Source organism: Thamnophis elegans, chromosome 8 (genome assembly GCF_009769535.1).
Source record: "Thamnophis elegans isolate rThaEle1 chromosome 8, rThaEle1.pri, whole genome shotgun sequence".
In the NCBI taxonomy this organism is placed as follows: domain Eukaryota; kingdom Metazoa; phylum Chordata; class Lepidosauria; order Squamata; family Colubridae; genus Thamnophis; species Thamnophis elegans.
Window position 1 is genome coordinate 24,669,547 of NC_045548.1, and position 132,439 is coordinate 24,801,985.

The window sequence follows — 132,439 nt, forward strand, 5'->3', positions numbered from 1 at the left end:
CATCAGAATGTGACTTCCTTAACTTTATGCATGACATTCTTTTACATATTTGAAAAACGTTTCCATATTTCACCTTGGTTGTCTTTTCTCAAGGTTAAACATACCTGGTTCCTTCAATCTTTTAAAAAATAATTTCTAGTCTCCTGAACATCTTCATTACTTTCTTTGAAATTTTTCTTCCAATTTTTCTGCTCCATTGGTTTATATAAACCTTTTCTCAAAATGTTGCTACATGCAACTGTGGAAGTGAACTGATGTCCATAAAAGATAATAATTATATGCCATTAAGTTAATGTCGACTCTTGGCAACCACACAGGTAGATTTTGCTAAGATGACTATCTCCAACCTAATTCTTCTCGTATTCCAACAGTACACCCATTGCCAGTAAAATTGAGACTATACACCTTGTACTGTACTTATGTCCTCTTTTTCTCCTTTCTTCTACGTTGCCCAACATTATAGACTCTGTAAGAGAGCTAGGCCTTTGCATAATATGTCCAAAACATGAAAATTTGAGTCTGGTCATTTATGTCTGAAATGAAAATTTTAGATTGATTTATCATATGATTCATTTTGTTATTTTTTTTGCTATCCAAGATATTTTCAAGGGATGTCTCCAATATAAAGTTCAAAAGAGTTAATACTTTTACTATCCTGCTTCTTCAGAGTTCAACATTTGCTTCTTCCATGTGCCATAATAAATTGATAAAATTTTAAATTAATAATGAGTGAATTTCTGAGTGAAAGAGACCATAAGTTGTCATAGATGCAAAACATCTAACTTTTTTTATGTATATAAAAGTCCTGCTGTTTAATCTTGTGAAACTACTTATAGTTTATGCATGAAAAGCTTCAGCTCTTAGATATATGGAGCAAACTAGAGAATGGAACAGAAAAATAGAATTTATTTGTTTCTTATTCTTATTATTAGTGGATAGGTAAAACAATTTAATATATGTCACATACCCCAACAATTAGCCTATAATAATCATACGGCAGCATTATCGACCAGTAATTCCCTATGTTCCTTTGAGGATTTAAGGAATATTCACTAATCAATTTTGGGTGTGTTTCCCCCAGCCATTTTGGATTTTATGAATACTGAACATTTGTACCTTTTTTGAAAATGGATAGCTCAATAAATATAGTTTGAGAACTTTTGTTGTCATGATTAATCCACTTTCTCTGTGTTTTTTTGCATAACCAGAGAATCTAATTTAATCAATAATGAAAAAATTATACTGTACAAGGTGAAAGATATGGATGTCCTTTCGGATGAGACTATCTGCCCTTCTACTGCCAGGAAATGTTATGTTACTTGGTTTGGCTTTTATTAATTCATAGCTTTCACTAATAAATCTCTGTGGCCTACAACCACAGAGATTTTCATTAGAGATTAAAATCAGAAAAAGCTTCCTTAGGTGATGGAAGACTTTGAAGAATTTGAAAGCAGAATGGACCTATGGAAACTGACAAAGAATCAACACTGGATGGGGTCAACAGAGGAGCTGGCTCCTGAGTCTGGTGAATGCTTGGAAATATGAAAATCACTGAATAGACTGCATATGGGTACAAGAAGATCCAAAGACACTCTGAACAAATGCAGCTACCTGGTGGCTTTGTCCTTTGCGATTGCGATGACTTGCAGACAACAACACATATGTATACCTGCCCTTTGTGTCCTGATTATTATACACTTAGAGGACCTCATGACAGTGTGACAGAATGCAATTTAAATTGTTAGTTTCTGGCCAAGATCTGTTAAACTTGTACGTATTTTAATCTTACATATTATATTTTACATTTTATGTCATATAACATGCCTTATTTTAATTGTGATGCTTCTGACATGATATGTGTCCTGCTTTGTTAATATAATAACTAACTTGTTATTCATTTGTTTTCCTGAGTGATATGAATGTCTAACTCAGATAGAAACAGATGTAGCTTAACAATGATAATTTGTATTTCCAAATATGAAGAACATATTTCTATGTTCACAAAGCTATGTCCCAAAGATATGGTTTGTTTCTTTATTCCTGAAGTTATAGGAATACTTAATTCAACTAATGCCTCCTTACACATGACTGGAGGTAATCTGTATCTTTGCAGATTACTCCTTCATTTTATTTAACACTGTAATCATGTCTTTCAAGTTATATCAAGTTAGAAAATAAACATCAGAAAAATTACTGGATCTCTATGCCACTGTTGAAGAGGATAATAACAGAACCTGGAAAACTTGGCAGTTTCCCTTCGCCCTTCTTATAGTGTATTGAATCAGATGTGGTTATTTTATGTTCTTTCTCATGCTCCCTTCTTTCCAAGGATTGAGTTGTCTTTTACTTGTTTATTATTCCTTAAGGTTCTAATAACTATCAATATTATTTCTCCATTCCTCTCTATATGGTGCTATCCCTTTAACATTGCCTATATTTATGTCTTCCATTCTTTTGCTTTTGATGAAGACTACAATGTCATTAAAGGGCTTGTGAAAGTAGTAGTCCTTATTATGGATTTTTGAGAAATTAAAAATGCTTGATTTTTGACAATCTAAATCTATCGTAGATCAAGTTTACTAGCTAGCTCAGGAATCTGTTCCTTTTATTCATATTTGTATGAAGGGCAAGATATAAAAAAAATAGACAGCTTGAAAAATGTATTTTTAAAATGATCACCTCTAGCAATAATTAATATATAAGCTCAAAGTACTGAAATACAGCCAAGGATGAATTGGGCACTATGCCTTCAGAGAAATAAATGTTAATGCAATATTACCTTTCATCTTCAGGAAGATGAAGTATATATTCATGTTTTAAAAAACAACTGGAGGCAAGCATGTTAAGCAAGCTTCAGCCTGCAAATCTACCTAATTTTTATTTTCAGCTATTCATTTTGGTTTTTAATTATTTTCATGCAGAAAGGATGCAACTTCATGATAAAGGAATCATTATTTCAATTTCTTTCCTAAAATCTATGAATAGCTATAATGCTGCGTTTTTTACCCGGAGGTGGTGGTATTCAGCAGATATACTGGAGAACTGGTAGCGGAAATTTTGAGTAGTTCGGAGAACCAGTAAATACCACCTCTGACTGGCCCCGCCCCCATCTATTCTCTGCCTCCCAAGTAATCGGGAGGGAATGGGGATTTTGCAGTAACCTTCTCCTGCCCTGCCCACCAAGCCATGCCTACAGAACCGGTAGTAAAAAAAATTCAATCCCACCACTGGTCTTACTTTAATTAAAACTTTCATAGGATCTCCCGTCATTAGAAAACTGAAAGCCACATTACAGCAAATTGCTGGATTTTTGCAAAATCGAGCATCGTTGAGTGCAATGGAACTGTATGATTCGTATTTGAATGGTCAAAATATTTGCAATAGCTCCCTGTCAGGTGTTCTAGCTCTAGCACATCTTTTGTCCTGCAAATAAGCCTGATCAGGTACTGCTTCAACTGGTCTGATAATTTGTAATAGCACTGATGTCCCACAGGTGCTTTTTCAGGAGGCAACTGGACTTTCTTGTTTTTTCTTTGAACATGTTTCATTTCTCATCCAAGAGAATGAGAAACATCTTTCATCCAAGACATTTTACTTCTTGGATGAGAAGTGAAACGTCTTCAAAGAAAAGCCGTTTTTTCTTCAAAGAACAAACAAGAAGGTCCAGTTGCCTCCTGAAAAAGCACCTTTGGGACAACCATGACCTGGATGACTGAGAATCTCTACAGACTTTTAGTAGCACTGATGATATTTATGGCAGATGGTTTGCCAATACAAGTTATCTGGCTAGGGTAGAGGTTGAGGCTGAGTAGAGGTTTGACATCCTCAATTAGAAGAGAGAAATAATGTATCAATGAAATCAATTTTAACCACAACTCCTTTATTCAAAGGGGAATAAAAATGCAAACATTAAAATATTTAAAATGTAGAATTTATTCTCAGCAGATGCTTTTGTGTTTAGCTGGGCTGAATTTGAAGTCATTTATTTAAAATGAAGCAACTTATTATCTGGCAAAGAATATTTGGTAGAGGTCTGCATATCCAGTATGTGAACATTTCAGATCCACAGAATATCTGCACGTTTGAATACCCTAAAATAAGTAACAAAAAATGGAAGATTTTAAAAGGAAAGGCAAGTTTATATTTTAACGTTCTTATTTTAAATGAGACAACCCATGGCCTGTTGGGTCATCATTTAAGAAATATTTCCTCTACCTAAAGAAAGAAACAGAATAACTACTGGTGAGCAAAAAAGCAATGGGAACAGGAGCAACTTTTAATATCCTACTGGCTTCTCCATTAAATAAATCTTCCTTCAGTCCTTCCCTTTGCAACAGGCAAATAAATGGCTGCTGATGAGTGTGGAAGGAAGCAAGAGTTTGCAAGCATGGCTGGCCATAAAGTCACTTTTTCAGTGCCATTATAACTCCAAATAGTAGCTAAACCTAGTAGTTGTTAAGCAGGGACTGTTTATGACAATTCAACAAGCTTATGTTCATTCCAATTTTTCACATTATTCTAAAAGAAAGTGACCCATGAAACAGTTCATATGAACTAGTCAGATATAATCCAAAATAATTCTGACCAATAAAACCCAATATTTGAACTTTAATTAAACTCAATTAAATGCTCAATCTCAATCCTACTAAATCAGTTTAAACATTTAACTTATTTATGGACCAAGCTACTAATATATTTGTGAAATAAAATAGGCTTAAACTATGGGTTTATCTGCTTAGTTTCTTCTACAAAATTATGTGTCATCTAATTTGATTTAGAAATTTCTCAGTGAGACTTTCATTAAATGGGTTGACTATTCCCAGGTCTATCCTTCATTAAATTCCCAGACCAAAAGTGCTCTTCAATCGCTTTAATCCAATTATACTTTAAGTGAGTCAAAGAACATGGTTTAGAAGTTCAAAACCATGATGAATAGGATGCCCCAGCATCAGTCAGTATTGGCATTAACCAATTATTGAAGGTAAGAAAGCACGGGATCATCTCTATTTGTGACCAGCTTATTGAGAAGACAACCTCCACTCAGAATTTCATATTATACATCAGAAGTTGTATTTTTCAACTTGTAACAAGAAACGTGAGGTTGTCTGGTTCACTTTTTGCATTTCATTTTATTATAGGTAACACCTCTACTCTACTTGGGCATTGTGGCAGGAGCATTTTCTCCCCCAATCCTTGCTGCCCTCCATTTTGTTCTCAAGGCTGCCTAAGCTTTTTAAATTTGTTTTAGCCATGGAGCATCTTTAATGTGTAAAAAGACTTTCCATACCCCGTTTTTTAACCAGATGAAATTGGCAAGATTTCTGCCAGTTTTCCCTTCTTTCTATTCCATGTAATAGAAAGAGCCTTAAAACTCTCTTTAAAAAAAACACCAGTCTATCAGATAGGAATTTGTCAATTACAAGGGGAAACTGTGGTGGGGCCAGGTCTCATACAAAAGGTTTATCAATGTAAACTACGTGTCTTAAAAGATCCATTTTGAAAAAAGCAATTGATACTTGCTTTCATGGCAAAGATGGACAGGGGGAATTCACCAAACAAATGTAATAATTGGTATGCCCATTCAGAGTCCAATGTCACCATTTTGCCCAAAGCCAAGAAGGGATTGAGAAGTGGAGATTTCTCAAGCTGAGTCCATTTCCATGTATATGTAGTCCACATGTATACAAGGAGCTTAAAGTTGCAGGAAGGACAGAAAAGACCTTGCATAGGTAATTTACTGTATAGTCTCAATGCCTCTAGCATATAGATAATAATGCTGCTACCCCCCCCAAATCCTACTTATGTCCCATTAGCTAAGGAATTTAACACTTTTGAGTATATTGTGTTCCAAATATACAATATGTGCAACATATGCAAATAGACAGTGTTGGTTTTATGATTACCTCAGGGTGATCATATTTTTCCTTTATTGCCCACATTCTCTCAACATATTGATGCAAGTGCTTCTCAACAATTTTAGTTCTTTTCTGTAAGTTTTGGATGCAATTTTATCATATAATAACTATGGTCATAGCGTAAATCCTTAGTTTTTTTAGTTTCTTAATGCAACTGCACAGTTGGAAACTCATTGTCTCAGTTGGGAATGGGTCAACTTGCCACAACTTGCTGGAGCCAACTTGTCACAGCCAACTCACCAGAGTCAACTCACCACAGCCAACATGCAGCAGGCGAACTCACCACGGCCAACTCTCTGCAAGACAACCCATTACGGGACAATTTAACAAGTCTATTTAATTATTTAACAAAAATAAAAATTATTTTAATTTTTGCCATTCACATTTCATTCTTCTTTTGCATCTTTAATGATTCTATTCCACCATATCTTTGATATTAGTATAACTGTTATCCTGCAGCAAGTTGTCCTGTGGCGAGATGGCCATGGCAAATTGTCCTAAAGCCCTGGAAAGCTGGCTGTGGTGAGTTGGTTGTGGCAGATTGGTCATGGCGAGCTGGTTGCGACGAATTGTCATAGACCTATCTCAGGCCACTTCAGAAATCTACCCAGTACTTTTTACAACATAATTACAAAAGTTCTCCCCCCCTCCGCCACCTTTTAGGTAGCTTCTCAAGCAGATTAAAATCTAAGTTTACTTGATAAGAAGAGAAGATTCCTTCCCACAAAATATTTATTTCTTTGAATCTGGGAAAGATGTCATCTTACATTTGCTGAAAAAAAAATAGAAGGCACTGTTGAAAATAAGGGAATAAAGTGAAGATTTAAATGGCTACAGACATCATTGCTGAAAAGTGTGACTGCAGCTTTTCAAGATTAATCATTGTTTGGCATGGGATATTTGCAGTTATTTTTAAAAAAATTATATATATGTAATGTGCAAACTTTTATTCCTGTTGAGTTTCTTCTTCCTAATCTTTGTTCAGTTTTGTTCTCTGTTTTCCATTTTTCTTTATTCCTACTACACTTTGTCACCCCTTTATCCTGAAAGGCAAATACAATTGGAATTGTCAATCCTAAATTAACAAATGGTAAGGTTGGACATTGAACAAGATTTTTGTGTGTTTGCATATATTCTCCTATCTACCTTTCTGGTGGGAACCATCCGATTGTCCCTTCAGATAAAATAGTATTGCAGACACTCCTTTTGGATAAATATAGTATATTAAATCTTATTTTCTCCCTTCTTTAGATACTTTGAAAAACTAATTTGTTTATTGTTTTAAATATTCCAAAGAAATAAAAGTTGTTCATTTTTTCAATGATAATTGCCTCAAGGGGAATATGGATTTAAATTTAGAACTGTCAATCTGGAAGCTAAATTTTAACCCTGATTATATGTTGCTATGTATTTTGACAATTATTTAATGTGCTTTATCTTCTTGCTGCTTTTAGTTTAAGCTGTACTTTATGTATGGGTTTTTGTAAATAGATATTAAATATTATTTCTTCAAATGAAATATGAAGGCAGCAATTGCAAGCTGTGTTCTCAATATCACTTTCTTTTAACCTTTAAAAGTTATAAAATTTTAAAAGTAGTAGCATTTAATACAATTCAGGATGTTCTCTATTCTTGCACAATGAAACTGTTAGTTTGTTTTAAATTGGCCATAGGCTAATAAGAGACTTGCAGGATTAGAGCTAGATCATCTATATGTTAACTCAGATGTGAGCAATACTATGCTCAGTGAAATCACACTCTGTTTTAAAGCTAAGAATAATATTTTTTTTAATTTATCCCAGCAACACAGTTAGTAGCAAATAACTGTGGGAGCTATGTCTAAATCATGTTGGGGAACCATATTGCCCATTTGCGTTTTAAAACTTTACATTTATGGTAGAGAAATTGAGGATATCACATTAGCATGCAAAGGAAGATCAGTATTTCCATTTCTATTAACAGACTTAACACCCTGACATTTTCCAAACATAGAAAAATAGGTAACTCATTTATTACATTATTATATATTACAAATTATTACAATTTATTAGTAGCCATATCATCTACAGCTAAAAGTACAAATAGGTTTACCTAGAATGCATTAAATTGCCATCACCAGAGAATCCACTTATGACAAACTGAACAATATATTGGAAAATTGATATAGAACTTATATCCAACTAAAATAGGTCAGTTAAAAGATTATCAGGCATCCAAGCCCACCCTGCTAGGATGAAAGTCAGACATTTCTCCTGTTTCTGAAAATGAAGAGGCACAATAATAATGAATATTGGAAATATTTTTAAAGGACAGTTCTAATTTGCTGTGGCATAGAGTCTTGTCTTTTATGCACCAGTCCATGAGAGTGTACAGATGCTTCCTGTTTTTCCTTCTCATCATCTGCCCTCTAAACCATAGATTTCTAAGTCTTTATATAAAAGACAGAGAAATATGAATGAGAAACACTTTGCATCTTTGAATATATTAATGGCAGGTTAAAATTGCCCTGATTGCCTTGTAGTAAATATTATTGTGATATGAAAAATAGAAAAACCAATAGTAATAAATTTTTATATATGGTTTTTATATTTTTAATAGTTTTATATATTGCCCAGAATCCCTCTTGAAAATGATGGACAATTTTAAACAATTTGATAAATAAATTTGATAAACAAATAAAATATGTGCCATCTACTTTTTGTACATTTGTGTTGATAAAGAGGTATACAAAAATTGAATTCAAATTTCTTTGAATTTATATAAACACTGAAACAAGAGCTTGTACGATGCATCTACGCTACATATTTCTGATATATTACTCAACTAATTTCATTTTTTGAAAAATAGTAATATATCCGAAATTAATATGACAAATGTACTGTACACGAAGTTGGAATACTAGGATAGAATCATGACAGCCATCTGCTTTGGGTCAAGATATATTGGGTGAGAATATAAAATGTACTATTATATACAATACAGTGGTACCTGGGCACTTGTCCTTGGTTCCATGAGGCGCAACAAGTACTAAAAAGAATGAGTATCCAACAAACCATGTGGCTTACCACATGACCTTCTGTTTCAGCTGGAAGGTCTTCCTCTCTGTCTCTTTCATATGTCAGCAACTCTCCCAGCATGGCTGACTTCTTGTCCTCTCTCTGTGACTGCTCTCTACTTCATTTTGCAGCAATCTTCTCAGCATGGCTGACTTCTTAACCGCTCTCTGCCGCTGTCCCCCACTTCCTTTTGCAGCATGTCAAATACCAAACAAACAACGAATACTGGGAAATATTTCCACATCAAAATGCACTGAGTACCAAATTCAATAAGAAACTAGAAACTGGCTTTCCCTCCCCTTAATTCAGCACTTATATGGGGTAGGATACCAGACCACATATTTCATGAAATTATTTTAATGGAATTCCATAGATTACAACATTCTAATACTTTTTAAATGTTTAAGCCTTAAGGTTTGTTTCTGTAAAGTATTGCTTGTCCATGTGGTTGTGTCCTTAATAATAAGTGATAAAATTGGGAAGATGCTTCCAAAAAGTCTGTGTGTTATAGCTTTTTTGTATTAGCTTTATGGCATAACATGGAATATTTTCTTTAAAACCCATCTGGAAGTCCATAAGGCAAAAAGCTTTCAATAACATTGAAATAGTATATTTTGGATTAACCTCACTATTATACTAAAATAATGTAGTGTGCTGCCTACAATTGTCTCTTGTGACATGGCAACTCTATAAATTTGATGAATGAATGAATGAATGAATGAATGAATGAATGAATAATATACAATTACAAAATACAGGGCATCCAATTAATGTGACCTATCTGTAGATAAACATAACGGGAAGATATTTATCTTTAATTACCTGCAATGTTGCATTGTACTACTAGAATCCATTATCTGGATGACAGCATTTAGTGGACCTTGGTTTGTTTTGAACTGCTAAGGAAGTTTGGAACTGGTTAATATCTGATGGATTGGGAAGTTGAAACCATTCAGAAGAATTGTTCAGTAGCAAATCTTTTCTGTATTTTTGCCAAGAAAACCAAATGGAGAGGGGTGTGAATCAGTGGTACATTCAATTTTTTTTACTACAGATTCTGTAGCTTTGTGGGCATGGCAGAGGAAGGATACTGCAAAATCTCCATTTCCTCCCCACTCTCAAAATTTCCACTACCAGTTCTCCAGAACTTGTCAGAACTGGTTGAATACCACCTCTGGTATGAATTCACCAAGAGTAAAGCTCAACTCCAAATAGCCTTCATCTATAATCTTGGAACAAAATGTGGATTTTCCCACTATAACAGACAGAGGGACTTATGGAAACTCCTTAAAAATTATGTATTTATTACATTAGTACCCAACACAACCAATACTCAGTGTGGTGCAAATAAATATTTATTAAACAATGAACATCTGGCACTCCCAACCATCTAAGACTGTTCATTCACCTCTGCATCAACAGGAAAACAAATTGCTTTCATTCCTTCTCAGTCAGAGGCTGAGTTGATGGAAGATGGCTTTGCTGTCCAGAAACTCCATAAGTCCATGCCCCCTGCAGACATAGTGCCCAAATTAGGAAACAATGGAGCCCACCGCTGCTTGCACACTTTTCTATCTTCTCTACACGTGACACAACTCCCAGGGCAGCGAGGACAAGAGAAGAGCTGGAGTTTCCCGGAACAGAGAGAGTTTTATTCTCAGTAGGTGTGCATGAAGCAGGACAGAGACCGTCTTTTTCTCAGGAGTATTATATAGTTAAAATCTATTAGCTTAAATGTACCACATCTGGCCGCTGTTGTTCTTTTGCAGCCAAAGGGCTAACACTCTGAGGGGGGGCGGGGGACCCCTCCTTTTCAAAATCTGCCTCTAACGTCATCCGCTGTTAGGCCCCGACTTGTTTGGTACCCAACGATCAAAGGAGGACTGAAGCGGGAACGCAGCCTCGGCAGGAACTGCCAGATCCTCCCTTCGAAGCCTCTCCGCTCTTTGTAGTCTCCTTTCAAGTCAAGGGTGTCCGGTTTCAGGCGGCAAGCAGTTCGCCCCGCCCGGTCCCGCCCTGGGCCACCTCAGACCCCTCCCTTCTGGGGTTGCGGCTGGGAAGGGAAATATGAAGGGGAGTAGTTGTTGCTGCCACCGCCGCCACCGCGCTTCAGAAAAAGCCGCAGGAGGAGACGCGGAAGGGGAAAAAATACGCCGGTCGGCGACCGAGGCTTGCTCTGAGAAGGCAGCAGCTTGGGAAGGCCGAGGACCGGGAAAGCCTTGGGAGCTGGGCGCGCGCCCGAAGCCCCTCGCCTCGGCCGGCACGAGGCGTACCGCCTTCGCTTGAAAAGTTTTGGCTGGCGGTGGGTGGGATAGCTGGAGGACTGCAGCCCAGGGAGGCAGCTGCCTGAAGACGCTGGAGCCTCGCGCTGCTTTCTGCAATTGGGGTTCGCCCCGAGTTGGGAGGGGAGGGTGCGAGGATTTGGAGGAGGTTGGATCCCGCCAGGTGGCTTGCGCAGATCTGGACTTCATCCTTTGCGCAGAACCAAACTCTTGCGCTGGGTTTTGCCTTTTTTTTTGAATGATTATTACTACTAGCGCGTGTTTCGAGCTTCGTGTGCGTGAGAAGACTTGCAGGATTTGGGAGAATTTCAGCGGTACGGAAGAAAGGGATTATTAAAGCAAAAGAGAGAGAGAGAGAGAGAGAGAGAGAGAGAGAGAGAGAGAGAGAGAGAATATTTTTTAAGGGCACAAAAAAAGAAGTTCGGAATAGAGAAGCTATTGAAAAGCTGGAGATGTCCTATCCCTGCTGCATCTTGGTTGGGTACCTGTTCCTAGCCCTGCTCTTGCATGGTGAGTACTCCAGAAAGAAACAGTAATGCATCTGTAATAATCTTTATATTATTCTTGTAACAAGAGTAATTCTTGCATTTTTTAGCCAGACTTAGGGTAAATCTAGAAAGGCTACTTCTTGCCTTAACTTCAAGCTCCTATGTATGTGTTTGCAAACGCTGTTCTTATGGATAACGATAATTTTTTCCCTTTAACCATGAGTTGTCTTCTGTCATTTCAAGACTTTTGTGTTGTGGTAAGAAATGATAGTTTAAATGCTTTCTTTTTGCTGTACAAATGGGTTACAGACATTAGTCTAGTATTTATTGGAAGTATTCTCATGACAGCCAGATTTCAGGAATCTCTTATATTCCTGAAAAAACTGAAAGAGGCACATTGGTGAACAATTTAAATATGCAACATTTGTGAGGCTGGATTTTTTTATAAAAACATGTCAGCTCCAAAAGCAGGAATTGTATAGATGCATTCATTATAAAGTCTGTTTTTAATAGTTGCATATTTGATATATAAGATCTTGAAAGATCTAACACAGTATTTAGGTAGAGAGAAATGTGAGATTTTTCTTTGTTATCCATATTAATGTAGTCCCATTTTTGCCTGTTAGAAGTTTCATAAAAGAGCTTCCCACTTTTATTTTCTTAAATGCCTACCTTAATATCACCATGGGCTTAACAGAGAGGACAAGAAGGTCTACATCCAAGAAGACCTAGAAAAAAGTGTCTTGGGCCATTGACCCAAGCCAGTGTTTGCTTCAGATGCATTGTTCACTAATAAAATGATTGTACATTGCAGTCACAGTTCTTTTTCATTTAATGATGAAATGGCAAGGTGTGTTCTAATTGGGGGGGGGGGTGTTTGTCTAAAAGTTATGTACATAAATGTAACAACAACATCACCCCAAGCGTTTGTAGAATTTACATTCTGTTCCCAGCAATGCCTAGCTCAGCACTCCATAAATGAGTAATGAAACCCATGATGGTCTTTTGTAGTTTGACCCCAAAATTGGTATCCAAGAGTACTGAACACTGTTTTTAAACATATGGTTTTTAGTCATTGCCAAATCTTTTAAATTCATTTTAAAACAGGGGTATAGCCTCATACTGTAGTAATGGATTCTAGAAGCCAACATACATGCTATGTAAGAAAATACATTTCTTGGCCTGCCTTGACTTTAATGTTCATTAATGTGTATTGCAGTGTTATTCCACACTATTAGTGATGTAATGTACCTCTGTCATGATCCCCTCCAGTTTTCTTATTTTCTAGACTGTAAAGTCCATTATTTTAGTCTTTACACAAATGGAAGATAATAACTGTATCATTTTTGCGCTTTTTCCATTGCTCTAATGTTGTTTTTGAGATGGGATATCTAGAACTGTAACTAAAATTGCAGATGATATAATACCGTACATGTCTGTAATAGTGTTATGATATACCTATCTTATTTTCAGTCTTTTTAAAAGTTTTTTTTTACTGTTGCAAAATCTGGTACTTGTATTCCCCTGATACAATTCCAGTGTCTTCCAATAATCATAGCTGCTTCATATGTCAACATAGTCTACATGTATTTGGGATTTTCTGTCTTCATTATGAATTATATTATTGTATTGTTATTTGACATATGATTTTCACATTTAATATTCTGTTTGTGATTTTATTATCTATGTTTTCAATATGAGGAGAGTGCCTTCAATATTCAGGACCCCTTTGTTGTATTTTTTGTATTGTATTGTATTTTAATTGTATTTCTCCATTCTGTATTCTGCCTGATTGTATCTTGTTTTCTTCATCTATTACCATACCAATATCTGCCCACAGAAAAAAAATATTTTTCCTATTGCTTTTGCCTTTTGCATTAAAACAAATTTCAGGGAGTTTGAATCAGTGAGAGGAATGTAAGGGAAAATTCAACTGTGCAAAAAGCCCATTTACTTGTTGCATCCAGATCACAATACATCCATAGGGGATTTACTCTTTTATCCCCTTTAGTTATTAATCAACAAGAGGACTTTTAAGTTTGTATAGGAGCTTATGTTTATATAGAAGTTTATTAAAAAAAAATATTAAGAACAATGCTAGTATTCTGCAGCAAGAGCTTGTTCTTTCTTAAAATTCTAGCTTTGGTGATCTCCAATTTAGAATGCCCATAAAGGTTTGTAATATTTTATTTTAAGTTATAGTTGAGGAAACTCTTGGTTCTCCACTTATGATTCCCAGCTAGGAATGGTTCCCAGCTAGGATAAATGAATTATTGGAATTCTAATCCAGTAACATTATGTTTCCCACCTTACCGTAAATGTTATTTGATAGAAATGTTTATTCATTGGATGAATAGCTGAATAGCTGTCCAGAATTTGTTAAATTAATAGAAATTAGTTTAACATCAGAATTTGAACATAGATGTGGATTTTATACAGGTGTTTTAAACACATAGATGTTACTGTTCCAACTGTTTGGGCACTCTCAAATGCAGAAATCCCACGCCATCATGATTAGAAATATGTACCTTCCAGGTAACTTGTCATAAAAGGACTGCTTTAAAAAAAATACGTATTCTCCTCCAATAACTCAGCACAAGATATACAGACTATATAAATATAGCTGGTTGAAACAGACATGCATGGACGCCAAGGTGTACTTTAAAATTCTTTGGTCTGGGAGTCTAGAAGTTAGAAGGGAAGGTTTGAAGTTAGAGGCTAAGTAAGGAGAGAAGGTATAATTATAGGGTTAGACTCATAGGTTCATCTGTTTAGGATTACCAAGCTGTTTTAAACTTTGGCTGAAATGTGAAACAAATCAAGGCCAGTAGTCAGATCAAAACAGCCCCTGCCAAGAGAATTTGAAATGGGGACTTTTGCTTGTCCCTCCCTCAGAGTACTATCAAATTGGGAACATGAGAAAAGAAAAAAGAGGGAGGAGAAAGAATCAGTTGTTGAGGCTTCAGTAAGCATAGAGGTGAAGAAAGTAATAGAAAATCATAACGCTTTTGCATTGAAGTAAGGACAGACAATTGGATGGGCAGCGCTGGCCTCTTGTGTGTGAGTGATTTTTTTTTGTTGCTAAATTTATGTAACATTCATAATGGTGACATTTGTTTATGAATAAAGGAATCGATAGACTAAGGCAGCTGCCACCTTTATTTTTTATATAATGCAGCTAACTGAAGAATCTATCAGTTTCTGATAAGTATCTTAAACCAATTATTATTGTCATTAAAGATTTAATCTCATTTTTCCTCCTGAACTAATATCTCTTAAATCACTGGTTTTCAGTCTGGTTGTGTGCGTGCGTGTGTTTTGTATGATACACCAAACATAGTATCAAAGAGCCTGGGGTCCACCTTGAGAAAATAAAAGGATATTTTAATGCTTATATATATTCTGTCTTTACATTTATAATTTATTGTCTCACCAACTTTAGTTCTCGACAGAGGTGGTTTCCTACCAGTTTGGATCGGTTCGGCAGTAATTTGGCCTGCCACGCCCCTGAACCGGTTCTATTGGCAGCGGCGGCACCATCTTGATTTTTGGTTCTGTGCGTGCACAGAACAATCTTCTTTTCAAAAACTTTTGCGTGCCGAACCGGCAGTAATGCCAGGAGCAACCCACCCCTGGTCCTTGACTTGCAACCAGAATTGGGACCAGCATTTCCATTGCTAAGCAGGGCAGTTGTTAAGTGAGTCACACCTGATTTTATGACCGTTTTTGCCATCATAATAAATAAACCACTGCAGTTCTTAAGTGAATCATATCACAAATCCAGCCTTACCCATTGACTTTGCTTGTCAAAAATTGGCTAGGAAGTTTACAAATGGTGATTACAAGACTCTGGGACTGTCATAAAAAAACATGCTGGTTGACAAGTGCCAGGATTTTGACCATGTGATCATTGTGTGAGTACCAGTTGTAAATCACTTTTTTCAGTTCCATTGTAACTTCAAGCAGTTGCTAAATGAATAATTGGAAGCTGTGTGTGTGTATGTGTGTGTTTGTATATGTGATAGATAGATAGATAGATAGATAGATAGATAGATAGATAGATAGATAGATAGATAGATAGATAGATAGATAGATAGATAGATGATAGATTTTTCAAACACTGCTGGTTAGGTGGGATATAAATTTAGGATTACCCAATTAATTAATTTAGGACAGGGGACAGAAATATTACATATAATTAATTTAACAATTTTTGTTGCCTTAAGATGTGATGGATTTGTTGAATTAATTGGAGAAGAGATTTGTCAGACTATTAACTCTGATAATCATGCAGGAGTTGCATATTCAAAAATAGTACATTTCTGAACTTCAGTTTCTTGTATGCAAACACAGATTGCCTCCCGTGTCTTGTTTGTGGGTTTCCTATAAGCATCTGGCAGGCCATTGTTGGAAGCAGATGGCAGAGATAATCTAAATGGGCTTCTGATGTCTTTGATTTTTGTTCTAAACATGGAGAGTCTTTGTCTATTATTTCTATGACTCATACTCTCTGAATCTTTTCCAATTCCACCACTGGTCAAAATTTGAAAATCTTGTCTGGAAGATTATATCTGTCGGAGCTGCATAATAGTAATATTACATCCCAGTCTCTGGATTTTGCTTTTTCTATGGCAGATTCAAGCAAATTATTCCTTCAGGTCAACTATTAAAATTGACATTTGTCATTAATGACTGATTAGTCAAAGTAAAACTGGAAAAAAAATCTGTCAAGATACTAGATTACATAATCCTATATTTATTACTTGTTGAATAGTAAAGAAGGTTTGAATCATGTTACAAAAGTTTTCTATTACCGAAATTCTGATTAAAATGAGCAGTAAAATGAATTCAGAACAATGGGATTAATTTATTTTACAATAAAATAGCATAGATTTCCAAAATAATTAACATTTATATTGTACATTAGATGTAATTTTGCTCAAAATAACTACCATTGTTATATTGAATTTTCAGCTAGTTAACATAAAATACCAGAATGTATGGCAAATATATATAGTATATAACACCTATTGTAATTGACTCCTTTAACTACACGGGCAAGTTCATGCAGTTTTCTTGCCAAGGTTTTTCAGAAGTGATTTGCCATTGCCTTGTTTCTAGGGCTGAGAGAGATGACTGGCCCAAAGTTACTCACCTGGCTTCATGCCTGAAGCAGCACTGGAACACACAGTCTCCTAGTTTCTAGCTCACTATTTTAATCATTTCATCAAGCAGGGTCTCAACCCCTTCTTTTTTTGTAAACAAAACATTAAAATGTATCCAATGTTAAGAATTAGAATTTGGGCTGTGGGGGCATCAAAATAAGGACCACTCTTGAATTTTCAGTAAAATTATCATTTGAGACATCCATTCATCCTAGAAAGTAAACTATATTAAAAGTCATAATTATAATTCTAATACATTATTCTGTCAAATTTGTTTTTTGTGTTTATTATTTATGTGATCTTGTATGTATGTAAATATCTTTATCGGTCATGAACAGGGCTTTCCAATCCAGCAGCTGGTGCAATTACTGCATAATATAGATTTGTTGAAAGACTTTCCAAGCCATAGTAACCGCTATGGGATAGGAGCTATGAGTCCAAGAAGATCCCAAATGTGTACCAGTTCTGTTTAGGGAAGCACTACCCTATCCAGAACTAATGATGGAATGTTTTCAGCTCTGGGGAGCCCTAAAACCCACAGCCATTTGGTTTTGAAGCCTATTCTTCCTCGAGACCCTCATAGCCTTCAACACTGGCAAAGAATCTAGGTGGAATCACTAGATTCTAATGGATAAAGATGTGCAACTGAGCATCATCAGCATATTGATGTTGCTTAATCCCTTACCAAAGAACCATCTCCTCTAGAGGCTTCCTGTAAATGTGAAATAAAAGTGGAGAGATGAGTTCTAAGGAACCTCACAAAGCAAAGGCATAAAACTAGACCTATCTCTCTAGCCATATGATTGGAATTAGCCCACAGGAGGAGGAAAATTACTGCAATACCCTTTCGCCCCCCCTCCCCCCAATTCTAATATCCTATGCTGATCCAGAAGGATACCATGATTAATGACACTTATTTTATTTACTTACTTACTTACTTACTTACTTTACTTTATTGAAGATCTTTGACAGATAAGAGAGGGCAGTGATAGATGTTCTACCTCTATTTTGACTGACCAAAACTTATGAACAAATACAATATAGCACAAGTGTCAAACTCGCCATTGCCGTCACATGATGTATCCTGGAGTTTTTCCCTTCGCGGAGCTTGGGGGTGTGGCCTGTGCAAGGCACATCTGGCCCATGGACCGCCAGTTTGATACCCCTGCAAGTATAGCAAGAAATATCCTAAAGCATGACAAGTCCTTTCAGCAATGATTTGGGATGTAGGGAAAAGAAAAGCTCTGTTGCAGAATTTTATAAAACTTCTGACAAGTTTCTTCTCCAAAAAACATGTTGCAGAATGTAAAGCTTTATATCAGTACTGTCATAACAGAGTGAATATTCACAGGTTACATGTTTTCCTTATTTATTTATATCCTATCTTTATTAATTTTATAAATAACTCAAGGTTGTGAACATATATAATACTACTTCCTCCTCCTGTTTTTCTGACAACAGTCCTGCTCAGATGGGGCTGAAAGAAAGTGACTGGTCCAATGTCATCCAGCTGGTTCTCAGGTCTAAGGTAGACTAGAACTCACAGTCTCCTGTTTTCTGGGCTGGTGCCTTGAATATTAGACCAAACTAGTTCTCAGGGCTCTGATATGTGCTAAACCTATTGAACCATGGAATCAAATAGGCCAAATCTTAATTTCTCTACATGGAAATATTTGCTAATGATTGCATAGTGCCTTCTTATACATAGTTATTCAGATGTCCTTGCATAAAATTAGTCACCACAGTGAGTATAATCTTTGCATATATTGGGTATTAATATATCATATACTTTTTGTATAATTGTATCAATTTGGATTTCCCTCAGTTTTAGAATCTTAGAAATGAAGTAGAAAAAAAAATTAAATGGCAGTTCTTTCTATATCTCAACTTTGAAAGGCATTTATATTTTTACAATATATTTACAGGATGAAGTGTTTTCATAGGATATTGTATACCGTATACAAAGTATATAATAGAGATATCATAAGTATATAATAGTATATAATAAAGACTTGGTTTTCCGTTTACAGTGATTAATGGATCAGTGCTATCTAGAAAGTAAACTAATCCTGCTATAACTTGTCCAAATATATATAAAAGCTATTTTCTAAATACATTCTAGCAAGAAATTTAAACATATGCAAAGAAAGAAATTGGGATCTGAAATTAAAAACAACTTGATTGTTTAAAAGAACAATCCTGTAGAATGAAAATAGAGGAGGGTGTTGAAAATAAAGGAATTACTATGAAATGCAAAAGGCTCAGCAGATGCTCCTGATGCCTTTGAAGATTAGTTATAGCTTGGAAGGGCTGTTTGACTATGAAATTTAACCCTTTTTAAAATGGGAAAACAGGTGTCTCTTTTCTTTCTCCCCCTGTTTCTCTTCCTTCTTTTTCTATCCACATTCCTTTTTTCTTTTTCTTTTTGCTCTTTCTTTCAAGGAGAACAAAGTGTGAGTGTGTACGTGCATGTGTGTGCGTGCGCGCACATACAAAAGTGTGAGTAATATGTGTAATATCGATTTGTGCATGAGAAAGAATAGTTGGAATACACTGGTAATCTTTCATTACTTTTGTAAAAAATAATTTATTTTACTGGCAATTAATATGATTTAGTAACCATTAATTTAATCAATATTAACTTCTTTCATTCCAGCCTTGATTTTTTGCAGGGGAAGGGGGAATGATAGCTGCTGGCAGCTATTGGCACACATAAAATCAAATATGTCACTTGCACTCATTTATTGATAAAAGGGAATTTTTAAAATAGGCTTCAGCTGATTTTGGCAACCCCAAATTGATAAATTTGGAAGCTGGGTATTGCATAAAATAAAGCTTTTTTCCCCCAATGTAGTGGGATAGCATGCACGTAATTCCGCTATATGTTGGATCCAAGTTTTAGAATCCATCAGTCAGAAACTTTTTATAATATCTCTACAGTCTTTCAAAATTTGTATTCATCATAATCTCTATTTCAAGCAGATGGTCAGTTTCTAAGGGCCTGCATTCATATGACAAACTATCTTTCATTGCCAATAACGGAGACACACACACACACGTTTGTTTGTGTGTGTGTGTGTGTGTGTGTCCGTTATTGTGTGCGTGTGTGCGTGCGTGTGTATGTGTATTCTTACCAGAATGTTTATGTTTCATCTTTGATTATCCAGGGCTGGGAGAAGGTTCTGCACTTCACGACAGCAGGATTCATCCTCAAACATTCGAAAAGAACACATGGCGAACTTTCAAGGAATCACAGTGTCACCACATGCTGAAACATCTTCACAATGGAGCTCGGATTACTGTACAGATGCCACCCATGATTGAGGGACATTGGGTCTCAACTGGGTAAGTTTATAGGCAAACAAAATGATCACATTGGAAAACACTACAGGCTAAAATACTTTTCACTCACAATCAGTTAATTTTTTCTTCCCCTTAATGATAACAGCTCTCTGTCTGTCTATCTCTCTCTCCCCCCCCTCTCTCTCCCAACTCTTTCCTGCCTCTCCCTCTCCCCCCCTCTCTCTTCATGAATATCAAAGTCAGTTATTGTAACATGTGGCTGTTGTGATTGGCTGCAGAATTTTGTGACCACAGTGTGTTTAAGACATTTCAAATATTTTCTATCTTTCTTATTTGGAAACTGCAGCATAGCAGAAACTTGTTCATATGCTGTTCTTGTGTTAGGACTTAGATATTATAAGATCTTGTGAATGACCGGTGGCTTACCTGAATGGTCGTTCTCTAGGTGCTGCGGAAGTGTCCAAGCACGGGTTAACTTCAGCTTGCTGCCCAAGGACTGAGTTTTGTAGCTCCGCCTCTGAGAGGCTCAGTTTTAAAAAATGAAAGAGAGTCCAAAAGGTCATAGATGGAGATGCAAAATGACCCCACTGGAGAACAGAACTCTGTGGGCACTTTTCCGGGTCAGGTTGGACACTCCCGCAGCGCCTAGAGAACGACCATTCAGGTAAGCCAACGGTCATTCTCCTAGGTGCTGCCTGGAGTGTCCAAGCATGGGACATGCCAAAGCTATGCCATCCCAGGGTGGGAAGAAGAATTGTCCAAGCCCGCGGGAGTTGCGATGACCTGCTGCAGAACTCTTCTCCCAAAAGATGCCTCAGCAGAGGCAAAGACATCAAGTCTGTAATTTTTAACGAATGGAGATGGACTGGACCACGTAGCGGCTCAACATATCTCCTCAATTGATGCTTGCGTGGCCCATGCAGCCGAAGTTGCAGCACTCCTTGTTGAGTGCGCTGTGATGCGGAGGGACCGGTCTGGCCTGCTGTTCATAGGCCAACTTGATGCAAGCTCATATCCAGCGACCTATGGTAGAAGAGGTAACCTTCTTGCCCATAGAAACTGGTTGGAAGGATACGAAGAACCCCTCTGATTTGCAGAAGGGAGCTGTCTGTTTCATGTAAATACGGACTGCTCAATGGACATCAGGTTTATGCCACTGTCACTCTCTTAGTTGTCTGGGGCCCGGACAAAAGTCTGGGAGAACTATTTCCTGTGACCTGTGAAAAACAGTGTTTACTTTTGGCACAAAAGCCGGGTCCAATCTGAGGACTACTCTGTCTGAATGCACAATACAAAGGTCACCCCTGACCGAGAGGCAGCCATCTCGGATATCCTGTGAGCCGAGGTGATGGCAAGCAGAAAGGCCTTCTTGAGAGTCAGATGTCTGAGACTGACAGTCCAAAGCGGTTCAAAGGGAGGCACTGACAGGGCTTGCAGCACGACCGGTAAGTCCCAGGTTGGGTATCTGTGGATGACAGGAGGACAGAGATTGGTAGCCCCCTTGAGGAAGCTACGGATCTGTGGATGTTTGGTAAGTGGCAATAGAGAGTCTGTGGACAGGATGGTGGCCAGAGCCACTGTCTGGTACCGGAGGGTGTTAGGGGCGAGACCTTTGTCCATACCCTCCTGCAGAAAGCCCAGGACCTGCAGTATGGTGGCAGAAGAGACCACAATACGGTGAGTGTCACACCAGCAAGAGAAGGAAGCCCAAGTAGCTTTGTAGATTCTGACACTGGAGGGACGCCTGGAGGCCTGTATGGTGTGAATGACCTTGTCGGAAAACTTGCTGAGTCTCAGGATGTTCCCCTCAAGTGCCAGACGGCCAGCTGCAGCCACTGGGACTCCGGATGAAGAACGGCCCCCTGGCTGAGGGAGATCTGATCCTGAAGTATGCGCCAAGGGTGATTGACTGACAAACTGACCAGATCGGCGAACCAGGACCTCCTGGGCCAGTGAGCAGCTACCAGAAGCACCTCCACCCCCTCTGACAGGATCTTCCTGATCACCATGGGAATCAGAGGCAGAGGTGGAAACGCGTACAGGAGTCCTGGTGGCCATGGAGACCGAAGAGCGTCCTCTGCCCTGGGGCAGTGGAATCTGGTGAAGTACCGGGGAAGCTGAGTGTTGGCTCGGGTCGCGAACATGCTGACCTGCGGGAGGCCGAACCTCCGCATCAGATGGTGGAATAAGGCTGAATGAAGACGCCACTCCGAGCTCTGGATGGTGGTTCTGCTCAACCAGTCTGCCGTCACGTTGTCCTCCCCCAAAATGTGGTCTGCTCGGAGAGAGGTCAGGAAGCTTTCTACCAGGCAGCCTAGCGCTTCCGCTTCTGACATCAGGGCCAGAGATCACGTGCCGCCCTGATGGTTGATGTGCGCCTTTGTGGCGATGTTATCTGTCAGGATCAGTACATCGTGGGCCTCGATCTGACTGAGGAAATGGCGCATGGCTAGTCTGGCGGCCCGGAGCTCCAGCCAGTTGATGTTGTGGGCAAGCTCTGCCTGCGACCAGCAACCCTGGACCACCTGAGTCTGGAGGTAAGCGCCACTTGGCTTTCACGTCCGCCTGCCAGTGGCGAAGCCATAACAGACAGCGTGAAGTTACGTTGAAGGCAAGGGCCCTAGAAGAGAACCTGGTGGTGGCAAGGGAGGCGTCGTCAGACTATTCCATGGCCGCTATGATGTTAATAATGTCCTGTCGAGCTCTGGTGTCCCCCGCAGGGAGACCAGCTAATAACTTACGTAACCAGAACAGGGCCGCTCTACCAAAATCTGAGGAAGATGCCGAAGCTTTCAGGGCCCATGCTGTGGCCTGGTGGGTCTTATGGGAGACTGACTCTGGCTTCTTGTCCTCTGCCTTTAAGCCCTCTAGTAAATCAGCTGGAAGGGCAGAATTAGACGTGAGGGAGAAGGAGTTGCTTAAGCTTCCCCAGGTAGATGACCCCATTGTCTCCCTCACGTCTAATTCTGCCCTTCCAGCTGATTTACTGGAGGGCTTAAAGGCAGAGGACAAGATTCCAGAGTCAGTCTCCCATAAGACCCACCAGGCCACAGCATGGGCCATGAAAGCGTCTTGCTCCACCTCCTCCCCATCGGATACTTCACTGATCCCAGTAAGGACCGGGGAAGCCTCCCTAACCGGGGGCTCCTGAGATCGAGTGGCATGAGTCTTGTTCGAAGTGGTAGAATTCCTGGGAGCAGAAGAGGTAATAGCAGTGGCAATACCCTGAGAGATTGCACATGCCACCACATCCTGCATGGATTTGGACAACTGGGACTCCTGGACCCAAGGCAGAACTAGCTCAGCTTCAGAGGGAGCTAAGGATTCCTCCCCAGCAAGGGAGTCACCATCATCAAGGGAATCCTCAAGCAGAGAGTGGCAGGGGGACCCCATGGAGGCCCTAGAAGGATTGGGAGAGAACCCAAAATCTCCTCGGCAGGCAAGGAGAGGGAGACCTCTGGCTGGGAAGTGGGAAGGGAAGGTCCTGCCTCAACATCCCCAGAATTGGGGCCTGCCTGTTGGTGCTGCTGAGCAGCCTGGGCCTTCTGAAATTGCTTCTCAAGTGCCTTCTGGCGTCTTTCAGCAAGTTTCTCGTCTGCCTTAGAGGCCTTGTTAACTCTGGGGCGCTTCCCCTTGGTTGGACACCCCACCCCATCACCTTTGGCAGTAGGATTGGGCTGCTGCATTTGGAAGTGGTGGGCCTAGCTTGTTGCTCCACCTGCTGCTCCATTATAAGGCTGAGGTAATCTGTAGGTGAAGCCAGAAAGAATCTCCGATGGTGAGCAGAGAACTGGGGCCTTGCAGGAGTCAGGCCATTAAGGAACTTGAGGCTTTCAGGCAGGTGGAGCTGGAACACCAATGGCACCAGCTGAGGAGGGCCGGATGCCTGCAGATCTGCGCCGTTAAGCAAGGGAGAGTGGCCAGAAAGCCTCTGCAGCCGCTTGGAATAATCCAGGGGAGAGGAGAGCCTGCCTGGAAACCCAAAAGCAAGGCCCTGTCGATAAGCGCTCTCCGCAGCGATCCACTAGTAAGGACAGGCTGCGTGGCAATGGCCACAGGCTTAGGAGAAAAGCGCGCCAAAATTAAATCCAAAATAGCGGCTGCAACGCGTGCGCTCGCCTGGAGCGATACCGGGGGAATCCTCAAGAGCCTAACACTCTGCGCTGGGGACTTTGACTATCTACTTGTCCCCTGGGCTCGGCAACAGCCGCCAATGAGCCCCCCATGGTCAAACACAAGCCTCAGAAGCGAGCTAATAAAAGAGGCAGCGTCACTCCAGGAAGCCTGCCTCGCACTGAGCAGCTGTTTTTAATTAAGCCCAGAACGGAAGAAATAAAAGGGACAAAAAAACTTCTAAGCTAACTAACACACTAAAATAAAATCCTAGGAGCTAAACTAACTTTAAAAGGAGACCCAGTTTGCTGCTCAAGGACTGGATCTCCCCAAAAAGTGTCCTGTAGGTCGACTGAGTTTTTTAAAACTCCCCTCTCAGGGGAGCAAGAGGCGGAGCTACAAAAATATGTTAAACTCAGTCCTTGGGCAGCAAGGTGAAGTTAACCCGTGCTTGGACACTCCAAGCAGCGCCTAGGAGAATACATTCATCACTTAATGTTTTATCTTCTGACATTTGTACAAATTCATTTATAAATTGAAATTACAGAATTATAATTGATAACACAAATATGTGTAAATGTTTAATTGGCATTACAGATATTCTAGTAGAGTAAGATTTATTTTATACTCTTCTTTTACAGTATACTCTAAATTATGTTCTTAGTATTCTCCAGGTGTTCAGTTCCTTCAAGTCTAATCCAGCAGTCCTTATTCAGGCAAAAGCCACAGTTAAAGTTAACTGGCCTAATTTACTTTGATAAATACCAGTCTTCATTCAAGTTATTAAAAAGTCCTGGTAGAATCTATAGAAGCTCTTTTCTTAGCAAATTCCTTCTTGTTTATAATTGGCAAATAAACAAATAGGTTCATTTCATACATCATTTTTTGCATTTATAGTCTGTATACAACCATTTGATACAGGTATTTGTTTAGTATATTACAGGGGTGAGTTCCAGCTTCTGCTACTGCTGGTTCACTCAGGGACGCGCTTCACGTGCACTTGCACAGTAGTAAAAAAATGCTTCTGGGCATGCGCAGAAGCAAAAAACAAGATGGCACCTATGGCACCGCCAATAGAACTGGTTTGGGGGCATGGCAGGTCAAGTTATTACCTACTTGGCCGAACTGGTAGGAACCCACCTCTGGTATATTAGTGTAGCATATGTTACATTATTAATCTAGAATAAATTTATGCTACCAATCTAAAATTTGGTGGATGGGTACAGTCTTTTTATAGGAATGTGTATAAAGTATCTTTACAGAAGTTCAAGTATTCTAATTATCATTATTATAAATATTGTGAATAGGTTGTTACTTAGAGATGTATTAACTCCAGAACCTGTTTTGACAATAAGTTTTATAATTTCATACCTTAACAAAGTTTTTTTTTCCTGTTTGACTACAGTTGTGAAGTTAGAGCAGGTCCAGAATTCATCACAAGATCCTACAGATTCTACCATAACAATACGTTTAAAGCTTATCAGTTTTACTATGGAAGCAATCGGTGTACAACCCCAATCTATACCTTGGTTATCCGTGGTAAAGTCCGCCTTCGTCAAGCATCCTGGATTATCCGAGGAGGGACCGAAGCGGATTATCAATTGCATAACATTCAGATCATCTGCCACAATGAGGCAGTAGCTGATAAACTAAATCAGTTGGTGAACCGCACATGTCCTGGATTTGTAGCAGGAGATAAACCTTGGGAGCAGAATGTGAGCTATGATTTATGGAGAGAAGAGAATGGCTATGAGTGCACAAAGGCACTGAATTTTGCTATGCATGAACTTCAGCTGATTCGAGTAGAGAAACAATACCTTCACCATAATTTAGATCACTTAGTAGAAGAACTGTTTCTTGGAGACATCCACACAGATCCTGCTCAAAGGATGTATTATCGCCCATCCAGTTACCAACCTCCACTCCAAAATGCCAAGGTATGTGAACATTTCACTTGTATTTCCAAGACATGTAAATGAAGTATGTTTTTAAAATTACTTGGCCCAAAGCTTAAGTCCAGATCCCATGCAGGCTTTGTCTGTTTCCACTTGTATTCCTTATCAGGGTTACTTATCTTGTCTGTCAGGTTCTAGACATTATCCTCCTGTTAAATCTTCCTATCTGACAATCAAACTGCTATATTCTCTTTGCTGGCTTATCACCTATGTTGCCACTTTTTCATGTCTTTTTAATTTGTACCTTGGATGCAGACTTGTAAGATCAAATCTGTTTCATGTTTTTAATATTTTACTTGGAAAGAATATTGCAATATATCATTTTTTCATTATATTTACAGAGGTGGAATCTGGAGGAATTAGTGAGGTACAAAATGATAATAGCAGTATCATGACATAGGCCCTGCATCTAATAGGTGCAGCACAGTGTAACATACATGTACAGAAGTGATGGAGCTTGCTGACAGAATGCAACAATATTGCTTTTGTCCTTTTGACAAAGATCCTGCAGACATTGCTGCTTGGCAGAATATTTTCCTTGGTGGCAAGGAAGCATTGATCCATACTCTCAAAAGTTTCTGCTCTTTAAAATCTGTCAGATAGTTGCAAGAGAATACGTTGCAAAATTTCCTGAAAAACTGAAATATATACTGTGTGGCCTGTTACCCAGCCACCCACCTGAAAGGAAATTTCTAATTTTATATTTTATTAAAAGTGAAATAGTTCATATCTACAGGAAAGAGAAAAGTAGAATAAGACAATGGCAAACTTGTTATATATAGATTTTCATAATGATTGTGAAAAAGAAACAATTTATAATAGTTCACTGCTTTTCAATATTTGCCATTTCAAAGTGCATTTCATAAGATTTTTTCAAGGCCTAACTTTTTTCACCTTTTACGTACTTTATGTACTTGATGTACTTAATTTGTTTTATAATATTTTCCCCTTGCTCTTTATCCAAAATACATTTAGAATGGCTTATATGCCCCCCCCCCCCCGTCTCTCCCCCAAAAGGAAGAAGCAAAGTGGGGGAAGCAAACTCAGACAAAGTTTGTTAAATTGTATCATTAGTCTGCCACCACAGCTGATAGTATCTCTTTCCTCAAAATTATAAAAAATATGGAGATTATTAAATGGAAACTCCAGTGCCTTCCTTTTTAAAGGAATTAATGTTATAAAACAGCAGAAAATGGGCACTTTTCCTCAATGGACAGTATTTGTTTATATCAGGAGTGGGGAATGATGGCCCCTTTATGAATTGTGGATTTCAACTCAGGAATTCTGGGAGTTGAAGTCCACAAGTCATAAAGAGGCCATTGCTCCCACCTCTGCTTTATATAATCTTCAAACATATTTGGGTCTCGATCATTTCATTGGGGGGAAATGGCATCCATTTAGAATATGGCTCTTTTATGACTTTTATCACCTCTGATTTAGAACATCATAAGTCACAATGAAAATTAAAGGGGAAACTGTAACAGAATAGAATAACATAGATTCAGTATAAGCATATCAACATATGAATCAAAGAATACAATTTTTGCCTTACAAGTTTTGGTTGAAATGTATCATCCAAGACTGAGGAGTCCAGCAGTCAGTTCACATTTGACAAGTTGCTCTTTGCTATCAAGTTTTTCCTTTTTCTCTCATTAACACTGTAATTATTACAATGCCCACTGTTGTATAGTGGATTTTAGTAGGCAAGAACCAGACCAGCATTGCTGCAATAGTATTTATTGACTCAAAAATGGAACTGAGGAACTGCAGACAAATGCCTGTGATTTATAGTATAGGGGCCACAGGGCCTTAACCAATCATAGAACTAGAAAAAGCCCACCCTAATATAAATGTTCTAATTTTCCCTCCAAAACAGTTGAGGTCATCTAAAGGTTAGTTTCACTTTAGCACAGTTAACAGTTAGGGTCATCTAAAGGTTGGTTTCATTTTAGCACAGTCAACACAGCTATACATTCAATACATAACACCCACATTATAGTGTACTCTCACAATAGATTTTGATATTTGCATGAAGTGCATCATCATTAAAGCCCCAAAAAGGTTAATGCTAATTGGGAAGACTTACTGAAAGAAAGAAGGAAAAATGCCTGAGAAAACAGAAGTGGGGGAGAGAATGATGCAGTCAACAGCAGGGACAAGAGCTTTTTTACGTTCTGAGGGACACAGACTGAGGAGACCAGGTTGAAGCAACAGTAACTTTATTAACAGACTGGAACAGGCAAAAGACAGCTATTTATACTTGGAGCTGTCAGATGGGGAACCAGTGAGAAACCCAGGTTTCTCCCGCCAGCTGGTAGGCGCGTCCTGGCCAATCAGAGGTGACTTACACAGCGCCATCTGCTGGCCAGGACACAACACCTCTTTCCCCTGGACTGAGCACCCGTAGTCGGGAAGGTACTTGAGGCGTCTGCGAACGTGCTGCGATTGTCTCATTAAAGGTGTGGCCGCCGCCAAAGGAGGAACGCTGGGTTCTCTGCTCCGCTGGATTGGCAACAGAGTGCGTAAGGAGTCCCAGGACATAATGGACCACACGGAGCCAGTGTCCAACTCCATAGAACAGGGACGGCCTTCCAGTAGGAGGCAGAGGTGGATCTTACCCCAACCCCCCACAGAGGAGGAAGAGGCCAAGTCGACCAGCCATTCGGGGGGCGCATCGCCAACGTCCCCAAGGGAGAGGCAATTTTGGCGGCGTCCCACAGGAGGGGCCAGAGGGTGGTAGGCAGCAGTAGGCTAGCCTTACGGGCGCTGGTCAGGCAGGGCAGATAGCAAAAGCAATAGCAGTTAGACCTATATACCACTTCATAGGGCTTTCAGCCCCCTCTAAGCGGTTTACAGAGTCAGCATATTGCCCCCAACAACAATCAGGGTCCTCATTTTACCCACCTCAGAAGGATGGAAGGCTGAGTCAACCCTGAGCCGGTGAGATTTGAACAGCCGAACTGCAGTCAGCTGAAGTAGCCTGCAGTGCTGCATTTAACCACTGCGCCACCTCAGCTCCCTACAGATGAACGCTAAATGGCCCTTCTTGCCGCACTTTCGGCAGACGGCGAGGCGGAAGCGGCAAGTAGATCGGGCATGCTGGCTGCCACAGCTGTGGCAAGAACAGCCATCGTTAGAAGAGAGCGACTGCATGCGGTCGATAGCCAGGTCCAGGTCCGACTGGAATACATCCGAGGCTTGCTGGCAGTAGGCAGCGGAGGCAGGCAACTGTGGAGGTGACGGCTGAGAGAAATGATGGAGATCAGGAGTGCACTGGTCAGCCATTTCATAGGCACAGGCATCATCCACAGCAATTTTAAGTGTGAGTTCATAGCAGGAGAGAATGCGGCGATGTAAGTGGACGTCTCTGAGGCCCTAGATGAACTGCTCTAGGAGGACCTCATCTAGGTCAGCAAATTCGCAGTTTATGGCCGTAGCCCATAGGGCAGCCACGTAGTGGCTGATGGATTGCCCTTCCTTTTGAACACAACGGTGGAAGAATTGGCGCCGCACGAAACGGGAGGCTCGTAGTGGGTCTTCAGCCGGGAGAATAGCAGGTCCCATGACATGGAGTAGACTGGGGTGGGTGACGATAGAGCCCGTGCCGTAGTTAACATCTCTGGCCCACAGTAATCAAGGAAAATGCCACGCTTTCTGTCACTAGACAGATCGGTTAAATCATGGGCCAACAAGAAACATTTAAAGCATTCCATGAACACGTCCCAGGATTCAGACTCCAGCCGGAACGGAGAAAAAACGGTAGTGGCAGCCATGGGAGGCACGCTGTAAGGATCCGGTTCTCCAGCCCTTGTCGCCAGTTTTAAGTTCTGAGGGACACAGACTGAGGAGACCGGGTTGAAGCAACAGTAACTTTATTAACAGACTGGAACAGGCAAAAGACAGCAAACCCCCATCTGACAGCTATTTATATTTGGAGCTGTCAGACGGGGAACCCAGGTTTCTCCCCCCAGCTGGCAGGCGCGCCCTGGCCAATCAGAGGCGACTTACACAGCGCCATCTGCTGGCCAGGACACAACAAGCTTAATGTAGAGTTCCTCAAGTGGTAACTTTGTAACTTTAATAACATTTGTATGCCGCCCACTCCCTAGGGACTCTGGGCGGCTCAAGTGGTGATACATGTGTCTTTCAAAATAACCTGAGGATCATTCCAGCATACTGGCAGTTCGGCTTATTGATCAGGAAGATCAGAAGGACCATTCACGAGAAATGCACTTCCATACTATAGCTAGAATAAAGAGGCCCACCCAGTTGCCTGTTTTGATACCTATTTGGGGGAGAAGGGAACTTGGGTGGAGCTGACAAGTATAAAGAGAGTGCTACATTGTCATGAGATTAAGATTGTATAGCGTGTTTCTCAACTTTAGAAATGCTAAAATGTCTGGGCTTTCCAGCTGGATGGGGAATTCTGGGAGTTGAAGTCCAGATATATTAAAGTTGCTAATATTGGGAAACACTGGTGATGAGATTTACTTTTGCATTATGGAATAATTTGGTGATATATCATGTGAGTCCAATGCAGTGGAACACAGCAATGTAAGATTAACTTTTCCTTTGAGTAAGCTGTTATCACAAGCTTCTCTAATAATTATAATTATCCTTAATTATTGTTATTATGACACCTTTCATAGTAATATTTTTTCTTATCTTGGAGTTATACAGCAGTAGAAATTAATATATTTACATATTTTAGCTGTAATGAAAACTGAAGATACAGCACCTCTATGAGCTAACTTATTCACAGAAACATACATAGAAATGGGAATATATTGTTAAAGTTTCACAATAGGGCTGTACATCTTTTCTGATAACATCTCAAAGGAGTGTACATAGCAATTGGAACCACATTTGAGATCAGAGTTGTCATCAGTTAATTCCAGCAGACTCTTTCAGAGTTACTTCAAGTTTATTCTTTAAACAATTTCATACCATAAAAATACGATTATAATTAGTTTGGTCATGATCATAACTAGTTTGGCCTACCCTTTAAAATAAAATGCAATTGAATGAACCTACAGAATATTTCTAAACAATATTTTCTTGGTTGAACTGTATTAATCTTTCTGAATGTTTTGTAGAAATAAAATTGAACAGTGCATATTTAAATGAAGCATATGGCATTATTTTAGACCAGTGGTAGTCAACCTGGTCCCTACCGCCCACTAGTGGGCGTTCCAGCTTTCATGGTGGGCGGGTACGGGTTTTGTCTGATATTGAAGCACTTTCCTTTTTAAAATTTAATTGACTTCCCTACTTTATAAATCACCATTATTGTGGAACCGGGGGGGGGGGGGGGGGGTGGGTTAGAAAATTTTACTACTAACAGAGATACAAAAGTGGGTGGTAGGTATAAAACCCCAGTTTTAGACTATGTAATTTTATTGAATGCAGTGTTACAAATTATTTTATTTTAATGAATATGCAATAAGAGAATATAGGAACTGGCTGTCTGGTTCAGATCCAGAACCCTTTGATATAACGTTCCATTTTAAGCAAAAGTGTAGATATCTAAAGTCTTTGGGTCAGACTATGCAATTAAGTTAATACGCGTGATGGGACGGGGGCTTATTGGGCAGCTTTCCCCAACAAAGCATCTTCCAGACATTTAATTACAAGAATGCTCTGCCAGCATAGCTAATGGGAAAATTGGGAATGTTGTGATAAGACTTAAACAAAAGTAGAACATCTATTTGAAATATAATTGCAGTTTGAAGAATTCATGTGACTGCAAAGAGCATATGTTACTTTTCCCCTGTCTTCCTTTTTAAAATATGAAACTTGCCTTCAGGTTTTGTGTGTGTGTGTGTGTGTGTGTGTGTGTGTGTGTGTGAGAGAGAGAGAGAGAGAGAGAGAGAGAGAGAGAGAGAGATAGATAGATAGATAGATAGATTCCTGGAGGTAATTATTTTGAAAGCATAGAGGACACTTTTTCATAGAAATGTGTCATATTCTACTTTCTCATACCTCTTTTTGTAAAAAATAAAATAACCTTTGCAGAAATATTTACCAAGTGAACAATTGCACTTTGATTGTTTATGAGGTAAGCATAAAACAAGAGTTATAAAACATGCATAATTATTACCCTTCTGTCTTGAATTTCTTTTTCTAATTACCAGCAACACTGATGAAAATCAGATACTGGACTATATTTAAAATCTCTCATCTTAGTTGCTTCTGGAATTGGAAAAGAGACATTACATCAACTTTTTTCACTAAAGCAAACAAACAACACCCCTCTCTGAAGAGAATTAGTTGTAGAGAATCTGCCTAGCAAACCTTGCTTGATGATCTGTTGTTCAATTGTAAAACATAAATATAATCCTATTTATAACAAAGAAGAGAGTTTAGAAGATTTTAAACTTGAGGGATTCCATAGCCAAATTGCCAAAAAGCGGAACAGCAATCCCTCAGCACATTGTTCTGGAAATTGTCATTGAAATATAACTACCATGGTACAGGGCCAATTCAGATGGTCTGGCCAGTAAGAAGCTATGTTCAATATTTTCAGGACATTGATAGGTTGAGGAGAACCAAGATAATTGCTATTTCTATCTTTTTCCTGACACAGATCATTCCACAGGGTGAACAAAGCAATTTCTCTTTGATAACTAAGGCTGAAACCAGTTTGAAAGGAATCTAAACAACATTTTCACCAAGAGAATTTGTAACTGGTCAGTTACCACCCTCACAAACACCTTGCCTAACAAGGGAGTATTGACCACTAGTATGCAACTGTTTTCATCCACTGGGTCCAGGTTTTATTTCTTCAGGAACAGCTTGATCATTGTCTCTTTAAAAGAGATGGACATCACATTCTGAACAGGGCATGCTTCCTGCATCCACCAATCAATACAGTGGTTAAATGCAGCACTGCAGGCTACTGCTAGATCAGCAGTTCAGCGGTTCAAATCCCACCGGCTCAGGGTTGACTCAGCCTTCCATCCTTCCGAGGTGGGTAAAATGAGGACCCAGATTGTTGGGGGCAATATGCTGACTCTCTGTAAACCGCTTAGAGAGGGCTGAAAGCCCTATGAAGCGGTATATAAGTCTACTGCTATTGCTATTGCTATTCATCTTGTATTATTTTCTATTGGTTAGTACATGTTAGAGATGCCTTGTCAATAAGGGACTTTTTCCTGCGGGTTTCTGATGTTTCTTTCCAGGATTGGCAAATGGTTCACTGTAGATACTTTAGATGTATTTAATTTGAGTCGTTCCTGACCTTTTCTGGTTCTGTGTTTCCCATATTGGTTACTCACAACCAGCAGCCCAATGTAAAGGCAAGTCATCTGTTTTACTTTTGAAAATGGAGAGCAAAGTTTGAGGGTCTACACGTATTTCCACTGAAAGATCAGGGGTGAAATTCAGCAGGTTCTGGAGAACCGGTAAAGGAAATTTTGAGTAGTTCTGAGAACTGGCAAATACCACCTCTGGCTGGCCCCAGAGTGGGGAGGGAATGGAGATTTTGCAATTTTTCCGGAGCGAGGGACAGGAGGCTCCAGTAAAGGTATTAACACGGCCAATTGGCCACGAGACTGGGATGAAGCTGAAGCCACGCCTCTGTGCTCCACCCTTGACATCCAGTTTCATCTCAGTCCGGCCAAAAAACGAGACATAAATAATTTTTCTCCTGATTAATAACCTCTACTGGTACCTCCTTGCCTCTGCAGCCTCTGGAAAAGAAGCTCCCTCCTCTTGCCAGTAAATATCTCTGTGTGGCTCCTATTACTGGCCACCAGGGAGATTAGTTTAAACTGCTGGGGGCTGGAGAGCTCGATCGCTGCTGCCCCGCTGAACATGTGGCATCAGTCCCCGGGTCCTGGGTGATCGGGAGGCTTGCGGGCTCGGGATTTCCAGCCCCAGGTCCTCCCGTTGCTCCACTTTGCTGGCTGAATATTTCGGCAACTAGATTCGAGCTGTGGTGATCCCAGCAAGTGCGTGAAGAGGCTTTTGGAGGCTGCAGGCACGCCACAGAGCGGCGAGAAGGCACGTGAGCATCTGGAACCGAGGCAAGCCTCGGAAGCAGCCCCCAGGCATGCCGTTTCTCAGCGTTGATGTAGGGGCTGCCTGGATGGGGAGAAAGCAGCATTGTTCCTGCCTTATTTCTCCTTTGCCTGTTGCAGCTGAAGAGAGGGAGTTGAGAGGCTTCGCAAGGAGGGTGAGTACTGCCATGTGGCAAAGATGCCGGAGGAAGCGGGAAGGTCCCCTTCACCATGTTCCCCTGGGGAGGACCCATCTTCCAGGCAGCGGCCTACTGCCTCTGCCAGAGGTCAAAGGGCTGCTGCTGCCCCTCATCCCTCTCGTGCCACACAGAGGGATGAACTAAGGAGGCATAAGGCAATTTCAAAGACCTTTTCCAGGGCTGAGAAATTGAGGGCCCTGCAGGGCAGGCTCAGTGCTTCTCCCCCCTGGACTAGATCACCTCTGGGGGGTGAGCCTCAGCCTGTTCCTCCCCCCCCCCCCCCAGGCTCTCCAGATTCCCTGGAGAGGTTTGGGGGGGAAGTTTCCCTCTCTCCACCTCTTTCCCTGGAAGACCAGGATATGAATTTGGAAGATTCCTGTGTCCACGCGGAGCCCATGGGGGATCAGGTCTTGCCTAGTCTTATCCTGGCTCCCCAGGCTGGGGTAGCTCAAGATCCAGAGAATTCCAGCTGGGATTCTTTGGATGTGGACAATGTCCCAAAAGGGTTGCAGAATCTTATTGAAAAGGCCATCTCCACAGCAATTGCGGCTGGTTTGCAGCAACAGGCTGCTCAGTCCTTAGCACTAGATCAAGGCAAGACCCCTAGATCTAGCTCCTCCCAGGCATGCCCTCCATCCTCTCCTGTGAGCTGCCCCATCTCCCCTTCCCTGATTAGTGGAGACTCAGTAGCAGGGGATAAGGCCCAAAGAGACCCTGACTTATCTGAGTATGAGGACGATGACAAGCCGGAACCTCCAGCCTTCACTGGCCTTTTCCCCCCAAATTTATTCCGATCTCTTCTGTGCAAGGCGCGTGCTACTGCACAGGTAGAAAATGTGGAGGGGAGTAAGGAAGGAGCGAAGGATGGGGCTAAGGATGGAGTTGCAGAGCAGGCTGCAGCGAAGAAACCTCGGGCCCGGTCTTCTCTAAGCCCGAGTCTGTTAAGGAGATCCCTGCTATTCACCTCTTCCTGGAGATGGTGAAGAAACAATGGGGGAAGCCCACTGCTTTCCCAAACCCTGGCAGTAATGATAGATGTTTTTATAATATTGAGCCAGATTTTTCCCAGGCCTCACAGCTACCCACTGTGGACCACCTGTGGTTGTTTTGGCATCTCCTGCTTCTCTGGTGGCCAAGAATGTGGCTGACAATCTTAAAGCGGATGACAGGAAGGTGGAGATGACGCTGAGGAAGACATTCCAGTCTGCAGCCTGGGCCATCAAGGCAGCAGCATCGGCTTCGTACTTCAACGGCACGGCTATCTTGTGGATGGAGAAGATCCAGGAACGCATCCCCCCTGAAGATGTGCGGCTGCACCAGGACCTAAACAAGTTGGTGCCAGTGGCGCAGTTCTCGGCTGATGCCACATTGAATGCCATGAAGTTTGCTTCCAGGGCTATGGCATTGTCCATTACCTCTCATTGCCTTCTTTGGCTCTGGGGGTGGCAGACAGATAACAAGTCAAAGTGGCAGCTGGCATTGGCTGACTACACGGGGGGCTCCCTCTTCGGGGGCACCCTTGACCCGCTCCTCATGGAGGACAAGAATAAGAAAAAAGTCCTGCCCACCTGGGTGAAGAAGGCAGAGCAAAAGTCTACTCCATTCTACCACAAGCCCTCGTACCGACCCCAGGATCAGGAGGTTCAGCAGAGCAAGTACTCTTTCCCCAGGTCAGAGAGGCAGCCTGAGCACAGTTACAATAGGGATAGATCTCACTTCCAACATCAGAGTAAGCATCCCTTTTGAGGGGGAGGTGGTCGTCCTTACTGCTGGGGCAAATAGGTCGGGCCTGACCCCACCCATTGGTAGTCGCCTGGCTCTTTTCTCCGAGACCTGGGCGGAAATCTCCTCAGATGCCTGGGTGATCAGCACTGTCACTCATGGTCTTTGTTTAGAGTTCATTTCCCTTCCCGCAAATTGATGTGTCAGGCTATTAAGCATCTGCTTGACATCACTGCAGTGGAACCGGTTCCGTGGGGGTTCTATTTGAACCTGTTCCTTGTACCCAAGTCTTCGGGGAGCTGGAGAGCTATCCTCGACTTGAAGCTGTTGAACCAATATTTGGTCTACTGCAAATTCAAGATGGCCTTCCTTAAGTCCATTTTGGCAGGTGTTCAGGAGGGGGATTACATGGCGTCTATAGATCTTACGGAGGCTTATCTCCATATCCCCATATTTCCTGATCATAGGCGCTTCCTCCGGTTCTCCTACCTGGGACCAATATAGGGCCCTGCCATTTGGTTTGTCTTTTGCACCCAGGTCCTTCACCAAGGTGCTGGCGGTAATGGCGACATACCTAAGAGCGTTTCCCATTAGGCTACATTACTACCTAGATGACATCCTCGTCCAGGGGGTATTCCCGAGTCAGACATGGGCAGCCTTTTTGCAGGTTATAGACACTCTACAACGGTTAGGTTTTTCTGTTAACTTTGAAAAGAGTTTTCTCTCTTCTCACTCCATTTGGGGGTGGTTATAGATTCCTGTTCAGAAAAGGTTTTCATTCCCCAAACCACAGGTCCAGTTTCGTTGAAATGGTTAAGCAGGTCCGCAGGGACTATGTTCCCATAGCCCCTCTCCCCAGCTTGTTGGGGAAGCTCATATCCTGCATCGAGGTAGTGCCGTGGGCGCAGTTGCAGTGGCGACTTCAAGCATTCCAGAGAGCCAACACCAGCAGCTTGCCGGCCAAGGTCGAGGCCACCCCTCAGGTACTGATCTCTCTCAAGCGGTGGCTGTCCCCAGCCTTGTTCCAGGGGTGCGACTTCAGGGTCCAGGAGCGCCTCGTCCTAACCACAGACCCCAGTCTGTTCAGCTGGGGAGCGACCGGGGTCTCAGTTGGCACAGGATTAGTGGTCATGGCAGGAGCTCTGACACAATATCAACTGGTTGGAGTTCCGGGCAATACATCTGGCACTGCGACACTTTCAGGTCTCCGTTGAGGGCTGTCATGTCCTGGTTCTCACTGACGTGATGGCAAAGGCCCACATCAACCAGCAGAGAGGCACCCGTTCCAAGGCAGTGCACACCAAAGTGATGTCGCTGGGCAACTGGGCGGAGACACCTGCGGTCGATCCAGCCGGAGCACATCATGGGGGTCGACAACCATCAGGCCGACTGGTTAAGTCGAGAGACGGTGAACAGCGGAGAGTGGAGCCTCTCCCTGGAGCTGTTTCAGAGCATCTGCCAGAGGTTCAGGCAAACAGTAGTGGACCTCAGGCCAATGCACAGCTTCCCTGGTTTTTTTTCTCGGTTCCTGACTTGGGGAAAGGAGGGGATCGACGCACTTCGCACAATGTGGCCAGCCGGGCTTTTCCTCCCCTCTCCTTCATTCCCGGGGTCATTTAGAAACTAGTCTGGGAGCAGGCAGAGCTGATCCTGGTGGCAATGCATTGGCCGTGGAGGGCCTGGTTTGCGGATCTCGTGACCCTGTTGGTCCAGCCTCCATGGTAGATTCCTGAATGGGTGGTAGAGCTGCACCAGGGGAGGCTAGTTCACCCGGAACCACACTGGCTGCAACTAGCCATGTGGAGATTGAGCAGGAGCAACTGAGAGAGGCTCACCTGTCATTACGCGTGATTAGGACCATAGAGGCCTCACACAGACAATCCACCCAATCTATGCACCTGGGCTTCCTTCGTGGCCTGGTGCCAGGCTGCCAGGTGGTGCCCACCAGGGCCTCTGTTCCACAGGTCTTGGATTTTGTCCAAGATGGGCTGGATAAGGGGCTTTCCCTGGGCACCGTGTGTAGGCAGCTTGCTGTCCTTGCTACGGTTCTCCAAGGCGAGGCCTCTGTTTTCCTCACCTAATTACCCATTGTTAAGAGGTTTCTTTGGGGGATCTCCAACTTGTGCCCTCCAGTGGTTCATAGGTTCCCGACATGGAAACTCCCTACTGTGTTGCGGGCTCTCATGGCCAAACCCTTTGAGCCATTGAGGACAGTTAGCCTGAAACTCTAAGTGTTTTTAGTGGCTATCACGTTGGCTAGACGAGTGTCAGAGTTGGGGGCCCTTTCCTCCAGGGAGGATTTGTGCATGTTCCACAGCAACAGGGTTGTTGAAGTTAGGTCTGAGTTTTATGCTGAAGGTAAATTCTATTTTCCATCGTTCCCAGGAGGTTGTACTTCCGGATTTTTGTCTGGATCCGGTTAGGGAACGTGAACAGCAGTGGCACTGGTTGGATGTCCGATGGGCCCTACATATATTTTTGAAGTGGATGGCCTCTTTCCGGAGATCGGAGGCACTATTCTTATCCTTCCAACCTTCATCGCTGGGTGAGAGGGTTACATCTTCCACCATTAGTCAGTGGATCCGCTTGGCCATTGCCCTGGTGTACGAGTCCCAGAAGTTACCTGTGCCGGCCGGTATTACAGCATATTCTATGAGGAGCGCTGCCACCTCCCAGGCCTCCCAGGCTCCGATAGATGACATTTGCAGAGCGGCAATGTGGGCTTCACCATCACCATTTACTCGGCATTACAGGTTGGATGCGTTCTCATCGGCTGATGCGGCATTGGGGCGTAGGGTGCTAGAGCAGTCATTGCAGATCGTTAGTTTCCTGCCCATGGGACTTAGCTTTGGTAGGTCCCTCTACTGGAGCCTCCTGTCCCTCGCTCCGGAAAATGACAGTTGGTATTACTTGAACTGCTATTTTCGGAGTTGGGACAGGAGGCTCCAGTTCCCATCCTAGGTTAAGTTAATCTAGCTGGGGTGGAAGGAGTTCTCCTTTGTACCTTGTTTTCAAGTCTCGGGGGAGCTCGCTTCGATTAAACTGGAAGTCAAGGGTGGAGCACAGAGGCATGGCTTCAGCTTCATCCCAGTCTCGTGGCCAATTGGCCGTGTTAATACCTCTACTGGAGCCTCCTGTCCCAACTTCGAAAATAGCAGTTCAGGTAAGACCAACTGCCAATCCTTCCCCTGCCACACCCACTAAGCCATACCCACAGAACCAGTAGTAAAAAAACGTGCATTTCACTACTGTGAAAGGTATACTAATTTCTTGATCTCCCATATCTTCCAAGACATTGATATCTCAAGATATTCATAAACAAATACATATTAAATCTAGAATAATAAAACTGGCAGCCTGAACATCTTCCTTTCTTCTATTTAATTAGAATTGAGCCATTAGTTTTCTTCACTGGTAGGTGAAACAGAATGGAAGAGAAAGAATTTCAGGGAATTCAGTTACTATTGTAAACCTGGGGGTAAAGACCATAGTCCGCCCCCACCCGAATGTTGTATGAATGTTGCTTGGTTTTAATTATATATTGTGTTTTTATGTTATTGTATGTCTTCCCCTCCCATACAAGTTGTTAGCCGCCCTGAGTCCCCTCAGGGAAAAGGGCGGCCTATAAATAAACTCAACTCAACTCAACTCAACTTAAACCTGTCCTAATTTACACTTTATGAAGTCAGCAACCCTCACTGGCTATGCTTCTGAGACATGATAAAAATAGGCTGTGGGAGCAGCACTTATATCAACATTCAGTCTCTGAAGCATGGTAGGGAAGCACATTAATGCATTGTAAAGAAGAGCCCTAAAGTGTAGGGTTGACTCTATGAAAGTAACAAGTCTTTCTCATGCTTGCCTTTGCACAGTTTGCTCAGCAATTTGAAATGGACAAGGAATTAGTAACCAGTTCAGCTACTTCAGTAAAAGACTAATATAGTACTTATAGCACTGCTACTTTCTGGACCAATTTCAGTTTCTGGACACTCAAATGAGTAAACGGCAGGTAAATTTGACACTGACACTTACCTATTTAGGTAAGTGTCAGTGTCAAATTTAGGTGGAACACCAGTCAGAGAACTTGATTCTTAGCGTAAAGGGTCAAGGGCATCTTCAAAATTTCAAACTTCAGCTTGTAGAATCAGTAATAGTAGATTTTGCCTCATTTGAATTCAGTTTCAGTTTTTTCTTCGACATCCAGGTCCCCTACATCCTAAAGATATAGGGAGCACACAGAGTCCCAAAGCAAGAATATTGCAACAACATATTTTGTTACTTCTCAGAAATAATGCTTTAGAGAGAGACGAAAAATAAACTGTTCAGGACAAAGCAGCTGAAGTAAGTCAAATGTTGCCTTTCAATTGTTTTCTCATTTGAAACATTTATTAGGTATGGAGATTTGTATTAACAAACATACCTGGCATTATGTTTACTATTAAATAATCAATTGGATAAGATAGACCATTTACCACAGAACTCAAGAGGTGTTATTGTTTTCAGGCAGTGATTGGGTAAGCGAAAGATTACACCAGTGGTGGGTTTCTGCCGGTTCACACCAGATCGGGAGAACCAGATGGTGAAATTTACCGATCCGGTGAGAGAAGGTTCGACCAGTGGACCCAGAGGTAACTTCCGGAACGCCTGCCCTGGCCCTGTCGCTCTTCGCTCACCCCACCCATCTGGAAGCCGCTCCATCGCTCGCTCCCCCAACCCATCTGCACTATCCTAGCCCAATTCGGTGTTAAGTCCCATACCTGGGAGTGGAGGTAGTGAACGGAGAAGCATGGAGAGGTCCAGCGGCACAATCCACCAGACAGCAGCGGCAAGCTCAGGAGTTTTCTCCTGGATTCCTCTCTGTCATGCCTCCTCCGATCTCCCAAAGTTCTTTCTCCAGAGTGTGATAGCTTTCTACTGGATTCCCCTGTCTTGCCTCCTCCGTTCTCCCAAAGTCCTTTCCCCAGAGTGTGGTAGCTTTCTGCTGAATTCCCCTCTATCTTGTCTCCTCCATTCTCCCAAAGTTCTTTCCCCAATGTGTGATAGCTTTGTCCTGGATTCCCCTCTGTCTTGCCTCCTCCAATCTCCTAAAGTTCTTTCTCCAGAGTGTGATAGCTTTCTACTGGATTCCCTTCTGTCTTGCCTCCTCCAATCTCCCAAAGTTCTTTCCCCAGCGTGTGATAGCTTTCTATTGGATTCCCCCCCGTCTTGCCTCCTCCGATCTCCCAAAGTTCTTTCACCAGCATGTGATAGCTTTCTACTGGATTCCTCTCTGTCCTGCCTTCTCCAATATCCCTAATTTAGGCCCTTAGTCCTCCAGTTATCTATTTTTGGGAGGTTTTCCCCTCTCTCCACCCCCTTCATAGGAATCCCAAAAGTTTTTGCCACATGGCTTGGGGGTGGTGGTCATGTGACTGAGTATGCATGAGTGATGTCAAGTTGGCCATACTGGCCCCGTCACATGACTGCCAAGCCACACCCATAAAATAGGCCACACTCACAGAATAGGTTCTAAAAAAATTTGAAACCCACCACTGGATTACACGGAATATGATTGCAAATCAGCAAATAAATAAATGAGGACAAGAAAATCTCCTGATAAACTATTGTAATGATGTCTGAACCGCATTGATTAAGATATATTAATTCTGCAATATATTGTTTTAGGTGACAGTATATTTTTAATCTCACAAATTAGTTGTTTTTAAAGCTGTGCTGTAGTTTGTAATAACATGTAAGCATTTCAAACTATCAAAGTACACTGAAGATCTAAAAGAATGGTTTTTAAAAACACCCTATTCAAAATTAAGTGACTCATCACCAAAAATAATTCTATAATGGAGTAATGGCTACCCCCAAATGCCTGATAGAGCTAACATTGATACAATATAAAATACAGAATAATTCTTACTTGGCATGTCTTTTTCCTTCAATATTTGTAACTCAATTTTTTATGAGCTTCAAGATTCACAATTAGGTACTTATTTTAAAGCAAATAAACCATTCTTAGTTCTATTACCTGTTCATAACTCTTTAACTTTTTAATCAAATTAATTCCTAATCAACAAACTAGAACTGTAATAGCTTGACACAGGTTATTGGATAAAATCTGATACGCATCAGATCATCTGGACATTTTTATTGAAGCATGCTGGGATATAGAGAAAAGGTCAGGAAAAATAATTCCTGAAATACTTTATTTTAGTCTCACTAAATCTGAGCAAGGAATTTATTATTATTAATCAGTATAATATCATCTAGAATAAAAAGCTACCATAAGCACATTCAGAAAAAGTTATGAAAAAAGCAAATTACATGTGTATTTTTTATTTAAAGTGCTGGTCTCAACAATACTTCAAAAAAATCGATTAAACTGCAGTTCTTGAACTGCATTTTAATTTCTCATCATTGAAAGGAAGGAAGAAAATAAGTAAGGAGCAAAAGGAGACAGGAATAAAAAAGAATTTACTTTTCTTCCAAGAATTTACTTTTCTTAAAACTAAATTGCATTTCTTAAGCCTTTGTCTTTATGAAAAGGATTCACATACTGTATTATAATTTCAGATTGTATGCGTCAGTGTTACAAAATACAGTAATTCTCTTTTTTCTTCTCGTCAAAATATTAATTCCTTATTTTGTTTCTGATGCTTTCATTTAGTAGTTTATTCATCATTTTCAAGTTAGTAGTCTGGTAAGAATGTATGTTATGGAGAAGTGGCTTTGAGTAAGATTTGGGATTTAACATAGTATTTCATTTTATAATCTATATTAAATAGAGGAAACTAATACTTTGCATTTGGAGATGATTAAGTATAGAAAAAGGAAGCTTATTCTCCTGAAATGGTTCCACGTGTAAAACACAATATTTTGCATCTGTGAAATGGGATAATGCAGATGCATAAAACAGGATTAATGACTTGTAATTAAGAACTATATAAAGTATAAAGTATTTTCACTATATCAAGTGAAAAGTTTTGATTTTTGTTGTAGAATATCAAGTTTGCTTAATAAATTTGCTTATAGATTTCAGTTTGTCTCATGCATTTTCAGATTCTACATCCTTAACATAGCACAGTACAGTTTCAAATGCAGAATCTAAGCGGTTTCACATAAATCAATGTTATTACCTAATATATGCTTTGTTTTTCTTCTTTGAAAATTTAGTGGTTCTTTAAACAAAGTTTTCTTGAATTGAGGTACAGTATTTTGGCAAGGAAAAAAACTTGTTTTTGGTAAGGGTCATTTCACTAACCTGCCCTATGCAAAATTACATTTATCAAGGAATTAGGATGACTTACCTTTGTTACTTATAGACCACATCTCTTGCATAAGTTGTAAGAAAAATCAAAATGTTTATTTTCACCATTAACTTAAAATACTAAGGCTTGTGAATGCTCAAAGGGTTTTTTTTAAACAAAAAGTTTGAAGATTTATTTCTAGCATGAAAGTTTTCAAGCACCATGATCTCTTAAGCAGGCAACTCTAGTTTTGTCTCATTTTAGATTCTAGCCACATTTAAGCACATGACCCATATGATATGTAAAGGTTATGAGCATTATGAAATGAATTGTATTTCATACTTTTTTTTAAATGGCCATTTTTTTTTAAACTTTCAGAACCATGACCATTCGTGTATAGCATGTAGGATCATCTATCGATCAGATGAACATCATCCTCCAATTTTGCCTCCAAAGGCGGATTTGACTATTGGATTACATGGGGAATGGGTGAGCCATCGCTGTGAAGTACGTCCTGAAGTGCTCTTTCTTACTAGACATTTCGTTTTCCATGACAACAATAATACCTGGGAAGGTCACTACTATCATTACTCTGATCCAATATGCAAGCATCCCACCTTCACTATTTATGCAAAAGGCCGTTACAGCAGGGGTGTACATTCAACCAAAGTGATGGGAGGAACAGAATTTGTCTTTAAAGGTAAGATTCTATTCTCTTCAGGTTCAGATTCTTTCATTCTGGGTGAGATGGTGATGTAATAAAGTTACTGAAAGAGATGGAATTTGAGGCATGTGTTTCCTCCTCTTGGTTGTGGGGAATAATTTTAAACCTGATAAGGGGCTTAGTACACCAGTGGGTTTTTGTTTTTCTCTTGTTTTCTGTCAAAAAATATCAGGAGGTTACACTGCTTCTGTTTGCCCATTTGTATTATTGTAATTTAGTTAACAGTCTTGGAGGGTGGGCAAGTAAAGGCAGTTAATCAAGGAAAGTTAAAACATGCACATTATTAAAGGGAAAAGATAGCAAGGGCATGCATCTTCTAGGTAAGGAGGAGATAAGTAGGAAGGTTCAGTTGGAAGACAAAACTAAAATGATTTCAATTACATTTAGTCATTCTTCTCAGAATCAAAATAACTTGGCTCATATAAACCAAGTTTATTTTTCCACAACAGTGGTCTTTATACATTATCTTTACTCAGGAAATTATGCTAGATGAAGGCTCAAAAGAGGATAATGGCTGCCATTCTATCTGATGCCTACTTCCCATTTGGTTACAATTTTTAAAAGAAATTTAGTTGAAGTTTTGCATCATTCGCTCTCCACAATACTTCCATAAATACCAGTTTATAAGTTTGACTGTCCAAGAGCATTAAGAAACAAAAAAAAAGTTATCTTCAATTTTTGTTCCAAGAAATCAAATGCTCTTTTTTGAAATGGCATAGTTATGTGCAAACCTTGAGTTGTGGTAGTTTATTGAATACATTTAGAAACATTTGTGTTGTTTTACAAATGAGTAAATCAGTTGATCTTAACTGATCCAAAAATAAGTCAAAAATTGTAAATATAGTGACTAATGAGTAGATATATTCTACAGAGTACATGCATTTTATGGTTAATTCTAAAATTGTGAAAGATATGAATTTGTTGAATTACATTTCTATTTTAGAAAAAAGTAGAATTACATCATATGAAAACATTGTCTACATACTGATTATTTGTAAGTAATGGGAGAAGGAAAATAAATTTATTTCACCTTACTCTTTTTGCCAGCAAGTGAGATAAAATTATAGGATTTCTGCATGTCTAAGAATTTCATATGCACAATTATTAAAAATCAAACTGCAAATTACATTTATCTCATTTTTGAAATAATCTTTTTTCCTGGTGCTATTTTGTACTAATAAAAGAAGCCATAAGGCTTTGTTCTTGATCTAATTTTCCAAGAAATAACCTACATAACCTACATAAAATATTCTTGTAACAATTTCTCCTAAAAGCTTATCTATTTCTATATTTCATTCAGCTCCCTCCATTTAAATCAAATGCAACTACCCCCATAAAAAGAAAGTTTCAGGTGTGCAATCTACTCAGAGGACATTCACAAAACCTTGGCATTATTAAGCAACACAATTATGTATTTGTAAACTGTGCATGCTACAATTCTAAAAAGTGCATTATTGAAATACTTGTTCATGAATAAAACCCATTCAAAACTGCCAGCTCATTGCTTTCCTGGCTTCACAATATCCACACATATTGGATGCAAGATGATGACCTCTGGGAACATCTGGATTCAGCAGAGCACCGCTACAACAAAATTACTAGAGTGTTCCAGGGATATCATTTAATATTCACAGATCAGTAGGCAACTGTGATTTGTCATGATTAATATTGCATAGTTATGCCACTTGTTTGCATCTTAAAAACTAGAGTACTAATCCAGTACTGTCACAAACAGAAACTAATTCTTTGGAGCATTTTTAGATTTTTCTCCACAGCATATTTTTCACGCATACACTCAGTAGCTACAATGTGAAAATACTTTGAGGGACATAATGAAGATGGATCTAAAAAGAATGCTATCTTTACCTGCATGAAATGCATTCTGTCCCCACTGCATCAGTTTTTCAGCAATTATTCAGGAAGGGCAATAATACACTTTTCTACATGGTGGGAATTGTCCTGTTGTGGAAGCACTGCCATCAATTAGATCAACTGTTTGTTCTTAGTCAAGCTTCTGCATTCATTACCCCGACTAGAATAATAAAGAAATACATAGGAGAAACAAACAATAATGTCCAGACATAAAGATGGAGAGATGACATTTTAGGTCCCTTCAAAGCATCATTTAAGGCTATTTCTAAATACTGAGCATATATTGTGAATATCGTTATATTATTCAAAATACGCTGCTTAATTTTAATACTTAAAATTACAAGTAATGTATTTGCAATAGTGAATATCTGCGTACTTTGCTTTTATGTCTGAGATAATTTTCACTTGGTGCATACCAACGCTTATGCAAGATGTAACAGACGGTAATTTAGGCACCTCTAAATATTAGCCATATTGATAGAGGATACAACTGTTAATCATGAATTCTAATGGAATCTCCTAGTTTAAAAAGCGGTATCTAAATACCAATTGCTTAAAAGGAAAAAAAATGTGGAATAGTTGTTGACTTTTTGAAAGGATCTTGGAAATAGAATGCTGGAGGTGAGCAAGAGTTGAAATACCTTTGAAGCAAATTAATTTAGGCCTATTACAGTTACATCGATTTTAATGTATAAAAGCACAATTTAAAGGAAAACTATAATTTAAATCTAAGGATTTTGATCATGTTCACAAAATAGCATCAATTCAGGACTGGACTATTAATTGCTATACTTCAAAATATAATGCGAGATTTCTTCTCTTTTCAGTGAATCATATGAAAGTTACTCCCATGGATATAGCTACAGCCTCTCTCCTGAATGTTTTCAATGGAAATGAATGTGGAGCAGAAGGATCCTGGCAAGTTGGTGTGCAGCAAGATGTGACTCACACAAATGGATGTATTGCTTTGGGAATCCGTCTGCCTCACACAGAATACGAAATCTTCAAAATGGAGCAGGATGCCAGGGGGAGATACTTGCTATATAACGGCCAGAGGCCTAGTGATGGATCCAGCCCAGACAGACCAGAAAAAAGAGCAACCTCCTACCAAATGCCCTTAATCCAGTGTACATCAGCAGCCCCAAGAATAGAAGGAACATTAGAAGAAAACATTCTAGGGTGGTATAATAATGGAGCATCAGCAAGCAATTCCTGTGTATTTATGCTAGCCACAATGGTGGTTATTTATATTGTGCCTCACTTGGACCTTCTCAGCTAGAAGAACATTTTGAAATTTCTCAGATCAGGGCAATATAGGAATTGGGATCCATGAAAATGGCAAAGGGCATTTTTAAGACAAGACTAATAATTTTCTTGATGCACTTGAATGCCTAAGAATTTTCTTTATTTTCTCATGCTTTCCTGTATTTGAATCATGAACAGCACTCATTTTTTTGAGCTTCATCCAGTCCGATCTACGGTTTGACATGACTGCACAATAGTAATTGCACTTTAAGACTGCAGTTTCTTTATTTCATGTTAAAAGCTGTTACAACTAACCAGAACATATTCTGCAACCTTTCTTCCATCAGCTTTGCTGTTGCAGCCCATTGAATTAAAGAATATTTTTCACTGAATTTAATTATCAGATATTATACTTTTATAGTGCCAATACTAGAAAACTGCATCTTTCTTAAGCTACAATGTACATATGTATATACAAAAAATTCAAACCATGGATGTATCTAAATATACTTTTATAGATTTTACGTATGAAATGCTTAGAATAAAATAACTGAATGAGAAATATAAAATCTTCAAAAATTGAAAATATATAAAGATTTTGTGAAATTAAATTCAATGATGCATAATAACACATGACACGTTTTATATTGTTGCTCAATGTATGATAATTTAATGATTTTCTGATTTCCAATAACTTGTAATTAAAATTATAGTGTAAAATGGGGGAGCAAAAGTTACAAGACTTCTCGGTTAACAGCCAAAATATTTTTAAAATATATTTTCATGAAAGAAATGTTGTCATATTCATTGCACTTACCTTGAATCTCATTTTATTAAAGTGGGAAATTAATTAAAACAGGGCTAATTCTAATAAATGTCATTCTTTGCAAGGAAACTTTTAAAACTAAGAATACTAAAATAGTAATGAAACAGAGCATATGGATAAACTAAACACCATTATATCATAAAATATAATAGATAATTCTCTTACATCTTATAAGAGTTCAGTATATTGATTATGATTTAGCCATTTTGTAACCTCCTTAATTTTAGAAGTCTAATTGGAATTAAAAATGCAAGAAAAAGTTAAGGTGAAGCTTATCCTTTGAAATTAAAAACTTTTAATATGTCATGTTTAACATAGTAGCTTATAATTTATTCTCTTTTTAATAAAATGCATTATTGAAAGCATTGCAAAGATTTGAATATGAAATTAAGAAAATTCCTACCTATTTTTTTCCTGGTATTACGTCAAAGCTCAGTAGCAATTCTATTAAGATTGCTTTTTGCTAATATTATTTTTGAGTCTTTACAGCTAGCAATATATGTAGAAAATCAAAAGTACATAGTACATCATGATCTTTATTATTTCTCAAACATTTCTAAAGATGATTTTAAAATTATATCACCTATCTACTTCACTTTGGAAAACATGTATAATTCTGCAATGATGACACTTGTATTTAAACCCCATTATTTTTGAGTTTTTAAACTGATAAGATAGCAATTTAGTTTTTAATTTAACAGTAAGAAACAGAAAACAATGTATTAGAACTTCCAGTCAGTACTATATACTGTATTCACTTCCATATACTTCCCACATACTATTTGAGGATTTATGTGCATGTTTATTGACACAATTTCCTCTCCAAAATTTCAGTTTATATACTGAGATGATTGGCAAATTTCCACTTTTATATTTAATAGGGAAGATCATGAGGATATCATGTTTTTCAACTGAATCTTGCATTAAAATAATGTCGTATATAGTGCATTCTTTTGTTTAATGCTAATAAAGGGACTGAGCTCTGAAATTTTCATCTCCTGGTATCTGGGTATGCTACTGAAATTTACATTAATGCTGGCTTAAATAATTTCCTTCCAATTGTATGGAAAAGAAACAAAATATACTAAAATCAAAGGGAATGGGCAGATCATGAAACTATAAGCTTCCATTAAAATGAAACAAAAAACAAAAACAACTCATAAATGAGCATTCACAAGATGTATGAAAACCAGAGAGACATTCTTAAAAGTAAATTAGTATTTGAAATATTCTATTGATACACTGGCCACATATTAATTTCCAGAAAGAAAAGATAATTCATTTATATTAAAGGCATTCATTTAAATAATGAACACTGCATGCAATCAGCTGTGTTTTCTGATTTTGATAGGCAAATGGGCTTACATGTGTGCAGAACTACACCTACTGTATTAAAACCAATACAGTAATCCTCTGCACTTAAAGATGTTGGACTATGGGATCAGCAGACTGCAATTGCATGGATTCAAGCATGGTTCCACTTTTTGGGATTAAATTGTAAACTGGATTTATATTTACATACGTATGTGCCCAAGAATTGTAAGATACACTTTTTCCTAATATTTTACCCCTGTTCATTTTCTAATTTAAAGTGCTTGGGAAACTTGAGCATATTAATACCCTAAATACATGAAACTAATTACTAGAAGAATAACTAATTCTTCTACACAAAAATGTTTTTGTCAACTACAGCTGTCTCTTATTTGCTATCCAGATGTGTTGAGATTGAAACTCCCAACATTCCTTAGGAACCATGGCTACAAAGCCTCTTAAGGATGTAAGTCTATGAAAATTTTTCTGTTAGATTGCAAGATGAAACATTTTGCTGTTTTACAAAAAAGTGACATGCTATAGTGAACATTAAATACATTCTAGTACGAATTAGCAAATTCACATAGATAAAATGGTGCACATAAAGCAGGGCTGTCAAACTCCTGGCTTGCGAGTCAGATGCATCACATACTGGCCACGCCCACGCCCAGTTTAGTGAAGAGGGGGAACTCCCAATACATCACGTGACGTTGCAGTGACGATGCGAGTTTGACACACTGACAAAGTAATTCTGGTTGAAATTAGTTTTATCTTATTCACAGTTGAAATTATTTATATCCAATTATTTAACTTTTAAAAGAGCAGGGAATGTGCACAAATAACTTGGCATGATATTGCAGCTAACGTTCAAAATGTTCATTTTGTTCTTATATTCTGAGAGGATGTATAAAATCTTCACCTACCATTTAATATTTCCAACTTAGAATTTGTTTATGTCTTGCAAAAGTTGCAAATCCAAATTTTATATTCATTAATTTACTGTTGTGCATACTGGCTATTCTGTAATGGATTTAAAAAAGGAATATGGTGTAAGATTGTTTTTTAATGAACACAGACGATTTATGTAAAACAACTATTAGCACAAGCCTGTACTAGAAACCAAAGCTACACAGAAAAATGTTCCAGTGCTTCCAACAAGAACTAAAATATTGCCATCTAGTGGTATCATCTTGTCTCCAAGATGGATAGATTTCATAGTAATTATTATATTTATCTAGCAATATTAGTCATTTGTTAAGAAGACTCTGCAGTCTTCTTAGTACTGGAGAAGACTCGTGCGAGTCCCTTGGACTGCAAGGTGATCAAACCAGTCAGTCGTAAAGGAGACCAACCCTGACTGCTCTTTAGAAGGCCAGATCCTGAATACTTTGGCCACCTAATGAGAAGGAAGAACTCACTGGAGAAGAGCCCAATGGTGGGAAAGACTGAGGGCAAAAGAAGGGGACGACAGAGAATGAGGTGGCGGGGTGGAGTTGCCGCAGCAGTATGACCTTAAATGGATTTTAGATGGTAGAGGACAGGAAGGCCTGGAGGAATGTTGTCCATGGGGTCACGATGGGTTGGACACGACTTCGCAACTAACAACATTAGTCCTTTATTTACAAGTCGGGCAGACAGCCAAACACCGTGATAAAAGTGTGGAATAAGAAAATGTGTAAACAGGTCTAGTCGTCTACTAAATAAAAATATCACTAACATCTAGATTGCCAAGAGAAAGTCATTTTTAAAAAATGAGCTCTCGTCTTAAATTTAGTTTGGGCAACTGGTTTTCAAAAACACGTTGAAAGCAAACTACTTAATTTATTGTACAATTCATCTAAACTTTTGTTTTAGGACTGATACATTAAAAAAAGATCGTGCACAAATTTGGTTGCATCAGAAAATAGGAATTATTAGAATTCTAAGCCTGACAGTCCTTAAGACATCAATTTGCCTATTCTGTTCATGTAACTCCGATGTATGTATAAAAAATGTTGGTCAACTCTGACTTAAAGGAGATGGGTGTCCATAGGCTATGGTCAAGAATCAGGATGTGGTGGCTACAATGTTGTGACTGACACAGTTTTTCTAATGTACACCACATGTTTTTATGCATCACAACTGAATTTTTTAATGTGGTACACACAAAAAAGCAGAACTTTGATTGCATTCCTGCAGACATCTCTGTAAAGTGACTTTAAAAACAGTTAAAATGAAAATGGCAACAGGCAAACTAGAGTATTTTTCTGTATTTAGAGAAATGCAATGTAAGATTTGGAAAGATTTATGAACATTGAAATTGTTGAACATATAATGTACAATTCTGTACATTATAATAAAGTAAACAATTTCTGTTTTGTTTCTTTCCCCAATAATTTATAAGTCTCATTAGCACTAAGAACACAAAGATGAGAAGAATGGCACTGAAAACTCAAACCATATGCATCAATCCATTTGTCACTCATCATCCTGTAATCCTCATTTGATCTATTTCTACTTTTGAGTTGAAGAATGTTTAATCTTGCAGTTTTTCTGAATAAAGGCAAGCTCAAGACAGGTGTCTTCTTATTCAAGCCCAGACCCAAACTAACAGAATAAATCTAATTCTGCAAACTAAGATTTTATCAACTCAAGAAGTTTAATTATGCTTAAAAGTCACAATAATAGAGAAATAAGCAAAACAGAAATCTTCACAAGGAGATAACTTTAGATAATCTCATATATTACCTCTATAATTTTTATTTTGGTAGCTTCCATGTAAACCACTTTCAGAGTGACTGATAAATGGTGGTACCCACAAGAACATATCTCCCCGGGCATCCTTTCTAGTTTAGGGAAACAGATGTCATAAAAAGAGCACTCAAATACTCAAGATCATCAAGGCAGCAGCTCAATCTCAGAACATTCTCACTGAATACCAAGGTTTATATGCTGATATTTGGGAAATGGCACAATATTACATACAACTGAAAAAGTGCAGAGTAAGACAAATGACAAAATGTATTCAACTTTTCAGAGAAACTTTATATTTAAGCAGCTAGATTAATCAAATCCAGGATAACTTATTTTTTGTATTACATTGAATGCTTATTTGAATGAGTGTATGAAATGTGATACCTCAAAATTATATCAAACAAATTATTAACACAGCAAACAACATGTTCAATCTGATCTGATCTTAAATTTAAGTTCTGTAGTGAAAATATAGTTGTCTAGCTTCTTCAGATTTCTGGAATCAGACTGTATGCCAAAATAAAAGTTTTCTAATACAAAATATATCTATGAGATACAGTGTGTTGAATCATTAATTCTAGAAAGAAATTAGCTTGCTTTTGATATATATGTAGGCTGTCTGAAATTATTCTATGATCACCACATAATTAGCGCTGGCATTAGGGAGAAAGATGCAAATTGAGGCAAGTGAAAAGGATTACAATTCCAATAATTTCTTGCCTGAAAACTAACTATGCTACTAGAAAATAATCTGTTAGTAACAACTTTGGGTCTTACAAATGTTGTTACTTTATTACAAGAGCAATAGATTGCCACCTAGTGTATTAGGCAGAACAATACAGGAAAAGTACATGTAATAAGATAGCATTAGATAATCATCAGGGAAAAGGTTTCCTTTAATTCATAAATTCACAAATTAGATAAAAGAATACAGTTGCTGAAAGTCAAGAACAAAATCAAACAGCCTCTCAAATTATCCATGTGTCTTTTCTGTTAGATAAGAATATGCCTATTCTTATGCAATTGCACTGATTCACAAAATATAATTACTTATCTGAGCACAAATTTCAACATATCCCAATAAGGCAGTATTTACTGAACAAGATAATATTCAAATCCAATGGCCTATGTTATACACATGATTGCATAACAGGCTATGTTAAAGTTTTATGATCGTTACCAAGAACTAATGGGGCACTCTCCGTATATTCTGCATTCTGCATTCTGTTTCTCCTATAATCCCAAATCTTAATACAGGTCTTTTAGATGTTCAAGAATTATAATCCAAAACCATTTGTGTGCGTGTAGTTGCCAGTTCCCATCTTATGAATACCAAGTTTTAATTTATTTTATAAACTTTGCATTCAACACAACAAAAATATCTTGTATTACAAAAACCAATGGGTACCATAAATCCTTTGCAATTTTTGTGAATGTTCACTCAGTTCATACTTTGTAGTGTTATTTTCCCAATATCTTTAATACTACCTGAATGCACAAAAGACTTGGCAATGAGAAATTCACTGGAAAACTCATTTTAATGTTACTTAAGCACAATTATTTTCTTTGAAATCGATTAAACAGATTTTGGACAGACCTTCTTTCTTACTTTGCAAGAAGCAGATGAAAAAATGTTTCAGGACTTTTGCTTTCTGCTATAATTTCTTGCCATAAGCAAAGTTGCCAACCTTAAATATAAAGCTTGCATCATGCAAGCTGCAGGAGCCAATAATTCACTATACGTAAGAACTACTACAGTGAACACACTGCACTTTCTGATGGAAGCACTTACTAACAGGAACAAATATGTTCCTCACATTGGTGTACACAAGCAAACAGGCAAAGTTCTAACCATTTCAGGAACAGAAAATTTAATCTGTATTACATAAATTCACTAAATACAGGTGGTATCATCCAGAATCACTCCTGAGAGCGAAATAGTTCAGCATTACATTTTATATACAGTTATGAAAAGATTAAAAACTAGAAGCGCATCCACAAACTGGATTTTCTCACTCTACTTACAGTAATTATTGAGTCATTCCATAATATTTGTCTTTGAAAGCCTTGTCCTGCTAAGTGGCCCAGCTAGGACCCTAATTCTACACTTATGATCATTATATTATAAGCTGTGGAATGCTTTTGTTATTGTTGTCTTTATTTTATTTTGGCAAGAGATCTGCCAAGGTTAGAGTACTTCCTCATACTATGTTTCGCCATAGTTCTGGTTACCTGTAATAAATTCTAAGTTCAGGCTAATAAATGCTAAAGTATTTAGCCAGTGCAAACCGTCGTAGCTTTTGTTTAACAGTGAACATATCTTTGAAGCTTTCTTTCACAGAAATATCTAAATGTATCTAGAGGTTATAGCCTGTACATAAATCTTCCTTGTAATCTCTTCCAGTGATCAATTTCCTTCAAGGAATAAATGTTTTCTCTTGATGTACCAGTTATATAATATAATATGAACAATACTACTGCTTTTAGAAGCAATTAAGTTTTAACCAGATATGAGGACACTTCTTCAAGTCACCAAAGTCAGAATGCAGATATCAGAAAACACAAAGAGTAACTGTATTTGCATGCTTTTAACTGAAACATCAGGCAAGTAGTTTGTTCATCAACTTTTTTGTAAATTGGAAGATGTTTATAAAAATTTATCACAGCGAATTGTGATGGTACATGACGTAAGTAGCTCTTCCATTAAAAAAAAGCATTAAAAATCCAAGGCAACCAAGAAGATTCATATTTTTCCTAGAACAGTTCTCAGCTATGTAAAATCTACATAGCACTGGTTCATTATATCCATATAAAATTCTGCTTATAAGTATAAGCCTTCCAAAATATCAATTTCAAACACTTGCTTATGATGGATTATGTAGAATAGCTGTATTGTGCTTTCAAAATCATCTATTTAATGAAAGTGAATACCGGAAATTAAACAAACCACAAGATTGTGGAGAAAAAATATTCAAACCAAATAAAATGAATTTTATAGAATTAACATATGCATAGCTAACAGACAGCTATGCCAAGACATTTACTGAACAAGGCTTAATTTTTTCACAAAATTAAATGATAATGTTTTCTCAATCGGTATTAACTTTGGGTTATTTGGAAACATTATAGGAAATGTTATTCTATGGACACTCGGCCTAAATTAGTCTGGATGAAAAATCAAGATACAACTGATTCTGTAAATTTAAAGGAAGATCAGTGATTCAACAGAAGTATCTGAAAAACCCAAAACGCTATTTTTAAAAAGTAAATTTAAAGTATGTATTCCATGTCCCAAAACAAATCAAATTCTGATCTTTTCCTAAAAAGCCAGGTAATTTTACAGCTGCTGCTGCACAATATGGAAACTGCTACATTTCTTCTGAAGCTTCACTTGCACCAGTCTAAGCCACAACTAGTGAACAATATAAATCTGTGACAAGAAGCAGGCTGTGTATAGCATATGTTGTAAAATCTTTCTAAAAGAACAATTCACAGAAACAAGCTACCCATCAGAATGTCTGTTAACAGTTTTATTATTTTGTTTGTTAAATACCATGGGACAGGGCTGTCAGGATGATTATTTTTTTCTTCCACAACCACCTCACAAGGGTAAGAAATTCTGCCATGATATCAGCAAAGTAAGGTGAAGGAAAAAATGCATACACTAAGAGGAACATTTCCCCACAGAATGCCTCATCATTTTCCTGAACAAGCGAATTAGCATTCTAATAATCATTCTTTCCAAGAGGCAAGAATAACAGATAAAATTTGAAAAGGATTATTAAAATAACATTTACAAGACTTTGAACAATTTTAACTCTTATTAAAACCACAAAAAGAAAGAACAATTCTTTATTTATGAGTTTTCATAAAGGACTGAATGTGCAACTGACACCTGCTATTAATGAATTAATATACAATTTTGTCCAGCAGCCGAACAGTTTGTCTTTTTATCGTGTTGTCTAACCGTGCAAGATCATTAAAGGCAAAGCCTATATGATGCTGTACACAAAAATGGTCACTTTGGCCATACTACCAATGAAGTGGTAGGTAATTTTTTTTTTCCTGGCCAAGAAAAAAAAGGAAGCAGCATTCTGCATGCTTCTCTCTCTCCCTTTCTACAAGATGAATTTCCCTAAAAAGAATCCAATGAAAATGGCTGCAATTACAACAAGGAGTGAAGGAAGAGAGTTGGAGCCATTATCTCGGAGGGCCAAGCCTGACGGTCCAGGTTTATCTGAGTGTGCCACCTTTCTCAGCCTCAAGCCTTCATCCTGAAAATACATGGAGGAAATTAATCAACAGAAAAATCATGGGACCACATCACGCCCGAATATAACCAGTATGCAATTCACAGAAGCATTTCAATGCTATTGTAGACTATTTATTCATGCATTCTGACTTTAAAGATTAATAGTTAACATAAAGGGGGCATAAAATATTAATCTTAAATAGAAAATAGGAACTAAGAAATTTCTCCATCCATATGATTACTATAATTGTATGATTAAATATTTAAAATAATTGAGAACAATGATTTACTGGAAACATTACTACCTATTTCAGCTTTAGGATTACAAATGGCACACAGAAACTTCTATGTTTTTAATACCATTCCAGCTTTACAGAAAGTTCAAGAATAAAAAATTAAGCCTAAATTAACTTGTAAGTCAGAGACTAAAGATAAAGGTTCTCCTTGCACATATATGCTAGTCATTCCCAACTCTAGGGGGCGGTGCTCATCTCTGTTTCTATGCCAAAGAGCCAGTGCTGTCCGAGGACATCTCCATAGTCATGTGGCCGGCATGATTAAACTCCAAAGACACACGTAACACTGTTACCTTCCCACCAAAGATGGTTCCTATTTTTCTACTTCCAATTTTACATGCTTTCGAACTGCTAGGATGGGCAGAAGCTGGGACAAGTAAAGGGAGCTTACGTGGCAATAGGGATTCGAGCCGCCGACCTTTCTGATCAGCGTCTTAGTCACTGAGCCATGGCATCCCTAAGTCAGAATCTACTAAACTACTAAAATAACCTGATTCACATTTAAAACACAATTTTTATTTGTCTTGATTAATGGAAGCACAACCTTAAATCTTTAAATATTAGTTGTACTGTATGTGATTAATTTATAATTTTAGTAAATGTAACTGCCTTTCTTAAAACAAGTATTTTACCATTATTATTTACTGGATTAGTATTCTATCCTTCCAGCATAGAAAAACTATTATAAACAACTTGGTGTAAACAATTTTTAAAACTGTATTTCATGAACAAATCAGTAAAGTCCAATTTTACTGATGGATTATTATGTATTTGCAAACTTACTCTCAGATGTCTATTTTCCTCTGATAGTTTCACGACATCTGCCTGAAGTCTTTTGCATTCTTCCACTAGCTTCCTTGTTTCAGTGTCATTAAGCGAAACACTATGCGATTTTGGCACCAGACCATCTTGCTTTGTATTCAGTATTGGAGCAGATTTACTTGTTTCTATTTCATTCTGGAAATATTAAAAAAAAAACAGATTCAAAATAAGTATTTCAATAAGTATTTCAATTTATCTTCTTCTATAACATATAAATATATGTGTGCGTATGTTCCAACATAACTCTGGAACACTTGGAGCAATTTCAACCAAACTTAGTACACAGATGGCTTACTCTCTGGAAACAAATGCTGTGGGGGTAAGACACCCTGACACCCAGTGAGGTGTATGTTCTGTTAAGATACAGCCTGTTGTGCCTTAAAATGGCTTCTACTGTACTACCGTAAAATGGTTTCTACAGCACAGTGGAGTTGCCATGGTAACGGCTTCACAGTATTCCACAAGGGGGCTCCCTATGATAAGGGGGAAAATCCAACATTAGAAATTATGTTTGGTCTGGATATTTTCCCCCTATAAATAAATACCCGTGCAATGCTGGGTTATCAACTAGTTACTTTTTAAAAATGCAGGTAATTTCCAAGAAGATAAATATGAAAGGGGTTTGAGAAGCAGAACTTAATTTCGAAAGAAGTATTTTTAAGTGACTGATAAAAATAAGCTTGCATAATAGAATTATATATTCATCCTGCATTTCATTCCAAGATAAATCTCTAAAGAATTAATACATTTATCTCCAAGGATAAAAGAGATAGAAACTTCTCAGTTGAGACAAAGTTCCTGAAGAGATTAGGAGACCATGAATTTTTCAAGGCTTCCACACTCTTTCTATTATTTTCTAACTATACTTCCACCAATTAAAATTTAAAGCTAGTCATAGTCAACATTGACATTTGGACAAATGTAGCTTTGAAAACTGTGAAAGAGAGATGGAGGACAGATATTTATAAATTACGTATCATTTAAATCAAAGCATCAGTGGCATGGTTTAAACGTACACAGAAAGTGTTATATACATAAAGAGGCCAGTCTGCAACACAAATCAAGAAACCATTTTAAGCAGTAGATGCAGTATAAACAATATTTGCATTTTTCTACCAGCAATTACTAGTGTCTACTGAAAGAACATGGATGGAGTTATTTATCTATGTCGTGCCCCTGTTAGGGCCTGAATCTGCGGGGGGAAGAGGAGCTGGAATATGAACTGACAGCAATAGGGAGGGGCTTCATTTTCTTCGGAAGAAAATGGGGAAGGCCAGGACCTTTCAGGATTAGGACAGCTTGTAGATAGGGAGGAACAAGGGCAGGATGAACATGAAAGACAGAGCTCAGGTGAGGAGCAAAGAAAACCCCCTCCTAATCCAAGAGCTTGGAGAATGGCGAGAAGGTGTGAACAGCGCACACTGAGCAGGCTACTCAGGAAAAGAGTGCCCCACCCATCTTCACAAGGCACACCTGGGGAATGAGACTTAAGGAGTTGTGGGGTGGGAACAAATGCTGAGTTTCTGAAATGTTGAGTGCCAACGTTTAAACTTTCCTTGCATTCTTTCTGGAATTCTAAACTAATTACTTGCATCGTTTGCTTCCTGAACTCCTTCATTTGCAATGCTGGATTTATTGCTGCGAAGCCCTAATGTACACAGTGCTGGGCTGGACTAATGGGAGCCAGAGGCTGTTTGAGGTTTGTGTGAGGGTTAAGGTCTGACAAAGTGATACCATGTGTGTGTGTGTGCGCGTGCGCATGCGCGCACACACACACACACACACACATAAAAATGTGATTTCCTTTACTTTAATCAATATTCTTGACATGCCTGTTTTTATAAATAACAACAGCAAATCCACCAAACTATGCTTAGTAAAATACGTAGTTTAGAAATGAATAAAAGTATTTGTTCTCATGAACATCATGCCATGGCTAAGTTTTGTACGTGAATCAAGCTGATCACCAGATTCAAATAATCATACCTTGCTTAATAATCTTTTGTTGTATTCTGCTCTTTCATGCTAAGTGACAGAACAAATAGAAAAATCTTCTATTAACTACAACTTCCTATTTCAGCAAGAAAGAAAGAATGCTTAATGTCATAGTTTACAAATGTGGAGCCACAGTGAACTCATAGGGATACTGCAAAGAATTTTAAATTGCCAAAGAAAATCTTGTGATACTTGACATCTGTCAGACATTGCACAAACTGCTAGCCTAGGAACACAGTGAAGACACAAAGGGCACAATGACTATGAATGAACCTCTGATTTAATGAATCTGGAATAAACCATGATAATTTTAAATCGTGCCATTTTTAAAGCTACTATGAACTACTTCCTACTTTGAGTAAACTGTTAACTTTATTTAATTTCATCACAAAACAAGAGAGAAAAAGGGTTGTATGAACTTGTAGAAACCTTGTTCCTATCACTGTTTATTTACCAGATAAATATCATCCCAACTAGTCCAACACCATTTGCGTTGATTCCAGTTGCTGAATAACCAGTAGGTTCTACCTTAATTATTAATTAATTTTGCTTCTTCCAAGCGATGTATTTCATTTTTTCTCCCTCCTATGCATCTCAATCCTAAAAATTTGAAGCAGTCCAAATTTCATAGGAATATAAATAATACAAATTCTGAACAAAAAATGTATACAATAGAAAACACTTTGACTGAATTGAATATCCTTGATTTTGAGCCTCTTTTGATATTTTTCTTAGCTAGCTGCGGTGAACCATTTTAGAACTAGAAAAATCTTGAAGCTTTCAGCTCCCTCAACAAACCTGATCCATCTTGGGTTTGACCTCACTGCCTGGTTCCATCATGTCACTCTTCTGTCTATTATTTGCAGGCTCCTGAAGAATGTTTCTGTTGGCTGGAGTTATGTATACAGATCTTGATGAAGATATAACCTGAGATGGCAGGTAAGACATACCCTCAGCACTCAGGAGATCTCTCACTGCAAGGCTTAAAGGAATGACTAAACCAATGGCTAAAGGATTAGGGTCTGGAACCCCATTCTGCTACTTAGAAAAACATAAATGTTATGCACAAGCAATTAAGCAATAGCTTATAAAGCATTGGAACAAACAAAAATAAAAGTTGTCTTTAGACACTTGAGTTTTATAGACTAAAACTAAAACCCTAAATGCATTTTTGAGGGATTAAACGCCTAAAGATAATATGATTTAGTCATAATACATACTGTAAATAGAACTACATAGAAATTCAATCAAGGTCATTTTAAACATAATTTTGGAGCAAAAAACCCATGTTTCCAAATGTACAAATAACTTAAAGTAAACTGCCGCAAACTTAAATAGCAAAGACAGCAAATTTCATTCTGGCTGTTTGCAGCTCTAAGGATCTTGCACAAAGATTAATTTCTATTATTACAAACATAAGCACCCTAATTTGAGCTGATTTTCATTTTTTAAAAGCCTCTTTTCTGCTTGAACTGCTTTTCCTCTGAATGTGGCATCACATAGTCAGATGTGTTATTTACCAGACTGCATGAACAGTCATCACACTCATAAATATCTGGTATGGTAAATATCACAGCTATGAAAACTGGACTAAAACTTTTCTCCCTGAATATTTTGCTTTACACAAAAATAAAATCTATGAACTATATCAGAATTGTCATTGTTCCACATCAAAAATACACTGTCTAATTACACTTCAGGAGTGAAACATTATTCCGTAGCTATTTATATGCATTCCACTAAATATTGAGACTTTTCTCATAAAGGCTAGCTTATATATTATGTGAATGTTAATCTTCACATAACTATAATCAAAATTAAATACACATAGTACCACGTTAACAACAGAAGTTGGATCCAAATTTCCATCACTAAACAATGTAGTCATAAAGCCCAATGATGTAAGTGCATCACTTAGTGAGCAACATTGTGGCAGTCTCCAATACCATCATTAAACGAGGATCATGGATCATTAACGTGACTTCCCTCTGGCTTCCAGAAGCAAAATTAACAGGGACGGTGGCTGGAAGTCACGAGACCCAGACAGCTTGCAAGCAGCCTTGCAGGCAGATAAGTGGCTGCTGCAAATCAGTACAAATGCAATTAGACACGGTGTGGGTCTTGCTGGGGAAAGGATGGTGCGCAAGCAGCTGCAGCAGCCCAGCACAATGACAACCAGACTGGGATTGGCTGCTGCCAAGGGAGCCAGGATCTGCGAGGACTCCTTGAGGTCCAATCATAAGTACCATTCATTCAATTCTCTTGTAACTTTGAATGGTCACTGACCAAGTGGTTAACAAAGGATTATACCATATATTCCTTGTTTTACTCAACATACTAGCCCATTCCTAAAAAATTTCAACCCTCAAAAAACCATAATAAAATAAATTACTGGTATTAAAATGTATTGGAAATATTTTCTTCTTCTATACTGTACAAAACTTTACTTGAGATAAAAATGTGAACATATTGGAAAACACTGAACTGCATACTAGGAGGAATCTGAATGTGGCCTTTATTTCTATGAAAGTGGGCCTCGACTTATAATCACTATTGGGATCAGAAGGTCTTTTGCTAAGCAATGTGGTTGTTAATTGAGTCATGCCCAATTTTATGAACTTTTTGCCATGGTCATTAAGCAAATCATTGTAGTTGTTAAGCAAATGCTATTTCCCCCATTGACTTGGCTTGTCAGAAGCTCCTCGAGAGCTTGCAATTGGCAAACACGTAACTCCAGAATGCTTCAATTGTCATAAATACATGCCAGTTGCCAATTTTGATCTGAAACCAAGAGATGCTGCAATGGTTTTGAGTACAAGATGTACTAAGTCACATTAGCAGCATCATGACTTTGAACATTTGTTAAATGAATTACCATAAATTCAGAGCGATCTGAACAGCAGTGTGCCTTAATCGGTGAGCTGTAATATACAAAGCAGTAACATAAGGGGAAAATTTACATTATCCCAATTATCTTGTTACAGGTAGTCCTCAACCTACCACCATAATGGAGCTTGTCCATTATGGTTGCATGTTGTATGGTTGTAAATCATGTGACCAACCCATATTTACCTTTTTTGCAACATTTGCTTAGCATTTTGCAGTTGTTAAATGAACCCATTGCTAAGAGGCCGATCATAAGTTCAGGACTACCTGTACTTGAAAATAGAGTAAATTAGCTATTCAAGTCACTTATTCTTGAGCTCTTTAACATACGTTAAATGTAAAGGAACCTTAGAGATCTTCTAATCCATCCCACACCTATATCAGCCAAGAGCCATGATGGTGAACCTATGGCAGTGAGGTGGCATGCTGAGCCCTCTCTGAGGGCACGCCAGCTGCTGCCCCAATCCAGCTCCATTGCGCATGCACATGTGCCTCCCGTCAGCCAGCTGGCCTTTGGATCTCTGCCATGCATGCGCAGAGCACATGCAGGGAATGTGCGCATGCACTTGCATTGCATTTTGGGACTTTGTGCGTGTACACGCCCCCTATGCCCCGTTTTTGGCCTGGAAAGCCTCCTCCACCAACCTGGAAGCCAAAACGGGGTGAGGGGGGGCAGTTCGCATGCATGGGGGACACATAACGATCGTGCAGAGGCACATGTGGGGCAATACACACATATGCATTCACACATGCACTCTTTGGACTCTCAGCACCAAAAAGATTAACCACTACTGTCCTAGACCTTCCCACACCAATGGCCATCCAATCTTGGCTTGACAACCTCCAATGATGGAGCACTTCAGGAGACTGGCTCTTCTACTGTTTAATATTTTTCAAGATAAGGAAATTCCTCCTTATTTCAAGTTTAAATCTCTTTAGCTATGTCTTCTTGCCCACTTTCTATAAAACAATATTTTGACACAAAACTGAGAGAAGGGGTGTTGGTCTTACTTGACACACTCCTTTTCGGTGTGCTGAGAAAGGATCCAAGGAATGGGTTAACTCTGCCTTCCTGCTCATTAGACTAAGTCAATCAAGTCTTTGTAGCCACGCCTCTCGTGCCTACTTCCAGTTTTCGACAAAGGCATGATGATGCCTTGAGCGTGATGTTTGATGTGATTTGACCACGTAGAATGGTCTATACCACTGGCCAGAGAAGGTGCCCAGCCTCAGAGCCCTCCATTCAAATGCCGAATGGTTAGTTGGAGCCATTGTGGGTCTGAGTGGAGGAGAGCTGTCTGACTGAGGGAGATCCCACAAGATTTTGTCTTGTGGGATCCTCCAGAGTCTGGATACTGATAGGCAAACCATGGCCGTCTGGGCCAGTAGGGATCCAAGAGTAGGATCTCCACTGTCTCCGCCAGTACTTTTCTAATTACCCCTGGGATGAGGAGAAGCGGAGGAAAGGCGCATAGTAGCCCCCGGGGCCATGGAATGCAGAGTATGTTGACCCTTCCACCCCCAGTGTAGTGAACTGGGCATAAAACCTGGATAGCTGGCTGTTTGATGGGGTGGCAAACAGGTCCAGGATTGGAGCGCCAAACTTTTAATACAATGACTGAACAGGTCAGGGTGAAGGTGCCATTCTGCATGGTCGAATGCGGCTCAGCTGAGCCAGTCCACCTGTACATTGCATATTTCTGAGATATGTTCTGCCTGCAGGGACAGAAGATGCCGTTCCGCTCAGTGCCCCAAGTGCCTGGCTTCTCGTATGAGGACCTAGAGTGGGTGCCCCCTTGGCAGTTGATATGAGCCCTGGTGGATACATTGTTAAGATAAGTATGTGGTGGTGAGAGATGATGGTCTGGAACCGTTGGAGGGCTAAGTGGGCTGCTTTCAGGACTAGCCAGCCGATGTTGTTTCATAAGTCCTCCTGTGACCACTGGCCTTGTGCCATCTGAGTTTGCATGTGGGCTCCCCAGCCAAACAAACTGGCGTCCGTGGTGATAGTGATATGGTTTGGCTCCTTGAATGTGCATCCCTTGGCTGTGGCAGGGGACATCCACCACTAGAAAGACTGGATGACCGCACTGGTGGGACCTGGACTCTGGTAGTTGAATTGCTCTTGCCAGATTTCTGGTAAGGCAGGAGGAACCACTGCAAGGCCCTGTCATGTAAACGTGCCCTAGGAACTATGGAGATGCAGAACATCATCTTGCTTAAGAGTTGTGAGAGAAGGGCCAGGAGCATTGTTTGGCCCAATTGGATCCGGTTTGCCAGAGTTCTGATGCTGTCCTGGAGTTGCTGGGACAGGGAGACTATGCATTATGTTGTGTTTATATATGCTCCTAGGTGGAATATCCTGTTGATAGGAGAGAAGTGGCTCTTCTTATAATGGCTGACTGAAAATCTGTGATCCTGAAGGACCCTGATCGTGAAGCGGAGGTCCTCTATTGCCCGGAGGTGAGGAAGATTGGATCAATATGTCATCCAGGTAATACTGAATGTGAATAGGAATGGTTCTGAGGTGAGCCAAGAGCGTTGCTGGGATCTTTGTGAATGTTCTGGATACTGAATGGGAGGGCCCTGTACTAGTAGTTTTGGTTTGCGTAGCAAAACCACAGGCAATATAGGGATGTGTGGGAATGCTTCCATTAAATCTGCTGAAGCCAGGAAGTCGCCCTCCCGGATGCTCTCCAGTATAGACTGGAGGGACTGCATTTTGAATCTTTTGTTTAGTCTTTAAAGGTAGAAAATCGCTCTCCAACCACCACCACCACCACCAAAGGCTTTGCGACTACAAACAGGATGGAATAGAACTCCAGTCGCTTCTGGTGTTTTGGAATTAGCTTGATGGCTCAAATGTCAAACAGGTATTGTATTGCAGCTTTCATGAGGAATCTTCTTGTTCCATTTCTGGAGACAGGGCAATGAATAAAGAACCTCAGGGGTGTAGAAAGTCGAGAGTGATTCCTAGTTGGACAGCGTTTAGGATCCATGCATCTATGGTCATTTCCTTCCATTGAGACATGAAGAGACTTAGACGGCCACCAATGGGAGGGTTGGATCTGCAGTCATCTGGAGGAAAAACGGAAGAGATGACTTCTGTTGCCTTGAAATGGCCATTTGGGTTGGGACTGCTGTCTGCTCGTCTCTATAGCCGGGCCTATCAGATTGGTGATCATGTCGCTGGAAATATGCCCTCTGTGGCTGTGAGGTGTCTGCTGCATTGAAGGAAGGCTTCCAAAAGTAGGACGATGATCGATGGTCAGTGTATCTGGACATAGAGGGTAGGACTTTTTTTTTGTCTTTTGTCTCTAGGAATATAGGCTCTAAGGCCTCTCTGAATAGCTTGTTGCCTTTGAAGGGAGCAGAAGCCAACTTCCATTTGTACTTCATGTCTGCCTACCAGTGATGAAGCCAAAGCAGTCGTTGGGCTATCAAGGATGAGGTGATGGGCCTGGAAGCGAATTTGGCCGAATTCAGTGTGGCATCTGCAGAGAATTCTGCCGCTGCTATCACCTTGTTGATGTCCTAATGAGTGCGGAGGTCAGTGGCTAGGATTCTTGCTTGCATCTGTCTGAGCCAGAGTAAGGAAGTTCAATTGAAGAAGGAAGCAGCTGTGGCTGACTTAACCACCCAGGCAGCCGCCTGATGGGCTTTGTGAAATGTCAGTTCTACTCTCCTGTCTTGTTTTTAAGGCATCCTCCGTGTCATTGAACATGGTGGAAGAGGCTAAGGTCATCACGGGGCCTTCGATTGTTGGCATTTGTAGTGCTGCAGTGAGATCTGAGGCCACATTGTAGAACTGCTTGTCACTCACACTCGGGGATGGGTATGGCCCTGGTAGGGCCCATTATCGTTGGACAACATCCAGGAATAATTTTGTGGAAAGAATCTCCTTGTTATCTATGGCAGGCGCTGAGATTAATAAATTTTTGGGGTCAGATAAGCCTAAGGCCACTCCTATCCGAGCTGTGGTCTTGGCTTTGTAGAGAAGTGTCTTAAACAAGGAAGGGCGAAAGAGTCCTGTGAAGCTTTGGGGGGGGGGGTGTCACTCCTTCATTCTTAGATAGCATTAACTCTTCATGTTCCTCATCGTCCGAGAGGGATTCCAAACTGCATATGGAAGGGGCAGGGGAATGAGGCCTGTGAGGAACCAGTAAATTCCTTAGATTATCGGGTGCAGTAGGATGCCCCTAGTGAAAGGGTGGAGGCTGGAGAGGCTGCCTGTCGGTTTTGTTGTATGCCTGTGGCAATGTCCTGAGCAAAGGCCTCTGAGATTATTAGTCTCATTAGTAGGAAAATTTCTGGCTCTTGTATCTCTCTTGGGCAGAGTCTCACTGCTGTCGGAGTGAAGGTAGCCTCTGGGGTGGGCTTCGCCCTCTTAAGAGCCAGCTCCCAAGGACTTTCCGGTGGGAATAGATTTGAAACAGAAGGAATGAACAGCTCATTGTGTTATATCCTTGGAAGTTGTGGCTGAGAAAGATGGTCTCAGGCGCCATCTGGTGGCGAAGATTGGGTAGTCGGACTAGTGGTCTGACTGGCTTCAGTAAGAGATTGTAACGGCTGTGGTTGAAAAGCGCAGGAACCGGTAGGTTCATCCACTGAAAAACTCTCTTGCCTGTGTTGGTCTGCCTCCCCTTCTGCTTTTGCAACTTCTCTGTCTAAGGCTTTTTGGTCCCTTCGTGAATCCTCCTTGGCCTTAGTGGTCTTTCTGGAGGATAGTGCTTTTGACCTGATTCTGGCCAAACTGTGGATGGAGGAGCATTTTTTTTGAAACCTGGGGCTTGGGGGCTGGTAATTTCAGTCCTTCTCAACAAATGTTCTCCTCGCAGCTGTCTCCTGCTGCGGGGGGCTCCATTTTCAGAAACGGATCCCTCGGAGAGACAGACAGATCTCAGTTGGAAACTCAGCTGCCACAGCTGTTGGATCGCCACTAGGCGAGTATGCTCCAGAGCCCCAGGCAGTGACTCAAGTCCCCTTCGCAGAACGTTCAAAAGGGACCTTAGTTTCCCTGGAAATGAGCCAGATAAGGGTGGCCTTGCCGGTCAGACTGGGGAGCCTGCCTGTTGTCTTGATCTCCTCCTGTTAAAAGAGAGGGAGGGGTTCTTAAATTCTCATTTCTGAGGTTTGAATAATCGGAGTTGAGAAAAAAGCATCTGTCGAGCTGAAGACTGAGTCAAAAACTGGGGAAGTAGGCGCGAGAGGCATGGCTACAAAGGCTTGATTGACTCAGTATAATGGGCAGGAAGGCAGAATTAACCCATTTCTTGGATTCTCCTCAGCATACTCGGAGAACTGTCTCACAAGTATGCCATATTAAGATCTTTACATTGTATCAATGTAAAGATGTTATCAATTTTCTATTCTTTTTTCCAATATATTTTAGACTGTTTTTGTTAAAGTTCTGGGAAGTCGGGGGAGGGAAGGCTGGGGGGGGTTGGGGGGGAGGGAGGGATGTATATTAGGCTTGACGGGGGTGTTAGATTTTAATGTAATATGATTGCACATGTATACTGTCTTCTTCTTTTCTTTTTTTTTAAAACTAAGATATATTAAGTATATTGATATGGAAGCATAAATACCATCAACATAGAATGGAGTTTGCTCAGAAGCGGAAATACACCAATGAGAGGAAGAGTGGGAAACAGATGAGAGAAGAAAGATGGGAAGAGAGGGATAGGAGAGAGGGTAAGGGGGGAAGATGAGGATAAGGAGGAGTGGAATGTAGAGAGAGAAGGAGAAAGGAAGGGGAAGTAGAGTAGGAAAGGATGTTGGAGGGAAGAAAGGAGGTAGGAGAGAGGTAGAAGAAAGAGGTGTATGGAGAGCAGATAATGGGTTTTTACTATGGCATGCAGTTCCCTAGTACCTTGAGTATAACTTTACTACTCTAAAAATTGTTAACAATAATAAGCATTATTATTAGTAGTAGTAGAGTAATAATATGCTAGAACAGTGATGGCTAACCTTTTTCAGATTGCATGCCAAAAGTGGGGGGAGTGCAGGGGGGGTCGTGTGCTGGCATGCCCACACCCATAATGCAATGCGCCCGACCCCAAGCACACATGCAGGTGTGACCCCGCCCTCCCCCCTGCTTTTAGCACTCGATGGACTCGTTTTTCGCCCTCCCCAGGATCCAGAGGCTTTCTTTCTGTTCCTGATCTTCCGGTTTGCCCGTAGGGCCATTTTCCACGCTCCGGAGGCTTCAGAGAAGGCCAAAGTCAGCTGGCCAATGCACACATGCATGCTGGAGCTAACAGGCAATGCCTCGCGTGTCCTAACAAATGGATCCGCATGCCACAAGTTCACTATCATGGTTCTAGAACATAGAATAATAGGGTTGGAAGGGACCTTGGACATTTTCTAGTCCAACCTCCTGCTCAAGCAGGATATCCTACAACATTCTAAACAAATGGTTGTCCAAACTCTTCTTGAAAACTTAGTGATGGAACATCCACATAGTTTTCCTCTCCTTATTATTAATACTTACTACTACGGATACTAATAATAATATTTATACTTATATGCCACCTGACTGGGCAGTTTACAAGAAATCAAAGTAAAACCAATAAAATGTAATTATCTGCCTGTGACCTGATGGGAATTATGACAATGATGCTGTAGCCTTTTACAGTCGCATGACTATCAGCAAATCCTTTTTTTGAAATCAAGTTTTCTTTTGATTGATACACGGTTCACTTCCACAAGCCTATACTATGAAGATAACCAGTATGGAAAATAATACATGTATGTTTTTTAAAACAGGGGAATGACCGTTGGCTTACCTGAATGGTTGTTCTCTAGGAGCTGCGCGAGTGTCCAAGCATGGGTTAACTTCAGCTTGCTGCCCAAGGACTGAGTTCAAAGTTTGTGTAGCCACGCCTCTTGGTCCCCTCAGAGGCTGAGTTTAAACAAACGAAGATTAAGCATGTCCAAGCATGGGACATACCCAAACTATGTAATCCCAGGGTGGGAAGAAGAAATGCCCAGGCCTGTGGAAGTCGCGATAACCCGTTGTAAAACTCTTCTCCCGAAGGAAGCCTCCACAGAACAAAGGCATCAAGTCTGTAGTTCCTCCCGAAAGTAGATGGTGACGACCATGTCGCAGCCATGCATATCTCCTCAATGGGTGCTTCCATAGCCCACGCAGCTGAGGTCGCGGCACTCCTTGTTGAGTGTGCTGTAATGCAAGGAGGAACCGGTCTAGTCTGTTGCTCATAGGCCAGCTTGATACATGCCCATATCCAGCGTCCTATGGTAGAAGATGAGACTTTCCTGCCCATGGAAACGGGCTGAAAAGACACAAAGAATGATTCCGACCAGCTGAAGTGATGGGTATGAGAAAGACAGTTTTGAATGACAAATGCCGTAGACTAACCAAGCGAATTGGTTCGAATGGTGGCGATGTTAGGGTCTGCAAGACAATCAATAAGTTCCAAGTTTAGGAAACTGCGAACCCTTGGGTGTCGGCTGAGCGGTTGAGAATTGACTCTGGACAAGATGGTGGCTAGGGTTGCTATCTACCTCCCAAGTGTGTTGGGGCGAGGCCCTTGTCCAACCCCTCCTGGAGGAAGTCCAGGATTTGCGGAATTGTCGCTGCTGTGGCATTGATGTGATGGGAGTGACACCAAGAGAAGATAGTCCATGTTGTGTCATAGATCCGCACAGTAGAAGGTCTCCTGGACACCTAGATGGTGCAGATGACCTTGTCAGAGAAGCTGTCTTGCCTCAGAAAGCCCCTCTCAAATGCCAAACGGCTAGATGCAGCCACTGGGGATCGGATGTTGAATGGCCCCTTGGCTGAGGGAGATCTACTCCTGAGGTATGCGCCAGTGCTTGGTCACCGACAGGCTGACAAGGCCGGCGAACCAGGACCTCTTTGGCCAGTATGGTGCTACGAGCAACACTTCCACTTCCTCCGCCAGAATTTTCCTAATTACCAGTGGTATCAAGGGAGGAGGTGGAAACACATACAAGAGGCTGGGAGGCCAGTGACTTCGTAGGAATCTGCCCCGTCTGTGCCGGAGCACTGAAACCTGGCGAAGAACCGTGGAAGATGCATGTTGGCTGGGGTGGCGAACAGGTCGACCCTCGGGAGGCCGAACCTTTGCGACAGCTGATGGAACAATGATGGATAGAGTCGCCACTCCGAGTTGTTGATGGTAGTCCTGCTTAGCCAGTCCGCGACCACGTTGTCCTCCCCCCAAGGTGTGGTCTGCCCGCAGCGGTGCCAGGTGACGCTCCGCCCATCGGCCCAGTGCTTCCACTTCTGCCATCAGGGCCTGAGATCAAGTGTTGCCTTGGTGGTTTATATATGCCTTTGTGGCAATGTTGTCGATCAGTATTAGGACATCGCGGCCCTTGATGTGATGGTGAAAATGACACAGGGCAAACCTGGGGGTCCGGAGCTCCAGCCAATTTATGTTGTGGGCGAGCTCCGCCTGCAACCATATACCCTGAATTACGTGAGCCTGGAGATGAGTGCCCCAACCGTATAGGCCGGCATCCATTGTTAAGACCAGGCGCTCCAGTTCTTTGAAGAAGGATCCCCGTAGCAGGGTCTCTGACTGCCACCACCTGAGTGACCGAACCACCCTTGGGGGAAGGAGCACCACTCTCCTGGAGTTGCTGGCCTTCCATCTCTGGATTGGTAACAGGAACCATTGGAGCTCTTGCACATGCAGAAGTGCCAAAGGAACCACTGAAATGCACAAGATTACTTTTCCGAGCAACTGGGAGAAAGAGACGATGGACACTGACTCGGCCGCTTGGATGCATCTCACCAGAGATCTAATGCTGTCCACCCGCTCCCATGTGAGAAAGACTTCGCAGCTCCTGGAGTCAATCACCATGCCGAAATGCAGAATTCTTCATATTGGAGTCAGGTGGCTCTTGTCGAGATTGACTGAGAACCCGTGGCGTTGGAGAACGCGGATGGTGATGTCAAGATCTCTTTGGGCTTTCCCCCTGGATGACGAGTGAATGAGAATGTTGTACAGGTAGCATTCGAGTCTCACTGGGAGAGATCGGAGATGTGCTGCGATGGCAGCCAGAAGCTTGGTAAATGTCCTTGGGGCCAACGAGAGGCCAAAGGGGAGGGCCCTGTATTGATAGTGCTGGTTGGCAAACTGGAATCTCAGGAACTTGCGGTGCGCTGGATGAATGGGAACATGCAGGTATGCCTCCTTCAAGTCGATGGAAGTTAGGAGGTTGCCCTGTGTGATGCAACCCAGTATGGTCTGAAGTGACTGCATCTTGAAGCGCTTGTACACTAGATGGATGTTGAGTTTCTTGAGGTCCAGTATTGCCCTTACTCCCCCTGAAGACTTTGGGACCAGGAAGAGGATCGAGTAGAACTCCTTCCCCTCCTGACCCCTGGGGACCTTCTCGATGGCCATCTCCAGCAAATGTCCTATCTCCGCCTGCATCAGCTGGCGCTTGTGGGTAGACGTGGGAATGGGACAATGGACAAAAGTCCGTGGGGGAAATGAGAGGAATTTCAGGGTCAGGCTATGATGGACCGTATTCAGAATCAGTGTCCATTGTTGTCGCTTCTCATTGAGCGGCGTATAGTTGGAGATGACCGCCTATGGTAGGGGACCGGTGACGGTCACTTCAACTTCCGAAAAGGAACGGTTGGAATATCCCCCTGGGAAGGGCCTGCAGTTGCCCCGCTGCCTGTTCTTGTCCCTGTAAGATGACCTGTCTTGGGGACGATCCTGAGATTGGGAGTATGACCGATTAAATCCCCCAGAGGCTGGAGGGTCTGTGTTCCAAAAGGGCTGCCTAGGAAAGGACTGACCCTTGCGATCTGGCTTTTTGGTGACCACTGGTAAGATTTTATGTTTATCCTTGGATTCAATTAAGACCGAATCCAAGGCCTCCCCAAAAACCTTTTCCCCTTTAAAGGGAGCGGAAGCTAGCTTCCACTTCACCTTCATGTCTGCCTTCCAGTGGCGAAGCCACAGCAGACAGTGTGAGGTCACATTGGAGGCGAGGGCTCTGGAGGAAAATTTTGTGGCGTTAAGTGAGGCGTTGGCAGAGTACTCGACAGCCGCTATGATTTTATTCACATCCTGTCGTGCTCTGGTGTCCCCCGCCAGTAGGCTGGACAGCAGTTTGCGGAGCCAAAACAGTGCTGCTCTGCTAAAGTAAGATGATGATGATGCTCTCTTGTCCTCAGCCTTTAAGCCTTCCAGCAGGTCGGCTGGAAACACTGAATTGGAAGTTAGTGCTACAATGGGGTCATCCACCTGAGGAAGCTTTAAGAGATCCTCAAGGCTACTCTCCATGGTATACAGCTTATCTACCCCACTGGGATTAGCCATAGAACCCGGTTGGGTCCATTGGCGCTGTATAACATCCAGAACAGCTGGGGGGCTGGGACTAGATCCTGAGGATGAGTGGTCTCCTTGAAGAGCCCCGCACCAGGTTCCTGGGGCCCAATAGTATCTTTGTTGCTTTGATCGGTAGACGTCTTGTCTGCCTGAGCTGGGAGACCCATTTGGGTGGCGGAAGTCCTGGCCTTGGTAAGGATAGCCCTAAACATAGAGCGATTGAGTAAGCCTAAGAAGGCGGGCGTATCAGGAAGAGGATTTTCATCCTCTGAAAGATGAGGAGCATCCTGCTCCCCTTCCTCTGGCTCGGACACCTCGCTGACCCCCAAAGGAGCCGGGGAGGCATCTCTAGCCAGTGGATTCTTAGACCCAGCGGCACAGGCCCTGCTCAGATTGGTGGTCTGAATGGGCCATGATGTCAGGCACAGATGCAGGACTGGCTTGAAGAGCTGGCAAAAGAAATGAGGCTTTAGGGCCGAAGATGGCGTGTCTACGTTGACAAGGGGGCCTTTAGACGTTGTTAATGTCCAGCAAGAAGCAAAGGCAAGACAAAATGACACCGGTCATATTTGTCCAAGGCACTCGCAGATCTGCGCTATTTCTAAATACCAGGGAATGGCCAGGCAATAGCCAAAGTCCCTGCAGCTGCTTGATGAAAGTCCTGGGGAGGGAAGGCCTGTCTGGAGACCCGGAATGAGGCCAGATGATTAGGACCCCTCCCAGGGGCGATCTGTTGAGGAAACAGGCTGCAGTGGCTTGAAACGCCTCAGGAATAAAGCACGCCAATTTTGTCTTCTTCAAAATGGCCACCGTGCGCCTGGAGCGGCACCGGGAAAACTGTCGGCTATTCCGAAGACTCAGGAGAGCCTCCGGCTCTACCAGTCCTCCGACAGCTCTTTGGGGGACCCTGATTGCCTACCCATCCCCAAAGGCTCGCCAGCAGCTGCTAGCAAGCCTCATGGTGTTGCTATGATCGCGGCAGCGCGAAAGCCAGCCACACTCCAGGCAACCTGTTCTGCACATCTGAAGGTAATGAGACAATCCACACTCTTGACAGATTGGAAGAAAACAATAAAGGAGCTAATGGAATCTAACCTAACTGAACACAAAAATAATAAAGGCTACACTACACTGACTTGGAGAGTCCAATCTGCTGCTCAAGGACTGGAACTCCCCAAAAAGCGTCCTTTTAGGGCGACTGAGTTTTTAAAACTAAGCCTCTGAGGGGACCAAGAGGCGTGGCTACACAAACTTTGAACTCAGTCCTTGGGCAGCAAGCTGAAATTAATCCATGCTTTGACACTCCAAGCAGCACCTAGAAGAAGGTCACATCTCACTGTTATCTCCCGGACCTAATTTGCTCAATTGAAATAAGAGATAATATACTTTTCCAATCAAATACACTGAATGCCACATCAATGTGCTAATAAGCAGGATATAACATTGGATGTTTTTAGTTTCACCAGAATCTTTTTATTTATTACAGTATTTAGATGAAGCTCTGATCATGCAATAGGACACAATAGTTGAAAATTACAGATAGTTATAAAGGTAGTTCAAAATTGCTGATAATTCACAAGCTGCCTTTCACCACTCTGGGTGCAAATCTCAAGAACTTTCATTCTTTCAAGACTGAATGAAAACCAACTTATTTTATCCACTTCCAGTAGTTATTACTTATTTCTTCTTCTGTATATCATGTTTCATATTTTCTTTTGAGATGTACCCATTTTTACACATTATAAACTTGCGCTTAATACACAGGCTAAATGGCTTTATTGATTCCAAGCCAAATTTTATTTTGACTAAATTTACAACATATGTAAAAAATAGTGTGATTAAAAGTTTACAAAAACACTGTGTCTTTACATTAGAAAAGAGACTGGAAAGCTTTAGAGGTTTTATTAAAGCACTAATTATAATCTCTATATTTAACAATATGCAAAAGATATAGGCAAAACATAAACTTTTCAATATATCTTTTACTTACCAGCTTATCGTTTTCATTAGGCATTTCAAATACACATCTCAATTTGGAGTCCATTAATTCATCAGATTTTGCATCCTTCCACTATGACAACAATGAAAAACATTAATTATGTTACTAGATGTCATCAAATAAATTTTCATAATGTATAAACTCTGCTGTGCATACTTATTTTCAAAAACTAGCATGGTTTAGCGGGCAATTGGTCTAGGACAGCAATGGCGAAGCTTTTTTGGCTTGCGTGCCATAAGGGGGGAGCACAGGGGGGTCGTGCGCGGGCATGCCGCACCCATAATGCAATGTGCAACCCCCCCCCAATGTGCATGCATGCATGAGAGCCCCCCCCCCATTTTTTTGCATGCTTTTTTCACTCTGCCCAGGCTCCAGAGGCTTTATAGGAGCCTGGTGAGGGAGAAAACAGCCTCCCGCCCTCCCCACCGGAGGCCCTCTGGAGGCTTCAGGGACCTGGGTCGTTTTTAGTCCTCTGGAGGCTTCAGGGAAGCCTCCTGAAGGTCCCTGAAGCCTCCGAAGTGCTTAAACCGACCCTATGGGCAAACCGGAAGTCTGTTCCCCAAACTTCTGGTTTGCCCATAGGGCCGATTTTTTGTGCTCCTGAGGCTTCAGGGAAGCGCCTGAAGCCTCCAGAGGGCTTCCGGAGGGAGCAGGGGAGGCTCTTTTCACCCTCCCGAGGCTCCTATAAAGCCTCTGGAGCCTGGGGAGGGCAAAAAATGGCTTTAAAAAAGGCTGAACTCAGCTGGCCAGCGCGCACATGCACGTGCCATAGGTTCGCCATCCCGGATCTAGGAAATCTAGACTTAAATCCTTGTGATATATAAACCATTCCTCATCAAGCATCAATATTTTTTCTAGTTTAGAATTGTCAGTTTCCCTTTACATTTGAACCAAAAACTACTAATACCAGAATACGGGTAAGTCTATTTCTGAAGCCATGATTTGAAATCTAGCCAGGGATGTAACTATCTCCTAATTCAGATGTAAAATAAACCTACACTGAATAAAACCAATTAAAATGTTTATATTCATGCTATGCTGAGAAGAGGAAAAGTGCCATGTGCAGAAATACATATTTGATTATATGTGCTACCCACATAACTTTAAGTTTAAATGCCCACACAAGGTTATTTCTAAGAAAATTGACAATATATATTTATGAATTCTTTTACTAGGAAAGAAATTTGACAGGCACATTCTCAGCAGGAGGGACCCTGCAAAGTTGTAATATTGTAGATTACAATCTTTAAAATGAGGGGGGGAAATACAAGTCTAAATTGTTGCAATTCTTATTTTTACATAGAGTAAAATTAACCAGCCATTTTGTAGTGTTCCTCGTGATACTATCTCAAATATCCAAATATGTCAGTAGGTTCAAAATTGCTGAAGCTCCTCAAACAGACAAAATACTGAAAACACTAAAGCTGCTGTGAGAAATAATGTCTCCCCCCCCCAAGCAGAAACCATCACAATTCCACTACTTTGTCTCTAAATTAAGTGAACATTTGAAATCTTTCTCAGATACTGATGCTGCTTTTGAAAAATAGATTCAGAGAAGTTGGAAAAGTTTGAGATATATGAGGTAAAAGGAAGTACAAGGGGGCTGATTTCAAAAAACCTGAAAAGGAGTTCATATTTGTCCATTTACTAAAAACTGAAATTGTAGATATTTACATACCACTGCTTCCATATCTGTAATGTTTGTAGGGGCAAAGATCGTCTGTACCATAAACTTATGTTTACTCTTCTCATTTGGATCATAATCAAAAGGCTGTAACATAACTGCATAATAGACAAAGTTTGTATTATATAAAAGTTTGCAAACTTTTTCTTGTGAAATTTTAATTTTATTGTAAATTCATAGAATACAGTATATACTTTGAAGTTTTTTCTATAACCCAATTCTTTTATTATGTATTAGCTGATCCTTATTTTCTTATAATTAGCTACATTTTATAATTTGAAAAATAATGTATTATTTCAAATATTTCTCATCTTTAATTTAATAATTTCTAGTCTCAAAAGAATATAAATTCAGAGAAGACAAATAAACTGGAGTTCCATTAAAAAATAAGGATTTTTTTGTTATAAATTGTATTCAATATTCTGAAATACATTAAAACTGATCAGTAGCTCTCAAATTAGAGACTAAAAATGCTGTATTTTTGTGTGTGTGTTGAGGTTAGAATGTAGGTGATGGAGAAACAAATCTTATTACATAAATAGAACTCAATATATATTACACTGAATACAGCTTTTTAGTACACATTTTATGAAGACTCTGAGAAGACTACTTCTCAGCCAATTTATTTACTTTATACAATAATGTACACTTGTTCTTCTCATTAACCATTAGAAAGCAAAGTAAAGATAACACAAAATATCCTTCCTCCCAAAAGGCCAGACAGCTTCAACAGACAAAAACAGAGCTCGTATAAACATTTGCCTAAACAGGATACATTTTGCCCTGCAGAAAGTATTACACCTGATTCACATACAATAAAAAACAATCCAAAGTATTTATTTTGGCTTATCTGAAAATATATATTGTAAACCAAAGTTTATTACTTGAGATTAGTTCATATATCACACTGAGCCAAATCGGAACAATTCATATTATAAATTTTATCTTAGAATTATCTTAGAATTAAATAAGGGCCAATTGAGCTTTCCAATGCAAAAAATATATATTCATAGTGATATAATTATTAGATGAATTCACCTACCAAGGCCCTATTACTAGTGTTTTCTTCTTTAAAAAAAACCCAGTGGCTAGTAAACTAGTTGAAATGCTAAAGTTTTAATTTCAGCTCATGAGAAGGGAAGAACAGTTAAAGCAGTAGGTCCTAGTATAACATTATTTAAGGCAGGGTATATGCTGCATATGCATTAAGGAAACTGGAAAGGAAGAAGAAGAAGAACAACAACAACAACATTGTTTTAAAATTGAGGAAGAAATATAAATAACTTATGCTACCCTGATCGCCGAAAATGCAAAGGATCTGGAAGCCCTAGTACTAAAGTCAAAGAGCACAGTAAAAAAATGGAACTTAAATTAAATAGAAAGAAGACCAAATTAACAACATGCACAACAAGCTCTCTTAGAATTATCAGTGAAGATACTAAGGTGGTGGATAGCTTTTGCCTTTTAGGATAAACCATCAACAGTAAAGGAACAAGCAACAAAAACAAGGAACAAATAAGCCTCACATTAGCACTTAGTACAGCAACTATGAAGGTCTTGGAAAAGATATTCAAATGTTTTGATGTGTCTATGCCTACAAAAATCAGAATCATGCAAGCCATATTTCCTATGAAACAAAAGTTGGACTTTTAAGAAGGGCAGGAACAGTAGTGATGCCTTTGAACATTGGTGTTGGAGAAGACTCATGAAAATACCATGAACAGCCAAGAAAACAAACACATCATTCCAGGTACTATTTTATACCTTCTTCTCTCACCACAATCAAAAATATGGACTACAAATGCAAAACTATAAGAATAAGTCTCAGTATGTTCTTTCACTAGGACAATTACTCCCTTATTCATTCCCCACATATTCTATACTTAAGATACAATTTTGCCATTTATGTACCTACAAAAAAATTCCATCTCTCCACCCTCCTATTAAATATGAGACAGCAAAATTCAATTGAACCTACAGCATTATCCTGTTACAACTACCCTTTAGGTAGAAGAGTTGTAATACATTGAACATCATATATTTATTTTGATTAAATTGTATGTACTTTGCTTATCTAAGTAGAGATTAACAGAGTTAGATTTTCTCTGCTTAGAACTGGCCTTACCAGATTGACAGAGACTTTCCCTGTAAGCCTTTGGTAGCTACAAAAATGGTAGATAGGATAGAGGGGGAACTGCTTAGTATATTCACTCATAATTATCATGCTTACTTTAACCTAGTTACCTTAAACATTTCAGAAGAATAGAATTGTCAATGACAAGTTCAAGGCCATAATTTAGCAAAATATAATTGATATTTGTTTCCTTTTATTATTTATATTAGAATACGGAAAAACATCTTTTCCACCTTAACTAAAAATATTGCCGATGGGAGCAAACATGTAATGTACTAAAAAAACAAAAACATATTTATTAACTAATGTTTATATTATAAAATATCTTCATTATTCTCTAAAGGCAAAACTATTTTTAACAACTAAAATATTAAGACAGCCATTGTAGAAAAGCATGAAATCACAGTACACTAGCCAGAATAATAATTCTCCTAAAACAAGGATTAAGAAAATGCTAGTAGCACCACCTTGTGGATCTGTAGAGAACAGATTGATAAAGCAGTTAGCAACATTATAATGATGTATTTGCCTGAAAGGAGGACAATTCTTAATTTAAACTGATCTCTCCCCAAAGGAACATAAAATTAAAAAAATATAAATTCAAACCCAGATTTTGGCAATGCTTCTCCTTCTTGTCATCCTAAAGAGTGCCAATTCCAGCTCAAACTGGTGGATAGCTTTTGCCTTTTAGGGTCAACAATCTTTTCCTGTGTAAGGTTGAGATTGTCTTGGCAACGTTTCGGCGAGGTCTCACTTGCCATCTTCAGGCTGGTGTTTTGGGCTTAAAGTGTGGTCGGAGCTGCCATCTTTCTAGAGAAAGAAGAAAGAGGGCAGCTCTGACCACACTTTAAGCCCAAAACACCAGCCTGAAGATGTCTCACTCATCATCCTCAGGCTGGTGTCTTCGGCCTCGTGCCTGTGCTTTGCTCGCACGGGCACGAGGCCAAAGACACCAGCCTGAGGATGACGAGTGGGACCTCATCGAAACGTCGGCAAGATACTCTCAATCTTACACAGGAAAAGACCCAAATACCAAAACCTGCATACATGTATCCGTGAAAATCTACGAATATGAATATGAATATATGAATATATGAATATATGAATATGAGAATATATATATATATATATATATATATATATATATATATATATATATATACACATATACACATACATACATATATATATATATATGTTTTCTGAGGTTTTCGCGGGTGTTAGTATGTAGGTCTCTAGTTGTTCGGGTTTTCTCCCGCGTAGAATTGGAGATGTCTTCGCGACGTTTCGACGAAGTCACATTCGTCATCTTCAGGCTGCTGCTGACTACTTCAGGTTTGGTGTTTCCAGGAGTAGTGTGGGACCTTACACACCTCAACAGCCTACACCCCAAAATACAGTTCACCATGGAAACAGAAGTAAACAACCAACTCCCCTTCCTGGACGTCTTAGTCTACAGGAAATCTAACGGCTCCCTAGGACACACCATCTACCAGAAGAAAACACACACTAACCGCTATCTGCACGCACTCTCACACCACCACCCAGCCCAGATCAATTCCGTAGCCAAGACACTCATCTCCAGAACAAAACGCCTAGCTGACGAACAACACCTAAAAACCGAACTACACACTCTCACCAATGTACTGACATCCAATGGATTCCAAAGAAATAAGATCACCAACCTAATCCAAAAAGAAACCCCCACTAAAGTCCAGGACAGAGAACAAGAAAATGGAAAAGTCCTCCTCCCATACATAAAAGGCACCACAGACAAAATCAGCAAAATCCTCCGCAAACACAACATCAAGACAGCATTCTGCACAGACCGGAAAATATCCACCATCCTAAGAAACCCCAAAGACAAAATTGAATTAGAAAATCAAGGAGTATATGAAATCCCATGCACTACTTGCCCCGCCACATACATCGGACAGACCAACAGAAGAATAAGTGCACGCATTGAAGAACACAAAAATGCAATCAAAAAAGAAGAACCAACTTCTTCCCTGGTCCAACACCTCAAAGCCACAGGACATAAAATTGACTTCAGTAAGACAAGAACCATCGCCAAGGCCGAACACTTCAACAACCGTATAATCAGGGAAGCAATCGAAATAGAAAAACACCCACATAGCATGAACAGGCGAGACGACACCTCCCGCCTGCCAGCCCTTTGGAAACCCGCCCTCATTAACAAACGAATCCCAAACATGAAGAATGAGACCAGGCCCACACTCACAATAGCCACACAGAATACTACCAAAAAACATCCACAAAGAAAACAACCAAAAACACAAACTGATGAGGAGGCACGACCCAGAACCAGAAGCCAGACTGCTAAAGCACAATCAGCCTCTTCAAAACCCCTCCTACCCTCACAGGAAACACAACCCCTCAAACAATCAGAACAGAACACCCCTCCACCAAATAATGACACACTTCCACCTAATCAAGACACACCCAAGCCCCCATTCAATCAGTTTTAATCCCCTACTGGCAGTTAAAACTTAATCCCCTACTGGCAGTTAAAATTTAATCCCCTACCAGCAGTTATAAGGAACAAACAGCCAAGATCCCACACTACTCCTGGAAACACCAAACCTGAAGTAGTCAGCAGCAGCCTGAAGATGACGAATGTGACTTCGTCGAAACGTCGCCAAGACATCTCCAATTCTACGCGGGAGAAAACCCGAACAACTAGAGACCTACATATATATATATATATATACACACACACACACACACACATACATACATATATACATATATATATATACATATATACACATATACACACACACACACATATATATATATATATACATATATATATATATATATATATATACACATACATACATACATACATACATATATACATATATACATACATACATACATACATACATATAATATGCACTACTCAGGTGACCTTGAGGGCACAGATAAGCCTCCAAGTGACCTCAACAATTTTCTAAAAGAATGCATATATATATATATATATATATATATATATGTGTGTGTGTGTGTGTGTGTGTGTGTGTGTGTGTGTGCGCGCGCGCACGCACGCACGCGAGTATGTATGTATGTATACATACGTACGTACGTACGTATGTATGTATAATCATAGTAGGTTTTCTTTTTCCTGAAGGTGAATAAAATGTTATTTCCAAAAAGAAATCTTAATTGGTGCCTGGGGGTGTAGACGTTCATTTGAAGCATAAGGTGGTTGTCTGTTGTTGTTGTTAGTTGCAAAGTCATGTCCGACCAATCGCGACCCCATGGACAATGCTCCTCAAGGCCTTATATCATTATATCAAACCAAGTTAGTGTTTTTACATAAGATACAGATAAATAAATAAAGTTGCTTGAATTTTTTTGTAATTGTGGCCTCTTACTAATCCACACTTATTCAGGAGTAAAAGCTAGTGCTACTGGTCCATAGAAATGTAAAGAAGATCTCTATATTCAATATCCCAACAAAAACTCAAGATTATTTTCTTAATCAAACTATTATGCAGAATGTCAACAAATAATAATGTGGTTAGTTTCAGCTGATATTTTTAATGATTCAAATAATAAATATATCATTTATTAGGTTTTTTTAATTATGCACTTCCTAAATATTCAACACCTTCTATAAATGAAAAAAGCCCCCCAAAAGGAACAAAATTGTATTTAATATTTTTACCGGATACAGTTACTGAAGTTCCTGGATCAATAATTCCACTATTTGGCCGCACACAGTATCGACGAGGTGCTGTAGTTTTTACTTTAAAGCATATTTTTCTGTCTGATGGATTTCGTAGTTTAAGATTCGTGGTGACTACATCTGTAAAAGGACCTGTAAAAAGTTTGAAGGATTATTTTTAGGAATTAATTCTTAAAAATTTAACAAAATGAAAAATCAACAGACTATTCTTAGAAGACTGTAGAATGTGACAAGTTGGCATGCTTTTTTTAACTGTTTCAATTTGTTTTCAAGTGCTTGTGCTACCATTTCTACCTGTGTTCACAAAAATAGATTAGCAATTCTTTCATGTAAGTTGTATCACTCACTCTATTGAAGAACCAAGAGTCCCACCCAGATAGAATTTTTAATATGGATGCATATTTAATTTTATTACATTTACCATATAATTTTAAGTACATTGAAAATTGCAATCATATTGTTGACAATACTGCTATAATTGTGTAATATAAATGAGAGTTAATCGGAACTAAAGTAGTATTTGCCACTGTGGTAACAATCTTCCCTTAGTTCAAAATGGAAAAGAAAAACAAATAATAGGAGAAAGAGAGAGCTACCTAAGTACAAAATTTTATTTTAGTTGCTAAATCCAACATTATCAGAAGCTATACACCAAGACTTCTAGAAAACTCTTTGCTGGTGTTCATATTGCTCTTATGTCTCAGTAAATTCAACTGGAGACTAGAACCTCTGCTCTTTTCACTTAGAAAAGCTCTTGATTAATGTGAAAAGGCTAACATTTTCAAAATAGGCTATTTCTGAGTATTAGCAGAAGTATGATTTTAGAAGACTATTTCTTCCCATCAAAAACAACAAAAAGAGGTTATGTAAATGTCCTTCTATTTGCCTAACTAAGATAATGTCAAGTGTGCTGAAGCCATGGAAAAGACTGTTAAGAATCTTCACTGTTTTGCAACCCTTTTAGTCTATGTAGCTTCTCTCTTGGATTTTCATAGAAAAAGAATCATTATCCAAAAGTAGGGAAAGAATTTGGCATCTAATTTTACCTTTAGAAAGTTATCTTTCCAAATAATCTCATAGAGGAGATAAGACATTTTTCTTAGTTTAGAAAAAGAACTGCCTCTGAGAGTGATTATGGCCACCCAAGTCAAACAGTGCAACTCTGACCAGATGATCAGAAAACAACCAAAATAAAACAACAATAAAATAATGTCAGCAGTTCCTAGAAGGCTCTACACCCATATGCACTACTCAGGTGACCCCAGGGCACAGATAAGCCTCCAAGTGACCGCAACAATTTTCTAAAAGAATGCAAATGACCAGCTGTCTGCAAGGAATGCAAATCCTTCCCTTCCCCATCATCCAGTCAGGGCAAAAGAAGCTTCTTGGCTAAAGAAATACTTCTCGTCAAAGAAAAACAGGAAAGTCCAGTTGCCTCTTGAAAAAGCACCTTTTGGAACAACCATGACCTGAATGACTAAGACTCTCCTTAGACAACAATAAAATAATAACTCTAATCTTATACCTATCAATATAATTAGTATAGCCAGTCCTTGTTTAAATGATGACTTCATTTGGAAGTCATCAAAGCTGTGATGGCAGTTAATGAAAGGCATCTATGGTTCTCATAGTTGCAGTCATCACAGCATCTCCCGATCACATAATCGTAATTGGGGAAAGCCAAGTTTTAGTCCTCCTTTAGGCATGAAAGCCAGTGAGTTAGAACAATCAGGATCTCTCAGCCTTAGGGAGCCAGTACTGGTAAAACCACTTCTATGTAGTCACCAAGAGGCAAGACTGATTTAAAGGACCATGACAATAACAATCACAATATACACACATACCACATGATGCAAACTCTTAAATTTTGTTTTTAATACTACCAGCCAAACTGTGTATGCACAGGACTGTAATACTGAACTAAACCACAGTAGCCAAGAAATACATTACTGATTCACACTTGGCAGACCAGCCCTCAAGACCTTAGAAAAGATATTCAAATGCTGCAATGTGTCTATACCTACAATAATCAGAGTCATAGAATCCCTGGAATTCCCTGTGACAATGGAAGTGAAAGGTGGACTTTAAAGAAGCAGGATAGAACAACTATCAAAGGCTTCAAAATTCTTGGGAATATAATGGATAGTCAAGAAAACATACTAATTAATAAACGAACAAATCAACCAAGTGTTCTTACTCAAGGCACTAATCACCTCAAGGCATAGACTCAAATTATCTTACTTCTAACACCTTACCCAACTGTCCTTGCATAAGGACTGATGTCAAAGTTAGGAAAACGGGAAGGCAGGGGAGGGGAAGGAAAGGAAAAGGAAAAGGAAAAGCAGCAGCAAAGTGGATAGTTATGATGGCAAAAAGTGCATCATTGGAAGACTTGAAAGAACAGACTAGGGCAGTGTTGACGAACTTTTTTGGCACTGAGTGTCAAAACGGGAGTGCCCACACTTGCACACATGTGAAAAATCTGAAGAGCAGCCGCCCGGTGCGCATGTGCACACCGGCAAAATAATGTTCCAGCATAGCACCATTGTAACTCCTAACAATCACTAAACAAGTTGTTGGGAACTATTTATGGCTAGCATGCTGACTAGTAGGAAGGAGTAAATAATGAGAAAATGACTCAGAGGAATTCATCATAAAAATTCCAACAACAGGACAGTCCTCATTCCAATTACACATAGAAATGTACACAAGTACAATTTATGCACACTGTTAATCCCAGGAAAGTGTAAGAATGCAAATAAACGCACACAATGCATTCCATACAAAAAGTAAAATGCCTCCTATCACTGTTACTAAAGACTAGAAAGAACTCCAAAAACCATGCCATTTTTGCTTTATATACTGTTTTTCTCCTATTTACATTTATTGTAGGTGCACAGAAAAGAGGCTGAAATGCTAAACAAAAACAAAAAACAAAAAAAACAGGAGAGGATACAGATCTTTTTTGACCCCTTTTAACAGCCCCTACACCAAAAATAATAAAATAAAATTTAACTCAGCTTTTCAAAGGAAGATGTTCCTAACACAACTGGAATAGCTTTTGGCTTCTGTAATTTTGTGCTGTGTTACTTTGGCAGTTCCTTGGGAGAATAGAATACTGAGTCATGTGTGTCTTGCAAGCCTTCTCTTTACATTCAAAATATGTATCAGTGTCTGATGTCATAAAAATATGTGTGCCAAAGAAGTGCATTCACATTGCAATATAAATGTGAAGTACATTTCTTTATTAAATTAAATTACATACAACATATTTGATTGCCAATAATACTTATTTCATAGATTCTAATGAAGTTCTATTACATCTTAAAAGACCAACACATTATACCCGTTGGGCCTGTTTTTCGCTCTCCCCAGGCTCCGGAGGCTTTCCTGAAGCCTGGGGAGGGTGAAAAACAGGTGCAATGGGCAAGCCAGAAATTCGTTCCAGAACTTCTGGTTCGGCTGTTGGGCCGTTTTTTGCCCCTTCCAGGCTTCAGGAAAGCCTTTGGAGGGCGAAAATCAGGCATGTGTGATGGTGGGGTCGCTTGCACATGAGCACAGGAGTAGACACCTGTGTGCGCACGATAGCACACACACACACAGTTTTGGCACACCTTTACAAAAAGGTTAGTCATCCCTGCATTATATCATAGACTTTGGTAAACAACATCCCTTTTGGCTGATATATAAACTGTTATCTTGAGATGCAAGTATATTTCTACGGTGATGACTGCAGAGGCTTCAATTTTCCAGACATAAAGCATTTGAACAACAATTTAAAAGTGAAATTCAGTTCAGAGCTAAATTCATTAAGAAATACAATAATATCTTCTGTGGCTTGAACTGTGACAGTGAATTATTACTTATCTTCAGCAAGACAAGAAAGTGTGCAATATTAATTACTTTTTACGAAAGATCAGTGTTAGTAATTTCACAATTTCATTTATTTCTATCTCCAACTTTTAAAAGTATAGATCTTTATCCACCATGTTTTCATTTTTTTAATCTGCAGGATGCTGTATATAAATTTTACAACTTTTGTTTACTAGAATAGATAAACCACACTATTACACTGTTCTAGAAATCATTATGAATGAAAAAAACATTTTAAGTTTAATAACAGTGAGATGGAGCCAAATATGCCCTACTAATTTTAGAAAGTCTTTTCATAAAGGAAGTGGACAATTTATGGAAAGATGTCTGAGAAAAGTGATTCCAATTCCAGGTAAAAAAAAATCATAGTGATAGAGCTGTAAAACAAGATTTGCCATTCTTTCTTTTTATGAATCTACCGTATTGTATATATGCACTGTAAACTCTACATTGTATTTCCATAAACATTCATGGAATACCACTACTGTAAAGACTTTCTACTTTTATCAGAGTTTACAGCTGGAGAGCAGTGCAAAGTACTCCAAGATAATAATGCCCAATATATGGCATAGATTTTCAGAAGTTGATGAAATCAATAAAGTGCATTAAAAGGTTATAAAAAACTAATAATGGGGACAGTCATAACAGATAGCGTCATTGTGGCAAGAGATTGAAAAGGACTATCAAACAGCCCTAGTGACTACAGTTTCCCTAGCATAGGAAAGATTAATAGCATTTTAATTAAAAATGGAATTGCAAAAATTACTAATGACATCAAGTCTTCGCAAAAACAAGCAGATATTCACTATGCACAGTCCACAAGCAATTTACAAATCCAAATGGATTATTTGGATACAACTGGAAATGTGTGAATCTCTCATTTGATAGTTTGTCTCATCAGAAGAGAACAATATACTAGGGCAATGATGACTAACCTTTTTGTTGTTGTGTGCCAAAAATGGGAGCGTGTGTGCTGGCACCACTAATGCAAAGTGCCCCCCATGCGCATGCACGCACAACCCCCCACTGCTTGTCTCCAAGCTGATCCTGGTATTTCCTCCGGGGGGCCAGGGGAGGCCATTTTCGCTCTCCCAAGCTCCAGGAAAGCCTCCGCAGCCTGGGGAGGGCAAAAAATGGGTCCAATGGGCCTAGCGGAAGTTCAAAAATGATACATTTTTGGCTTCCAGAGGGCCTCGGGGGGGTCGTTTTCACCCTCCCAGGCTCCAGGAAAGCCTCTGGAGTCAGGGGAGGGTGAAAACGGCCTCCCCTGGCGCACCAGAGGCCCTCTGGGAGCCAAAAACAGATAGTTTTTGAACTTCCCTGTTTTTCTCCCTCCCCAGGCAAAAATGGCCTCCCTCACCCCTCCGGAAGGTTGAAATCAGCTGGCCAGGATCCGCACTAGAGCTGACAGCTTGCGTGCTGACAGATATGGCTCCGCATGCCACCTATGGCACGTGTGCCACAGCTTCGTCATCACGGTACTAGGGTTTATAATATAGTGATTGGTTTGGATGCTTCCAATATAGTTTCTTAGAATATAGTGGATAAGGTGTTTGACTAGAATCAGAAAGACTCAGGTTCAAGTCTACCTTCAGCCATGGAAGCTCACTGGATGGGTTCTTTCTCTTTCAGATCATCCTACCTCATGGGTGGTGACTGGGCAGAAAAATCAGAGGACAATGTGTTATCTGTTTCCTTCCTTGAGCTCCTGAAGAAAACAGTGGGATATACATTCTTTTATATCTTTTATATCTATGAGATATGGATAGTGATGATCTATGTTTGGATAACATCTGTGCGGACTCCTTTCTGCTTGGTGATTCCCTTAAGCTCCCTGTTTTTAGATGTGCTCTAGGAAATAAAATGGCAGGAGAGAGGCGTCTACTGTAGCACCACTATAGGAAAATGAAGAGTAAATCCAATTGAGCACTGGCAATGTTACTTTGCAGCGGTAAAAGTGGCAGAAAATGACTAGCTGGCAACCCTCTTCAAAGTGGTCAAGTCCCTCCTAGGTTGGGATGGGCCTGAGCTGCAGGTTCTCTGTGAAGACTGTTTTCAGGTAATTATTGAATATTCTTCCCCTCCTTGATCCATCCCTCAGTGACTTTTTAAACCATCAATGACATGGTATCCTTCTGGAAGCACAGTGTTGCACTGGTTCTCTTTCCTCCAAAATGGTTTAGATTGATGTTAACAGGAGATGTTTAACTCTACATTCCTGCTTTACAGATTTCCTCAGAGTTCCAATCTCTCTCCCTGCTCCTATTTAACATCTAAGACACATTTGTTAGTGCAGGGTTAAGTATCACCAATACCATCAATATGCGGACGATACGCAACTGTATCTGTCCGCCCCGTGCCAACTCAATGAAGCGGTGGACGTGATGAACCGGGGTCTTGAGGCCGTTAAGAACTGGATGAGTGCTAACAAACTGGTACTCAACCCAGACAAGACCGAGTGGCTGTTGTGTTTCCCTCCCAACAATTTGGCCAATATACCCTCACTCAGGCTGGGGGGTCAAATTCTATACCCCTCAGATAGGGTTCGTAACTTAGGAGTCCTCCTGGATCCACAGCTGACTTTTGACCATCATTTGTCGGCTGTGACCAGGGGGACTTTTGCCCAGGTTCGCCTGGTCCGCCCCTACCTGGAACGGGAGGCTCTCGCAACAGTCACTCGAGCCCTTGTGATCTCTAGGCTGGAATACTGCAATGTGCTCTACATGGGGCTGCCCATGAAGTGCATCCGGCGACTGCAGTTAGTTCAGAATGCGGCCACGCGAGTGGTAGTGGGCGCACCGCGGTTCGCCCACATGACACCCATCCTCCGCGAGCTGCACTGGCTACCTGTTGATCTCCGGGTGCGCTTCAGGGCGTTGATGACCACCTTCAAAGCACTCCATGGTAGTGGATCTGAGTACTTGAGAGACCGCCTTCTGCCAATTACCTCCCTTCGACCGATTAGATCGCACAGACTGGGCCTCCTCCGAATTCCATCTGCCAGTCAATGCCGACTGGCGACTACATGGAGGAGAGCCTTTTCTGTTGCAGCTCCGACCCTGTGGAACGACCTCCCCGTCGAGATACGCACCCTCACCACCGTCCAGGCCTTCCGCACAGCCCTTAAGACCTGGCTATCCCAACAGGCCTGGGGATAGGTTTCCAATTTCACCCCGCCCGAGTGTTGAGTGTTGAATGCAAGTTGTGTTTTTATCATTTTATTTTATTCACATATTGTTTGTTTTTGCATTTCACCCCCTTCCCTATGATTGTAAGCCGCCCTGAGTCCCCTCAGGGAAAAGGGCGGCCTATAAATCTTAATAAAATGAAATGAAATGAAATGAAATGCTAATAATATGTAAGGTTATATCTTTATCCCTGCCCAATCAAATTAAGTTCTATTCCAGAGCCTGAAAGCTGTGGGTGTCTGGATATGGAAGAACAAATTCCGTTCAACCCAAAAAAGGAATAACTGTGGATTTTAGTGCCATGATCCCTTCCCCCCACCCATTTCAAATTTGAAGATTTTCCATTTTTAGATCTAGCGTTCCCCTAGAAGAACTTGATAACAATTTTAGGTTCCTCTTGGACTCACAATTCCTGTTTGAAGCAAGTAGAAGCCAGGAGCAAGAGCTCCTTTTGTCTAACTCCATCTTGTGTATCTTGTATCAATTGTGTCCATTCCTGGATTGGGAGGCCTTGTTCACAAACATTTATGCCTCAATTATATCTCGGACTACTGCAACATGCTCTACATCCCTTGAACATCATCATAACAATTGTCCAGAATGTACCATGGCTAGGTATAGCACATTAGGCCAATTTGACATCACTACTTCATGAGATACACTGGCTTATCATAATTTCTACTGCAATTCAAGGTACTAGTTATCACCTATGAAGCCTTTTATAGCACAGAGATATTTTATTTGTAGAATCATCTATCTTTAACTATTTCTGCTTTCCCACAAAGTCTGATAGAACAGCCAAGTTTTGGATCCCCTTCATGAAACAGTGACTTCTAATAAAGCCCAATAAGCAAGCCTTCTCTATCATGACACATACCCTTTAGAACAGATCAGCCATGATACAGATAACCTTGATTCTGCTGTCTTCCATAAAACTTTAAAAGCAAAACTTTCTCCAAGCACTAGAGTAGGATGTAGAATAAGCCTATTAAGAAACCTAAATCAAGATTTTGATTTATTTTTTTGTTTGGCACTTTATTTATACTGTTTTACTGTGGTTCTTTTATATTTATGGTATACCTTGTTTTGTTTTTAATCCTAAATTAGCTGTCTAGAGTTGCATTTTATTAATTGGGTGACCATACACATGAGACGCAGTGGTTCAGTGGCTAAGACACTGAGCTTGTCGATCAGAAAGGTTGGCAGTTCAAATCCCTAGTGCCCTGTAACAAAGTGACCTCCCATTACTTGTTCTAGCTTCTGCCAACCTAGCAGTTCGAAAGCATGTAAAAATGCAAGTATAAAAAATATGAACTGCCTTTCGTGGGAAGGTAACAGAATTCTATGCGCCTTCGGCATTTAGTAACGCCGGAGACATCTTTGAACAGCGTTGATTCTTCAGCTTTGAAATGATGAGCACCACCCCCTAGAGTTGGGAATGACTAGCACATATGTGCGAGGGGAACCTTTACCTTTACACATGATTTAAATAATAAATCTAACAAATAAATATTCAATGGGTGCACAGTACCAAACATAATGAGGAGAGAGGAGACTACAGAGATATGAGATGATAAAGTGTACAAATTTAAGGTCATGACATTCACTTAATGACCCATGATTCACTTAATAACTGGCACAAAAATTACTATAAAATCAGATCCAGTCATGTGGGTGCCACAATACAACCAGAAAAACTTAAAATGGGAAATCTTGTCTCATTTCCAATCATAAGCCGAGGACTTGCTGTAAGGTTTTAAAAACTATTTTAAATATTATTTAATGAATGAATGAATTAGATTAGTTTTAAAACCTACAACATTTATTCATGTTCACTATACAACCATTTGGGCATTTATTATGTTAGAAGCTATACAAAATGTGATGAGTATTAAAATGTGGAGAATATTACGCTGAGCTGAACAGGACTAGTAAATAGCACAAAAACGATCTTTAATGCTATCAAATACATCAAATTGAGAGCATACTATGCTTTCAGATTTCTAATGTGCTTTTATACATTAAATAAAATTATCTCAAAATATGTCATCTTCCCAAGTTACACATAACATTATTGCTTGTTTCAGCCAACTCCATTTAAGCACTGCCACCTAGAAATTATAGGTGGTAACATTATATTGATACGATCATTGGCTCTAGTTTCCAAATCCTACAATTTAAAATATATGCTACTGTGCTGATCAGGCAAACCCTATAGGAAATTCCTTTAGTCTGTACATTCAATCATACAATCAATATTCAATCCCAGAGAGGCAGGAAAGCTCATAATGACAACAAAATTGAATCCTCAAGGGTGATAGAGAAAGGGCATTGGTACTTACCTGATACACCTCTTCTCATAGTGGGGGGAGGAGTATCCAGAATGGGTTGACCTTATCCACTCATGATTGGGTTGAGTCAGATAAGCTCTTTGGGCAACGCCCCCTGGCACCAGGTATTCCCCAGTTTTATTGACGAAGAGCTCTATCCGACTCGTTGCACCATTCACTCCAGACTCTTAATTCAGTTCTTAGCTTTTATTGTCTTCAACATCAATATTTATATAACTTCATAAACAATGAACATAACACTTAGTCGTACAAACATAGTCAGGGAGGGACTGGATACTCCTCCCCCCACTATGAGAAGAGGCATATCAGGTAAGTACCAACGGCCTTTCTCCAGTGAGGGGGGAGGAGTATCCAGAATGGGACGTACCAAAGCCTGCACGTGCCTAGGGAGGGAGACCCTTGAGGCCCCATGTCCCCCACTCAAGCCTGCTGAGGCGTGGGCCCCGCCCTGTGAACCACCTGCAACCTGCGGCCAAACGAGGCTTCTGCCGAGGCAAAGGAGTCCAGCTTATAGTTCCTAACAAAGGGAGGGGGGGAAGCCAACGTGGCTGCCCTGCAGATTTCGGCCAGGGATGCCTGCATGGCCCAGACCGTGGATGTGGCTGCGCTCCGCATGGAGTGAGCTGTGATATGATTTGGTGTCTGTAAGCCCTGCGATTGGTATGCAGTGGCAATGCAGGTTCGCAACCACCTTCCTATTGTGGTGGAAGTTACCTTGTTACCCAGGGACCCTGGTTGGAAGGACACAAACAGAGCTTCGGATTTCCTGTTTGGCCTGGTTCTCCTGAGGCAGATCATCCTCACGTCCAGAGTGTGCCACTTCCTCTCCAACGGGTGAGAAGGGTTGGGACAGAAGTTGGGCAAAATCAGTTCCTGGGCTCGATGGAAGCAGGAACACACCTTGGGGATGAAGGACGGATCCAGCCGTAACACCACCCTGTCTTGGTGGAAGACGCAGAGATCCTGCCTGGTGGACAGCGCTTACAGTTCGGATATCCGCCTGGCGGAGGTGATGGCCACCAGGAACTCCACCTTCAGAGTCAGGAACTTAAGGGAAACTGTTCGTAACGGCTCAAACGGAGCGCCTGTTAGAGTGTCCAATACCTTGTAGATAGATAGGGAAGGGTACCTGTGTACCGTGGGCGGTTTGAGATTGGAAGCCCCCTTAAGGAATTGCCTGACCATGGGGTGGTGAGTCAAACTCTGGTTTCTGCCACACAGGAGAACTGATGAGATGGCTGAAACCTGTCTCCTAATTGTGTTAGGAGCTAACCCTCTGTCCAGGCCCGCATGGAGGAAGTCCAGAACCCGTGGCACCATAGCCTGGATAGGATTGTACCCCCGGGAGTTACACCAAGAGTCAAAGGTCCGCCACGTAGAGCCGTAGATGCGCTCCATGGAGGGTCTGCGGGCGGCCTGAATAGTCCGTATCACCCTGGGGGAGAAGAGGTCTTTCCTCAGGATGCTCCGCTCAATCGCCAAGCGGTCAACTGGAACCATTGAGGATATGGGTGCTCCAGCGACCCCTGGCTGAAGGATATCCTCTCCTGGGAGATTCTCCAGGGCCTCTCCACCAACAGAGACTGGAAATCTGCAAACCATGGCCTCCTGGGCAGTGAGGGGCCAAAAGAACCACTTCCGCCCCCTCCTGAAGGACCTTCCGTATGACCCTGGGGATCAGAGGCAAGGGAGGAAAGGCATACAGAAGACCCCTGGGCCATGGACTCAGCAGAGTGTCCGTCCCTTCCGACCCCCCCCCCCCGGTATTTGTTTGGTACCTGAAGAATCTCGGGAGCTGGGTGTTGAGGGGAGTGGCGAATAGGTCGACCTCCGGGCGCCCAAAGCGCTCGGCCACCTCCTCAAAGATCGCCGGCTGCAGCCTCCACTCTGAGTTGTCCACCTCGGCCCGGCTGAGGCAGTCGGCTCTGGTGTTGTCCACACCCGCTATGTGTTCGGCCCTCAAAGACCGGAGGTTCCTTTCGGCCCACTGCCCCAGACATTTGGTCTCCTTCATGAGGGCCCTTGATCTGGTCCCCCACCTGTTTATGTGGGCCTTGTGGTGATATTGTCTGTGAGGACTAATATGTGCTGGCCCCTGACCGAGCTCTGGAAATGTAACAGGGCCAGGCGGACCGCCCTGAGCACCAACCAGTTTATGTTGTGAGTCCCTTCCGCCTGAGACCACTGTCTTTGCACCATCTGAGCCAGCAGATGGGCACCCCACCTGCTCAGACTGGCGTCCATTGTTACCATCAAGCGGTCTGATGTCCAGAAGGCTTCGCCCTTCGTGATCGCTGGGGACATCCACCAAGTCAAGGAGTGGGAGACCTCTGCAGGGAGAAGTACCTTGGTCTGTGAACAGCTCATGCTCCTTCACTGGAACGGCAAGAGGAACCATTGGAGATCTCTGGTGTGGAGGCGAGCCCACGGGACGATGCCAATGGTGGAGACCATGGTGCCCAGCAGTTTAGACAGGGTGGCTAAGGACACTGCGCTTCCTGGCTACTGAGGAGGCTAGCTGCCTAAGCACTATCTGTCTGTCAGGCAACAGGAAAACCATGCCCGTCTGGGTGTCTATTCTGGCTCCTAGGTGGATCAGACTAGTAGAGGAGTGGAGGTGACTTTTGGCTAGATTTACCGTAAACCCGTGATCTCTCAGGACTGTCATGGTGACGTCTAGATCTCGTAGGGCACCCCTAAAGGAAGATGACTGCAATAGCAGATCATCCAGATAACATTGGATGCGCACTGGGACCTGCCTCAGGTGCGCTGCCAGTGCTGCCATTACCTTAGTGAATACCCTCGGGGCCGAAGACAGCCCGAAGGGGAGGGGCCGGTACTGATAGTGGTGTCCCATGTAGCAAAACCTGAGATACCTGCGGTGATCCTGGGCAATGGGAACGTGCAGGTAGGCCTCTGTGAGATCTATGGAGGTGAGAAAGTCTCCCTGCCTAACCCCCTCCAAGATAGAGTGCAGAGAGTGCATCTTGAACCTCCTATAACAAATGGAATGGTTCAGGTGTTTCACATCAAGGATCGCTCTCCAGCCCCCTGAGGCCTTGGGGATGTCAAACAGAATGGAGTAGTGCCCCTGACCCTGTTGCTCTGGAGGCACCAGCTGGATCGCCCTGATCTCCAATAGGTGTTGGATGGCCTCCTGCATCAGCAACCTCCGGGTCGGGTTCTTTGAAACAGGGCATATCCGGAAGAAGCTCGGGGGACTGGAAAGAAATTCGAGTGAAAGGCCATGCCTGATGGTCTTCTGCACCCACCTGTCCGAGGAGGTGAGGTCCCAGAGTCGGCAAAGTGCACTAAGCACCCCCCAATGGGGAAACCGCTGGGCCTGGATTTAATTTTTGCGGAAGGAGCGCCCTCTCCGCCCCCTTCTGCTGCCTGCCTCTCTGCTGTCTGTCTGGGTACTCTGCCTAGCAGGGAATCCACCCTGGTACTGCCTGTTTCCAAAGAACCCTGCCTCTGACCTCCTGAAGGAATCCTGACCCCGAAAGAAGGAACCAGAGTCCTGACCCCGGGAGTAGGAGTGTCTGGGGTATGGAGTCGTCCTGAAGCTGTCTTTCTTCTGGGCGGTGGCCAGGACCTTCCTATTGTCCTTGTTCTCAATCAGGAACGGGCCCAGAGCCGAGCCAAAGAGGGAGTCCCCTGTGAAGGGGGCCGAAGCCAGGCACCACTTGTGATGAACCTCTGCCTGCCACTGCCGTAGCCACAGCAGCCTGTGTGATGCCACCAACGACACAATCGCCCTGGAAGCAAATCTGGCTGCAGCTAAGGTGGCATCCGATGAAAACTGGATGGCTGCCACCAGCTTATTGATGTCCTTATGTGACCAGACATCTGTTATGGAGATGCGTTGCGGTAGCTCCTGCAGCCACAGCAAGGATGATCTGTTGATGAAGGAGGCTGTGGTGGCTTTCACAGCCCAGGCCGCTGCTTGATGACCTCTCTGCAAGGTGAGATCCGCCTTCTTGTCCTCCGCCTTCAAGGCATCCTCTGGCTCCCCGGGCATGTTGGTGGATGTATGAAGAGCCACGACTGAAGCATCTATGGCGGGCTGCGCCAGCAGCTTAGCCAGCTCTTGGTCCACTTTGAAGAACACCCTGTCTGAAGAGGGGGGTGAGGGACCAGTTGTAGAAGATGCCCATTGGCGCCTTACCAGGTCGAGGAAGGTCTTGGGCGAAGGAACGGTGTCCGCCACGAGGCCTGCTCATTGAAAATGTTCTTCGCTGAGAAGCCCTGGCGTTGAGGTGGGACCTCCGCTGCCTTGCTGCCTAGCTTGGCTGTTGTCTTGGCCTTGAAGAGCAGGGACTTAAACAGTGAGGGCTGGAATAACCCGGTGAATGTAGGTTTAGGAGGAGACATGCCTTCATCCTCTGACAGCTTGTCCTCCCTGATCTCGCCTTCCTCACTTTCCATGTCGCTGTCCTCCTGGGATGAATCTGAGGAGCTGGGGATCTCTTCCTCCTGGGCTTCTGGGTATTCAGGAGCCCTGGGGGGAGGGGGGGGGCCCTGTGGCTGTGGGAATGCTGCTGCCATGCATTGCTGAAATGCCTGTATCATTATCTCCTGAAAGTTGGGAGCCCCTGTGGGAGATGTCTGGCTGGGGCCCATGCCCCCCTGAGCAGGGGGAATGCCCAAGAGGGGAAGTCCAGTAGGCAAGGCTGCCCCCATAGCAGGAGGAGTAGGGGACTGCCGTGACCCGTCAAAACCGCGCTCAACTAAGCCGCGCCCGATTAAACCGCGTCGCTGACGTCATCAACAGGGCGACAACAGCCAGCGCGGAGAAAGAAGGGTGCTTTAAATAGCATCTTGAAAGCAAGCCGATTCAACTTAAGGTAAGGGTTAGGTTTAGGGTTAGCTTTAGGGTTAGCTTTAGGGTTAGGGTTAGGTTAAGGCTTAGGGTTAGGTTTAGGGTTAGGTTAAGGGTTAGGATTAGGTTTAGGGTTAGGTTAAGGGTTAGGTTTAGGGTTAGGTTTAGGTTTAGGGGGGTTAGGTTTAGGGGTTAATTTTAGGTATAGCGTTTACAGCGTGCTTCTGTCTCCGTGCTGTTGTCGCCCTGTTGATGACGTCAGCTACGCGGTTTAGTTGAGCGCAGTTTAGTCGAGCGCGGTTTTGTGGTGGAACCGGGGACTGCCACCCCTGAGTAGCGCTCCAAAGTCCTGAGGTGTCTATAGGTATCCTTGCTGGCAGGGCTGGATTCTCCACTGTGCCTCCACTGGGTAAGGGAGTGCCTGGAGTTTTTCCCCCTTTGCCTGGGGTGGCCTGATGGCTGCCAGCCTTCTTGCAGAGCCTCTCTAAAGTCTTATGCCTTCTCCTCTCATACTTAGAGGACTTGGAAGGCTTGTGACCCCCTCCCCTTCCTCTGGATCTGCCCTGGGGGAGAGGTACATTTAGCCTTTCCTTCCCCCCCCCCTCGGGCAGTCTCTGGGGAAGGCACTGACCTGGATGCTTGCTCTTATGCCACTCCGGTGGGGCTGCAGTCCAAGTTTGCAGTTGCCTGGGTTTCTTGTTCCTGGTAGCTGCTGGGCGCCGCCATCTTGGACCACGTGGGTCCTCATGGCTTCAAAATGGAGCCGCGCGGCTGGCAAAGGGGCGCGACATTCAAAAGTACCTGTAGAACGGCTTGTGCTCCAAGGAGGTGCTGTGCGCCTTCTTAGCCAGATCCTCTTCTTCCTGCCTCTTCTCCGATGCTGCTGTGGCCAGGAAAGGGTTCTTCTGCTTCCTCACGATCCTCTGACCACGTGGAGGCAGCGGGGGCACTCCGCGGCGTTTGGGAAGCCGCGGTTCATTGCTCAACCCCTGAGGGGAGCGACAGAGCGCTCCAGCAACTTACAATCCTCAGTGGCTGGGCTTACCTCCAGGAGGTTTGTGCCCTCTCCTCCTGCTGCCCTGTCAAGGTCCTCACTGAGTGACTTCGGATTCACTCAGTAGCCAGGGTAGCGTGCCACCCCAGGGGGGCTGGTGGCAATCCCATTCGTATAGGAGGAGGCTGTTCGCGGTGCAGGGAGGCAAGATTTGATGGGTCCAAATGAATTCTCTTTCAATCCTAGTAAATTGCTGGAGATCCAGAATGTGCAACTTCTCATGATCGGATGAGTCAGTAAAACTGGGGAATACCTGGTGCTAGGGGGCGTTGCCCAAAGAGCTTATCTGACTCAACCCAATCATGAGAGGATAAGGTCAACCCATTCTGGATACTCCTCCCCACTCAGTATGGAAAAGAATCTTGCCCTTGTTTGCTCAACAAGTTCCCGTCTTCACAATTGCTGACAAAAACTGTTGTCTGTAGAGAAAAGAACAATCAGTGGTGTATCTTCAGAAAGAGAACATCTGATGGGGCCAATCTGGTATACCTGTAGTCTTTGACTTAGTACCACTTATTTAATGGTTTGCAGTTACAAAAATGCTGAAAAAAAGTGACTTGTTCCATTCTGAAAGTTATAACTGTCACACCACCTCCACAGTTACATGATCGCAATTTGGGAACTTGGCAATCACATCACATTTATGATCCTGCAGCATCTTGTCATGACACGATCATAATTTGCCATCTTCCCAGCCAACTTCCAACAAGTAAAGTCAATAAGGGAAAACCAGATGTGCTTAATAACCATGTGACTTGCTTAAGGACCACAGATATTTGCTTAACAGCTACAGCAAAAATTGTTATAAAATCATGTCTGGTCACATGATGATTCGCTTAATTGCTTAGCAACCAAAATTTCAATCCCAATTCTGATCATAAATTGGAGACTATCTGTAGAAGTTAAGACTATGCATTCTAGTCCTGTTTTAGGCATGAAAGTTAGTTGGGTGACTTTGGGTCAGTCTTGTTCTCTCATTCCAACCCAACTGACAGGGTTGTTGTTGTGGAGAAAATAGAAGGCATGAGTATTAGGTATGTTTGCAGCTTTGAGTTATATATTATAATGCAAGATAAAAATCTAACACTAATAATCTAGAAGGAAAAAGCAAAAGTGTGTAGAAACATAAGCAAAATGAGATTGGAAATAGTCACATGATCCTCACTAGTTTCCATGAGAGAGCTAACAATCTTTCTCTGGGATTAAAGATGAGAGTATGACTTGGAATCAAGAATATCTTCAAGGAGAAGAGAACAAGGCCTGCTTAGGGAGGGACAGGCAGAGAGACTATATAGCCAGGGATTTGTTTGGAAACCATGGTAACAGCAATGTTAGGTGTCTGGATTGAAGAGAGAAATAATATTAAACCATGACCCATAAAACTCTAGTGAGCTAACAGGAGCTACAAAGAAAGAGAGACCGCCTGCTGCCAATTACCTCCCACAGACCCGTTAGATCGCACAGGGTCGGCCTCCTCCGGGTTCCGTCTACCAGCCAATGCCATCTGGCTACCACCCAGGGGAGGGCCTTCTCTGTTGCAGCTCCAGCCCTTTGGAATGAACTCCCGGCGGAGATTCGGACCCTCACCCCTCTCCAGGCCTTCCGGAAAGCCGTCAAAACCTGGCTGTGCCAGCAGGCCTGGGGTTGATGAGTTCCCCTCCCCTCTCGACTTGTATGGCTGTATGACTCTTGTGTATTTTAATTACGTGTATTGTGTTTGTATCCCCTTTCCCCTTTTGAGTTGTTCGCCGCCCTGAGTCCCTCCCGGAGAAGGGCGGCATACAAATAAATTAAATCTTAAATGCTTCTAAAGTTTAAATTGAATTGCAATCTGAGGAAGTAAGGACCAGCTAACTGGAGAATCAGGTTAGAGAAAATTCCTACTCTCTCCAACATATGAGTTCTAGGCCATTATCTTCTTGAGCATTATTTTGTTTTCAGATATGCTAAATATTATATCTGGAAAGTAATTTCCAGAAATTAATTACCTATTTCAAGGAAGTTGTCTCTAATTTTTCTATCAGAAGTTTACTAGTTTTTGTTATAACTAAAGTATCATTTGCTCCATCTTAACTTCTTTGTGCTTCAGATTCATATTTGGATCTGTCTGCTTTCCCATAGCATTTTAAATGCCTTATCTTAGATACCCAAGCTAAAAAATGTTTTTGTTTTCCTTATTTTTAATAATATTTTTAAATACTAAGACAATTAGCTTGCTGTTATCTGGCCACAAACCTCAAAGTTGCTAGAACCAGATAATGATGTTATAACAAGTTACATCGTAATTATTATTGTGCTCAGTCTTGCAGTTGAGTTAATTTGCTTGGGCTTTAAGAATCACATCTCCCACACAATTGGAATGGTCAAAATATCTATATGCTGCAGCAAGTGGTAACAATGATGAAGTGCCATGTACCCCAGCAAAAGGATGGGTCATGACCCAGCAGGTCAAAATTTTCCAGCTGCATACACACAACCCAGCTAGCCACTCACACTACTAAATGACCTTAATCCACTCATTTCATTCAGTGCATTACATCCATGAATTGACAGATCTATTGATTTACCAATTGCTAAAAGCAACACTCATAGGAAATGTGTTAACTGTGGTGAGCTGTGGTGATAGTGGTTAGTATGCAATATTGCAGGCTAAGTCATTGCTTACTGCCAAGAGTTCAATTCCGACTGGCTCAAGGTTGACTCAGTCTTCCATCCTTCCAAAGTTGGTAAAATGAGGACCCAGATTGCTGGGGGCAATATGCTAACTCTGTAAACCATTTAGAAAGGGCTGTAAAGCATTGTGAAGTAGTATATAAGTCTATAATATGCTATTGCTATTACTAATATGTAACTGCTTAGGTCTATTCTTATATTCATTCAGTCTAGGCATTTAAGAGTAGAATTGTATATTACTTGCAATTTGAAGAACACAAACTAATAATAACTGTTAAAACATTGGGGTAGGTTACTGTCCAAAATATTTTTATTGATACTATGTTTTTGTTTTATGGATATTTTCCTAGTTTGTTGCTCTGAATAACCAGGAATCCTTAAGACGCAACGCATCAATCTGCTATGTATAGTACAATTTTATTAAGTTCTCAAAATGTTTAATAATTGATATTTTAAACTCATATTACATGTGGACCCATTTTCTTTTGTATTATTAGAGAATCAGAAGCAAGTATTCATAATGGGCAGTTAGGGTCTATTTATTCTTAACATCTATTTTCCAATCAAATTAAAATTTTATAGACATACATTTGCTATGTAATGAGCAATTTTTGCATTTTAGCAACTAAATTTAATATTTTACTTTTGTAATCTCAAATCTTAACTTTTTGGCAAAGGAAAGCATACCAATAATATTATTATTGGAAAAGCATACCGGGAGCTGTAAGATAGATAACTCTAAAAGCCCCCATGGAAAAAGAGAGGTACTTTTGTAGCTCCTGTGAAAGCTACACCATAGTCATAGCTCTCTAAATCTAATAAGGGTATGGACAGTTCCTGGGTATGCTAGAAGGGGATTGGTTGCAACATCTTTCCATTACCCATGGCCCCAACTATGCTAGTTATGCTTACATCACTATTTTTAGTAGTTAACTATTTTTTATGCTTATGTAACTAACTGTATTTGCAGTTATATATTTCATTAACAATACCACAAGCAAATGTGAGCTATACCCATGAATACATATTCAATGTTCACAGAAAATCTCAACATCAAGCTAACAATGAATGTTTATTAGTTATAAACCAGCATATATACTAATAATTTGTAAGAATAACCCATATGAATTAATTAAACAAAAAGTTAACATAGAATTTGTGTTTCAACCAATTCCCTTTAATAAAAGTTACTATATGTAACATAAACTTAGTAATTAACTTTACTTGAAATATCTAAAATTTTTGTATTATGTCAAACCTTTTAATAATTATGTGTTGCTACTGGTTTTTCAAAATTATGAAAATTGGATTAAATCTTTAAAAAGCTTTTAATACCAGTATTATTTAATATTTTCCATTCTACAAGGAGAATCTTGGAAAGAAGTCAATATTTGCATTGTTACTAAAGGAAGGGCAAGATTTTATCTTCCACTAAGAATTATAGACCAATTTTTCATGAACAATGATCAACAATTTTCGTGGATAAAGTAAACAAGTTTTTACAAGACAAAAGTTCATTCATGAAAATCAGTGTGGATTTCTACCTAAAAAATAATTAAAAAATAATGTGACTACTGTACTGGATGTAATAGAATAGTCAAACAATGTAATGAAATCAAGCTGTATTAATTTTCTAGCACAGAGAAAGTTTTAGACCATCACATGACAGGGTTGTTGTAAGGAAAATAGGAGGAGAAAGGTATGTTGCATATGGCTGCTGCCTTGAGTTATTTGTAAAAATAATAAAGGTAGAATACAAATAGATTAAATTAAATTAATGGTGTTGACTAAATCATGTGATATCCAGAAGGGGATGAGGTTGTCTGCTGCCCCCTTTGCTATTTATTTTGGTTCCTGAAATTTTGAACAGAGATATTAAACAACACAAGAAGATAATGGGCCTAAAATTAAAAATAAGATCTTTAAACTCAGAGCTTTTGCTGATAATTTGGTTTTGATTTGAAAATCAAAATGACCTTTAAAAAGGTTAAATATTTGACTAGAAAAATATGAATTGCATGTTATTTCAAAATAATGTTAAAATATGGAATGAAGTAAAAAAAGATAGGTTGAGATTGAAAAAAATTGCAACTGTCATTGTTGGGAAGAATTTCTGTGATTAAGATGAATGTTTTATCTGGAATGTTATTTTTATTCGAGATAATACTTATACTGACAACTGATGTAACATTTAAGTAACAGAAAAAATATTTTTCCAAAACTGTTTGGCAAGACCAGAAACTGAGACTTAAATACAAACTGCTGGATGATGCTAAAGAAAGAGGAGTTAGAAGACCAGATTTTGAAATTGTATTTTGCAGGTTGCTCTTTAATACGGGTGAAAGAGTGGGTGAGTTTAAGAAATAGACAGCTATTGGACTTGGAAGAACATGACTTAAGACCTGTTGGCACAACTACTGGGATATGAGGTTAAGGTAAATTTTAAAAATCATTTTATTAGGCATACCTTACTGAAAATTTTGAATTGGCATAAATCATAAGTGACTCATAAAATTCCTTCATAGCTATCACCCAAAAAACCTTTTATTAGAAGGGAAATTACACTTAAGTCCAAATGATTAACTTAACACGGATCTGCTACATTTTTCCCAAGGATATTTAAGTGAAAACCTGAAGTTGGAAGACTTTATATGCCATTGGAACTTGACAAGACTAATGAACTTGAAAATGCTAAGACTGATTTTAATGTTGAATTGAATACAAATGATTATTGATAAAATGTAGTAAGTTTTATTGAAAATTAAAACAGGATAAACAAGTGAAAGACTGTATAATAAAATGTACAAAAAGAAATATAATATATAGTTGGGTCAATGGGATAGTATGAGGAAGAATGAATTTAAATTTACATTAAATTACAATCTTGAGAATTTTTATATGATGCATTCCAGTGGCATATACCATTCCTGGTATATGCTACTAGAAAAACTGTGAAACATATACAAGGGAATTTCAAATATTTGTTGGAAATGAAATCAAACTTATGGTACATTTTTTCAGCTTTGGTGGACATGCAAGAAAGCTAGAAATTACCGAGATTGAGCATGTATTCTGATTCAGAAGATTTTAAAAATGAAGGTATAATTGAAACTAGAGATTTTTATTTGAGGTTCAGTGGATAAACAAATGGAAACATTTTATGGAAACGCACTTTTATATGTGATGAACTGCAATGAGACTTTTGTATGCACAAAGATGGAAGAGTTTACAAATACCTATGAAGTATATAGAAAGTGTGGAAGAATGGATGAAGCTGATGGAATTGACACAGATGGCAAAGTTGACAGCTTTAAGTAAAGAATATACTAATTTTATTTCTACTTAGAAATGACTTTTGGACTTTTTGCGAGAAACTGAAATAAATGTTGATTTGGGGATTTGACAATTAGAATTACATAGCATCAAAGAAATAATGTAGACAAATGCTAAACTTTTAGTAAAAGTTTATTTTTTTATTCATAATTCTATCAAAGAAAGTCAGAAATCATTATAGTTTGCTTAATTTTTTTAATAATTTTAACCTGTTTGATATTTATAATTGTATTATGTTCATATATTTTGTGAACCACTCAAAGCTTACATGCTGCTTTGGCACAGAATTCAATATGCTTTCTCCAAAGCATTTAACATGAGCTTAGTGAAACTTACTACATATGTGTATGACATATAAGTAAAACTTTTATTAAGGTCTTTGATGAGTGTATATGTGTATGTATAAAAATAATATATAATATACGTTAAACATGGCAGTTAAAATGAACTGTAAGAATTAAAGAGGATGAAAAGAAGGGAAAGTATTACTAAGATGCTAAACATTCTCTATGGTATCAGAGTTACAGGGGCAAAGATATTTGTGGAAGTGATTTTTTTATATACAGGTGGAACTCGAAAAATTAGAATATCGTGCAAAAGTTTATTTATTTCAGTAATGCAACTTAAAAGGTGAAACTAATATATGAGATAAGACTCATTACGTGCAAAGTAAGATAGCTCAAGCCGTGATTTGTCATAATTGTGATTATTATGGCATCACGCTCATGAAAACCCCAAATCCACCATCTCAGAAAATAAGAATATTACATGCAATCAATAAAACAAGGATTGTACATAGAACAACATCGGATTTCTGAAAAATATAAGCATGCATATGTACTCAGTACTTGGTTTGGGCCACTTTTGCAGCAATTACTGCCTCAATGTGTCGTGGCATGGAAGCTATCAGCCTGTGGCACTGCTGAGGTGTTATGGAATAATGCTTCAACAGCGGCCTTCAACTCTTCTGCATTGTTTGGCCTTATGTCTCTCATCTTTCTCTTAGCAATGCCCCATAGATCTATGGGGTTCAGGTCAGATGAGTTTGCTGGCCAATCAAGCACAGTAATCCCAGTCATTGAACCAGGTTTTGGTGCTTTTGGCAGTGTGGGCAGCTGGAAAATGAAGTCAGCATCCCCATAAAGCTCGTCTGCGGAAGGAAGCATGAAGTGCTCCAAAATCTCCTGGTACACGGCTGTGTTGACCCTGGTCTTAATGAAGCACAGTGGTCCAAAGTCCTGTTGCTCCTTGGTCCAAAGTCCTCTTTTCTGATGAAAGCAACTTTTACCAAAAGCACCAAAAACTGGTTCAATGACTGTGGGATTACTGTGCTTGATTGGCCTCTCCATTCTTCCTCCAAACTCTGGATCCTTGGTTTCCAAATGAGATGCAAAAGTTGCTCTGGCGAAAGCAAATGTTCTGCAATGTTTGTTATGTGAGATTAACATATAATTGGTTTGTTTGCAGAAGAGTTTCCAAACCATGTACTGTTGGTGCTAAATTAATGTCATATTACCATCCTACATCAAAGAAGCTCTCCTTCAATGATCTTTTTACTTGGTTATATCCCATCTTTGTATTGGCTCATTACAAAAGTCATAGGCTTCTAGATGGATTGGAAGTGATCTTTGATAATGAGGGATGTTAAGCCTATTGGCTTAAAGAGTACTTTTAGTCTGTAATTAAAAATAATGACCCAAATCTTAGCTTCTATCCTATTCCTCATTCTAGTCTTAAAACTGAGTTAGATACACATCTAGGCACTTGCATGATTAATCTTAAGAACTTGATCTATATCCTCTGGGCTACAGTTAGTGTAAGGCCTCACTGGAATCCAAAACAATAGTTATACCATTGCTTTTGTCTCAAAAATATGGCTTTGCAGAAATGAAAGGACAATTCACTGTGGCATTCCTCTAGACAACCTACAATATATGGGCCAAATGTGAGGCCCTGCATTCCAACCTGTGAAAGATCATTTCCAGGTAGTTAAAATATTTGACTTGTTTAGTCATTGATATACCAACTATGCTTTTGAGGATTTTTGTTAAAGATTCAATTTTCCTTTTTCACAATATTGAGCAAAGGACTCTTTATATCCCTATCACAGATAATAGCAGAATAACCATGTCATCATGCAGGAAAAATGAAGGATGCCCATCAGCTAATTTTAGTGGGTGAAAGTTGCCATTATTGAGGTGCTGTGTAAATTACAAAATAATGGGGCAACAATAAAATTTAATCCTTGTGCTGTTGAAATTGAGTTGGCTAGCTGCTTTTGGGAACCAAATCTTATCCCTTGAGTTGTTGGTATTGGTATAAAGTTTATATATTAGGAAAAGCAGTCATTTATCTATGTTGTTAGATGGTTCTTCTTCCATCTACAGAAGCTGAACAAATGATTCAAAACTATATTTCTCCACTGGGTATTATAGGATTAATACTTGGTCTATGGTAGATCTTGCTGGTCTAAAACCAGCTAGGATATTACACGTTTGACGCTACACTGAAATGTCTTCATGATCTATCTTGCCAAGCTTCTACAAAGATTCCTCTCAAAATCCCATTACAATTTCATTAAAAATGTCAATGAATGAACCACAGATATTCAAAGCATTTGTATGTTCTACCATTTGAGCTATGTTCAGAAACAAGAATGACAATCTTGCATTATGCTAATGATTCTTCTAAAATATTAATAAACAGATTGTTTAAAAATTTAAATATTTTATTCATAAACTTCATTAACCTTATAGGAAAAATATATTTGATCCTAAGCCAATTTCACATAATAAGTAAAATTTTCCTATAAGAGCTTTCACAACTTTCTCTGAAGTCCTCTCCATTCAAAATACATTATTTTCCCCAAACTGTAAACAATTAAAAGGCAAATCCCGTAATAATTCAGCAAACTAATGTACTATTATCTTGTCCTGCATATCCTTCAACATTCAATTCACTTTTGAGCAGAATGCTTTTCCTGTTCAGGGTTTGCGTAGTTTAAAACACTGATTCCTAACCACTCAATTTTTGAATTTAATTTTTTTAAAGTACTCTGGAAGGTTTTATAGAATTATTATTTAATGCAAAAGGGGCTATAAGAATTATATATTCAAGTCCATTTCCCACACCTAATTCCTTCTGTTGAAAAGCATAATTATCTAATTTTAAAATGATCTATAAAATCTGGAAATATTGACAAATACAATCCTACCAGAAGGGTTTTTTTGTTTTAAGTTCCCTTTACCTTGCTCTAATTTAATAATTATTACTGTTCTTCTAATGATCTTCTGATCCCAATCAGAAAGTAACATTTTTATCACCTATTATATAACAGTCCTACAGGATCTCACATCCGAATTTACTGTACTAAGCATACAACGGACATCCAAAGCTTATAAAGTTATTCCACGCCGTTTCATCGAACTGCAGCTGGAACTCCCTTTAATTGAAACATCTATCAGAACCCGAATGCAATTTATAAAGTTCAAAATGCAAAAGAGCATAAGCGTTGCAGTGGAAAACGCCCTGAACTAAGTACATACATGACACATCAAAGGGTGTTGGTGCAAGGTATCGCCACTCTTTTATACGGTCTTATACCCGCACGGACAACCCGCCGCGGTCATGCGCTGCATACAGTACTGTATTGTATGCTGTTGTGTACTGAATGGAAAGGTAGCAACCCCCCTTCGCCAGCCCCGATACAAAAAACAGACGGCTACCACAAGCTCTGAAAATACACAAGACGCGTGGAGAGCTACCACCACAGTCCACAAGCAGGGCATTTTCTGCAACTTAGGCCTCTCCTAGCCAACCGGGGAAGGCGGGGAAAAGTCGACCGGGAAAGATTCGGTGTTATGCCTCTGATAGGGGCCATTCCAGTCTCATGGCAGGAGGGACGGACGCCGTGGTTCGCTGGCAGCCGAGCGTCCCGGGGCGAGGGACCGAGGCCGCTGCGATGCAGCAAAAAAGAAAGGAACGCCTGCCAGATCTTAAGGCAGCTCCTGCCAAAAGCGGTTGTGCTCTTGAACCACTCTCCCCCGCTTCCACTGGCTGACCTCGAGCAGCCGCTGAGGGGGAGCAGCAACCAGGGGCGACTTCGGAGGGAAAGCCAGCGAACCGCCGCCTTTACCGCTCACTACAGCAAACCCACCGGGAATTGGGGCGGGAGAGGCGGGGAGGAGGGGGTGTCGTAAAGACAAGAGAAGAGCAAAATGGCGACTGCGGCGCTTCGTCCTATTCCCCTGAATCCAACCTCCTCCTCGGGCCTCAGAAGGGGGTGTGCGGGGAGGGGGGACGGCAAAGGAATAGCTCGGGCCTCTTCGGGCTACCCCCACTCAACTCTCTCCCTTCCGCAGGCTCTTGCGCGCGGGAAGGACCCGGCAGAAAAGGCGTACGGTTTCCTTCCCGGCCTTCTCGCTCTCGGCTCCACTGGCCTTCCTATTACCGTACCTTTGAATTTTAGGTCGGTGGGCGGATCAAGCACCAGGATCTGCTCGTGCTTGGGCAGGACTCCGGCGGCCGCCATCGCTGCTCACACGTTCTCTGACTCCAGGAGGAAGGAGAGGGCGGGCGGGGTGGGGAGGGAGGACGTTCCGCTGGGGAAGGAGGAGGAGGAGGGGAGGGAGCCTTCCGCGGAGGACTTGCGGCGGCGGCAAGGCTCGCAGTCGCCCCCTCCCCGTAGCCCCGCAAAGTACGCGGGCGCAGGAGCGCGCGGGGTCAGCACCCGCTGCCTTTGCGTTGATCTCCTCCTGCCTCCCTTCGCGCTGTCCCTGGAGCGAGTGACTCACTGGCTCCCCAGCGCACTGCGATCAACGCCAACTATGGCGCGGGCACGAGGACAGTGGCCGAGAAGTTCGAGCACCCGCACGCCAAGTCGTGCGGGGAACCGCACGGGCGCGAGCCAAAACAAACGAGGCCTGCGCGCGCTCCCCCTTCCACCCCCTTCTTTCTCCCGGCTCTCGCTGGTTGATAGGTTCGCTTAGGTGAGGAATCGTCGCCCGCTCCGGGAATTGTCACGCGAAGAGCCAGTCAGTCGGGAGGGATTGCTCTGCAGGAGGGGGCGGCAGCGCCTGGCAACTCGGCTAACCCGAAAGGAGAAAATTGACACAAGGACATTAGGCGTCAGAAGCTTCAACGCCGCCGAAAGAAAGCGGCTTGATTGCTGAAACTCCACGCGTACCCGAATTTCGTTCAGTGGCATGCCGGGAATTGTAGTCTTCAAGTAAATGGGAGAGAGGAGTTACGTTGCGCGCCCTTCGTTGTCTTAGTTTAGAACTTGGCTCTCGACTTTACGGAGTGCTGCCGTAGTTTGCATCAGTAACAGTTCTTTGTCACGACTGAAAGAGAGAAGACTTTGAATTAGAGCTGCACAAATCCAGATGACTTTTAGGTGTCAAAGAGATACGTACTGCTTATTGTGCTTATTTCGACTCCTAGCGACCACGTTGAAAGAGTGGAAGCCTGAGATTTTGCATTTCTGATAGCGCTCTCGTTAGTGATTAGCTTCTTAATGAAACGAACATTAAATCTTCCTTTATATTACACTAACATAATGCAAAGGAATCTTTGTTAAGTTTAATCAAAATAAAAAAGGCATTTTCCCTTGCTAAAAGAATAAAATACAGTGCAATGTGTGCTTATCTGCAAATTGTGCTAAGCCAGTCTGATTATTTATTAATTAAACCAGAATTGGTTGGCATGTATTAAAGTAATTGTAAACAAATTAAATTATAGCATAGCAATATTCTAATTTCAGTGCTGACAGCTTTTTAAAACTACTGCTATGCCATATTTTTGCACAAAATTGATGCTTAATGGTCAAAGGAATATCACATAATATTTACCTTATGATCAATGGCTTAAATTTGTTTGGAAGTAGGTCACACTGAGATGATAATGAAATTTAATGATAAATTGAGGTTTCAACTGTCAAATAAAAGGGAGATCCCAATGTTTATAATGAATGAAACCCATAGTAAATTCTGTACTGCCTGTATAACAGCACCAAAGATTGAACCCTTTCAGTTTAGCAGCTGATTAAAAAAAAACACTTGACTTCTGCTGACATTTTTCTCTGGACAGATGTATAGATGCATACAATTGACATGTAAGCTGCAAAAGGATCTGACCTAATATTGATCAGATAGGAAGTTGAAGATACCCAATAATGTACTGTCTACACATCAAACCAAAATAATGACTTCTGGGAAGGCAAATATATTTTACCAAATGTTTCAAATCATGTGCAGTCTAATGTCAAGCAGACATTTTCATTCCAATAATAGCCAGTGTTTGCAAAATTACCAAACTGATTTGCACTCTTTAATAAATGTACTTTACAGTAATATCAAGCTCTTGGCAGTTGACTCAGACAAAAGAGCAACCTTTTTCACAGCCACAAATCACACAGAATCTTCTTACCAAGATTTACTGAAAAGAAAGGCTTTCAGCACCGGAATTATGTCTCATTTAAAAGTAATTTCTCCATGAAAATTAATGCCTTTCACAATTTCTAATGGTTTTTTGTAAGCTGTCAAGGATGCAAATCTTGTTACTGATGAAGCTGCAAGTCTTTATTAACCAAACTGTCTCTTGAATCCAGGGACCTGCAGTCAGGGGCGGCAGGGCCTCACCACTGTCATCATGAAAAAGAAAAACAAATTTTAAAGGAAAAAGGCTTAGATAGTTGCTGCCAGAGTCACAGTGGATGACTCTCTTAGTGCTTAACTGCAGGAGGAGGCGAGAGAACCACGTGCCCCTTTACTCTATCTTTATGATCACTTGAGCAGAGTTAAGCAAGGGTTAAAAGGCGAAAAATTCCTTATGTAAAGGAGGCATGTGGTTCTCTTGCCTCCTCCTGCAGAGGGCACTTTTTTAAGAGGTTTTTTTAAAACAGTTAAGCAGAGTCATCCACATGGTGACTCTAGCAGCAACTATCCCAGCCTGACTAGAGCAGCTTTTTCTTTTTCTTTTTACATTTTCACATTTTCATCGTGGCAGACAAGAGGAGAGTTGAAATCCTCTGTGACACAGCTGGAAAAGGTATGTGGGTCGGACGGAGGGAGGGGGAGGAATTCAAAATTATTGTAATTTGTAAGTAATTTTTTATTGTGAGTAATTTCTGTGTGTGTGCGTGTGTTTGTTTCTTCACTTCACTCAAACAATCAATTTGAAAGAGTTTGAGAAGAGAGGGAAGGGGGAGAGGCAGGGAGAGCAGCCTTGTTTGAGAAGAGATGGGCAGCCCGCCAGCAGAGGCAGGTCTTTTACCCGCCTTTGCTGGCGGGCTGGCACTTTCTTTCTTTTGCCTGATGTGCCCCCCTTCCCTTTCTCCTCCCCCCCCCACCAGGAGCCGCATCCTGCTCCCCTCTCCCTTTCCTCCTCCTCCTCTTCCCTTTCTTCGCCGGCTGCCGCCTCGTCCCCCGCCTCCTCTGTCCCCACCGCTGTGTCCAACAGAGGCATCTCGTGTCTATGGTGGACATAAATGCGAGACGCCTCTGTCGGGGACAGCAGGGGGGGTGCTGCTTCTTGCTGCCGCCGCCATGCTCTTGCCTCACCAACCGTAAACCTCACCGTACGTCACTGCTTCAATCCTTTTCAATATAAGGGTCATCTCAGATGTACAGCCATGCATTGTTTGAGGTAGTTTTTAGGACTTGCATTCAATCATGTTTAATCCAATATTTATTCCATAAGCAATATACAGATAGTTTTCAGCTTATGATCACAACTGAGCCCTAAATTTCTGTTGTTAAGTGAAACATTTAAAGTGAGTTTTGCCCCATTTTATGACCTTCCTTGCCACAGTTGTTAAATGAATCACTGCAGTTGATAAGTCAGTGAATCTGGCTTCCCCATTGACATGCTTGTGAGAAGGTCACAAAAGCTGATCATGTGATCTTGGAACACAGCAACAGTCATAAATATGAACCAGTTGCCAACTTGCCAAGCATCTGAATTTTGATCACATGATCGAGGGGATGCTGCAACGGTTATAAATGTGAAAAATGGTCATAAGACAGAGTTTTCAGTGCCATTGTAACTTTGGTTCCTAATTGAACTGTTGTAAATCAAGAACTACCTGTATTGTCAAATGAATGCTTCCCATCTATAGGTAATCTTGTAGAGGATTCTCTACAAGATTCTACTCTCTTCTGAATGTATAGACATATGGTTAGGAACACCTAAGTTTTTTGTATTCCTTGATTAGAAATTTGACGGTATCTTGGGTTCAGAGAAAACTTTAATTAGATATCACAAAGCAGTCACATAGAAGAAATTTATTTGTGAATACATATGTCAGGCCTGCAATTATATTCCTGTTAGGATCTTTGGCCTGCCACACTTTCTCTTATTTCATTATGCTTTTCCATTAGTGTAGTAGTTGGGAGGGGGGAATAGAAAGGAGTAGGATTGTGGAATGTATTGTTATCATTCTTTTCTAGAAGACCAAGATCATATTTTGTCTCCGCACTTTTGCACCTGATCAGAAGCAGCTGGCTGGAGACGTCAGTGTGGAAGAAAAAGATTGGACCATGTGATGGATTGTGGGTGTGGGGACAAGATCATGAACTTTTAACTGGGTGGGATTCTGTTGTAATTTCCAGAATTGGGATAACACAGATGTACTAAGATGTCTGATTTATTAAGTTGGAACTTTAAGGATCGTTTTGCCTTGGACTCTGATTTAATTCTACATGATACTTGGAACGCTGACATTACCAATTCTCCCTTCAAAATAAATCACCAGCACCCCCCCTCCCTCATGGGGGAGGAGGGGGGGCTGGTAAGGGTTGCTGTTTCCCAACACTGACTGACTCGGTCGGCGTAAAATATCAGTGAAAAATTATGAGAAAGCCTTTTGAAATAAGAAGCTGAGATGAGACGCTTCTCTTCAAATCTTCAAAGGTGAAGGAGTTTCTCTTTTAAAATTTATTGCCGCTGGCAAGAAGCCCAGCCTATGGGAGATGGAAAGAAGGGGAATGAAGAAGCTTGTTATCAACGCGACTAGAGGATGGCCAGAAGATCTGATGAATGGAGATTCCAGCCACCCTCACGCAGTCATCTCCGATGGGCTTCCTGAACCATTTCGGTCAACTAAACGTGAGTACATGCTTTCCCGCCTTCCCCCAGCCAACTCTTGGAAAAAAAGCTGGAGTGGAGATTTTGACTCCTTCCAAACGGGGATAAATGAAATGAGCCAATACCCTGCAACTGAGTTGAAGACAGAATCCCTATCAAGATGGGATTTTTAACTCAGCCAGCAATAAGGGATTTGGCCAACATTTTTCACTTGCCAGCCACCGGAAATTGGGCTGTAGCTAGTGAATGAAACACCACTAAATTGGGCTTTCTTCCCAGAGTATGGATGGATAAGATGCCAGTGAGCACCTCCTGGGCTATCAAGCCAGCAGGGTGGCCCTTGGGCCAAAAATCCTCCAAGCCAGCAGAGGGGCCCTTGACACATAAACCCCCCTAACCAACCATCATTGGTTGAACTGCAACCTGTGAATCAGGCAACCTCGGGATGGGTCTTAATCCCAGGTCATGGATGGAAGGGATTCCAATTGGTATCTGCCCTTCCTCAGCAGATGGCACCATGGCAGATAACTGGGCAGTGGCCAACCAAGGGATTGACCTCCACACTGGTTCCAGTCTCCCATGCAATGCCCCAATAGGTTCTTACCCCACCTTCCTACAGAGAAAGGTTCTCCACAATGGAAGAAGGGATTACCAAAGGGAAAGCTACAGAATGGATGGTGGAAAAATGTGATGAGGTGGTTCCTAAGTTTAGAGATGTAACTAGGTTCCTTTCCTTGGGGGGGGGGCAATAAAATGGACTTCATCGTGGAATTCCCAGACAGCAGTGGAAACAGAGGGATCTGGACAGTTATTGACTTGGTTTCCAAGGAGGCGCACTTCATTGCTTGCTTAGGGTTACCGTCCGCAAAGAAATTAGTGAAAATGTTTGTGAAACACATTTATCACCTGCACGGATTGCCCAAGAGGATCATTTCAGACCGTGGAATCCAGTTCACAGTCAAGTTCTGGAAAGAGGTCCTGAGATCCATTGGGTCCACACAAGGACTGAGCTCAGAGGTTCATCCCAGCATGAACTGCACAGCAGAGAGAGGCAATGTAGTGGAACAATACATACGGTGTTATGTGGACTATCAGCAAGACAACTGGCCAGACTTGCTACCCTTCGCCGAAGTGGCATACAACAATGTGGTTCACAGCAGCACTGGATTTACTCCTTTCCAGATTACCAGTGGCATGGAATTTGTTCCCATGCCTGAGCTGCCTAGAGAACCTCCCTCCTCCATGTCTTTGTTTTTTTGTGTGTGTGCGTGCTCAAGCTCATTTTTTTTACATAGAAAGTTTTTATTTTCCATTTTCATAGCATATAATCATATGTATACTATTACATAGTCAATATCATGTTGTATTATTAAATACTTACATCAATTCATCTTACCATCAACTATCAAAGAAAAAAAAGAAAAACCCAGTTATTGGCTCTTCTGCTCTCCATATACCATATTTATACCTTATCCGACACTTTCTTCCCCCTCTCTCCTCCCCCTTTCTACATCCTGTCTTCCCTCCATCATTTTCTACTCTACTTCCCCTTCCTTTCTCCTTATCCTCTCTCCCCTTACCACTCCTCCTTATACACCTCATCTTCCCCCTTCACCCTCTCTCTTATCCTTCTCTTCCTATCTTTATTCTCTTCTCTGCTTTCCACTCTTCCTCTAATTCACTTGGTGTATTTCAGCTTCTGAGCAAACTCCCTTTTGTGTTGATGGTATTTATAATTCCATTTGAATATACATAAAAAAGAAAAAATAGCAGTATACATGTACAATCATCCAACACCCCTCCTCCAATTTAGTAAACTCCACTCCTTCCCCCCCAAACCCCCCAACCTTCCCCACCCTGACTTCCCAGAACCAATACAAGGTATAAATCTTTAACGAAAACAGTTTAAAATATACTTAAAGAGAAAGTAGAAAGTTAATAACGTCTTTGAATTGAGCTTAGCTCCTCCTTGCTAGGCTAACTATAAACAATTTGTATCATTTCTGATCTTAATTATAAGCTATCTGAAATTTCCTAGACCCATATTTATTTTGAATATAGTCAATCCATTTTTCCCATTCTCGTTTATATCTCTCATTTGAATTATCCTTGAGATATGCAAATATTTTAGCCATCTCTGCTAAGTTTGTGATTTTCAATGTACATTCTTGGATAGTAGACAAATCTTCCTTCTTCCAGTATTGCGCCACCAACAATCTAGCTGCAGTTATCAAATGCAAAATCAAGTTAATCTCTACTGCTGTGCAGTCAGTAATTATACATAACAAAAAATAGGTGGGGGTTAAACTTTATCCTTTTTTTTTTAGAACATTTTGCATAATCCATCATATTTTTGACCAGAATACCTTAATCTTTTTGTAAGTCTACTATGTCATTTAATTTATATTGATGTTTTTTCCCAACCCACAGTAAGGCATTCCTTAGAATATGACTTTTAAATTTCTTATCCACCTTTTTATTATATAGCAAATAAGCAACCATATACCAAATCATACCCTTCAATATTGAGTATTCTATCCTCTGTTAAATTGATCCAATCACTTAACATTCCAAATTAGAGACTTAGTTACCATCATTAGCCCCCTGAAACTTTTTAAGAGCCATCTGAACATCTTGGAATTTAACCTTTGGCCTAGCTCCTCCCACTGCTTCTGATGTAACACCTGTATGCTCCTGAAAGGTGGCTTGTGTATGTTGCTTTCTTAATTCCTGTTCCATTCGTCTAGTAACCACGCGGCCTTGTCTTTGTTCTTTAGCTTCTTGTACCTCTGAGAGAACAAGTTGATCCCCCCTTGTTAATACTTGAGTGGTTTGCTTTCCATCATATCCTTCTTGTTCTCTTTGTATAGATCTAGAGGAAGGGGGTTGTCCACCCTTCAGTACGTTGGTGTAGAAATCTTGTGCCTTCCATACTGTATTGAGGCGATGTCTTTTTCCAAGGTAGCTAAATGCGATGCCGGCTGGTGCGTCCCATCTAAACTGTATCTGGTGATTTTTAAGCTCTTCAACTAAAAAGGCATAGTCTTTCCTAGATCTCAGCATTTTAGGTGGTATCTCCTTCAAGACAGTCACCTCCCGACCCCCGATTTGAAGCTTATTTTTGTAGGATTCCTGTAATATTGTGTTTCTCACATCTCTAGTGGCGAAGTAGACCACTATATCTCTTGGTAATTGTTTTTGTTTTGCCAGCCAGGAATTAACACGGTAAACCTTTTCGATTTGCCAATCAAGATTCCCTCCTGACCTTCCCGCCATCAGGTCTAAGGCTTCAGAGAGAGTCTGTTTCAGGTTTTCTTGCATATTTTCAGGGAGGCCCCTTATCCTTAAAGCAAATTCCATTTGCCTATACTGTAGCATTATGATTTCATTTTCTGCATCGCTGACCTTTTGCTGGACTGCCTCCATCTTCATTACCAAGTTCGTATTAGAGTCACTAAGATCTTCTAACTTTTCTTCAAGTCCATATGCATAACCAGCTAGCGAATTCAGAGCCATCAGAAAGTCCCCTCTAATCATTTGGTCCCCTGCAGAAGTAGAAGGGAGTAATGATTGTAATTTAGCAGAAGGCGCTGGTGAATTTCCGGCACTTTTCGATGCGGGGGGAGGAGGGGGGGATTTTTGCTTAGAAGCCATCTCAAGTTTAATCTTCTTTAGTCAGTTAAAAAGTCCAAGCAGTCCAATTATGCAGTAATTGCTATTTGGTTTGATAATAAATCACTTCTTGGTAATACATCACTTTTAGGCTTCGCGAAAATTCTATCTGAGTCACGCCCCTCCTACACAGCTTGGCACCATTTTTCATAGAACTTTCAGCAAGTAATTAGCAGAAGGAATTCTTTGCAGATGGAGCTAAGGATTTATACATACAATTAGATGTTCACCAATATTGGTTCAGCTCGGCTTGAAGACCACAGTAAATCATTTGTGCTGAGGATGAGTGAAAACCTTTGTTCTGCAACAAAAGGCAGAATGAATCCCGGCTCGGAGCTGCCATGCTGCAGCCGATGCCCTCCCCCTTCCTCCCAGCGTTTAGGCTGAAAGGGCTAGTTGGAGAGCTTCCGATGCATAGCTTCTCACCTCTCTCTTCTAAGCCCGAAGAGAGGGTAAATAAACTGCTAAACAGCTTGATAGATTGCTGTTTAGACAGTTTAACGACCCCAAGATTCCAGAGCTGTTAAAAATAACAACCCCCTGTCAGGCTCTGCCCAGTGGAAGTCCCGTCCTCCATGTCTTTGAATGAATGGATGGACATGCTAAAGAAAGGATGGGAGAATATGAAGAAGGCTCTAGCAGATGCAGCAGAAGCCTACAAGAAGCAAGCTGAGAAACACCGCTCGCTCCAGAACCCCTTCCATGTGGGGGACAAAGTTTTTGTGTCTACCAAATATATAAGATTAGAAATGCCTAGCAAGGAATTTGGTGTAAAATTTCTAGGTCCATTCCCAATAGTGAAGATAGTTAACTCATTTACAGTTCAACTCAGTCTACCCAGAAGTCTAGGAAAAATTGACCCAGAATTTCATTGTAGCTTGTTGAAACCAGTAATTGGGTCTAGCATAAGACCATCCACCCAAGCTTTCTCTCCTCCTGTAGTGCTAGAAGGAGAAACACAGTCTGAGGTGGAAAAGATTGTAGACTCCAGGCTGAATAGGGGTCGCTTACAGTATTTAGTGCAATGGAAGGGTTACCCTTTGTCTGAAGCCACCTGGGTGAAAAGCTGGAACTTAAAAGTGGAGAAGTTAGTAGAACAATTCCACGAGAAGTTTCCCGATAAGCCAAAGGGTCCACTGGGGGGGGAGGGGGAAGAGGTGGTTAATTATGTTATGTTAACTTTTATGTTATTCTCTTTTCAGGAAACATTTTTCTTCTGAGGAGAGGCCACCTGTCAGGCCTGCAATTATATTCCTGTTAGGATCTTTGGCCTGCCACACTTTCTCTTATTTCATTTTACTTTTCCATTAGTGTAGTAGTTGGAAGGGGGGAATAGAAAGGAGTAGAATTGTGGAATGTATTGTTGTCATTCTTTTCTAGGAGACCAAGGTCATATATTGTCTCCGCACCTTTGCACCTGATCAGAAGCAGCTGGCTGGAGACGCCAGCATGGAAGAAGAGGATTGGACCATGTGATGGATTGTGGGTGTGGGGACAAGATCATGAACTTTTAACTGGGTGGAATTCTGTTGTAATTTCCAGAATTGGGATTACAAAGATGTTCTAAAATGACAACATAATAGAGAATGAATCAACATTTATTGTGGAAAATGCTTTCTCTGTTCCTTATTTGCTTCCGCCATCGAGTAATCAAGCATTAATGATAAACAGTCTTGTCATTTTGAATTATAGTTCTTGAAAGGGCAGCTCCTCAATCATGGAGGAAACATGATTTGGGGTAAGCTAGACATTACTTTAGTATAGAATGACATGTAAACATAATTTCCTCTCTATGTTTAACATTATTCCAAACTTTTGCAGAGATAAGTAATTCTGATTTAGAGAACAGCTTTAGCATCATTTATTTTATTTGGAAAATTTATATTTGGAGGTTTGATAGCCATCATATTTCTTATCATCATTTAATTAAATGCAGTATGAAAGAATGGCAATTATCTAAATTAATTTTCCTCTCAGTAAAATCAAGAAGTCAAAAATCGGTTCAGGATTACATTCAAGAAGTAATAATATACATGCTATCCTGAGCCCATAAAAAAAATTGTTAGAAAAATCCAATAAATACAATTCTTTTTTAATTAATTAGCTTTTATTTATTCTATGTTGAATTTACTATGAATAAATGGCATAATTGCATGCAAGAATCTCTGTGACATATCATAGAATCATAGTGTTGGATGTGTCCTCAGAGATCCTCTCAAGCTCAATGCAAGAACTGCTAAAGCATTTTACACAGATAGTTATCAAGCCTCCAAAGATCTCCAGTAAAGGGGAACACATCCATTCATGAGGCAATGTATTCAATTGTTTGATAGCTCTTATCTTTTAGAAATTCTGCCTAAAATCTAATCTGAATCTCCTTCCCTATGATTTCAAACATTGGCTCTGCTCTGATCTTTGAGGCAATAGAAATCTGTCCATCCCTTCCGCTATATGTCAATTCTTTAGATATCTGAAGAATGCTATTATGTTTCTCTTTTATTCTCTCTTTGCCGGATAAGCATATAAGTTCTTTTAACCATGCCTAGTAGAAACTCATTTCCAGCGCTCTCGCCATTTTGATTGTTATTATACCTTATTTTTTTATTATTGTCCTATTTAGACTGCAATGCCACAACTGGATACAATATTCTAAGCAGGACGTAACTGAACTGTGCACCTGGAGCAGCAGTGGGGAAAGAATTGGAAATATAGTGTTTTCTCAAAATTGGCCCTGGTTAAGAGTCTATGCAATCCTGAACTAGATGAGAGAAGAGATAAGAGGTTCGGAGTACCACTCTCCCCCTATCCTTCAGGGAAATATCTAGCAGGTTAAAAGTATATAGCTTCAATTTGGCAAGATAAGCCAAATTTGTGTGGAAACTTGGGTTTGGCTTATCTGTGGACAGGCTTATCCTCGAGCATATATTTTACAATAATATGTTTTTAAAGTATCGCATTTCCCATATATATTTAAATCATCCATAGATAAATGGACCTTTGAGGCTTTAGCCAAAATATCATGAAAAGTGTGAGTCAGCTTATTCACGGGTGGTGATTTCTTTATGGTATGTTAATTAAAAGTTTGAAGGTCAGTTTATATGTAGATAGAAGTTATAAGTGAGTATATGTGATAATACTTGTCTTTTTAACAGGTGAATGAGACTTGGTTCCCATTGAGTTTGCAATATATAGAAACAACCAGATCTTTTCACATATATGACCACCAAGCCAGGTTTCCTCTATTCTATACATTTGCTTTTTCTCTCTCCCCGACATGGAGGATTTCATATTTCTTCCAATTAAATCTCATTGTATTATTTTTGGCCTAAACCTCAAATTTATCTAGATCTTTTTGAATCTCCTTTCTTTTTTTTCTATAGTGCTAACCATATTTCTTCATTCTATTTTTTGAGACCTTGAAAAGGTCATAATCATCCTCATTCTTTTAACACCCCAGGCTGTAATTAATCTGGTCTTCTCCTTGCAACGGATTTACAGCTTCTTTGCCTTTCTTATTTCTGTATCAAAATTATATTTTTCGTGTTTTAGATATTTCTCTCAAGATTTATCTTATTTTAAACTTTGGTCTTTCTGACACAATCCTTTCAGTTTCCTGCCAGTGTTACATTTTTTAAAAAAAAAAATCAGAAGCGATTTATGAAATATTTATTTCCTTCCAGCTGGCTTGTATAGTTTTATGCTGTAGTTGGAATCGCTGAGTCTTCTGTTGAATTATTTATAAACTACTGTAACAGTGATACTAATGAGAAATTTCTACATTGCAGCTTGTAACTGATACACTCTACATACCTTCTTGTGTTTTTGTCCTTCCTTTTTTCAGTTCTTGTACCCTTTTTTATTACTTGTTAACCCTACTTAAATAGCCTTTAATATAAGCAGCATTTGGAAAGGCAGAAACACTGCTGCATAGTGTTGCTTTTAGCATCCAGGTTCTCCCTGTGGTACAGTATGTTCAAAGCATTATAAGAAGAAACATTGTGCCAAGGATTATTTGGGCCCAATACAGCTATCTATCTCAATACTTGAAGCTTTGCCACAATTACATAAACACACTGTCTGGGTGAACTGGTGGGATCTGTATAATACTTAAGAGGATTTATTTCAGAAGCCTGATGATCAAGCCCTTTACAGAATAGAATGAGCAAAAAATGGTTTCTCTAGATATGTTACTGTGAGCCCTAACAAGTCCTAATAAGCTCTAATTTATTTTGAAGATATTTCTTTGCCCAATTTTACATGGCAAATATGAGTTATTTCACTGTTACTATATTATCTAATTTTTAATAAGCAATACTCTACTTATATGGTCCTAAACACATGAGAGTTGTGTTGATAAAGTGACATTCACCTGTTACTTTAATGACTTTCAATGCCTGGGTCTATGATTCTGCTGACTGACATAAGATTGCTTTGAGATCCTTCAGCAAATTGGGTAATCATCTGGCAGAAAGTCTTCAGATGCATTATGCATTGCAATTTCTGCAGTGAGCAGGACGTTGGGATCTCTTTCCAGCTCCATTTAGTAGTCCGGCCTTTCAAGAAAAATATATTATCATTAACCATTAATATGACATTTTAGCTATTTTATTTTTCAACATTGCAACAAAACAAGAATATAATTTGTCTATACAGTACTGCCATTTTATTGATTACATGAGATTAACCTTATCCTTTATTACATAGGTGTTGTGACTCAGCAGAAGTCTCCTGTGAGTCTTTTCGGGATGCAAGATTAACAATGCAGCTGGGGCTCGTTAGTGGCGTCTTCTGGTGATAAAAGGACAGATGGTGCCACACCCTGGTTGCAGGAGTCAACGTTCATCATTCATCGGTCGTGGTTTGTTTGTGAGAGACACTTGGAGAAGTGATTTGCTTTCTGTAACCCTGATTCAAGGAGACACTTGAAGAAGTGCATTGCTTTGTAAGAGTTTTGTTTTGCATTCTTGTCAAAGACTTGATTTATGTTTATTTTGGGGCTCGCAGCCAGTCTGAGCCGAGAACTGATAAAGTTCTTTCCTTTTACGTTTGTCTGCCTGTCGTCTGTTAACGAGCGGAGAAGGAGGGACAGAACACATAGGTAAGTAACTCCATAAAATCCATGAGCCAATTTCTTGGGCTAGATGCTGTTTGTGTGAATGACGTGGAGAACTATGTGGAGAACCTCCTTAAGACTCATCTTCCATCCACTTTCTTCTCCAAATGGAAACTTTCAGAAAGAAGGTGCCATTACATGTTGTTTATTGACTTTCTGTAGCCAACTTGTTGGTCATTATGGAATAAGAATGCTCTCATTAATCCAGCACACTTACTTACCTTTTCAAATCTCATATAAGGGGTTTATAGTCAACTTCATATCTATTACTGTATTGGGCAAAATGGTAGAAGTATGAATTTTTAATGGTCTTCAGGAAATTATTACATGCAGTTCTATGCTGCCCAGAATCCTAGACTCTGACTGAATTAAAAACTAATTATGAAATCCCATAATAAACCACTACTATGTCAATACAACAACTTGGCAAATTACAATATCAATATTGTAAAACAACCAAATCAACCCTCAAAGGGTATAACAATAAAAATATATGGCCCAATTTTACTGTAAAATTAACACAATAAGAATTCCCCAATCAGATCTGATGGGTTCAGAAACCAGTCATAGTAAGGTACCCAAAATGTCTGTCTGCCTTCGCAGAGTTTATTGCTTTTTATACAGTTTTTCACAAGCAGCAGAGTTTATGGTAACAGCATTGTTATTGGTGTATTCTCCTTGTCAATCTTTAAGAACATCCCAGCCAGGGTAGTCTCACGTATCTTGATGGTCCCTGGTACTGTTAGTTGAGCTCATAGACATTTGAGGTAAACAGGCACTGCTGCACACAGCCTTTACGTAATCTTTGTATGACCTCTATCTCTACATCTCACTCTTTTCTATCTTATTAGACAAGGTATTGTAAAGAGAGGTTAGTGAAAGGGTCATAATCAGGAGAGGAACATCCTTACAGTTGCTTATACAGGACATATACCTGACCCTGAGGCAGTGTGGAAGGGGGTTTAGGGTGAAAAGCATATATTGCAAAAGGAAGTAAGACATTGAAGAAAACAGCACCCACCAATCAAAATAGCACAAATAATAACTAAATAACATAGGACATTTCCCAATAAGCCTGTGGACAACCAAGCCCAAAGGCTTTCCCACCAAGATCCTAAAGTATCAATTTTCAAACCAGAGGTAAAATTGTGTAAAATATTCAGCTGGTGCTGGATGGTTCGTGATTCATCTGAAAGATTAAAACAACACATTTCTTCGAAACTTTCACAACCCAAAAGCAAATAATAGCAGCACAATTTTGTAAAATAGCCTTTCGCAAAGCTTGCAACTCATGGTTAATTGCTGAAATAGCTAAGGAAGTAGCATTAATTGTTTTTGCCAAATTACATGCAACAGCGTTAATGTTAAGATGAGCGCAAGCAGCAAGTGCTGGCACACCCACTATAGATATAGCCAATGCTACATATTCCACTTTATTAAGTAAAGCTGTCTCAGAGTCACAAGTGCTACCTAGTGTGATTCCACGTCGAGAACGATTTGAGTGAATTTGCTGTTTGGAAAGCAAAACAGGAATCAACTGGCTGAGACAACACTGTGCTTCACTAATATTAGCAGGAATGTAATTAAAAGTTTCTTGACTACATGTAAAAAACCATCCTTGCAGGAGCCAAACATGGACAAAATTAAAGGAAGTCTCCTCAAAAGCTGTAGAGTTTAAAACAGGTGAACTAATAAAAAGACAGTGAGGTTTTTTTACTTAAAGATGTACAATTAACTATTTTTGTGCATGTTATATTCTCAGGGACTGCTACTACTGGAGTGTGCAAAGCAATTGCATCGGGGGTAGATCATAGGCAATCAACCCCCAACTAGATATAGTCCTATAGTTAAAGTTTCCCTTTAATAGAAATCTACTCAAGCCAGTGAAGTTTTGAATTACTGTAGACAAGGTACAAACAGGGACCAAGCATGTAGAAAGCAAATTTTCCATGTCATACGATTCAGATGATTTTGTGTGATATTAGCTAGCTGCACCCATAGGTTTTGCTTCATTCGCTGCTCAAGCGATTTTTTGGGTGAAATAACAGCTGCTGTCGCTAAAGGGCAGCAATTAACAATCAAACATAAACAAATGATGGCTAAGGCATTGGCAGTTAAAACTGCAAAAATGGCAGTGCATAAGTTCTCAGGGGTTTGTATTGGCCACTGCACCATCTGTAGAGTCACCTTGGCCATTTCTGGAACCGGATTCGGGGACTAGTGTCACAATATCCTTAGCTGGGCAAACGCAATGTGCTGGAATCCACAAGGGTCCTGTAGGAGCAAGCACAGCAGCATATCCTTGTCCCCAAGTAATCAGAGGGATCGTCCCTAACCATGTTTTGTCTGGTAATGCCTGATAATACACTAGAGGGGGAGGCAAACTTGTTTTCTGTTGAAAATGTCTCTGATAAGCGATTGAATTTTGAATGGAGACATTCAATTAATTTAAGGTAAATAATACTTTAACCTTTAACCCATGACAAATTGGGTACCCAAGAGTCCTCCTTTTTTATTTGTTTATTTGTGAAGACAGTCCTTAAAGGACCAATTAGCACGTTCCACGATGGCTTGACCTGTGGAATTGTAGGGTAGCCCATGAGTAAAACAATATTCCAGGTTGTATAAAATTGCAAAAAGGAAGAATAGGCTGGGCCATTATCAATTTTTAAAGAGGAGGGTTTGCCCAAGGCAGTAATGGCTGAAAAAAGATGAGAAATAACATGATTAGCTGGTTCCCCTCATTGAGGTGTGGCCCAAAGTGCTCCTGAATAGGTATCAATAGATAAATGAATATACTTCCAGGGAGCCAAAGAGAGAACATGGATGACATCCATTTAACATAGTTGATTAGAGGCAAAACCATGGGGATTAATTCCCATGTCCCCTAAGGGGGTGCCCCAGAACAGTGGGGACAGGATGAAACAATCTGGTTGGTTTGGTCGAGTGGAATATGACAAACTTGTGCCAACCCCCTGGCATTTTGATGGAAAAAAAGAGTGACTAAAGAAAGGATCTGAAAACAAAGTAAGTAAAACATGAACAGCAGCATCAGCATGACTGTTGCCTTCAGAAAGCAGTCCAGGAAGAGACAAGTGACTGCGTATGTGAGAAACGAAGTATAAATGCTTTCGGTCCTGTAGTAGTTGCTGCAAAGTTAAAAACAGAGCCATGAGATTGGGGTCAATTCTGGGTGTGATGTAAGCACCTGGAAGATTAAAAATAAGTTGACACATATAATGAGAGTCAGAGATTAAATTAAAAGGCTGTTGAGAAAAGGTATGGAAAGCTAAAATAGCAGCAGACAGTTCTGAGTGTTGCGGGGATGATTGTATTGCAGTGTAGGACACCTTCCAGGTATCATCATGAGAATCCTTGTAAGCAATCACTCCTTTCATTTGCCCTCCATCTGAAAAAACAGGAGCTTGCGAAAGCGGAGAAGACGAAAGCAGTGGGTGGACAGGAAAAGAAGAAGTCATTAAACATGCAAGCCGAGGATCTTTAGACAAATGATATGCAATACAGCCCACATAGTCAGTTAAAGCACACTGAAGAGATATATTCTGAAAATAAAATTGAAAATCAGATTTCAGAATAGGAAGAACAACATTAATCAAATTAATCCCATTTCTGCAGCAAGATCGAGTGCATCCTAAAGTTATTAATTCAGCAATGGCCTGGATAAATGGCAAGACATTTTGAGATGGGGTATGAGGTAAGTAAAGCTATTCAACACAATATAACTTTTTGTCTTCTAATACAGCTAATACTCCCGTAGGTAGCTTACTAGTAGGAAACACCAAAAGAGTTAACTGACAATCTCTATGAGGAATACGATCCACAAACTGAGTGCTCAAGATATCATTAATTTTCTCAACTGTGGCAAGTGTTGCAGAGGGAACTGCAATGAGATCTCCAGGTTGTTTTCCTTTGGTCAATAAATCAAATAAGGGGCTCAGCAAATGTGTTGGCAAAGAAAAATATGGGCAAACCCAATTAAGGGTACCCAGCAATTGCTGTAAATCAACCAAGGAAATAACTTTGGGTAAGTTTAAGCAAAGAAAAACTGGAGAAGAAAAAGATTGCAAAATTTTATGCTCAATAAAGATAGGGAGAGTGCAGTTGTATTTTTTACAGGGCAATCTACAATCTATAGACACCTTAAATCATTTTGTATTTCTGAAAGCCAATTAGGTTGTATATTTGGGGCTCCAATTAAAATATCATCCATATAATGATATACCAAAGCCAATGGATGATGCTTGCGAAAAGGAGCTAATGCTGCAGCAAAATAAAGCCAACATAAAGTAGACTATTTAACATCCCCTGTGGCAAGACAGTCCAGTGATAACATTTATTAGGTTCTGAATGATTCACTGCAGGCACAGTAAATGCAAACTTTTCCTGATCAGGAGGGCAGAGGGGAATAGAGAAAAAACAATCCTTTGTCAATTACCATTACCTCATGATCTTGGGGAATCAAATTAGGTAAACAAACAGACAACATATCAGCAATTTCTTCTATACCCCCCTTTTGCTAATTGTTTATCTAAAAGTTGCCTCATGAGGGTTTACAATGGCCTTGGAGAAACAGAAGAATTAACCTCTTCATGAGGAGCTGAAGGTCCAATTGAAGATGATTTCGGGGGAATAATTTTTATTTGATCGTAATCAGGTGGAGGTTTTGTGGTCAATTGTTGTCCTGCCAAAGCATCAGAGCCAAATTTTTGCATTGCTTGATGGCATTGAAACCATAGATGTAATATCTGTACTGGAGCCCAGGGTTCAAGATGAAAAGTATGTCCTATCTTTGTCCAATCCATAAATGGAGTGTCCCGCACTCCGGATAGCAGGGATGTTTCCCTATCTCCCCAATTATGTCCGCCTCAGGTAAGTATTCCTTATGTCCGCCTCAGGTCTTTATTGTCATTGTACTTAAATACGAAATTGGTTGCTATAACACCTGACTTTTGTAACAGGAATCAAAGTTCCTGTACATGTTGTTGCTGTTGTTGAGATAGATTGCAACCCATACTTACCACTGAGGGGTCCCAGTGGATGAAGGTGCCCCTTGGGGTCTATTCCAGACGAAGGTAAGTATGTTGGCTGTTGCTTCCCCCGGAGGGTGTCCCTGTTTGGGCACCAGATAATGTGTTCAGAAACCAGTCATATGTGCAAAAGCGTCCAGGCGGAGCCTCCCACCGCCATCACTACTGGTTCGCCCAATTTGGGCCAAACCAGGAGCAACCCACCTCTGCTTTGATGCCACAACAAGGTAGGACTGTTTGGGCCCAAATATCCACCTTACTTCAACTGAATTCCAAGCATTCCCTTCTGGAAATGTGGAAAGCAGAATTACTTTGAAAATAGTTCCTCAAATACTTGGAACTAAACCATCATTTTATAGGACAAAACTAGCACAATAATTGCAGTTGAAAATGTATTGTTAATCAATAGTGGCATTCCAAAACAAATACATTACAGGAGTGGCTCTTCCCACTAACAGTTCAACCATATTTTTACCAACTGCTGTTTCTGGATTGTCATCAAAGAAAGTCCTATTTAGAGCATATTATAGTAATCTTTCTGAAATGATGAGTTACTATTGTTAGTCTCTCAGTTCAGGTGTAATGGATGAAAGCTGTCCTGGCCATAATCTCCACCAGTTGTTTTAGCAGGAGTTCAAGTGCAACAGAACCATCCAATTGTGGAGTAGCGTCTTCAGAGAAAGTGTTACCCCTATCTAGAGTAATAATTATTCTTACTTTTTAAAAGAAGGAACAGCTCAATTTGCTGGGATGCAATTGGGGCTTCTTTGGTATTATCAAGGACCAGTAGACTCCAAATCAAAATTAGCATGGCATCTCTGGCCTGGTTTGGGATAGAAATATGCAGCTGTTAAATAACACGGAGCAGACGGCCAAGTCCTGTGATGCTTGTTAGTGTGGTCATGGGTTCAACTGTTCTTCTCCATGACTGATTGTAAGGAGAGCACTAAAACCCACTGCCTCCCACTCCCAAATTACCACTCCCAAATAGAACCCTACCTACATTTTCAGATTTTTCAAGATCATGACTTCAGTCGGTTACCTTTATTATAAGATTATTCAAGTGATGTCTAACATATTATAATGAATAGGTTACTTTATTCATGAAGAATCTTGCAAGAACTGTTCTTCAGTTATTTAATTTTTGTTATCTATGAAAGAACACGTCAAAGAAATTACAAACATTTATTAGTATTGCTTACTAGAGGTTAAATTAAAACATTGTTATAGGCTCAAATCTTGTTGGCAATTGTACAATTATATGGAGCAAACAATATTAATAGAGCAAACAATATTAATAGATTATAACATTCCATACATTAATGGGTCCAGCCCATTCAATATTTGATATAAACAATTCAAAGAATACAATGCATTATATTTGTTTAGGTTTAAACAAATCTGATTTTTAATAAGTAAAATATGTATTGGATAGAGTATATAGCTACATAAGAAGCAAAGTGCCCTGTGCACTGAAACATTACAATTGGCTATACCACTGATGGCAAACCTATGGCACATGTGCACGCACAGCCCCGTGTGGGCACGAGCACCATCACCAGCTGCTCTTCTCATTTCCAGCACACACATGCGTGCCGGCCATCTGGTCTTCAAATGTGCTGGAGCACCCGAAAATAGCCTGAAAACGGCCCGAAAAAGGCCAAAAAACAGGCATGTGCATACCAACCAACTGGTCTTCGGGTTTCCAGCGTGTGCATGTGTACGCACATACACATGTGTTCCAGTTTGGGCAATCAGTGCCGAAAAGGTTCACCATCACTGGGCTATACTATATAATGAAAGACTATAATTAAATAGTGTAGACCTGGATATGAATACAAATCACAGGTCTGCGACTAAAAAGCTGTTTGATTATTTTCATCTAATTTCCATGTATTTTGGTGTGCTGAAAACAAATAAAATATTGAAAAAACTGCTAGATGTCATGATTTGCCACAATATGCAAAATTGTCTTCAAATTTATCATTTTTTTATTTTTGGTATTTTTTTATATTATGGGTTTTTAACCAAATTTAAAGTCCAAATTACTATTAATTAATTCACATAAGTGCATTTAAGATATAAAATGCCAAAAAAAACCTTAAAGAGTTTGTCCAAGTTATGTAAAAAAGATATAGCACTGTAAATCTGATGGTTAGCAATATATACATAAGCTAAGCAAGTTTTAAGTCTGTACTTCTAATGGTAGAAGGTGTTAATCTTTCCTGAAGAATCCAGTGAGAGGGAGACACAGGGCAAATAGCAGCATCTCTGGTCAGTGCAGGGGGCGTGGCCAGCACCGTGACGTCTTGTGTACAGACACAGAGCTGCTCTCTCCTGCATGCCACACTTGTGCACGAATCATCATCAGGTTCTTGGTTCTAGGCTGTTCACACTTTTTCATTGCAATTCGTTAGCTCGTCATTCTTCAACCATTATATTATGGCTCCGTGAAAGTGTATTAATTCACCAGACTGTCACCAGACAGTTTCTGTTTCATCTGTGGTGAATATACAATGTTGAAGCAACAGCAGAATATTACAGACTTTGTGAAAAAAGTATACTTTGCATACTTTGGACTAAAAATTGGAGATCAAGATAAGTTTGGGCACCTCATAAAGTGTGCAAAGGTGTGTTGAGGATCTCCGAAAATGGTTCAAGAGGTAAGAAAAAATCTTTCCATTATGGGATTCCTATGGTATGGCGAGAGCAAAAGAACCATAGTGATGACTGTTACTTTAGTTCATGCAATGTGAAAGGGTTTAATTCAAAATGGAAGCATTCCATTTCATACCCCAATCTTCACTCAGCAATTCGTCCCATCCCCCATGGCACAGCTATACCAGTACGCAAGCCCCCTGCTACCTTGGAAGAGATATCTAGCGCCGATGAAGGTGAAGTCATACCTGAACCAGATGACGAATCAAGTTCTGACTTTGAAGATGATACAAGACCAAAATTGTTTTCTCAGGAGATGAATGATTTGGTAAGAGACTTGAATCTTCCCAAAGATGCCGCTGAGTTACTCGGATCAGGGCTTAAAAGCAGGAATTTATTGTTGCCAGGAGTGTCATCTTCATGGTTCAGACATCGTGAAAAGGAGTTCCTTACTTCACCCAGGAAGACAAGTTGGTTTATTGCATCGATGTCGAAGGTCTGATGGGTCAATTTTAAATCCAATGATTCAGAGTAATGGCGTCTTTTTATAGATTCTTCAAAAAGAAGTCTCAAAGCAGTTTTACTCCACATTTTTTACACTTCCATACCTGTAGGACATTCCGTACACTTGAAGGAAACCTATGAGAACTTGGAATTGGTTCTCTGTAAACTTAAATATGAAGACCATGATTGGCAAGTGTGTGGGGACTTGAAGGTCTTGTGCATGCTGCTCGGGTAACAAGCTGGGTATACCAAATACCCTTGTTTTCTGTGTCTATGGGACAGTCAAGACCAACAAATCACTGGACCAAGAAGAGTTGGCAGCCAAGGGTGCTAACAGTCAGTGAAAAAAATGTCCTCCGAGAAACTTTGGTACCTTCACATAAAGTTCTTCTACCACCTCTCCACATAAAATTGGGATTGATGAAGCAATTCGTAAAATCACTTCCAAGAGATGGAAAATACTTCAAATACTTGGTCACCAAGTTTCCATGCCTGTTGGAAGCAAAATTGAAGGAAGGTGTGTTCGTCGGACCAGACATTAGAAGGCTTATAGTTGATCAAGAGTTTGTCAATACCATGATGGATCCTCAAAAAGAAGGGTGGATTGCATTTAAAGAAGTCGTACAGAAATTTTTAGGCAATAACAAAGATCCTCACTACAAAAAGATCGTCGGAAGAGTGTTGAAAGCATTTCAAGCTTTAGGTTACCTGATGAGTTTGAAAGTGCATTTCCTCCAGTCCCACCTTGACTACTTTCCTGAAAATTTGGGAGCTGTGAGTGAGGAACAAGGTGAACGATTCCACCAAGACATTAAAGAGATGGAAATTAGATACCAGGGAAAATGGAGCATTACAATGATGGCAGACTACTGTTGGATGCTTCAGAGAGACATTCCAGATGCTACTCACAAGCGTAAATGCACCAAGAGGAACCTCACAAGGAAGAAGAATCGAGTTTAGTGTGTGTAGGTGAGCTTGTTTCAGTTCAAAAAAGGATTTTCATGAAAATATTGTAATAAAACTTTAATTTTATAAGTCTATTTCCATTTATTTTGAGGTATTGCCTTATTTAACACAGTTACCTAAATTGTCAGGAAACGTGATGACAAAATGGAGGTCATTTTCGGATTCAGCGCACCAAAAAACATGATTACGTGGAATAACCAAAACAGCTCTCAAAAAAATTTTTTTTGCACACCTGTGAATCTGTGAATACTTAACAGAAAAAATAATTTGATTCTCTTGCTTGAGTAACATAATTCTGCCATTTCTAGAAAGATAAATTTTCATGCCGTCTTATACTATCTAGCACACAAACAGGTATGCTATTTTATTTATGGAGAAAATAGCAATGAAACCTACTGAAGTGAAACTTTATTTCATTTTACCAATTCTTCTCATTCCAAAAAGACTGTTTATGAGTCCTTTTGGAATCTGAAGAGGTAGATTACAGGATACACACATAAGGGTCTTATTTTCTCTACCTTCATTATTGTTTTAGAGGCAAGAATTGATTCTAGATATTTTTTTTACAGAAAACTTTTCAGTGGAACATCATAAAACCAATCCCAAGTATTGAACCCGAATAGTAGGGATTCACCCTACACACATTACTCCAGTTCCAATATGTGCAGAGGGTTCATTTTCAAGAATTTTCTTCTGAATCTAATGGATGGCCCTCAGAAATTGTAGATAGAAATATGTTTGTTTGTGGTCTGTCTCTTTATTTTGCTTTGCTCGCACAACACTCGTGATTAGCTGAAACATAATTTACTAAATTAACCCTTTCCCTTAGTTCATATAATATTTTCACTTATAAATAAACCACATTTCCACAACATATTTTGGCCTAGCATGTTGTGCAAATCCAGGTGTAATCTGAAGTTAAGGATTGTTTGTGATATAGAATTTTTCTCCCAGTTAAGAGGGATATAAAACATGTTCATTTCCCACTCAACTAAGAAGATTTGGATTTATTTTTATAGTAAGATTTGTTTTGCTTCACCTTAACTACAATACAAAACTAGAAATCAAATTAATATAACCTGCCAACTTCATACATAAAAGTTAAAATGGAAAGAAAACAAAGCTTCCTATTAATACTTTACAATGGCAATTTCAGAAGCTCTGCAATTGAATGAATACATACTTGGGAAAATGTCACATGGTATTGATTGGGCTTACTACTACATAATTAGATGCAATATTGCCTTATTTTTTTGTTATCTATTCATTGAATTGCACAGTTCCTGAAGTTGCTCTGTAAAATATTGATACTAAGCTTTGTTTTCTTTCCATGTTAACTCTTATGTATGAACTTGATTCTCAGATATTTACTTTTTCTTATAAACCACAGCGCTATGTATAGAAGTAAATATTTGGCTGAACTTTTGCAAAGAATGAGCCCTAAATGATTTAATATACTATTTTTTCTAATGTCAATCTTCTTAGCAAAATTGGATATGAATTTTGGCAGAAAATATCAATCCCCCAAAAGTTATTCACTAATTATTCTCAAAAAAAGATAATCACAACTTTCTTTTATGCTATATTAGGCAGTTATTTTAATTTGATTGTTTTACTGTCAAAGAACAGGAGTTTACCTAAATGTCTATATTGTATAATAGAAGAATGAACATCGAAACATCTTCACAGAAAATCTATTCTATTCGTTCAAAAAGAGTTTTCAAGGACTTTTTTATTCCTATAGCCGCCCTGAAACATATGATGTTGAAAATTATGATTCAACATGAGCATCCTACAGATGGCAAAAAAAGTGTTGCTCCTCATTTCTACAT

At 40.4% G+C, this 132,439-nt stretch overlaps 2 protein-coding genes across 2 annotated transcripts; one reads left to right on the top strand and one right to left on the bottom strand.

The window, feature by feature from the left end:
- Window positions 1-11,516: 11,516 nt before the first annotated feature.
- APCDD1 (APC down-regulated 1) lies at window positions 11,517-50,516 on the top strand. Its single transcript, XM_032222227.1, has 5 exons — window positions 11,517-11,763; window positions 20,074-20,251; window positions 25,728-26,259; window positions 43,813-44,134; window positions 46,858-50,516. Exons 1-5 carry the CDS (start codon window positions 11,706-11,708, stop codon window positions 47,307-47,309), a joined length of 1,542 nt encoding a protein of 513 aa, XP_032078118.1. The 5' UTR covers window positions 11,517-11,705; the 3' UTR covers window positions 47,310-50,516.
- A 2,507-nt stretch (window positions 50,517-53,023) lies between these two features.
- Window positions 53,024-108,411, bottom strand: VAPA (VAMP associated protein A). Its single transcript, XM_032222551.1, has 6 exons — window positions 108,018-108,411; window positions 82,248-82,400; window positions 76,414-76,517; window positions 74,727-74,807; window positions 57,477-57,650; window positions 53,024-56,419 (listed from the first exon to the last, which is right to left on the bottom strand). Exons 1-6 carry the CDS (start codon window positions 108,091-108,093, stop codon window positions 56,264-56,266), a joined length of 744 nt encoding a protein of 247 aa, XP_032078442.1. The 5' UTR covers window positions 108,094-108,411; the 3' UTR covers window positions 53,024-56,263.
- Between the last annotated feature and the right edge of the window lie 24,028 nt (window positions 108,412-132,439).

What these genes read in the sequence shown, in the direction of transcription:
- VAPA (XM_032222551.1), bottom strand. Translation starts at nt 108,093, where the DNA reads ATGGCGGCCGCCGGAGTCCTGCCCAAGCACGAGCAGATCCTGGTGCTT. An exon ending in TTACAGATATGGAAGCAGTG is followed by an intron (nt 74,808 to 76,413) that starts GTATGTAAATAT and finishes TTGTTGTCATAG; the next exon opens with TGGAAGGATGCAAAATCTGA. An exon ending in CTAATGAAAACGATAAGCTG is followed by an intron (nt 57,651 to 74,726) that starts GTAAGTAAAAGA and finishes TAATATTTCCAG; the next exon opens with AATGAAATAGAAACAAGTAA.
- APCDD1 (XM_032222227.1), top strand. Translation starts at nt 11,706, where the DNA reads ATGTCCTATCCCTGCTGCATCTTGGTTGGGTACCTGTTCCTAGCCCTG. An exon ending in GGACATTGGGTCTCAACTGG is followed by an intron (nt 20,252 to 25,727) that starts GTAAGTTTATAG and finishes GTTTGACTACAG; the next exon opens with TTGTGAAGTTAGAGCAGGTC. An exon ending in CTCCACTCCAAAATGCCAAG is followed by an intron (nt 26,260 to 43,812) that starts GTATGTGAACAT and finishes TTAAACTTTCAG; the next exon opens with AACCATGACCATTCGTGTAT.